We start from the raw sequence: 144,179 nt of genomic DNA, 5'->3' as shown, positions 1-144,179 counted from the left end.
ACAACGGGTATGTGGGGAGGACAAGGCTGCCTTATAAGCAAATTTCTTCTGCTCTGTACTGTCCTGGGAACACATCCAGGAGCTTGTGCTGCTGTAGCTTACTTCAAACTGTGCAGGCTTAGATTAACCTGCAGCATCCACTGGTCCAAAATTCCTGCCTTGCAGGTTATCTTCATAAACTAGACAAAGTGAATTGAACCATGGACAGAGAACCAGGTTTTGCCGATTTTCCTCTGAATTTCCTCTCAATTTCTATGATTCAGAAATGTTTCTTCACCTGTTAACTCTTCAAGCATAAAATTCATGCTCAAGCTGAGTATATCTGTTGCAGAAGTTCAGTTATTTCCTTTCTTTGTGACCAGCTAGTTCACATGTGTATTGTTCTGAGAACTTCTTTCATTATTCTTATTGATTGTTGTGATTTTTCCATATTTTTTTAACAGAGGAAGAATAAGCCCCTTTCTTGAAGTGTTTTGTATATGAATCTGCAAGAAAATTACGGCTGATTTATTTGGTCTGACCAACAGCAGGAAGAAAAAACATGCGCAGCTAGGGAGAATTCTGCTCCTGTTCAGAAATCTGCACTGATCAGATCCATTGCTCCTGCTGCCACAAGGTAGATCTGAGTGTTCAGAATTCATACCTGCTTTAGACTACAGCTGTCTCTTAGGAGCAGTCGTGACCTTGGAGATACAGTATGTGTCAGCAGTTCTTCCTGATCTTACTGACTTAGAGGAAGATGGTGCCAGTCACTGTCTTGGTAAGCTTGGTAAGAGTCTTTTTAATTCTTCTGCAGTTTTAGGGCAGGAGCAAACTGTGAGGCCTGACCACTGACCCATGAATCCAGTGAAGATTCACCCACTGACCTGCACTTAGCAGTGATTCAAGGCTTTAATGATTCTATATTTTTCCACTCTTTTCATGTTTTCAGTCTTTTATTTCTATTTTCATATTGTATCACTAGAATCCATCTGTTAAAGCTAAATACAGTGACACGAGGTCTGAAAAGGTCAGGAGCAGAACAGATTTCTTTCCTCCAGATGGAAGCTTTAAAACAACAGGGAATAATTACTTATAAACGCAAGAATGGTCAGGTAACTGATCGGATTTTATCTGCCTGATCCTTGCATGATGCGAGTAGATCGACCTGTCCCTGAACTCTCTTGGCAGCTTCACGGAATGACTTAAACGAGATCAGCTAAAACGATTATACTGGATGGGTTTTAATGATTAGTCAAACCAATTTATCAGCTTGTTTCTCATTGGTACTTTCATTCCACCACGATACACTGGCTGACTTTATGGACTGGCTGCATCTTGTTGACAAAACAGTTTAAAATTTTGGAGGTACAGCTTTTGAGTTTAATTGATAAGTCACTTCATAAAATACCTCTGCATGTGACATGCATGTTGTGATATATCAGCAGTAAGCAGTCATTGAGTTAAGCTGCTGGAATTCTTGACTTCTTAGGAGTGATTTTTTGTCAATGTTATGTTAAAATCTTAGAACACTAACACCAAAACAGGCCTTCCAAGCCTTCTGAGCTCACAAAAATATCTGTTGTAGTAAAGACCAAATTAAATAGGGAAAGTCTGTAAAAAAACGAGTCTAAACATTCCCACTCTGATTTTGGGTATCTGGAAAAATGAGAATGAAAAGCCCAGAGTGCTTTACTGTGTTCATCTAAACTTTAGGAGGTCTGTTGAGGAAAGAGGATATTCCAGCTGAACATAATAGAGCAAATTCCACAATGATTAGAGACTGTGATGCCTAATTAATTAGCTTTTGTGGTAGTTAATTAAGTGGTCAAGAGTAGTATATGAGGCAATAAAGTCTGCTTCTAGCATTTAGCAGAGCCAAAGATTATTTAAAGGGTACTGATAGTGATGTAATTCTATTGTACTTGAATAGAAAAATACTCATTTATATGTTTTAAGACTTGTAATGTTTTTAATCATGAGAAAAACAGGTAAGCCCATGGAGAGATCTTGTAGTAAATATTTGGGCAAATTATTATTTGTAGACCCATCTAATAAACTATTCTCAGATTTAAAAATCTAATTCCCATCAGTAAAATGGACAGGCAGGAAAAAAAAATCATCTTAAAAACAAAGATGGAATTTTCTGTTATTTTTAGTAGTTTCTTGTTTTTAATATCTATCTATTTATTTAGGAACCAGGCTTATCTTTAGGATTGCTTCTATGATTTCTGAATTAAAAATTCCAGGTTTTTTTTAGTGATTCCCCGATGTTTAACCAACAGAGGTTATCTCCAGGATTTTTGTAAGTTTGCTTGGGATATCACGTCAAATCCTTGAGAAAAGTTTTCAAGTTCTTGCATATATGCAGTAAGCTGAAAACACTGAATAATACTGATAACAATTTAGATGGCTCCGTTAACTCTTCAGGGTTGACTGGCCACCCCTCAGTTTTTATTTTTGTGGAATGACAGCGTGAACACTGAATAACTTACTGCCAGTGCCATCTTACTTGGCATCAGGACTGGCTACAGATAAGCAGTTCTGGCATCTAGGTTCAGTCTCCTGGTGATTAAAGGCAAAGAAGGACATTCTGACTGAGGTGTTCTTCCTCCTTAAAGCTCCTGAGGACAGCCAGGTGAGATCCCTGAGGCCCCTGCTGTCTCTGGAAGGATGGCTCCCATGCAGAACAGCAGACTGAGCAGTGTTTAGTGCCTTCCCACTGAGCCCACGGGAAGTGTTGCCACACACACAGCCCACACGTGATGCTGTAATGTTGGAGTGTTTGACAGGGTTGCCCATCCAGTGGCACACTTGGGTCCTGCAGACACAGAAGTGAGAGGGAAGGAAAAACAGGAGGAGGTGAGTGGAAGGAGCAAATCAAGTGTCCCTCGTGCTGCAATGAGTTGTGTGCAATGAGTAAGTGCTGATAGCTGATACCAACCCTCTGCCTTTTCCATACAAACACTTTCCCAAATATGTACGTTTTTTCCATTTCTATGTCCAATACAAAAACTACACAATGTTCCCTTTTCACTTATCTTTTTATTGAGACCTTCTGCAGCTTGTGGTAATAAATTTCTTTTCTTTCTTCTTTTTCTATTATTCACACTTAGAGGCTTGTAGTGTATCTCCAAACCTTTCTGATAGATTCCATAGAGAAGAAAATGGTTTGGGGAAAAATCTTTGAATGCGTTTTTTGAAAAATATTAGGACTAAAGCTACCTTAAAACTCCCTGCAGGTTTAATGAGAGTGCCTGTTAAATTTTCTGGGTATGGAAGAATAATTTGCTAAACAAAATCCCTGCAATCATACCTTAGTTGCTTATCTTTTTTATCGTTTAAACTTAAGAATAAATGAAAAATTGATCTGTATGGTCACTGAAACATTAAATTGTCTTATCTGTCACTTGTTCAGCATCGGCTTTTTAAAAGGGAAAACAACAATCACAATCAGTAGTTTCTCAGTGCCTAGAAGAAAATAGAAGCTATAAATGGACAGATGAATTATGTGCTTCCAGAGGTTTTCAAGGGAAGCATTTACTGAGGGAGAAAATTGTTTTAATCTTATAACAACTAAGGAGTGTAGAGTTTGTAAAAACATGGAACACCTACACATAAACTTAATTTTTGTTGCATAGGAACATATACAAAGTAGCTTTCAACAAAATGGTGGGGAAACAAGCTCTTTCATTGTTTGGTATGCTATTTTATATCTTTAACAAATCTCTGTGAAGCAGTCAGGGAAACCTAAACACAGCAGGTTATTTGAGTGTTCAATCTTGACAGTATGAAAAAAAACCAAACAAACCACGAATCTTTTCTTAAAATGGAAATAAAAAATATAAAATTATGTGGAGTATATCTTTTCTTTCCATATTTTTAAATGGTGGAGGAAATAAGTAAGAGGAAGCTAGAATCAATCTCAGACAAAGAGCAGCCTCTGCATTCTTTTCATTTCCCTGTCCCATGTTTATTTCTAGATTTTACTCAGGATTTACTGAAGCAAAATACGGAGTTGCAAACCTGCCAGTAGGAGACATTCATCTCCTCTTTCACTGATTAATTACTCCTGGCCATTAGAGTACCTTTTCTCTCCTTTTTATTTTCTTGTCTATCTGTTTTACATTCAATAGCAGAATGAAATAAAAAAAAAACTGAGGAAGGAAAAATCAGAAACTTTCAAGAATGGAATTGTTTATTTTCTCTTGGCAAAACTGAGTAAATAAGGTACTAGATATAAAAATAACATAGATTATCTGTTAATAAAGACAGAAAGGTAATATCTGAATCCGTTGTCATGATGACAAGATAGTAAGAATCAGGATCTGATCCTTGAAATTTGGTTTTTAACTGCAAATCTAGAAGCCAGGTCAGGCTAAATAGAGATACCTTTTTATCACCATTGTAATGTGCTGCCCATTGTTATAATTAGATTTTCTTATGGCTGCCCTTTGTGCAGGTGTGGTAGAACTGTTTACTCTCCTAGGAATTCTGGGGGAGAGGGGAGAAGATTGTTGAGGACCAGGAAGTCAGGCTGTTCCTTTGTTTTTACTTCCAACGTGTGCAGAGCTGGGAACACAAAGACAACCTGATATTTAAAACACAAACTTTTGCACAAGGTGGCTTATCTGCCAAACGCTTCCAATGACATTTTCCTTTGCAAGTGAAAGCACTGGGATGCAATACTCAAAGCTGAGTAATGCATGGGAAATGTATGAGAAATATAGATCCCATTCCTTCTTCCAGTGATGTTGAAGTAGATGTGTAAGATCAACTAAGGGTAGAGCTCTGAGCAAAACTTAAGAAAGGAGAAGCTGCTTTGTTCTGGACAATTTAAGGTTTTCTAAGCTCTTCTTGCACACGTTACAACTTTATGTACAGACAAAAGGCTAAGCAGGTTTCCATCTGCTTCTGCTTTATTTTGGTGGAGATGCATTGTGGAAGGTGTGTAAGACTCCACTAGTACAATCACTTTAAAGACAGAATTCAGTTTCTTGGGTTAGTGAAATAATTATAGCAAAAGCCATTTGTAGCTGGTGGTAGCACATTTAAGAGTATTTGTGTTGCTCCAGAGGCAGTGAGTGGAATATTATGGGTGAAAAGTGGCAAATAAACTCAAGAAGTTATGGAGCAGGAAAGCTGAAGTCCTTGGGTGAAAACTGCTAACTGGGGATTCAGACCCTGTGTGGAATTCTGACAGCTGCTTTTTACCCTTGAATGGCTGGATTCATCTGACCACAGGGGAAAAAAAAAAAAAAAAAAGAAAGGGTGAACAATATCTGCAGGGGATAATTTTTATTTCACTTTTATCAGAAATAGCATGGCAATGCTACAGCTAGAGAGGAAAATGCTTAGAGGAAGCAGAGAAGACATTATATTCTGCAGAGCAGTATTGTCGATAGGCTCCTGTAGAAGGTTAAGCCTGGTGCTAACTGATGTCTCCTCTGAATACTCATACAGTTTACTGACACACTGAGGGGGTTATTGATACACCCACCTGTCTTTGAAACATATTCTGAATTCTTGAAGTATTTGACTCTTAATTTTTATTCTTCTCTATATTACATTGCCACTGCTTACTACCTTATATGGTGGAGAGCAAACTTACACATTCCATCTAAAAGGTTTTTTACCACGGATTAATATTTTTAAATTTTAAACGAATGTCCACTGGGGATTTATCCACTGTTACATATAATAATATTATTATTTTAATTGCATTTGATTACTTGGGATAGGGTGGCCTGTATATTGTTTCTTATGGGGGTTTCTTTGTGTTTGTAGCTCTAAATGAAATGAAATTTTAAAAAAATGCACAAGGAAAATTTTCCAGCCTAGTATATGTTTAGAATTCAGTACATAAAGAATAAATGCAATTGTACATTATTAATTGAGAGTTAGGCAATGTAACAGGCATGACCAATCTTTAAGATCAGAAGTCTCCCTTCCATGTGAGGACTGTGGTTTTCAAGTATGGTGAAAGATTTAATGCCTTAATAACAGATGCCTATGTTCCAACAAATATGACACCCTAAACTGCTTGTGGTTTTCAATGGAGATTCTGCCAAAGGGAATTCTGTCAAATAAATAAGATCCTAATGATTATAAAGATACAGCCTATCTAATTTTTTCCTTGACCTTATTTTACTGGCTTTTTGGGCTATATTTTTGAGGAAAATTGTTAAATTCTGCTAAGTTATTATTCCTCTGTTTATGCAGTGCTATTCCTGCGTTTATGGAAATCTCACAGAGGATCATGTGCATCAGTGGAAGCCTTCTGTATCCATCAGTATGGAATAAATGGTACACAAGACCATATGCAAGTTACCTGCATAAAGGTATTTCTCAGTTCTTGATCTTCCTTGTCATAGTATTAAAGGTGATGAAAAATCAGGCCAGAGAAAGAAATGTCAGGAATAAACAACATTTTTATTAACGTGCTTGTCAATGAAATACAGTGGGAAGGTAAACAATGAGGAGAATTAAACATGTGGAAGAATCTAGAAAATCAAAGTTTAGAACTGCAGCCTTGAAGCTTTTAATATGTCAGTCACTGGCCTTCTCTGCTGAGAGCAGCTAAAATGTTTACAGTGCTTTTTTTGGGTGGATGATATTTAAAACCTCAGCAGTGAAATACTTGCCTTTGTCATTCTAAGTAACTGCATACAAACACATTTTTATGAAATGTAATTTTCGATTGCCGCAAAGACTCAGAAGTAGGCATAAATCAGTTCACAAGTGGTACCTTCACCACAACTACTTCTTTATTGCCTTTGTAAATCAAGAAGTAAAAAAAAAAACCCAGAATTCATGTTATTGTCTTTATGTTTCCAATAGCTGACCAATAGTAGCATAAGAGTAAAGCTGGGGTCAGCAAAAGGTTTCTTGTGGAAATAGTAGCCAGATCTCTGAGTTCTCATCACATCTCTTTCTCCTGCAGAAACTTCCTGAGAAAGCTAAGCCAGTGAATACAGTGTCTGGTCTTCAGACATGAGAGTCCATGTGCTGGGGCACAGGTTCCCGTGCAAGGTTAGGTGATAAGCACATGCCCAGTCCTTAAAGAGCTGAAGCCTGAAGCACACAGGCTTAAAGGGAGCAGGGCTGCTGGCAGCACTGGGTCCTGCTAAAGAGCACGTTCCCCAGCTGCAGTGCCAGCACTGTGACCTTTCCTCTGCTCCTTGACCCACACATCAGATGCAGCTGGTCAGATAATCACAGAGCAGACTGACCACCTGCATCTGATGTGTGGGATCCAAAAGTGAGAGAGAAGCCACGGTACTGCCACGTAAAAATGTGCAATGCTGGCAGGGACAGAGTGGGATACAAAAGAATGAGTCAGTGCATGAGGCTTGACAGGTCTGTTTTATAGCACAGCTGGGGATTCACCAGATCCCACAGCACAGGGAGTGGGAAGGGAAGGGCTCTGTGTGCTGCCAATTCCCCCTCTTTGCAGAACAATCCTTAGAAGTCTGTTTCTGCATGCATAACTTACCAGCCTACCTAATGAGATTTGCACCAGGACCACCACAGCTAAGTTTGTCTTACAGATAGTGTGGAAAGCACTTTAGCTTAAGAAAACATGATTTTTAGCCTCTTCCCCATTTATTTCATAGAGAGCTCTTGTTAAGCATTCAGGTTTTGAGTCAATGTCATCAAAGCTACATGTTTTGACAGGTTCTCTCCTGTGTGTGTGTATGTGGAAAGGTTCTTCATGTACGTCCTAAGTTGAGAGATATAATTTGAACAGAGAAAATTATGGTTCATAAAGTGCTCTTGTTAGGTGACATGACTATGCTTAGTCCACTGCAGGACAGGCTACACAGAGAAATGCATATTTCCATACAAATTACAGTATACTGCAGCCAAGAGATCAATTAGAATGTCTGCGACCAAGAACTCTCAAGTGTCTCCATTCACTCTGCCATTCAAAGGAGACAGAAATGCGTTCAATTGGTGTAAAGAATTTGAACTCTTTCAGGGAATATGTGGAGGCTGCTGCAAAGTGGCATTCCCTGCGGGGTGGGACTTGCAGAGTCTGTGAGATCCAGCAGGGAATTTTAAGGGTTCTGTAACCTAACATTTTGTCTCCTATTGAGAGAAAAATTGCAGAATCTGCTGAATATTGTGGAAAGAATGAGGATTTTTCATTGGTCAAATATAGCTGAGTATGCCAGCTCTCTCGTGTTGCAGCAGCCAACTTGATCATGTCTAATCTGTGCTGTATTTTGTTCGAAAGGATCTCAAAGGATTTTGCAAGCTATGTTGCAGATACAGCATGAGAGTGCCTGGTGCTGACAGGCAGGTCTTTTGGAATGAAACATCACAGGAATAAAAGATCATACCTGTTTACCTATGTATAGTCACAGTTCACACTGTGAAAAATCAGGAAAATCAGGTTTAAAAAACCTTTAAAAGTTAGCAGATTATATTTTCAGGGTGGCAGAATATGATATTATCTACTCTTTTGATAAGTGCTTCAAGATACTCATTTGACCAGGAGCTATCAAAAACTGTTTAGCAATTCAAAGTGCCTGCCTTTCATCAAGGTGAACTAAGATCCCTCCCTTTGACTGGAACTGTAAATTTAATTCTCACTCAAGTCAATGAAAAAGTTCCCATTAACTTCAGTAATACAGCAACAGAATGCATCCCAGCTTTCTCAGCTTTCATTCAATAGAAGTCCTTACCAAATGAAGAAACTTAATAGAATTTGAAAGTTAAAAACTTAAAAATACCTATAATAATAATTTCTGCATAATAGTTATATGCAAGTCAATAATATTATAGGTAATTTCTACTTTAAATAGTGCAGCATTCATATACATTATAATTTTCTTTAAATATACCATTCCTGTAGTATTTTTTTTTATTTTCTTCACTGAGTGATTTGAAATATATTTGCTGTGTTTTATGCAAAAATGCTCCTCCCAGCAGATAGTGAAGGTTTTTTCCCAAGGGTGGCTTCTCCCATTTAAAAATATTCTGTAACTGTAGGAAAGATGTTAAACTTAAAAGAGAACTTTAATTCAGAGGCAGGATTTTTTTCCTTCATGATCTTTAAAGGTTTCCCCAGACAAAGGATTGATAAAAGTCTCAGAAATTGTTGAGAAGGGCAGAGTTTGCAGGTGTTTCCTTTGGATCCAAATTTTCAGATAATCTTTTTATACTTTTCCTGTCCCAAAAGTTTAATAATATTTTAGGATGCCTCTTCTTGCTCATTCTGGTATCTGTTTACAAAAGAGCTATTCTTAATGATTGCATGACTTGCTGGGTGTCCAGTTTTGAACAATCATTGGCATAAAGGATATGAAATCTCTTTTCTGGCAGGAACTGGCTCTGGTTCAATATTAAATACAGGTTTGAGGTGAGTTCAGACTAAAATTCTCAGAAGCAAATTGTTTGGCAGCTCAGACAATCGGCTGGAGTCAGAATCTTCACTTTTCACTGCAGACCTTTCATGCTGCAGAAAAATCTCAAAATCTTAGACGAGCTGTGAGATGATTTTCCTGGAGGAGTGCAGAGTGTGGTGGGCTGGGATACAGGGCATAGGAGCAGGTGGGTGGTCAGAGCTCCCAGGGAGCTCAGGGGCTCGGGTGGGCAGCCAGCCTCCAGAGTTAAGGTGCGTAGTGACCCCTCAGATTTACCCAGGAGGTGGTGAATGCAGGGTGTCTTAGCTTAGTGTGCTCACCTGTCTCCTGCTACATGGATGTGGTGCATACACTGCTGATTTTAGTCTGTTTTCAGTGCCCTGGAGCTTTGCCATCCCCTCCCCACGGCTATCCGGGCTCAGCTCCAGGGACCCACTCACCATACAAAGCAACAGGACGCCCTCCTCTGGATTGCTGTGTCCAGTTGCATGTCCTTCCCACACCAAATGGAACATAAACATCAAAATAAGGGAGGTGGGAAGGATGAGGGTCTGTAAAAGACTTCTTTATAAACTGGATTTTCTGGAACATAATGGAAAATGACGTAGTACAGTCCATGTACAGTATATGGCATAACATATTGAACAATCTGTGGGATATTCCAGTTATCTGTCCTCCCAGTATGGCAGCTGTAAATAAAGGGAAACTGAAAATATAAAGGTAATGAATATGTGTATGTTTTGTATACATAAATTAATGCATATAGATGAGTTTTACACGTCCGTGTATAGAAGTGCCAGGAGCAAAGCAAATTTGATTTTTTATTAACTGTATATCAGAAAAATATTTTTTAATATGGTCCAGGATATAATGTATTTGCAAAAGTGATTGAGTCAGGAAGACCTTTTTCCATGCACATACGAAAACAAATATCTGTCATGAGCTTTGAGTGCTAAATAACTGGAAGGAGCTTTGAATGCTATCTTCTCCAAGCAAGTTGTTTATTTGACAGTAACAACTGAGTGTCCCTTAGAGGTGCTCCTGCAATCCTCCTGAATAAACATAAAGACAGCCTTTTAAAACAAGCTGTTGCTTGTTCACTGTGCAGTAACAGTTATGGGTGACAACCTGTGACAACCTACCCACTCAAAGTCATTTTCTTAAAAAGTACCTCACCAGGGTGATCCAGAACACCAGCAGTGGTCCTCAGGGCTCTATTCTGTGGCCAGTTCTGTTCAATATATTCATCAATGATCTGGATGTAGGGGTGGAATCCACCGTGAGCAAGTTTCCTGATGATACACAACTGGGAAGAGCTGTTGACACTCTTGAGGGAAAAGATGTTTTGAAGAGGGATCTTGATAGCTTGGAGCACTGGGCAGTGATTAATAGGTTGAAATGTAACAAGTCCAAATCCTGGGTTCTGCACCTAGGATGGAGTAATGCCAGGCACAAGCATAAACTGGGAGAAGAGTGGGTGGAGAACAGCCCTGCAAAAAGGGATCTGGGAGTATTGGTTCAGCATGAGCTGCAGCAGGTTCAACATGAGTCAGCAGTGTGTCCTGGCAGCCCAGAGGGCAAACCCCTCCCTGGGGTGGATCACACAGCACAACAGCTGATCAAAGGAGGGAGTGACCCTGCTGCATTCAGTGCTGGTGTGGCCTCACTGTGAGTACTGTGTGCAGCTCTGGGCCCTTCAGCCTAAGAGTGATGTGAAGAGCCCTGACTTTGTCCAGAGGAGGGAAACAAAGCTGGTGGATGGAATGGAAGGAATGTCCTTCCAGAGGAGGAGTGGGTAATGACTCTGAGCTTGTCTAGTTTGGAGAAAGGAGTCTGAGGGACAACCCCATTGTTCTGTGCAGCTTCCTGAGGAGGGGACAGAGAGAAAGAGGTGCTGAGCTCTTCTCCTTGGGATCCAGTAATAGGATGTGTGGTAGTTGTTGAAAGCTGCATCAGGTTTAGACTGGATATTAGGAAGCCTTTCTTTATGGAATGGGTGGTCAAACACTGGAACAAGCTTTCTAAGCAGGTGGTTGATGGCCCAAGCCTGTCAGTGTTTTAGAGGCATTTGGAAAATGTCCTTAATCCCATGCTGTAACTTCTGGTCAGCCCTGAAGTAGTCAGGCAATCAGACTAGATGATTGTTGTATGCCCCTTCCAACTGAACTATTCTATTCTATTCTATTCTATTCTATTCTATTCTATTCTATTCTATTCTATTCTATTCTATTCTATTCTATTCTATTCTATTCTATTCTATTCTATTCTATTCTATTCTATTCTATTCTATTCTATTCTCCTAGATAAAGTGCTGCCTACAGCTGTTGACTTTGCTGGGCAGCATTGACTTCCTAGCACTATGAAAGCAGATAGATTTCTTTTAAAGCAGGATTAGTTTTTAAAAGGATTATTCAAAGAACCCACACATTTTGTATAAATTGAAATAAATGGAAGGATGGCAGTGGTCTGCATTAGAAACAGTAAAGCATGTGAAATACCATTCATTTTGAATAATGTTACTGTATATTTTTAGTTCTTCTACTCTGAACAGGGAATCAAATTATTTGTTCCCTTTAAAAAAACCCCCAACTTTTAATAAATATCCTTCGAGCATGAAGTACATTATTAGCATAATAGAAATTAGAACTATGAAAGATCTGTAAAAACATCCCAGTATTCCATCACTTGCCACTGATACCCTGAACCACACGATGGCAGTGTGTTGTTGGATAAAGACGAGGAGTCTCCTAAACTGGTCTGAAAACCAACTTCACAGCTTATTCTTTTACCTAGGGTTACAGAAACTTTTGTCTTATAGGCTCATCGAATAGGTCTTCTTGTCTTATAGGCATCAAATCCCAATTTTAGCTCAAGGAGGATTTTTTTGAGGATCTGGTTAAATATATCCATAAAGAAGCTCTTTGAAAAACAACAGAATCTTCTGTCCAATAAATCCTAGAGCATAAGAGTGACTTGAAAAAGTGACAGCTCTGTCTCAGTTTCAGACTCCATGACCTTGTGAACAGTAGATCATCTTCGGATGCTAAATATAACTCCATGTTTTCACTCTTGCTCAAGCCAATATTAAAACTGTTGTAGTATTTAGTGAGAATTGGATTTGTCTTATAATTATGCACAGCAAAGAAGGATCACCATTCTAATGTGTTTTGTAAGAAGCACTACAGAATGGCCTTGGAAGGGTAACTTGCAAAAGTCTGGGTCGATGTGTGTGACTCCCTTTAAAAGCTGGGCTCTCTGGTTTCATCAGTGGCCTCTCTTGACGTGGAGAAAGAGGCAGCAATTAACTCCCTGACAGATAAGGGGAAATGGACTGTCTGAGTGCTTGGAGTCTGGTCTTTCCTCAGTGTCAATTAGTGGTAACTGCTAAACTGAATTTCTTGGAAGCTAAGATTTTGTACATGACCTTTTGCCTTGGTCATTAACTGCCAAGTCAAACACCTTCTGCATTGGTCTTGGTCGTTCCTATAAAGCAAAAGAAAGGAGTGGGGGAGACTGATAGTGCAAAATTGCCTTCTCCAATTTATTTATTTGGCCTAAAATATTCTTGTCGATACTCCACAACATAGGTTTTAAAAAATTTCAAAACAAATTAAGCAAAAAGTGTGACAGGGTTTTCAGTGGGAGGCAGCCCATCCCTCCCTCTTCTCAAATTTGTTGAAACTTAGTTTTCTTCCAGTGACCAATAAAGGAGTGCCCCAGTGTGGTTTGATAGCCGAGTTCTGCTAGCTTAGAAGCAAAACAAACTCCAGATTTAGGACTCCTTGCCTTCCCCTGAACAGTTCTGAATGGAGAACTGTTACAGCTTAAGACCTGCTGAATCTTGTCACACCGAATGGTGAGAGGGGCTGTGTCTGAGGAAACCAAAATGGTCATTTTGGCTGAGATTTAAAGGTGGGTAAAATGTCTGATCTTTATACTCTGTTGGGTTTTGTAGCCTAGCTTTCTGTAGGAGCTGTAGAAAAATCCCAGCTTTGTGGCTTTACAGACAATTATGCTGCCACAGACATTACCTGAAGAACTTGCACAGGTGCAGCCAGTGTAAGCTCTTTGTGCAGTGCCTTACAGCCAACACTGAGGGCTGATTTCCAGCCAGTGGGAGATCAGCTGTGCAGCAGACAAGGTCACCAAGTCCATGAGTTGCTTGGGCCATGCCTTTTCTTCAGAGTGCCTTAGGGGCAGGCTGGATGGGCAGTTGACAGCAGCTGCCCACTTCTATCTCTGAATTATTTCCTAAGTGACATAATCTGTTCACAACATCAGATTTACAATTTTAAAATACTTTCTACTATTTAGTGTAAACATTACTTTTCCTCTTTCCATCCTGTTACAGGCTTTTTAACAGTAAACAATTATCTCCCTCACTGCTGTGAGTCTTATATATTCCATATTCCTCAGATCATGCCAAAGGTGGGTAACACTGGCTACACCCACGTCAGTTAGCTGCTGCCTTCTGAAAGTAATTAAATATGTACTACCCAAGCACCTTAATGATTTTCACTCTTCTCTGAGTCCCCTCCAATTTCCCATTAGGCTTTGTTACAATCATAAAGATTAATAAAAAAGATATAATCCTGTTTCTCAGTTTCCAAGTCATCTTAATGTAGCTCAAGACAAAGCATAGTTATCACAAAGGGAACAGAAGGTCCAGCAAGAGATTAAAAGAGCAGCATGATTCTGAGTAAGCTGTAAACTTTAAAAAAAAAGGAAACAGAAGGGCTGCCAAGAAACAAGTTAAGGAGCCAACCAGAGAAACACCAGTACTAATGTGTTTCTTTGCATTAAAATGACATTAAGAATTTTCAACAAGCTAAATCCATGGGATAGTTAATAACATATGCAAACCATCTATGTGAGAAAAGTAAGGGCAAGGCATATTTAACTGATGATTCCAGCAATGATGTTTCAGCAGAGATTTTCCAAAAGAAGGTGAGAAGTTAGGGCTCATCTGTGCCTATGCTTTTGGAATCTTTTCTATATGATAAGACAACAGGGAACTGTCGATATAGATCTTAAATTATGTTTCTTTATGTGCCTGTTTATGTGTTAGACACGAGAGATCTTTTGGGTCAGTTTTTCCCACTGATGTGCAGCTGGAGACTATTCAGTGACTACAGTTATTTGAGAACTCTTTGCTCTTTGACTGATCAGAGTTTGCAGGTGAACCTTTCTGGTACATTTCTGAGCTGACATTAGTGCTCTAACCAGCAAGGTGAACAGTTTCAGTGACATGATGTATCTGTGTCCTTTTTTTTTTTCAATCCCCAAGATACTAGAAACTACTGGAGTGTGTAATTAGGACATCAGATTTGAATTACTATCAGAAGCAAAGGAAACAATCAAGATTTAGCATAAGAAAGGACAAACACAATTAAATAAAAATTGTATGTCACAAGGTAGCAATTCTATATTTTGTGGTAGCATTTCAACTTAAAGTTATACTATATTTTGCCTTCCAGGACATGTCTGACTTCTTTGACATGTTTGCACTGCTAAAACTAATTCCAGTCTCCTGACACAGTTCCAACAGAACTGTTGTACAATATTAAAAAGAGAAGAAGAGATGAAAAATTAAAGTAAAAGCTATATAATTTAAAATTTAAGCTAGTCAATAAAATCCGGAAATGAAGATGTCAGAGCAGCTGCCCATCTGTGAGACTGCAGCTCCTGAATCCTGGACACCTTTGGTTCACATGGCATGTTGTTCAACTGCTGCAACAGCCCTGTTAGATAGAGTGTGGGAACTCACTGTGTTTGCTTGGGCCTAAGGAAAGGGGACTCCTGTCTGCATAAAAGTAGAATCATAGAATCAGATGGGTTGGAAAGGACCTCTGAGATCATCAAGTCCAACTCTTGATCCAGCACTTCAGAAATACCTGGGACATCCTTAAGAAACAAAGACATTACTAGTATCATCCTTGATTTTGTTTACACACCTAAGCCTCTTTCTGGGCTAACTGGTGAGTGGCTGCCAAGTGTGAGGGTGGTGTGTATGCACTGCAGGGCAGATGACGGGGCTCAGCACTTTACCAGCCATCTTCTCTTTGGGAATGTTCTGCTTCACCATTGATATTTTTGCTGCATGTCTTTTCTTCAGTTTCTTGCATTACTTAGCATGTTCATAACTATCTGGGATTCCTTCTGATTAAAGACCTTTTGTAGATGTTGGAATTAAGGTTCTCTCTTCTGCCTTTGAACACTACCTGGTAAGCCTAATCAGGCAGAGCTGTCTGTCCTGCAGTTGGTTGGGTGTCCTCTGGGTCCATGCCCAATATTAAAAATCCCTTGTTATATGGAAAATATCTCTAAATCACTCTTTAAAAAGCACTGTGAACCCTATTTGGCTTTTATACACCTTACATAACAGTCTGAACCAAATACAGTATTCCAGGTGAGAGCATCATGTTGAACATAGCACTATATCTGAGATACAAAGTTTTAATTTGGTTCTTCTGTACTTCTTGACTTTTGCTTATTTCTTGATAGCTGCTGAATGGTGTATTTGCCAGTGACAGAAAGCTTTTTTGTGGGATTCATTTGGAATTTAGCAGTATGTACAGGATATTCAAATTATTCTTCCATAAGCTGCTTTGCATTTGTTTTCCTTGTGCACTGTTGTGACATTGTTGCTAATCTAAAATGTAATCTTTCTGCATTACCAGTGTCTGATTTTAGATATACATCACCTTTCACAGTGCTGTTGGTCTAAAGCACTGTCTTTGTGTTTCTGAAACACTGGAAATAGAACAATGAGCTGGCTTCAGCTTTACACTGTTGGAATTGTAAGCAGAACTTGATTGATTTCCTCCCTGACGTTAAGCTTGAATATCAGCTTGGCTGAAGGAAAAAGGTCACATCAAAGGACACTAATTAATCAGTTGGAACAGTGTCATTTAGCTATGCAGAAAGCACTGGCTCTGTGTTTCTGGAGCTCCTGTCATAGCACTGTTTTATGGGATGTCGGATGCCATGCATGGAGATGCCTGACAGCAGATACAGTGAGAATAACACTGAAAAGGTGGGAATATTTTTTCCAGTGATCAAGTTCTTATAGGTTTTGCAGAGACCAGTGAAAGAAACCTCTAGGCATCTTCATTTGTACCTAAAAAGGTAAACTAAGGATACAAATTTATTGTAAAATTCAGGCCTTGGGGCAAAGAGTCACTTTTTGTTGCTTTTGTGAAAGGCAGGGGCACAATCTCAGACTTATGTTCTCTCAGATCAGTTTAGCTTTTCATTCAGATTTTTGTTTATCGTTCTTCCATTTGGGTTTTGTGTGTGATTTTGTTAACGTTTTTAAGATGTGTTTAGTTCACAGCCAATGTGTTGGCAATTGTGGATTTGGATCTGGAGAGGCAAATCAAGGTGATGTTTATCCAAAGATGCTACTGATTCAGGTTTGCCTGTCAACTCAGAGACTATGTATGATTGTTTTGTAAGGAGCTGATTTCCATTTTGTTCTTGCCTGAGTATGTTTAACATCCATTGGCTTAAAAGAGGGTCACGCAAGGTTGTTGAGGGACAAAACAAGCACTGCACAAACAAAATAGATAATGAGAGTGGATTTCTGAAGATGATATTGTGCCATTCTGAAGACGTCCTTGGCTGTTCCAGAATGCTTAGATAGCAACAACCGCCAGGAATGCTTTTATCATCTGTGTTTGCCCAAGAGTGTGCAACCTTTCCTTTCAGAGGTTGGCCTTACACGGTTTTCTGTGCCTCTGTCACCTCCTGAGTAGATTAGTGTAGTACATGGTATCTTGAGTAACACACTACAATCATTGGCAACTTTGGCTGCTGTGGAAAGTGGTTGCTGTCTTATTTAAAGAGAATGATTCAAGTGTTCAAAGTCCTGAAGAATTTGTATCCTGCATGATTTTAGTCATCTGTCTGAACGACTTTAACTGCAGAAGCTGATATAAGAGTACAGGCTTAGAGCTTCGTGTCCCTCCTTTCCCTACTCTGAACCTTGAGGGAGATGGATACGAGGAGTTAGGGAACTTTGAGCCAATGGGCATGTGTTTAACTTGCGCCTTTTGGGTTTTTGATTAGAGCGTAATATTCTTCTGTTCTCACAGATTTTCCTGCAGAAATTACTGATTTCAGTAGGAAGGAGCAAGGAACCTCTACTGGAGAAATCTGGCAAAGAATTTAATTTGGGCCTTTTTAGCAGGGTTTTGTAGGTTTGTGGGGGTGGAATGCCTGTTGATTTGTGGGAATGGCTATCAGGGAAGCAAGCAGGAAGTTGTGGCACACTTTCTTGTCTTATACTGCAGAAATACCTGCTTTAGGTCCCCCTTGGTTATTTATTTAAATCTACATTTGGCTTCAGGTTTGCATCGTTAGTCTATTTCATTTAGGCCTATAAATTAAATCTGATACCTGCATATTACTGGGGTGTGTATTTCAGATTATGTTACACTGGAGGATGGAGCAGTGGAGACAGCCTGGGAAGCAGTTGCCACAAACAAAGATACTGGGCAGAAATGCATCCCTCCATGGATTCATACTATTACACCTCTTTTCATATTCAAAGAAATTGGTGTCTCACATTGACACTAACAAACTCTTCTAAATTCTTAATAGATTTTGTATTTTAGAGAGAGTTTAGGAGATCTTTACCTTAAAGATTTGAAATTTTTAATGCTTTCCAGCCTGATTTGCTTGGGTTTGGTGTGTGCGTGTTTTGTAGTTTCTTTGGTGGGTTTTGTTGTTGTTGTTGGGGGGGGTTGCGTGTGAGTCGTTGGTTGGTTGGTTGGTTTTTTTGTGACAAGTGACATTAGTCACATGAAGATATTTAGAAGACCTCTTGCTGTGATAAAAAGAAATTCAGCTGGTGCAGGCCTAGACTTTAAAAGATATTTGAACACTTCAGTCCCTGACACTGCCTGTCTCCAGTGAGCTTTGTAGCTACACTGAGTCCTCACGTCCAGGATTCCCTCAAGCAAGTTACAGAGAAGAGTTAGGTATCCCAGAGCAGTCCCACATATCAGCTGTTTGGAGAGAAACTTTTCCTAGTCAAGACAGGAACATCAAGAACGGTGATGAGTCCTACATCCAAAATCCTGCTTCAGTTCCTGAGGCATCACCTGGAGCTGAAACTGCAATTTACTGGCTGTGAAAGAGTATGAGCATCTGCCAGTTGGCAGTAACTCAGGTACCTACAGACTCAGAAATATCTTACAGTAGGACATTGGGAAAGCAGTGGACCCTGACTGGTGAACAAGGGAACCTAGAAAGAGACCAGTCCATGCCTCTTATCTAGTGCATCTGCTCAGCTGTACCAGTTTAGAAGGGCCAGCCACATATAAAAGACACATTACAAACAAGAGAGCCTGTAATGACAAGATTTAGCAGTGGATTGAAAGGAATAATGATTGCAAGTACTCATCTAAAATTGCATTTTTGTCTATAAACTTTACCACACTGATAGGAAATTATGGTATGTGTCCACTTAAAACATGTTCACACATAACACACAAGATTTCAAATATAAGTACAACTGCTTCCCTTCATTGTCTGTGATACCTGTATGTTTTCAGTCACTCAAAATCCTTGACATTTCAAATGCCTGTAGAAAGACACAGTTTTAAGAGAAATACCTCAAGGCAAACCTAATTGTCTTTCAAGCAAAAATCTTTGTAATTGCTAACAGTTTATAAAATCTTGCAAACACATGGGTACACAGAAACATCTATTACAAAGGAATACACTTGTGCCAGTAATGTTGTCAAAGGAGCTAGAAATGGAGATCACTTTACAGGTGGCTTTGAAAAGCATTTTTGCACGTATCTCCTGTGATTTTCACTAGGGATTAGGTGACTGTGAATTTGGAAATCAAGATAGGCATCCAGCTATATATGAGTACTCTAAATGCTCTTTCTGATGTTCAGCAGCTGCATCTCAGAGAGAGCAGGAGTAAGTTAGGCTCTTTGAAAATCTAAATTAACCATTCAGAATTAGTGAGTGCTTCTGAACTGCTGTTGTCCCCACTGTAAGTAATGAGGGATACAGAACCCTCACAATTCCCATGCAGTGCTATGGAAAATGAGTTATGGATGCCTGTGAAAAAATGACTTTATAACCCCTTGTTTAAGTTACCTGAAGTAGAAAATTGAGACGATGAGAATCGAGTATGTTGCTTTTGTATAGATTACATATTCAGCATTGAAAAGTTTGAATAAGGAAGGGTGACTATAAATAGTTATTTGTGGCAACGTTGGGATTGCTTACATGCCCATTGTCTGCATGATCTGTTTATAACTGGGAATACAATTTTAAATTAACATCATTCCAAGCCCATTTATCTGCAGAAAGTACCCCTCAGATCTTGCATGGGTGAACAGGATCATGTGGTTGATACAAGCACCCTATTTTCCCTGTAGCTATATACATTATTTCATGTCTTATTAACATAACCTATCTACAATGAAGTTTATAGGATTTGACAGATAGTACCTCGGGTGAGAAAAAGGACGACAGAGAAAATTTGCTTTTACAAAGTCAGTCCTTCTGAATCTGTTTTCGGGCAGCTTGACACCAAAGACCATAAACATAGTCTGGAATCCGAAACCTTTTCTGCAATGACCTTGTTTTCCAAAATACTATTCTTATCTCCTCATGCTTATTCTTCTCTCAGCCGTCACTCCTTGCTATAAATTCCTCACCATGTGCTCCTTCTGTTTCTTGAACAGTATCTCAATTTTTTTGTTTACTACCCATTTTTGTTCAAGTCATGCAATCTGAAGACCTACTTTATGCTAGTACCAGAATTATGTTAGTGAACCATTTGATTTGATACAGACTTCTTGCCTCTGCTTCTTTCTTTTCCATTTCTTTGGAAGAAGGCTATTCCAGGAGGAGGACTTCTCCTGCATTGAGCACTGCATTAAATTACAATTTAACGGTGGTAGTTTTGTACATTTAAATTTAAAATTGCCCATTCTTTATATTAATAAAAGAAGGCCACTACTTTCTAAATAATAGAGCAGTCATATGCAAGCTTAAGGCAAAGGACTGAAAATAAAAACTCAGCCAAAAATACAGTCCCTTGGAAGACACATGTCAAATAGATTTGAAGAGTATTTTCACACATATTTCACTATTTATAAACATTGTCAAGCATTTCTTTCCATAAGAAATGTTATGCTTGCCATTCTAAACAAACCAAATGCAGTTTCCTGTGGTGATGATTTTTTTACCCTGCCCATATGACACACATTTTCTGCAGAACTGATTTAAAGAAGCCTCTACATTTACTTTCATTGCCCTGTGTTTCAAAGTCAGGAGATGCTGGGTGGACAAAAATCATCTGAGGTGTGACCACAATAATCTCAGTGCATTTGCTCTGTTTGGGTTTCCAAATGTCCTTACTGAGATCTGCTGGTGTTGCAAGATTCTGAAAGCATTCCAGTCTCCTTTTCAGCATTTCTGTCTTTAGTTGTTGTTGTTGTCGTTGTTGTTTTTTAAATCCAAACTCCTACTGGGGAGCAGCCTTCTTAAAACATTTGACTCCAGATTCTGTGACAGTCACTGTGGTGCTGCAGACAATCCCAGTTTCTGGGAAACAGCACAGGTGAATGAAGTGCTGGATAAAGAATATCTACCTGTATTAGAAATATTGGCATATGTTACATGCTTTATTATACAGTTCCCAGACACCAAGGCAGCTATCACCTCACCTCAGTACTCTGGCACCGGGTTTAAAATTATTACAAGCAATGGGAGATTTCCCATTGATTTGACAAGATTTGGATCCAGCTGAAAGGATCCAAACCAGGGTTTGCCATAATGTCTTAAATGCTAAAAGGCACGGAGTATTTTTGTGATCAGTGAAAATCCTGGTTTTATAAGACACACATGCATACCCAGAATACTAAAATAATAATCTGTGTCTTTTTCTAAATGGTTGTCTTCACCAAGAAAAAAAAACCCTTATCTTTTATTGTAGCTAATGGGGTCAATGTTATGAGATTCTTCTTTTGTCAATGAAAAAACAAATTAGGGTGATTTCATTATGTTTCTTCAAGGAATTAAATCATCATCTTTCTGGTAGTTAAGTTTAAGAAAGTGGCAACATTTAAAGGATCATTAGTTTTTCTCCTGAGCAAATTCTTGGTTTATTGAATTACCAGATTTGAGCAGTTTAATAATAATTTAGGCTAAACACCTAGAGGAATGTCAACAACATCTTTTCTGCTGGCAAAGATGACTAAAATACTAAATCTTTATTGAAAATACCACAAGCAAATCCAAGAGATGTAATAAGAGAAAGGATGTTTCTTGGATTGTACATGCCAGTTTAAAGATTTTGGTGCAGTTTGTTGAATTTGAATTAGAATGGAAAAATAAAGGTCTTCTCCAATACACAGTTTTATGCTTCATCAAAGCAAGATTTGAATCATGGTTTCTGATTAGAATTACATTTTAAGTCAGTAGAGCTCTGCTATCTTTTGTGTTCTCTTTTTATTATTGAATTATGAAGTCAAAGACAAAGTGTATTCATGTTTACATTTGTGTAAACACAGGAAATGGCTTATTTTTGCATCCATTTTTGGATAGCTGTTGTAATTAATTCAGAATTCATTTATAGAAGCTAAATACATTGCCTATTTCAGTGATATGAATCTTCTCAGATGAACTACTTTTCTTTAAAATAGTCATGTCTTTGTTCCATGACTGTTGGATTGTTACTTATTTTATAATTTTTACTTACTTGCTACTCGTGGTATTCCCTCACCTTTTCAGGAATAATATGACTTACTGATTCATAGTCTTTATTTTAGCATACTATACTCCATATTTAGAAATTGTAAAAAACTAGTATTGATGTCTTTCTTCAGAGAGATTTTAAAACAACTGATAGAATAGTATAATCATATGAATTTTGCATCCCTTTAGCGATTAGGGAGAAAAAAATTATCAGAGGGCTCACATAACCTGTGGTGAGATAAATTAGACACTGAGTGGAAAACTTCCTCTGTTCATTTGGGATATTCTGTACTTTCATTTATATGTGTGCCCTCATTAAAGATTCCAAAAATAGAGCATATAATATTAAAAAGTAATGTACAGTGAGGAGTGGCACATCAAGATTTTGAGAAAATGTTGGCGATGCTCATAACACCATTAATTTCTGACATTTTAAGCAAAAGTAAATAAATGACTCACAGTGGAGACTGACTGATGATTTAGCCTTTTAATTTTTACAAATGTATTAGTTATTTCAATTTTCTCAAATGTTTTGTTAGAACATACTTCAACCAGTGGATTAATGCTAAAATATCTATTTCTACTATGTCTAGGAGCATATCTATTTTTCTTTCCTCTATGTGATTTACTATGCTAATTCTAACCATGATCGGAACCATTTGATGTTCTAAATTTAAATTTCTATCAAATATTCTTTTTAAAAATAGTTATGCTCTGAAAAAGATCTAGCATCACTTATATTTGAGGATTTACATTTCATGAGCATTTCAAAGACATATATATGCAAAACATCTTTTATAACAGTTTAGCCTTTTCTTTTTGGATAATATTCTTAGAAGTAATAATCAAATCATATAATGTTCACATATATGAAATGCTAAAGGTTGTAAAACCTATCAAAATATATTTGTAGTGTTAAAATCATTTTCAGTATTCACCAGGCACTTCTTAAGAGGGTCAGAGGGGTTTTGCTTATTCTTTATTTCCCTTCAAAATGTAAACTGTCCTAGTCCTGCTGCATTGCTAAATGTCAGATGGAAGTTGGAGGTAAGTGGAATTCATTAAGATTTACTCCGGGAAGTAATCAATTTGTCCAGCCTTATACAGATTCCTCTCTATGCTGCAAGTAGTTTCTTGTAAAACTGATATTGTTATTTCTCATTTACTCTATGAGTTTTTTCATCTGCATTTATTCAGTTGGCCTTTAAACTTCTTATATTCCTCTGTAAATATGTATCTCAGCATAACCACTTCTACCCCCTACAGATAGAGGGTGAGATGCATGACATATAATGTGCATCATAGTTCCCACTCTTCCAATTTATTTTGTACTAATCTGGAGGATCTGGGTGACATTTTCATTATGTTTGGATAATCCCCCCACAGTTTCTTGAATATTTTAGGGGAAAAAAACCCAAACAAACCCAAACCCATTAACCTGCTATGTTCCTACAGGAAATATAAATGTCTGTTTCCTGTGAGTAATCAATCTATGGAAAATGCATATAATACTAGTTTCAGATTTCCCCTCAGACACAATTTGGTTTGAGTATCATGGCAATCATGTGTTGCTTATCTTCCAGTATTCTGTCTTTTCTTTCTAGTAGTTAATTGGACCACAGGAAGCTTCAGAAAGCAATTAGGTAGGAGTTTAGTAACTGTCATATGTTGTGTGGATTTCTGTGATGACATTTTTATCTATCACAGGTGCACAGTCAGAGAATGTACTCACTATGTATTCCTATGTCACTTGACTGCTAATTCTCTGAGTCCTGTACTTGGGCAAATTCAGTATTCTTGAGCTGGTACAGGATGATTTTAAGGGACAGAATTATAACTTGCTCTGCAAATACCACTGCAGTTTTGCTAATGCTATATAATGCAGTGAAGCAGTCTGCAAAGCACGGGTATGAACAATAACACCTAAACACGCCACCTGGGGGGTATAACGTGTTCTCTAGAGCAGAGGTCGTTTGAAAAAGGCAGGCAAAACTTTGCAGAATTTTGTCCTACCCAACTGTAGTTCCTTATTTTTAGAGGTGGCTTGAGACATTTGCCACTTTTATTGACTTCACTGGGAGCCAACATACTCATCACTTACTTGAGCAGTGTGTATGTCCACAGGAACCATGGAATAAAACCAATTTATTGTTTGATGCATACAGAGCTTTGTTTCTTTAGAAGTGATAAGAAATGTGTGTTGAAACAAGGCAGTATGGATGCACAATCTGGTTGATATTTTAAAAATGCCTTGACAGAATGGCATTTTTTACCATATATAGTTGGGTGCATATTTGGAGAATAACAGATGATGGTATGATCATGTTAAGTTATATAATATATCTGTTTCTTCTTGGGGTTTGTTTGTTTGTGGTTTGTGTTTCTTTGGCTTTGTTCTGCTTTTAAGACACCCAGAGTAGAGGAAGGGCAATGAATTTAAGAAGAAAAGGTGTTCAGGACATACAACATGAGTGGGAACTCTTTGGGATTGAATTTATGTTTTAATTCTGTGCACACAGCTGCTACACATTCCACTGTGATCCATGGGAAGACTCTAGAACATGTATATGATGGGAGTGCTGGACACACACAAACAGTGCAAGCAGTGCTGAGGGCTGTCATACCTGAAAGTACTCTCCAAATGAGTTAGCGTGTTGCCAGAGATTTGTGAGCACCAGAGCCACACTTCCACTGTCCCCAGCGCAGCAGTTTCACTGAAAAACCATCCTGCTGTGAAATGCTGGAGAACTCTATGCCAGCAGTGTTCCCAGAGGGATACACTTTAAACAGATGCCAGGATATCAGGAATGAGAAATGTATAAAAGATAGGTGAAAATTATATAACCTGTTCCTTTTGAAGAAATCCTTCGTATTCCTATGTGCACAATAAGCTTCTTTATTGAAAGGCTGTGACAGTGATTAATAGTTTTTCATTCTTCTTATCTTTACAGAGACTTCTTGAGTATTAAAATAAAAGGCTGCTTTTAGGAAAGGGGAAGATAAAAACTGCATCTAGGGTAACAGATTGCCAGTTGACTCCGTAATGAAAATAATTTTTAAGTTTTTTAGCACATGAACCAATAAGCAGAACTGGAGAGAGAATTAAGTGCTGTAAGCTGAAAAACTGTACAGCTGGAATGAAGGAGGAGACTGCAATAACAGTTATGCAGGGGACAAACAGAACCCGGGTATTGCATGTTTAATGATGCTCCAGAAACTATATAGGAGGAAACTTTGATTGTAAGAAACAATCTAGGAATTTGAATTGAGCAGTTAAACATAGTGCTTTATGAGGCATTCCTCATAATCTTGCATGCTGTCTCATAATCTTGCTGTCCAGACACAAGGCATGCTTACCTGCTTTCTAATCTTTTGTTTTAAACGTGGTGTAGTTTTTAAAGACACAACTCTCCCTGGCACCAGAATTGGGCTGGGTGCTGGGCTTCAGCGGTGCACTGGTTTCTGTGTCTGTGATATACTGTCTGTACATCGTGCTGTCAGGTGCACTGAAAGCAATATTCAAATGCCTGTATTTCCTCCAGATCTCTGAGCCTCATGTTTCCAGCTCACTGATTCTCCGTGCTACCCCATCAGTGCCTCACTTAGACCCTCACTTAGACTCGTAAGTAAGAAGCATATAGCTCTTTTCACTGAGTAGCCACAGTTTTCTGTAGCTCTCACAACGTGCTGGTATGGCCCTGAAAGGGCACCCTGGTGATCTTCAGTTCTCTCATGAAATTTTGGTTGATGCTGATGGATAACACATATGTGGTAGCCCTGCTAAAATCAGAGCTAGGTTAGGCAGCTCTTGCTCTTGTACTGTCAGTGTCTGCCAGCATATCTGAACCCGTTGTGTGATGAATTGAATGGTTTGAGAATGCAGCTTTCTGGGGATCACCTAGGCTGCAGGTGCAAAATACGGTATATTAAATCACTTCTTGATTGTGCTTGAGGGGTGTTCAGTCCAAAGTAGATGGCTGAGAGGGAACTTAAAGCAGACATCTGCCCCAAGCTACTTCAGAAATCATGCTTTTCCCCATAGTCACAGTAGTACCACAGCAACTGCGTTGGTGCTTGAGTTGAACACTGATGGGTGCCTTGGTTGTCTGATGGAATAACACTTTGATGTTTCACGGTCAAAAAAAGGTTTTCTTTCTGCTACTACTCTCCTGTAGTGTACTAAGCTAGCTCATGTTACTTCACTGAGAAAGAAAAAAATTCTTTCCAGATCCACACTAAAATGCAATCTTGTGTATGGATAAACCTGAGGTGTTTGTATGAACAGGTGTTCAGAGGATGTAGATGACTTGATTTATTCCATCTTTTTCAAAATCCGTCCATCCATTTTTACATTTTAGTCACTATATTTAGACTTTTTTCTTTCATATGAAATGTTCTTTTTTTCATTTCCAGGGGAGAGAGAGATGACAAGGTAAAACTAATGAAATATTTTATTTTTCTACAATTAATTTTTATATAATTTTTATCTATATAAAACAAAACTAAATTTAAGGGGCCTTAGTTCTCAATTTTATATTTCAGATTGACAATCTAATTTTACTTTAAATGCATCTCTTTTTAACATGGTTTTAAAAGGACCTACCATAAAAGGTCTTATTTCTGAAACTAGCTAGTCAGTCACATGCCTTCAAATATTCTCCTTCTGCATTATTCAAAACACCTACAGCTGAGTGTGTAACTTAGGCAACCTGGCCTGATACTGAATAATGCAGTCACTGCCTCGACATTCGGAAAGATGTCTATACCCAGCAAATGCTATTTTTATGTGTGTTGTCTTGTTGCTTGAGTGATTGTGGAATTAGCCTGCATACAGTATTTGTTTTTTCCCACAAAGTATATTATTTGTGTATGTGTTTATGTGTTTCTTGATTGCTTCTTTTCCTCTGTCTTAGTTAATCATCTCAATACATGTTTGAAGCCTACCATTAGTTGCTATTGAAGCTTTTCATTTGAAGGAAAAGTTTCTGCTATTTAAGTCTCTTGTCAGGAAACCAAGTATTGGAGTTGTTTGGTTTCTTATTTCCGAGGCTGTTTAATGACAGTGTAAATATTCAGCCTGACTCAGAATAGGTAATTAAAGCCAACTCTTGGCCAGATGTTCCCCTTTGTTGCCTGGTGTGGAGCTGAGGGAAGAGCAGGAAGCGGCAATCCCAGTGCATGCTGTCTCACTGCACGGTGTCCTCGGGTTTTGGCAAATTGTGGGTGATCCCCATGTTACTGAGTGTCCCAGGGAACCTAAGCTTACAGCTGGTGTGAACAGTGGAATGAGCTGCTGTTCCACAGTGCTCCTTCCCTCTCTCCTCCTCAACAGTGTAGAAAATCCCTTTGGGCTGCTGATTTTGGGAGGTGGAGAACTGAGTTCAGCTTTTTCCCTGGATGAGACACTTTCAGAGAGAGGTAGTCTTTTTAGTGTGTACCGGGTTGGTGAAGGCCTTTGAGAGGAGTCAGATGTGCAGATGTGAAGGAGTTTAGTGCTTTAACTTTTGTGCCCACACCTTCTGTCCTCAGAGGCAATAAAACTCACAGGGAACAGAGAAAATGCCGTGAAAGCAAGAAACCAGGGACAGAGGGAGGTGCTGAGTAAGCACCTGCAGTGTCTGGCATTTTACTTCAAAATTCCCTAGTCTCCAGGGGTTTCCCAGGGATCCTGCCTTGTGTGAGCAACAGCTTTGGCGAGAGGACTTGGGAGAACTCTGGGTGGATTTTACACTGCAATGAATGTCAGTGACCTCCTGAGCCTAGGAATTGTCAAGGAACTGAGGCTGTGCTTGGAGTTAATGCCTTTATTTATTTCACGTGAATTGCTGGCAGTGCTTTCAAAATGTGACTGGCTGCTGAGGCTGGAAAGCAAAGGAGAAATAGACGATGAAGTATGGGAGGAAAACAGAACTCTTTCTCTGGCTCCAGGATTGTTCATGGGAGGATACCAGCCTTATTTTTATTCTTGTGTTTGTAATGGCCTCTTACATAGTTTGGAAAATTCTTAAACTTAATCATGGGTCAAGTGACAGCAGGTGTGTTTCTCTCCCATGTCCTGGAAACAAGTAGCTAAAAATCACTGGAAACATCAGGTTCTGGCTTGATGACACCGCAGAACCACAGGGAAGAGTTCACTCCAAAGACAAATGAAAAGAATCCCGTGTTGTAAAAGTCACCCCATAATCCATGACGTGGGGGGACCTGTTAATGATGTGTGACTGTTCAGGTTACCTGTACCTATACACCCCTAACAATCCCACGGCCAGCTCCCGGTGTAACCTTTGCAAGCATCCTCACGGCTCCGTCTCCCGCAGGATTCCAGCACCCTTTCCCGGCGCCGAGGGACGAGGGAGGGGCCACGAAGAGGGGTCTCTTTCCATATCTGTCACCGTAGAGGCGTTTCTGCTTCAGCAGCCGTGAAATCCGCAGCTGTGGCTAGGCAGTCCCTCGGAGCCGCCCCCCGCCGGTCCCTTGTGCGGCTGCGGGGAGGGAGGGAGGGAGGGAGGGGCGGTGCAGCCCCGCAGCCGGCGCGGGAAGCCTTCCCTGGCTCCGCACCGCCTTCCCTGGCTCCGCACCGCCTTCCCTGGCTCCGCACCGCCCGCAGGAAGGCGCAGCGGGGTAGGGACGGGAGGAAGGAGCGGAGCCTCCCCCGGGCTGGGCAGCGCAGCTCCGGCCCGTGCCATGTCGGAGACGGAGAGCGGAGCTGCAGGTAAGGGGGGAGCGGCGGCGCTGCCCGGCCCCGCTCGGCTCCGCCGGCCCCGCCGCAATGCAGGAGCGCTGCAGCCCGGCGCGGCCCCGGCGGACCGGGGGAAGCGATCTGGAGCCGGAGGGAGCCCCGTCCGGGGGCGGGGAGACGGCGGACAATGTCCCGGCCCCGCCGGCCGGGCTGTGCCGCGCAGACAGGGCAGGGCCGCCGGCCCTCGCTCCCCGGCCCGGGGGAGCCCCGGGGGCAGCGCCGGCTGTGGCAGCGGGGCGGGATGGGATGGGATGGGATGGGATGGGATGGGATGGGATGCTCCTTGCGGAGCGCGGAACCCCCCCCGCAGCCCCGCGGCTCGTCCTCCATCCCGGGCCGTCCCCGGGGAGGCGGTGCAGCAGCGCGGGGGGGTCCAGGTGACAGAACAATGCGGCGGCACCGCCGGCGGGCGAGGCGGGCCGGGAGCCCTGCCCGGGGCACTGCGGCGGGCGCGGCATCCCCGCCGGCCGGGCCTTTGTGGCTTCGTCTCCCCCCGCCAGTCCGGGTGCCCCTTTGCCGAGGGAGAAGAGGGAGGGCTTAGAGAGGAGATCAGGGGCTGCTGCTGACATAGAGGCAGCACCCCGCTATAGCGAATAGCCTGGTGCACTGGGAGAGAAAGACCTGGCAGCTGGGTGGGAGAGAGAGCGCTTTCTGGGCTGAGCGCCTGAGCATCCCGGCGCATCGTCGGGGACCGGGGAGCTCCCAGCGAGGTGTAGGGGGGGGGAAGCCCCGAGGGGGGCGTTTTACCACGTTAGCGAGTCCGCCTGTCTCTGATTTTGCAAACTTTACAATGAGCTGAACCTTGTTTTGCATGAAACAAGGATTTTGTGGGTTTGGTCTATTTGTGGTTACACTGTGCTTCATAAATATAACACAGCCTTTGCAGGACAGGGGTGGTCTCTCCTTGTGCGGACAGGGAGCTGGGGGAGGGAAGAGGGTTCCTAGGGTACAAATGACGTGGGTGAATAAGGGAAATGCAGATTCAGCCTGATTTCATTCGAGTTCTCCATCCCTTCTTCCTCACTGTATGCTGTAAAGGTCTGAGGAAAGTGTAAAGCTAAGCCAAAAGTGCTGGTAGCAATGTATGGGGAAACTTAAAAAGTTGGGTTTGATCATAATAGTATTTGGGGAACATTTGGAATAACATAGCTTAATTTCAGTGCAAGTGGAGTAAAAGAGTAATAAAGTATTCATTGGGGGAAAAAAACCGAAAAACCAACCAGACTACAATACTTAGAAACTCTTTGAGTCTCCAAGATGACCTGCTCTACTGGCTTTTCTCTCTCTCCCCACCCCCCATCTAAATGTTCTCTCAGTGCTTCCTAAGTAAAGTCTCTAATATCTGATTTAAAGTAACCTGTGACAATTTTCTAGCATGCAGCTGACAAAGGGAAGAATAGACTGATGGATTCATTTGTCTTTCAAATGACAGGGTATCGTGTGTTTTGTTTACTGCCAGCTTGCAAGGTTAGCGCAATGCAATAATGAAATGAAGTAATTTGTGACATAAGGAGAATTTGCACAGAAGGGATTTTGTTAGAAGATTGAAGACCAGTAGTAAAGCAATAATTTGTTATGTCAGAAATCTTTATGTTCTTTCCATGCACTGGAATGCTGAAGCTGTCAGAGGAAAAAAGGCTTCAGGGATAAAACATGATTTGGTGCATGTTGTATTGACAGTATTGATGCTGCAGTCACTTACTGCAGCACAGTAGAATGCGTAAAGAAATACCTGTGTGTAACATAGCTAGCTGAGTGTTGTGTGCAGTGCCTGCTGATCGCTGTTACAGCTTCAGTTAGCACAGCACTGCGGTATCTGCAGCTTGGTTAGTGTGAGCCTGGGTGAAATTGGTCATGCCCAGGAGCTATTGCATGTAAAGCTTCTAATTATACTGACTTCTGCCATTCTAAAGCCGTTGGCTCATGATTGGGTAATGCTGGTTGAGCTGACAAGTTTTCCTTTATGATACTGTCACCCTGTGAGCTTTCAGTCTGAATGTTTAGTTCATTCCCAAGGGACAGTAGTTGGTGATCAACAGAGCTGCCTTGCTCTGTACCTGCAGAGTCTCCCCAACGCTTCAGTCAGCTGTGGTGAGGCCCCAAGAGGTCTCTTGTGTCCAGAGGCGTTTGTAGCTGATGTGTGTATGGTGTCAGAGGGCTTCATCCTTGCCCACAGGGCGTGACCGGGCTGTCAGTCAAATACAAGTGTCACCAGGTGCTGGAGGAGGTTGCTGCAGCCTCGGGTGTGTCGGCTCAAGTTAAAGCAGCCTCTGAGAGGCCGGCTCTGTGCAGGAAAACCAGAATGCTACCTCAGCTATAAAAGACTTGATCCCTGCATGTACATGTCAAGATTTAGGATATGTTTTGCTCTCTAACTGTGTCACTGGTGGTTGGGGTTATATGGGACTTGACTGGTGTCTCATCTTGTGCTCTTTTCTGCCAAATAGTTCTTTATTTCATTGAATTGATGTGATCTGCCATGGCCAACTTCTCCTACTGTCATTGGAGTGCTGTTGAAATTTTTTAGGTCCCTCCTGGATGTCATATCTGCTGTTGTAATTAAGTGTGAATACCATTTTCCCCCCCTTTTGAAGTTACAGATCTGGTCAAATATTTTAAAATTTCCAATTACTTATTCTTTTAAGCTGTTCTGGGTGATTAACTCCTTTTTGCTGCCCTCTGCTATGATTTTGCCTATTATATCTATAAATGCACAAAGCAACTTTTCCTTTCTTAAAAATATTCTTTCTATGTTAAAACCATAGCATTAAAGAATCCCATAATGTCAGTTTTCTGTACCTGAATAGGTTCTGCCGTTTGACGATGTGTCAGATGGGATTTCACAAGTATTTGACTTCAAAAAGCACACCATTTATGGTTTTAGAAACTTCTCCCTGTGGCTGTTTTAGCCTCCAGGCATTGTGAAGAAGCAAATGGGCTTTTTTTGATATTTAAAAAATCTGTGCTGGCTCTTATTAAACAATAAGGGAAGATGAAAGGAATGAAAAACAATGCACGCAAACAATGCTACTTTCTGTTAGGAGAATGAGAACAGTCATGACCTTAATTTGGTTTGAAGCACCATGACCTTTTGGGGGAGTTTGCATCTATTCCTTTTTTTATTTTCTCTAAGTAAAGTAAATGTTGGTAATTTCCATATGCAGCTCTAGTGAAATCTTCAGAATATTTTGTCTGTCCATAAATTACTTCAGTTCTTACTTATTCAGCTTCTGTTTGGCACTTGACCCTTTCCTATTAAAAAACCTTGGGTAGTGGAAAACAGAAATGGGTGAAACTGCAGGTTGCATCCGTATTGCACATGCTTGTTCAGCTGTATTTCTGCAATGGTGAATGAGAGAAGTACCAGGAGGACTTGGAATCTGTTCCAGGAACGAGCTCTGAAGTCCATCGGTCATGATTGTAAATGGTACACTTGCTTCACAGATGTTTTACTGAAGAGTGTGCAGCTGTTTGGTGCTGTGAGGTCACAGATGTTGGTGTTGAGCTGAGGGAATGCTGCTGCCAAGTACAAACCTCACTGATCTGAAATGCCTGTGACATATCTGCAGGCTTCATCTTCTTCACTGTGACAAGTGTCCTGGCTCCTGGGTCATTAAATTGAAACTGCCTTTTCTCAGTGACCAGGCAAATTTTTGATCTTAAAAGAACATTCCATAGCTCTCATTACTCAAAAATATCTCAGCTCTGGCTCATATGCTGTGCTTTTAAGAGTCACAGTGATATGCATTTAAAATAAACAAATGCAAGTTTTAACTATTGCCATAACTGCTGTTAAAACAGTGACTTTGCAGTGTTTTAAAATTAGTACAGCAGTGGTTAGCTGTGTAAGTAATCAGTATTAAAACCGGAAATTCCTTCAAAGGCTGTCTCGGGGGATTTGAGAAAGGTTTTCATGTAAATGAAAAGGAAAATGCAGTCAGTTCTAATAAGTAAGCAAATAAATAAATGAAAACACTCTGAATACGAAGGCCAGCATTCAGCCTAGAAAGCCTTTGTTCTTCAGTAAGGACTTGACAAAATGCCCTTACTCAGGACTGCATCAGGGTGTGTCAAGGACATGGGAGAGTGGCTTAGTGAGCTGTGTTGGTGTGTTTTGGTGTGCTCTGCCATCAGCACCTTGCAGTCTGCTCCTGGGCCACGGTCATTGGGTGCTCGCTGGCCCAAAGCAGGGCCTCTCTCAGGATCGATTTGCAGGTCTCTGGGTGGATCAGTACTAAAAGCATCTGAACTTGCAAGAACAGGAGACCTGGAGAAGGTTTTTCTTTTAGCTGTTTCTTCTGTCAGTAGTTCTGAGTCAGTCCCTGAGTCAATAATCTCAGACTGTACTCTGCAGATGCAGTTTCTGAGAAACGTTGAGAGGGATTTCTAGTAATTGTTCTCAGTTGGAGTCCAGAAGAGTGTGTATTATGTGAATGTAGCTCTGTAATAGCCGTTGCATGTCATCTGAAGAGGTAATCCACTTCCTATCTATGAAGAAAATCTGTTTCTATTGTGGGAGCCCCCCCAACCGGCATTAGTTTCCTTGGGGAAGAGAGCAGAGATAAATTATTCTCCCTATGCTACTTTCCTATCCCCTAAGGATATCTGGAAATACGATATCTTGAAATACTGCTTCAATTTGTTTATTTCTGGATACATTTCATGTTCTCAGTGTAGTTCAGGACCAGTGTCTAGGATTGAAGCAGTTTCTCTCCAAGGATTTTGCAGTCCTAAGCACTCTGTGTCCACCTGTCCTGACACAGCCTTTCCTTGCCAGGTTCCATGTGTTTGTATCCACACTTTCTCTTTTTCCTGTTCCCTGTGAAGTTGCAAGAGGGAATATTCGGGTGTCTGTTTCCTCATTACAAGGTTTGGGATGTTTATCTTTGTCAAGAGATTAAAGCAACATTAAAATAACTGTCATTTAGTACATCCTTGTTTCTTCCTTCTAGTTGTTTGGGAAAGGTGACCATTTGGTCTTGTGGATTTCATCATTGTTTGAGGACTCTTAATGCTTTCTCCACATTTAAAGATCAAAGTAATTGAGGTTAGACTAGGCTGACTAGACCCATTCCCTGGTGCCAAACAGATACAACAAATTTAACATCTTTTTCTCAAGTTTCCATGGATACCTGAGTAGAGCACACGCTGTAATCAGAACGGCAGGGCATGCCATTTACAAAAGCTTTCAGTATTGTCGTTATGGAAGTGCTGCACTCAAAAATCAACCTTTTGTAGTAGCTTTCTTGCTGAATCAACTATGGCCCTGTTATGGTTTTAGCCACAGGAACTCCTTTGAAGGTTGTGCCATTGGCTTGTCACCGTGACGGTGTCACTTTGCAATTGATTTTCTGGCTGGTCAGTGTTGGTCTCTGTGTGATCTGTGTGCACAGTCATGGCAGCTCAGAGTGGTAGAAGTGGCACTTCAGTATAAACCTGATGGGTGCTAGTATAAAAAGCTCTGGAAATGGATTTTGGTTGGTGACTGCATGACTTTATGACCTACTCTACAAATACTAATAATGTATTTTCTTCTTTGCTTATATTTTCAATGAAGCTTTCTTCTAAACCTGGTAGCTGATGTGTTCTCAAAACCCCCAAATAAAAAGAATAAATAAATGCAAACTTACTTTTGATACAGCAATGAGATGTCACTCAAGCTAAATCAACAGACTATGGTTTCACAGATGACTTTGCTAATGACTTGTCAAATGTGATACAATTTTTTTCAGTTTAGCCACAACTAATATTCTTTTATTTTCCCATGTTTGAAATAATTGCATTCAATAGCCTTGAAGAATATGAAGGGATTTATATATAGCATCACTCGTGCTGACTACTGTAAGTAATGGCTGTTCTAGTCGCCTGTTCTTTTAACCCTGCCCACCACTTTTTTTTTTTTTTCCCTGTGAATTGGTGAGAGAGGTTTGTTTTTTCTTGTCAGGACTCTACAAATGTTTGAATCATTATTTAGCATTCCTGAAGATTGTCAAAATGAAAACAGACATTTTCAAGTATTTTTTCCAATTTATGTTTTAAGGAAAAGGTGTCAGTGCATTCTTCCAGCTTGATGCACTGCAAGATACTTTATCAATCTCGGAATGCTTGAAAACTAAATAAACTTTTTGCCTTCTAAGTAAACAAATGCCCCCCAAAGTGTAATTTTTCCTGTGTGCTGGACACATGGTCTGGAAAAGCTGAACAGTGATTCTTGTTCGGTCTTTGAATAGTATTTCCTTGAATATCTTGATCTAGAAGGTAAATCTAGGATTGTGTTCTTTTTGGGATACATTTACATCTTGAGATGCTTCTTAAGTAGAGATTTACAGTAAACCAGGGTTTGATAACTCTGGAATATTTTGATCATGCATTTTAAAAAGAGAAAACAATGAATTAGCCCACTCTCAGGTGGGAAATCATGTTTTGTCAAAGAGAGTGATTAATATCACTAGAGTTCTGTTTTATGAGTATGGTCCTGGGAATTAGAGCATAATCTTATTAGTGCCATTCCTGATAACCTTGCAGTGAACCAAGAGGAGGAGGCAGATGATGGCAGACATCATGATGAAGGAGAAGCAGCAGGAAACTTTTTCTAGGAAGTGTACAGAATTCTGTACATCTATGATTTGCTTTCTGTTCCTTATGTGTTTCTGGAAGCAACAGTGGAGATAAGAGATACAGGAAAGCAGTGCTTGCACTGAGGCAAATAGTACAAGGAAGACTGAAGGAAGCAAGTTCAGAGAAGAGCTTGTTGGGGGAACAGCAGATTAGGTTAGTGTGTATTAAAGGTATCTGTGGAATATTTGGGAAGATCATGGAGAATTCTCTTCTACCGCTCTGACTGCCAAATCTGTTGTTAACCTACCTTTATCACAACGTGCAGCCTGCCCTTTGTAACTTGTAAACCAGGATCAGTTTTGTCTCTCCTGGCAAGTAGTGCATGGGTGTGGAAGAGCTGGAGTTGAGGAAGAGAGGGATCACTGCGAGGCAGCACTGGTGAGTTCCCCAAAGCCCAGGAGCTGGGGTGTGGGCAGGTTTTGAGCAAACTGGAATCTTATGAGGACTGGGAGGGAAAAGCTGGCTGATCACAAAAGCTGGAAAGCTCTCAGGTCATTCAAGGTGGAGCTGGATTTAAGACCTTACATTGTAGACGGTGAAAGGGTTTAAGGCAGCTGAAGGGCAGACTTAGCTATTGGTAAGGAACTGTCTGAGGCACTACATACCCAGCATGCACAGGAGGGTGATCACTGGTTTAGTCCAGCTTAACAATCACTAGTGAGGTCAAATCAAATGTAGGTAAAATAGTTCAGCCTACACCCTGTCAAAAAAAAAAAGGAGAAGGGAACATAACCCATGTGGCATTTTCAGAAAGTTATTGCAAGTTCTTATGTGTTTCTTTCATCTTAATTCAAGTTCATGGAAAATAGGTAGCATCTTTTGCTTTTCCTTTGCCAGTGAGGTGCAGGAAAATTAATTTAGTCCACAGAGTGATTGTTAAAAAACAACTTCGGGTTGTTTTTTAATTCTCTTAACAATAATGGTAAAAACTTGACTTAAAAAGCTTGATAGCATAGTGAAAAAGTAATTCCTCTAGTCAAACTGTAATCGTGATGGGAGACAGTATAAAAGCATAAATGGAAAAGGTCAAAGTTGTAATGAAAAACATGTCTTATTCTTAGAATTTTATCCAAAGAATCGTGAGAATTTTTTTTACTTAGGAAATTACTGTGTTCTAATTGGTATCAGTGTAATGAATACCAGCTCTTTAGGGGACCAGATATTATGAAAGGGTATCAGGAAACTTGGATTTGTATCAGAGACTAGCTATGGCCGTATTCATGGAAGAGAAGTGTATCACAGTCTTCCAGCAAACCAGCTGGATGCCTGTTGGCATTTTAAAACAAAGAACTCTGATTCCGTTGATGGCAATAACAGTGGTGCCATTGGATTCAGTGGAAACAGAAGGTTCTTACTTCTGATATGAAATATGGAATCTTTTTATTTTGCGTAAGAATGTTTTAAGTGTTTCTATTTTTTTTTTTTGTATTTGCTTCTCTCCATCTCTTTTTTTGTTGTTCTTTAAGTATTTTTAAAGGCCATCTTTGTGTTTATAGTAAAATGCTCTAGGTTTCATGTTAGGTTTGGAAGCTCTGACATTTTGTGCTTAATGCAAAGCAAAATCTCAGCAGTAGGAAAAGCTGAATAAGGTTTTCTTCATCAGTGCAGCAGTTGCCAGCTAGTAGCAATATGGTAAACCCTTCTTTTCCTGTTGTGCAAACATCATTAGAAAGCTTTGCTTGTGTCAAAATTATTTGGATGCTCAAAGAGATGTACAATCTTTTGAATGAAAAACAGTGGTATCGTTCTTTTCTTTTATTGCCTGCTGACTTCTCTATAACCATAGGTTGAGCAGTCATCTTTCTGAAAACAGGTTGAAACTGTTGTCTTGAAACTGATTATCTGGAACTGTAGTGGTTGGTGGTTTTGTGTTTTTTTGTTTGTTTGTTTGTTTTTTGTTTGTTTTGGGGGTTTTTGTTTGGTTTGTTTTTGTTTGGTTTTGGTGGTTTTTTGTTTGGTTTTTTAGTGTTCACTAAAACTCATTTACGAGGTCCTGAATAGGGATGTGTGGCAGGGGCTTCCAAATATTCAGACTGGTAGTCTTCCAGCTGCCACTAACTGATCTTTCTAGTTAAGAAATGAACTTGGTCCTGCTCTCTGGATCTATTAGAAAATCAGATTCAGCTAAGCATGCAATCAGTGAACTGTTCACATTGCATCAGCTAAGTTTTTATAGAAGTTCTGGACTTTGCTTCTGCTCTGCATTCTGCGACACTTAAAGGTTAATCCTTTATTGCATTTTGTTCAAATCTACAATGTAGCTGATCATTTACTGAAGAACAGAAAAGCTAAACTGATTAGCGTATTGCAGGAAACCACAGAAAGTAAACTCTTGCATGTGTTTAGATGAAAAGAAGGAATAATTTAAATTAAATCTACCAAACCAGCAATTGGAGCTAATGTGATAATGGATATGATTGATTATTAATACAGTATTTGCTGATCTCATAATTTCAACAATTCTGTAATTGTTTAGGAATTCGCAAATCAGATAGGACCCTCTGAATGTTAAAAAAAAAGGCTGAAAATGGGAGTCTTCTCTGTTTTCCCTTCTGCTTCTGTTCACCTTGAAAATTCACAAGGTGTTCTTTGGCAATTGCTTAGGTTAGGACTAATGTCAGAAATTGTAAAGATGTGCTCAAAGTTATTCTGTACATGTTTAGTGAAATTACCCAAGCTCCTGATATAGACAGTCAATATTCATATCATAAGTAAATGTAAGAATTTTTATTCAAGAAGTTTGCATTGTATTTAGAAAAAAGATTATTTTCAATACTGGTGTAAGTGTTCTAAGAGTTACTTTAATTTGAATTCTAGATCAGATTTGTCCATTTAATTTGGTGTGCAAATTGGCAAGGATTAAATGTTTATTTAATGCATATATGCATTTAGCTATATGTTCCTTTCATAGCATGCAGTTTGACACAGGCAGAGATCCTTAGAAAACATGTGAGATAAAGCTGGAACTGGAGCCGTGTGAAACATCACTTGATTATGTTTTTTCATCACAGAAGCCTTAATAAGTTATTCTGCATTTAAGAACTGTTCCAAATACCATGATACTATCCAGGGCAGGCCAGGCATCCTTTTTCTGTTTCATGATTGCAAATCAGGTTCCTTGCAACCCTTTTCCCAGTCGCTGGCTTGGAGCAGATGCTTTTGTTTCCTTCAGACAAGCAGTCACAGTGCTTTAGAGATAAGAGATTCTTAGATATCCTGGAATATCCATACATTTACTGTTCTTCAGAACACAGCTGTAAAAAGTGGTGCCACATGCACATTTTTTTCCCCAAGGAAACACTAACTCAACAAAATATGAAAGCTCCCACATGGGCAAATATATTTTAGCACCTTGCGGTTTAGATAGGTTAGAGACTATGATGTTACAAATGTCCTAATTTCACTTGCTTCTAACAACTGTTTCACTGCATGTTGAGAAGAAGTCTTGACATTGAATTCAGGATGATGGGCTTGCAAACCATTTTCTGTTCGTGCCAACCACTCTGATAAAACACATCTTAACTTCCCAATATTCTGAGCTGCACTTATTCATTTATTATCTCTCTGAGAATGTCAGAGCCTCTTTTTACAGCAGAGTGAGAATATCACAATTATGGCTGCCCCAGTTATTGCACATGATTAGTTAGTCATGAAATCAGTTTGGACATCTGCTTTTGCCAACATGATAACAACTCTGTAAAGCCACTCTAACAGTACCTTTGGGTTAAAAAAAAAATTGTACTTCAGATGTTGTAGCATTGCCTTCTGTCATTTTCCTTGCTTGATCTGTCTCTAGGCTGGTGGCATGTAGGATGCATTGTAGAATTATTTTATTTAGGTGGGCGTTTGCAGGAGCAGCACTGAACACAGTGCAGAATGGTTATGGGTTTGGAAGGGTTTTTCTCCTCTCTTCTGAAAATATTGGTAAATCACCAAGAGCTTAACCTTCCAGCAGAGTTGAATAGTTGATGAAAATTAGAAAAAAGTTAGCCCTTCCACAATTCCAGCCTTTTACGTGTACGTTTTCAAGAGCATTTTGAAACTGAAATGGACAATATATTTAAAAGATTTTTGATTGAAGTACCCAAGTCCATTTTCTGTTCTAAACATTATTTTTTGTGGGTCTCTAAACCAAACTTCTTATCTCTGATTGACATTTTTGGATGTGTTAGCAAATATTTTTCCACTTAGGAATACAGTGAGTGTCTTTGTATACTTTTTACACCTCTGGATTATCACAAGTTAAGTGAATAAATTCTTGATAGAACACCACCTAAATTAGCAGTTTCGTTGGATGGATATGAATATTGCACTGGTTATTCAGTCACTGCTCTGTGAAATACAAAAAAAATGTGTATACTGTCACACAGGATTTTCAGAGTTACCTATAAAGCTATAAGTAACTTCTCAAGGTACACCCAGGCTGATAACTGAAGACAGGATGGAAAATACATCATGGAATGGTTTGGGTTGGAAAGGATCATAAAGATCATCTAGTTACAGCCCCCCTGCCACGGGCAGGGAATCCTTCCACTATCCCAGGTTGCTCCAAGCCCTGCCCAGCCTGGCCCTGGACTCTTCAGGGATGGTGCAACCACAGCTTCTCTGGGCAGCCTGTGCCAGTGTGTCTTCACCTTAGTAAAGAATTTCTTCCTAATGTCTGGTGGAAATCTCTCTTTCACAATAAAACCTTTGTTCTTTGTCCTGTCACTACATGCCCTTGTAAAATGTCTCTCTCTGACTTTTTTGTAGGCCCCCTTTAGGTACTGGAAGGTGCTCTAAGGTCTCCCTAGAGCCCTCTCTCTCAGCCTGTCTCCACAGCAGAGGTGCTCCAGCCCTCTGAGGATCTTTGTGGCCTCCTCTGGACCTGCTCCAGCACATCCCTGAAACATGAGTGCAGAAACAGGTAACCAAAAGAATTAGTGACAGGGAGAAACACTGCAAGCACGCAGGTAGCGATTTGATGTCTGCATTTCTGGTCTTCAGAGTCAGCATCCTCGTGGGGGGAAAAGTGCCAGTTTCCAAAGATGCTGAGTCAGTATTGTGATGTCCTGGTCTGCTCAGGAAGTACTGATTCAGGTCCAGTATTCCATTGGAATGACAGCAAGATGCAAGGAATATATATTGTGACCTATTCTTTTTTTTTTTTTTTCTGTGCTGAAATCATGTTCTTCAGTTCTAAAGAAATGATATGTTGATGGTGCAATAGTTAATGTTTTGAAAACAGGAAGAAATGGCACAAAGGAGACTCATAACAGCATCTGTTCTGAAGATACCTTAATGAACCAAGCAGACTCTGTGCTTGTCACATTTGGCTTGTGACTTTTTGTACTTCACTGCAAGAGGAGTAACAATATATATTCCTAGAGAACTTGAGTAGGAAATGCAAATATTCTGCTTCGGGAAATGCTTCTGAAAACCAGGCTGAACATGCATGTTATAACTTAAAGAAATAAATGGTATTACAAGAGCGACATTAGGATTTTGAGGAACATTTTTTTTTTTCCCCTGTGGGCAGAATATCCTGTAGTATCCCACTGCAGGGTTTTTGAATTTTCCCTGGGAAACATCACATATTTGATCACCAGGAACAACAGGAATCTTCACTAAGTGATTCTAAGGTCTTTGAGAGTAGCTTCTGTGTCATCTTGGAATAAAGCTCTGACTTGCCAGTCATGTCTAGGAATTACATGCTATGCATAAGTGTGTGATATATCTAAATAGGTAATACAAATACATTGAAATGTATTAATATTTATTATGATTATTAATCTTCTGAGACCTATTACATCATTCTGCTTTACATCTCATTAGCTTGTATTCCACAGAATAGAATTCAGTAAACTCAAGGCTCATATTTGGGGATAGAGGGATAGGAGCAAGGACAGAGTGTGTGGTACCATTTCTACCATTTTGATAAACTGTTGCATTCTTCATCAAAGAACATATATATAAATCCATCTAACTCCTCAGTACTTAATTGTTTTAATAAGCTGTTTCCTTTTCTGTCATCAATGGTATAAATACAAGTAATGCATTACAGTATTTGTCACTCATTTGGTCTGTTCCTTTAAATGAAGTTTTAGTGTTGTATGCCGGGTAGAAATATTTCTTTGATGACTTACTAATAATACTTTCCTTTTTCCCAGCTGGATTCTGTCCTGCAGTACTATTAACAGCTGCAAGATGTTTCAGTGCAGAGAGTGCACTGAAGAATAAAAACAGAGACAGTGTTGGGAAAGTTTCAGAATAAAGGCTCAGGGTGGACTAATTGCAGCTTACTCTTCCTGCTTTGTCCAAATGTTATCAACTGCTCTTTTTCTCTTAAAATGAGTCTGTCTCTTTTGATCTCACAGCTTGTGTTTACTTTCTACATTCACGTATTTACATCTTGCACCATTCATGTGAGTATGTAGCGTTCGAGATGCTTGTATCAACTGTGATTTGGGAATTTATTTAGGAAGAATTTTTAAATTGTACATGACAATGTAAGAGGGAAAAGAATGGAAGTTAGTCATGAAGGTCAGACAAATATTTTAAAACAAACACTAACTGGTGCCTTAGCATATTTTAAGGGCAAAATATGTATTTTAGATGGCAACTGTGGAATTTGCTTTCTTTTTTAGCAGATTTGTTACAACTGGACAACAGTATAGTCGTTTGGAAAGCATATCCTACTCATTCTGCTTACTGACACTGACAATGTTTGTTTGCTTTTAGATGCAGTTTCCACATCTGCTTACTCATCACCAGCCAAAAGTTTGGGAGACCCTGGAATAACTCCACTGTCTCCTTCACATATTGTGGTAAGAAATGCACTCTTAACATACATTGTGTGTTGACATTACTTTCTCTTGCCTGTTTAGTGGGATGTAATTTCTTCAGAAAGCTGTCACTTTCTCACGTAGTGATCCCCTTTATGCTATCCATAGGATTAAGTGAAATTTTGGTCGCGTTAGGGTGGGTGACAGAGCTCCCATTCATTTAATTTCATTGTGGTCCTGGTGTTGATGTTTTGTATTTGCTGCATGCTTTTGTATCAAACACAGGGGCTTCTTGATCCTCGGGGTTCCCAAGTTCTGCCCCTGCCTTTATCACTGATTTATATAGGCAGACCCTGAAAACTCCCATTCAGAAAAAACCAGAAGGATATATATGATACTCAGCAGTAAAGTCCAAATTCCTAGAGAAAAGAATCTCATCCTATGGATATATACATCTAGAGAGAGAAGCTCAAAATAGAACTGGTTTCGTTTCTTAAGGAAAATAGCAACTTCTGTAAGCATTTAGAAGCAAGCAAATGTCCCCTAAAGGTTGTGTGTTTTAATCTCTGATACGTCATGCTGATTTTGTTGATGAAATCCTTTTAAGTCTCACGTGTTTTTAAGATCATCTGTATGATTTGTAACACAGGAAATGCAAAGTCAGACTTCTACCTTAGCTTTCTGAATCAAGTTCAGAGTTGTGCATGAACCATCTTGAGGATTTCCAGTGTTCTCATAATTTTTTGCTTTTATTCTCTTCTTTCTCTATATATTCTAGAACTTGCCATTTTACTTCTGTCATACTGATTAATTTACATCCTATTTCAGTTACATTTGCTCCTTAAACTCTTTGAGGAAGACATATAAAGAGCATCTTGTCCTAGTTGAAAAGCTTTATCAGGAGAATCCAAACAAATCTTTCACGATTTGAGTCCGAAACTTATTACTCTTGTTTCTCCCTTTCAAATAGCAGGCCTATGGGATGATCTTGGCAAAAGTAGAAATAGAAATGTGCTGAAAGCAGTAGGCATGGAACTAATGGAGATATGTGGGGAGTACCGTGGAACACTGCTCACAGAGTGAGAACGTTTGGCAGTTCCTCTGTAAAAGATAACGACAGTGGCTTCAGTTCTCTTGCCTTGCTAAAGTTGTTCCTGCTTTAACCCCCATCAGCACGTGGAGAGTAGTTCTTTGATGTTTATTACTTACTCCTCCTTTATACAGGGTTTAGGTTAGGCAACACCCTACTGTGGAACGGTACAACTTCTTGTTTATTCACACCATGCTTTATATTAAATCATTATGATTTGAGCCATAATCCTTCCAGCTCTGCTAGTTAGCATTGCTACATTGCCCTTGAGTGTGCTTTTCAGGGATTGCAGGATTACAGGTGAAAGGCAGGAAGGAAGATTCATTCAGATTCACCATAAGCAGCCAAACAGCTTTCCACGTTGTAGCACAGGCAGGGGGAAAGAATGCATGTAGTGCTTACAAAGTAAGTGTTATGTAAATTCTTCATAAATAAATAATTTTCATGGGATGCAAAGCTTATTGCTGAATTTTGGGTTGTTGTGTCTCCGTTATTTTTAAATAGTAATAGTACCTCCTGTTCAAGGTTATCACATAGTTAACTCCTAAAACCACCACATAAGTCCCAAGTACATCACATCAGTGGAAATAAACATATTCTTCAGTTGATCAATTTAAGAAAAAAAAAACCAAAAAACAAAAGGACCCCAAAACCACAAGTTTTAACAATATAGGATAAGAAGTATTTCAAAAATTAGTATGAAGGAAACTCTTGATCAGAAGGTTATATATAAAAGGCTCTAGCAAATATGTTGAGTCATATATTGAATTTCCACTTCCATTGGAATGTGCAGCTTTTTGGTGTCAGCTTTGGTCACAAATGCAACTGTAGGGAAGCTTTTATTTTATATGCATGTCACGGAGAGCAAGAATACTGACGAGTCACAGTAATTCTGATCAGTTACTCAGTGTCTGTTTTGCTTCTGCTGTTTAACAGAAGGATTCTGATGCAGATGATGCTGTAGAACAGTTATTTCTTGTTGTTGTGGCTATTGATTTTGGCACAACATCCAGTGGCTACGCCTACAGCTTCACCAAGGAACCAGAATGTATTCATGTAATGAGGTAAGGGCTGCAATGCAGCATTTAGTTTTGGATTGTGATAACATGGGGTGTCTGCAGTAGCCATAGGTATTTTCTACAGGAGCCTGAAGTGTCTAGGTCTGTCTAGACATAGTGTGAAAATTTCTCATGATTATAACTTTTTGTTGCATCTTACTGTATTCTAATTTGCTTTAGTAGTCAGTGGAAACATATCCTCTCTTATTTTGCTGAGTTTACAAGATGACACAAGTGACAGGAGGGATCAGTGAGTATAGAGAATTTTTCAGGGAGCATAGTTAATTATTAGGTCAGGATACCCTTATCTTGAGATACTGAGAGAAACTACACTTTTAGTAAAAGTCATGGCATTTCCCAGGAGTTGCCCATCCCCTGGAATCATGCTTGTGTACAACACTAAGTTACTTCTGCCCAGAAACTGGTAGTTTGTTTGATTGGAGCTTTGTAGTGCTAAATTTGAATCCTGTCTATGATAATGAACTAGTGATACTGGGAAATAAGCAATCAAAAGGCATGAATGTGAAAATGAAGGTTTAATGTGAAACTTGTTCTGCTTTATATATATGTAAGGGACAGACTTCAGATGCTTTTAAGTAGGAGGAAGTTATTTTTTTATTTCTTAATTAAATTAACACAATATAAATCAATACGATTGCAAATACAAAATCTGTTACGGCAGCTATCTGGAAGGTGTGCCCTGCAAACCATTGTTACACTATTTTATAGTCTTTTTATTAAAAACCTATACAATTCTTATTGAAGTATATTTAAAATTACTATGTTGTAATAAAACCAAGATAACTTCAGACATCAAGTATGTATGAAAAGCTCAGTCATAGAAGAGTCTTAACAGTGCTGCTGTTGCAGTAGTAGGTAATGTTCTGTAATACTGAGAACAGAAGGTCAGAAAGACTAATTTGCAGCAGTCCAGTGTGATATACTGCAATTTTTCTAAGCAAAGATGCTGGCTGAATGCAGCTCCCTTAATCTCAGCAGACAGTATTGATTGTGCAGTCAGCCTGCACAGTTGGTTTGTGTATGGTTGCAGAATGTTTCTAATTCAACTGAGGGATTTGAAATACTGTCTAAGGAAGGTAAATTTCTCACTGGTACTATGCCATCCAGCTGCAAAGTACCACTTGCAGTATGGACAGCTAATGCTCTCGAGGGCTTTTATGCATTTCAACCCTCTGGTTCCCCAACCAGCACAGGAAGATGCACGAGGCTGGAAGTCGAAGGACAGGCCATGTGTTGCTTTCTCAGAAAGGTTACAGGGTTGTCAAGCTGAAACCCAAGTTTAGCAGCTCCTATTCTTTTTCAACAGCAGTAATTAATTAAAGTCCTCAAAGAAGTTGGGTGCAATGAGGGAAGACATCTCTGAAGCTGTACCTGAGCAAGCCTAAAGTGTATATTCTGTGTTGCTTCTGTAGTGTCTGTGGAGCTTTTACTATGTGAAATCACTACCATTTCTGGGGAAGTCCTTTAAGTGCTTTGGACTGAAAATTTTACCTTAGGGCCTGATTCTGCCGTTGAGTTCACATTACAGACTAGATTCTCCTTCCAGGGTACCAGGCATCCTGCGGTCGATGGTTGGGACGTTGAAATCTAGGTGTTTTGTGCTGAGCTGAGAATATATTCCTAATCTTAATTGACTTTACTACTTATGGTTCAAAACATGGTGTTTTCTTTCTAACACTATAGTGGTAGCATGATTGTGATTTCAGAACTGTGTAGTTATTGTATGAGATACTGGTATTGAAAGAAATTAAATAAACAACTTCATGATTTTCAACCAGAAGAGAGGAACATTTGGCAGGGGGTGAATGTATTGGTATTTCCAATAGGTATTTCAAACAACGGAAAATATTTTAATACCAAGAATTATTTCAGGTTTTTTTAAAATAAATAAATATGGCTGGTGGGGGAGGAATTTTGGGGAAGATATAACTGACTTACCAAATAGTGTATGTTATGTTTTTATATATATTTACATATAAATACTCATGAAAGAATGAAATTCAATTAAAATAATGGTTTATTTATCAAAATAAGTCTTCAGTAGTTCAGAAGGTATTAAGAGGTTCAAATTCTGTATATAATGAGGCTTACATGTAGGATAATTTATAAATATTTCAGGAGAGTAAATGTAACTTCCCGCCCACACTCGAGAATGTTTATGTTAAAATAAAGCATACCACTGATGCATGGTCCTCTGTGCTTCCTAACATTTTTTCTACCTTTCCCTCCTTAGTGTTGATCCTTTCCAGATACTTAGAGTTCTGACTGCGTTTTAACAAAGCTGCTTTTCTGTAAATGTCTCGGGGAAGGATAAGATGGGTTTATTTAGAAGGTCCTACCTTGGAAAAGAGTGAACATAAGGGACTTTAGCAGCAAGTTTGAGTGTAGTGTCAGCAGCACCATGATTTTAGTCCTGTAATTAGTGGGCAATTAAAGTCATGTTTTTGTGTGTGTTTATTTGCTGTGATGTCCAGTACTAAAAAAAAAAAAAAAAAGAGTTTATAAGCGTTGACCTAACAAAGTTCTTTAAGCATATACTTACCTTGAAATGTATGAGTAGCCGCACTCATGTCAGTGTGTGTTTGGAGTTGGGTGACAATGAATGTCTTCACTTGGATTGCAAACCATTGGTTACTGTTTTATCAGTGTTAGGTACAACTTCACAGGTGACAACTCTTGTAATTTCCCTCCCCCAGCTTCTCTTAAAGATAGTTGTGGTTAACTTTAGATTCTTGTTGCAGATTAGGAGTATGTGCTATGCACTGTACCTTGACATTGTGAAAAAATGCAATGAACGACCTGGCCAGGAGTTCGTTCATCACTTCAGTAGCCAAGGCAGTGCCCAGGCCATAATGAAGGTTTGCTGCTGTAGAACGAGTTATTAATGTCTCATTTGGAGGGAATACACGAGCTATTGCACAGTTTTGAAAAACTCCTAGTGATTTATATGCCATTACATGAAGTTACGAATGTTTTGCCTGCTGGTTAAATATCAGCAAACGGAATGTGAGTATTTCACAAATGGAGAAAAAGAAATGGAAAAATGCATGTGGTTGTGAAACAAATTGCAGCCCGCCTTTGGAAGGAGGGAGATTGTCATCTCTTTTTGGTGTAACTTCAACCTTCAGGTTTTATCTTTTCTTTCTCTTCCCTGTCTTGTAGTTATTGGGAGACACACGCTTGCCTTTCTTCTGCATACACACTCCTAGTGGCATTTATCTGCATTTTGATGATTGCAGTCTTTCATTTCCCTCACTGTTTTGCTGCAGCTCTGGATCAAATTCTCATCACTCTGCACAGATCACTCTTTGGTCTGTCTTTTAGCCAGACTGAAGTGTAAGGAAGGACATTTCTCTAACCTTGGTGTATAACCTGGTGGTCCTTTCCTCACTAACTTTCCTCATCTCTATTTTCACTTCTAATACACAGTCAAGATGTTCTGTGGATATAAACAGGTCTGTGCTGTTTATATCACTGTTGGCATAATCCATCTCTATCAGCCTAGAAACATATATGTCTGCATTTGGGCAAAAATCTACCTTGGTTCTGTCAGAATAGCTTTTTAAACTCTGATTCTGCTCTGAGAAAATATCCCCCGTATGCATTTAGAACAATTTTGGCTTGTATAGGTTTATGCTTTTAATAGGTGTTTGTTTTTTTTTTTTTCTTAAGAGCATTATTATTATTATTTTGCCTGTTTTGGTGCCAAGAAAGAAAACTGCAAATGAAGGTGTTGCAGTCCTAGCTCTACTGACTAGAAGCCCCCACTAACTGGAGTGAGGCCAGAGCTCCACCGGAGAAGATTGCTGCAGCCAGGGGTTGCCATTCGTGTGCCTTTGCTGCTGCTTCTCTCTAGAAGAATGTCGCATGGCAATATTTTTAAGTCCCTGATTACAAATGGTTGTCATATTTCGCTTTCTCTTTCCCTGCTGCCCTTTCTGTGACTGAACAATAGTACAGGCTGAGCAATTATCATGTCTAGTTTTCATCAGAAGCTCATCAGGAAGTGAGCATCCAATTCTCTGGACGGCTTTGAAAATTTCAGCCTGTAACATTGAACATAAATTTGTCTCCATTTAAACCGCACCTTAAGCGTACTTATTCCGGAAAGAGAAGATGTGCCTGGCTGTAATGAAAAACAAAGAAGTATTGTTATTAGCCACAGCCTATTTATGGCATTTCCCACCAGTGACTCAGAATGAATCATTAATGATTCCAGGAGAAAATGATATCAGTCTGTCTCCTCTCTGCTTGCAGCAAGTGTGTGGGATTTAACAATCTGGTGAAATAGCAGTGTTTTCTGTTCATAGGCTATGAGATCCCAGCTTCTTCACACTGGAACCATATGTTTGCTGTAACACCTACTCAAAGATTTTGGAGTTGACCAAGTGCATTTCTAGCAGCAGGTTAGAAAGAAGTGACCTGGAGCAGAGCCCTTGCCAGCTGATCATAGCTCAGGGGCTGAGTAGTGGAACTAGGGAGGTTTAGGAAAGTTTTTTCAAGTTGATGAAGATGGAAATCATTCCACTCCTCATCGTGCTGTTTCTGCTTTCAGAGCAGTGGAATTGTGCTCTACACTGAATGAAGTTCAGACATGTTTTTCTCTGCTGTCGCTGCAAAAAGGGGCAGATTTTGCTCTGTTAGATCCAGCTGAATGGTCTGAAGGGTTCCCAGCACTTCACAAGATCCTGGTCCTTGTTACTTTGCCAAGTATCAACCCTTCGATTGCAGTTTTCCATGTCAGTTTTCTGCCTTGGTCTGGAGGTCAATTTATTTTCAATGGATTCAACTGTTTTTGAGAGTGAAATGGAAATAATTTTTTCTACATAATCTGCCTATGTCACATAAACAGCTACCACAGAGCAAGGCAGCCTTTTTGTGCTTCAGAATAAGGACTTGGGAAGGAGTATATTCTGAAAGTGCTTTTTGCTATCTTTAGAAAAAAGCAATCGAGATGTAGTTTAATAACGAATGCAGTTGCCTGTGTGATCTTAACTTGGCTCCTGTTTGAGCTGTGTTATGATTATGTCTGAGAGCATAAACAGATTTTCTGCTGGTGCCTTTTTAAGAAAATCTTTTCTGGTAAATGTTTGTTTCTCATACTGAACGTACTTGTACGTGGAGGGGGAGGAACAGTCATGCGAGTTTCTTGTTCTTCCATTCTGCCTTGGGTTTTTTTGTGATGGGAAGTGAGGAGAAGACAGGAATACTTACAGCTGTCTCTGAGACAACTTTCTTAATGTCTGACCTAATTGTCCTGCCAGGCCCCCCTGCAATTCCTGCTGCTGCTGCTCCCATATTTGAGGTTCTTTTTTATTTTCTTATCTATTCTGTATGTATACTTCTATATCTGAAACAAGCTTTGGGTTACGTTTGCCTTACTACTTTTATGCCTCTTGGGTATCCTCAAAGATACCTTCAGAAGCTTCATAAGAGAGGGTAGAAAAGAGGATAGATTCACCAGTAGTGACAGAAATATTTTGGTACCTTGAAGATACTTGGGGGGTATGCTTTATTTTTGACAGATTAAGACTTTTGCAGCATTTGGGGCATTTAAAACACAACATTTATCAACTTCAGGTGAGTAGAGGGTGCAGTGCAGAGAGGTCATCATCTGCAGATGTGTCTTCAGAGTTTCAGGTGTACAGGAAATGAGGCACATGGTCAGATGGTGTTTGAACTGGCTTGCCTTGTTTCAGAGAGTATTCTGTGACAGAAATAGGGATTTGATCAACTTCTCCATAGTGGTGTGCAGATCGCTTGAGCAGGCCCCTAATTCTGAATGGGAAAAGTATCCCATACAAGTAAGCATTCATGGAGCCTGATAAGAAATTGGATAGCCCAAATTTGGGTTTTTTAGTTGTGTTCCTGGATAGTTGCCTTTTCTTTTCTGTACAATTTTTATATTACATTTGTATGCCTAATCAGAAAATTTAAGTACAAAACTGTTTCCTTTTTAATTGTGTATGTCTTCAGGGAATCTGTATTCTTTTCTGAGTATGATTATGTCCTTAAGAATTATACAACTAACCACAAAATGTATTGAATTGCTTGAAATGAAGATTGCAGTCCTTTTTTCTTAGGTAGGAATAAATCCATTTGGTTTTGGTATTACAGGGTTTGAAATTAGTATCTTTGGAGGGAAAAGCAGTCACTGAAATTTGCCACCACATTGTTTTTATTGTGCTACACTTGTTTTTTTTCTGCTGCTCTAAACTTGAGCATCATTTACTGAAGCTGTTTCACATTTTTTGATTAGACGATGGGAAGGTGGAGATCCAGGTGTATCCAACCAGAAGACACCGACCACTATCCTCCTAACTCCAGAAAGAAAGTTTCATAGTTTTGGCTATGCAGCAAGAGATTTCTACCATGACTTGGATCCCACTGAATCGAAGCACTGGTTGTATTTTGAAAAGTTTAAGATGAAACTACATACCACTGGTGTAAGTAATGACCAAGTGGCATTTGCTACTCACATTATTTTCCTCTGAACAATACAAGATCCTCAGATCTAGTCAAGATTGTCAACTCAGATTGTCAACTAGATGTGAAGCAGCTCCATTTCTAAGTTTAGAGAGTAAATTGAGCAAGTGAAACTCTTAGTTTAACATGATTCATTTTGCTTCTCACTTGGCAACTGTATTTTGCCAGCCTTCTTTCTAAATCTCAGAAGTTCAGTGTCTGCTTTGCTTAAATCTGCATGTCCTAATTTTCCTGGGTGAAATTCATAGCTGTCTGGGGAGTCTGCATGAGTTGGTTTGTTCTGTAAATCTAGTCAGCAGAAATGGAATGTAAGAGCCATACTGAGTTCTAGCACAGAAGAGCAAATTCACCCAGAATTTGTTGCCAGAACTGCAAGTGCAAATCATACGGTTAATTTGACGTTATTCCTATTGATTATATTTTTGTCTTTAATCCATTCTAGAGTTTTGGGAATCAGCCAGTACTTTCTCTGTTCTGGTTTCTTGTGATGGTGGGAAGCCAAAAATCTGTGCTTTTACTTCTTAACTTGGCTTAAATTTCTTGCATATGCAGCTTTGTTGCAATTAATTACAGATACACTTATTGCAATTCTTTAATATTTAATACACATTTCTCTCTCTGCCTGCAGTTATCTGTAGACATGGTAAGTGTTTAAAAACGTAGTCTAAAATAAGCAGCAATATGTCATGCTCCAGGGAATTCAAGTGATGAGTTAAGTCCTCTTCGGAACAGTTTTGTCACTTTTTCCTAACCAGGTGGATAATGAGGATTCGCTTTCTTCAAACAGTGGGAAGAAATTTCATGTTTCCCTTTTTCTTCTAGTAACTTCCTGTTATTTTCTTTCATGTAGAATCTTACCATGGAGACAGACCTGACAGCTGCAAATGGCAAAAAAGTCAAAGCACTTGAGATATTTGCTTATGCTCTGCAATTCTTTAAGGAACAGGCATTAAAGGTGGGGTAATACTTCCTTATCAAGATCTTCTGTATTTAGAACTGCTATAAATATGAGCTTAACGCTTTTAACCTTGCCAGATTTTGACCTCAGTAGTATTTGATGTAAACAAAGCAAGGCAGGTGTAGAAACCCTGGGCAAGCTGTGGACTCGAGGAGCTCACAAAAGTCTGAAGTATTATTTTCCATTTCCCATTTGTAATGTTGCAATACTTATTTCTTTTAATGTTCTGCTTGGATCACAAGATTGTTTATTGTGTTCTCTGGTGAAACACGTGGCCCCCAGTAAACTGGTTTTGAGATTTAAAACCTCAGGTAAACAGTCAATTGTGAATTAAGTAAACATTGGCTTCAAACGTGCCACTATAATATCAATTATAAGCATAGCAGTTCCTGGGTCAAATCAGAATACTCATCCCAGCAAACATTGTTTATAATAGCCTTGTTGCTAAAAGCTAACCTACCTTTTTAAATGGATTTATTTTCTCTGAGATCTCAATCTCTTCTTTATGGCTGCAGAGAAACAATCCTACCACTACAGTTCAAATGCCTTATCATTTCAAAGACTTTCTAAGTATTTTGTGGTTGATTGTGGAGTCATGATGACTCTGAAGCTGTGCACAGAGTGGGGAAATTCTTAGCAAATGTGGTGGGGTACAATCCCATATATTTACTGTGCTGCCTGTTCAAGGCTACATCCTTTCCTGCTGTTAGTAACTAAATCCCTGGCATTTGTGAATAAATCCTGGACCTAATTAGACAAGCAGTGTAAGTGAGCTGTTACTTTGGACTATAATCTGTCCGTTTCTGGTGCTGTGTGCAGTATAAAGGTACTACTTTTCCAGCATAGCTTAACAAACACAACACCTTGGCTCAGCACATGCAGAAACATTCTTTTACATTCTAAAGGCCTGTTGTTCACCTCTCTGAACCTTTCTATGTTTGGATGGAGATTTAGATAGGACATATGGTAATAACATTTTACTTGGAACCTTTCCCAAAACATGTCAGTATATCATCTAATTTTCAAATGCAGTACAGACTTCCCTCTTTTAAAGGGAAAAAAAAAAAGGACAGTAAAAGTACTAAAATAGTCTTGAATGTTTGCTTAAAGCAAAATTTTGAAGTAATTTTTTTAAAGGGGGTTAACTATAACCTACCCTTGGTAACTGTGTTGTAAAACTCTGATTTAAAGGTAAGTGGTGTATAAAGAAGTAATTGAAAAATCCAGTTTGTAAAACATAATGTTCATCAGTGATACTTGGAATATTTTTCTGTCTATTAATCAAGATGTAAGTGTGAATTCTTCAAGTTAACAGCAAATACCACACTGCAACTAGGAACGTATATAAATATTCTGTAGTACTCTGTAAATTGCTGCTTTTGCAAAAACCACATTTTCTACTTCATATTAGCAGTAAACTTTTCTATAGACCTCCTTGAGAAAGCTTCAACCCTAACCATACCTTTTGGCACAGTAAAGCATTCTTCACAGGTTGGAAGTAATCCTGACTCGTAGCATTGAAGTAACGGGAAGAAAATTGAAAAGAAAGAGTTACTGTTACTGGAGCCAGCAGAAAATAAAATTCTCTTATAAAGTAGACACCTATCATTTTGCATTCACCTCTATTTTCCTTTTATTTAGGAGCTCAGTGACCAAGGAGGCTCGGACTTTGAAAACACTGAAGTAAGATGGGTTATTACAGTTCCTGCTATTTGGAAACAGCCTGCAAAGCAGTTTATGAGACAAGCTGCCTACAAGGTAATATTACAGGCTGAATGTAGAAATGTCCCTTTAAAACCCTAGTTGGTAGGCTAAATGATTAACTGTATTTGGGAAAATTAGCTCTAGTATAAACTGTATAAATAATGGTTTAGAAACACTGAAAGAGGAGTTAAACTCTATCAAGCAGTAGATTGTTATATGTATTCACCTCTTAACTGCCTTTTTCTTTCTATTTACTTTTATATGTTCATGTCCCTCACTGTAGGCTGATATTTTAGTCGTCCTGAACAATATATTTGAACTGAATTCAGTGCACGTGGAACAGATGCAGTTTTGAAACCCAAGGGAAAGTTGATTTTAAAATACTGGACACAGTTTTGTTTTGTTAACTTTCTTTAGGTCATCACAGACTTTTAAAGTAAAAAAGGAAAAAAAAAAAAAAAAAAGAGAGGGAAAGCAAAGAGCCTCCTCGGTGGGACTTTTTTTCCAGTTCCCATTTTCCCACAGTAAGAATGAAAGGACTCTGAACTGGATTGTCTGGATAGAAAATTACATTGAAATGTTATTTTCAGCAGTAAGGGATTTATCTGCATTTAACTCTTTCCCCCCAACCGTCCCCCAGATATGTCCACTTTCCATTTGCATGTCCTTTATTTCAGTTTTGGTTTGTGCCTTTAAGACATGAGATGTGCATTTTCATCAGCATATTCATTTTCAGTTTGGGGTTTTGTTTTGGTTTTGGAGTTTTGTTTTTGTTTGTTTGTTTTTGTTTGGTTGGGTTTTTGTTTGGGGATTTTTTTTGTTTGGTTTTTTGGTTTGGTTTTTGGTTTGGTTTTTTTTCAATTCTTGGTCAGAGACATGCATAACGCATTGGCAGCAGCTGTGTGATGCACAGCTTGTAAAATATCTATCAGTTCATGAGTAATTTGCAGAGTGGTCCTGGGATGCACCTAGATTTTTCTAACTCTATTTCTATCTCTAATGTTGAGCAACGTTTTTCTTAACAGTCTGTATTGTGGGATTGCTAATGCTAGTACCAGAAGCAAAACACTCTTAAAGTTCTGATGGAAGGACACGGTTGTAGGTAAATCTGAAACACTAGAGACCCATTCATTATTCTGTATATTGTTGTCTGCCTGCTGTCTGTGTGCATGTGTGCTCGTGAAGTGGCAGCTGTGTAAGGAGCAGGGCAGGGTAAGGTAGATCTCTTGGCATTTCTCATTTGTGGCACAATGGAATGTTGTTAATTAGTGTCTGTGTCTGTGGTTGTGTCTGTGATTGTGTACTATTATGGGCAAGCTTGATAAACAGCAAGGATTACCAAGGCTTTGAACTCGGGGTGTGTGATCAGCTGCAGGAGAATAAGAGTTTAGGGAAATAATTGATGTTAACTTGACAGACAGTTGATTGTTTTAAAGTAGCGGGATGAAGAAACAAATGCAGAAAACTGAGAATTCTGCATTGCCATTCAGTCTTTCAGATTCCTCTTGCTGGATCCAACACATTCCCCAAACCAGTATGTACAGATGGCTCAGAAGTTGCAGCTCTTGTTGCTAGCTATTGGAAGATGCAAGAATCTTGAAAATGAGCACTTTTGTTGTAAGAGTGATCAACACATCATGTAGAGAAAATTGTGAAAAGGCAGTGGTAGAAACCCTCTTACTGGAAACACACTGCAGTACAACCAATAGTCTAAGCTGAGAGTTAACTAGTGGGAAATGTTAATGAGCTGTGAAAATCTGCTGAGTAATCTGGGTCAAGTGAGGTAGCTCTAAGAGAGCGAAAGCACTAAGGGCTTCAGTCACCCCAGCCTTTCTGGAATGGTTAAGTACTTGTCTAGGCAAAGCTTGTGGAATTAATCAAGTAGGGTAAGAAGTGTTGGAAATCTGCTCCTGTGCTCAACATCTATCAGCTTTTGAGCAGCCCACAGTCTCAGTGCACCTCTGACATCCCCTCATCTCTTTTTTGCCTTAAACAAAACATTGCTTACCTGGAACTCTTGATCTGCACAAGGGCTCCTGCATAGTCCCCTTCCAGCTGCTGTGCTGTTTTCTCATCGAGTCTGGGTGTTCCCTTCAGCTCACAGTTCTTCCTCTCCGTTCCCATCCAGCCTATCCAAATCCTGCTAATTCTGTCTGCATGACAGCTTTTCCTGTCTGTTCATGCTGCTGAGCTTTCATCCAAGCTGTCAGTGATTTTGCATCTTGGTTACTCCAACATCGTTTCTTTGGCTTTTGGCAGCTGTCACGTGGCCTGATTTGTATCTCTTCAGAATATTGCCTCTAAAGACTTCTGTAGCCTCGCATTTGACAGGGAATCAACCTACATTTGACTCCATCTGTGTCATCTCAGGCATAAGCTGCATGTCCTGGACATGAGTATCTGTATTGCTTATTCATTTTCCTCTTCTGAAGCCCTTTCTAAAATGCTATTTTTTTCTTGCCTACAAAAACTTGACTGTGATTAGTCTACTTACATGGGAAAACTACTCCTCATTGCTTCTTGCTGTTACTCTGCCTGCCCTGTCTATATTCATCTATTGTGCTGTGTGTATCCCTGACTCTTTTTATACCTGAGTTATTATTACCTCTTTGAAGCAAGTATTCATTTGTTCTCATTTGTGTTGCTCTCTGGGGCCTCCTGAGGGATTAAGTCTGGTAGGATGTAGAAAGTTGCATGTCTTTACAATTTGCTTTGCAGAATCAAAATTGCTTTATTCTTGAATAACAGGCACTTTTTCCTGTGCCTCGTGCTTAATTTCTGTGTGTCCAGAGATGGTTCTAAAGCTATGTGACACTTGATAAGGTCTGGTCACAGTTGGAGAGAGCTCTGTGGCAAGAGCAGAGTGTCAACTCTGTAGGGCCCACTTGGGCTTAAGTTTCCTTTCCCAAAGTGTGTGTTGCATCAGTTTTCGTTACATCCTGAGTAATGGTTCTGAGGATTCTTAGTCAGGTTTGCTGTTGTCTTCACCACTAAAATAGAAGGCATCATAAATAGCATTAACTTTTCTTGTTTCTGTGTCCCAGTTCTGTTTCAAATTCTTTGCTTTGGTGTAGTTTTGTCGAAAGTGCTGTATTTGCTAGTATTAGAAAAAAATCCATTCTCATGAAGAACTCACATTGTGACTATTAAATTCAATTTGCTGATATATTTTCTTATTTGGAAGTCCTTGTCAGGGTGGTCCAGTTGGAAAGCATGTGGGAGGACTGCACCCTGTTCATGTGGATGGGCCCTGCCCTTATTGCTGTCTTTGCAAAGGATGCTAAATGCAGCTACCTGCATTGGGCCTGAGGTTTAGACCCCAGAATGAAAGAATGGCTTAGGTGTGGAGACAAACCAGTTCCTGCTCTTGAGCATGGCCTGGTACTTAGAGCCTCATGAGAATTACATGTGAACTTGGATCCCACCTCTGTGTTACCTGAGGTCCTACTGACATAAGAAAATTCATTGTTTTGTTAGTCTTGTATTACTGATGACAAAAAACCCCACCACTATGTCCAGTAATAGAAAGATGAAACTTTAAAAGTAGTCAAGAACATTTGTATAGAAACTCATTAAATCTAGGTAGGCATGAATAGTTGGTTCAGTGTGAGCAGCACTTTTAATCACTTATCCAAATGGCATTCAGGCACTGCAGGTTGTGTATCAGAGGAACACAGGATCCAATACTCTTGGCACGTTGTTTCTTTTTACTAAAGACATTCCTCCAGCTCATCTTTCAATGCACATTCCTTGGGCACAGTAAGTGCAGAGCAGAATCTGCAGGCTGGAATTCCTTGAACATGCTAATAGGAATAAAGCTTTCAGGAAGAGTTTGGAGTGTGATAGGAATATGGGAATGTAGAAGCTATAAAATAAGGAAGTAAAACATGGCATAACAAATGCACTTAGAGCAGAGTGGAGGAAAGGGAAGGATGTTGCCTTTTCGTAAACTTGCCCAAAATATTCTGTAAGCTTGCAAGCATCATTCATTTGGGCTACTTTGAGATATTGAGGGTTTTTTTCTTTTTAATATGAACTGTTGATTTTGAAATTGAGTTCTAGAGCTCTAAGAAATCTAAAGTAGATTTATCTTTCAGTTACAAATAGCAAATGAAATCATTTGCATGGTAAGCTTGTATAAAGAAAAAGAGAGGTAGTCTAAGTTATAGGCTTAAGTATATGAGCCTGAAATTCCAGAGGCTTTCTTTAACCAGCTCCTATGCTGGATGTTTATTATTGTTTTCATATCTGTTTTGTCATGGAATGTGCATGATGGGAATTATTTAACACATTGTGTTTGGGTTCACATTACATTATAGTGATCAGTAGTACCTTGCTCTGTAGAAACCTTCGAAGAAAAATAAATTTGCTGAAAGATTGATGGGACGGCACCTAAAATTTCTTGTTGATAAAAACGTGATGTGAAGTATGTTTGGTTTTCAAAAAGATGACTGCAGAGACTTAACCAGATTGTAATCTGTGAAGCTGAGCTACACCTACTTCTTCATAAGTCTGTTCTTCGGTACAGAAAACACATGCAACTGAAATTTATTTGTGTAGGGACAGTGTGAGGCTTCTGCTATAAACCACATACAAAGGTGTAAGCAGCACTAGGAAGCTGGTAATTTTTTTTTAAACAGTACTTTTTAGTGAGACAGATAAGTCAGAGGTGTGTTAGTACATCAACTGCCTTGATTATTTGTAGCTTCTGGGGGATCTCTTATGTCTATGCTTTCACTTTTGTGATATTAAGATCCTTTTAATCATAAGGATTAAAATGTTTATTGAGTGATGTGTTAGGGAGGATTCTACATCTTGTAGCTGTGTTTAATTAGGAAGGGATAACTAATTGAGGGGTGGAGATTTACAGAGTGGGAAATGTGTACTGATTGATCTGTGCCTACACGTTTCAGTTACTCGGACAGGTTCACGTGAAAGCAGAGACAGTTGACAAAGCCATCTGCTAATTTAGTCCTCTATATTTCTATTTGTCCACCTCTGTCACTTGTTGCCACAAGTTGCAGCATTTGGAGGTTTTCTCTTTCTTTTGCTATGCATGTAAAATAAAAGGTTTTCATAGCATTCTGTCACAGTGCATCTGTGCTTGTCTTCTGAAGCTTGGAAACACATTTCACAGGGTCTCAGAAATTGCCTGAGAGGTCACTGAAGCCAACAGAAATAACCAAAAATGAGATTCTTCATTCTGCTTGGTGGAAAGAGTGTCTAGATGGGGTTTACTAACCAAAAGAAGAAAATGATGGTCTGAAGGGATGTAAACTACAATCACTAGGGAATGACAGAAATCCACAAAGAAATGTAAATTAATGTGAACAAGATCTAAAAGTAGTGTGTTTGATTGTTTTTAATTAGTTCACAGAAAGGACAATGGTGAAGGATAATAGGTCTAAAAGACATCTTAGATGCAAGTATTAAGTTACAGAGAAAAGAAGTACAAGCTGAAATTGGAACTGTAGTGGAAAATATTAAGGCAAAATCAGGAAGCCCAAAGTACAGCATAAGATGCAACAAACAGAAAATAGCAAGCATGTAGTTTTCTCTGTGAAAGTCCATTCAGTCAGGCCACTTGTGCCTTTTTAATATAATCAGCCTGAGCCATAAGGACCTACAGGGAGGATATTTCAAAATAAAGAAAAGGAGAGAGCCTGACACACTAGAAATGTGAAACTAGACTTAAATAGGAAGAGTCAGGCTTTGCTGTTGAGGTAACTGATGCATGCCCACGGTACAAAAAAGCATTTCTATAATATTATATCATGAAAAATTGAAAAGCTTATGAGAATTTAATGGCTTCATTTTTCTAATGCATGCTACTCATGAAACTTGCAAGTAATGCTCTCCTGCACCTTGGGGGATATAATGTAATGCAACAAAAAATTCTTGGTAATGCCACTTGGAGCTAAGCTTTCATTTATGGCACAAATGGGATCTGTGGCAACAATCCCTTGGGAATGAGCTGCAGCAACATCACCTTACTGAAATATGAACTGAATGCCACTGTGGTCCCATCAACTAGTCAAAAACATAACCTCCACCTTACCATGTTATCATTCAGCAATATGTGACTCAGCTTTAGTAATGCTAAGTTGGATTTATTTGTGTTCCCACTACCTGAGAAACTTCTAGGGGAATGAAAAAGGTTTTATAGATTAGAAAATGGAAATTGTAATACAAAATCCAGAAGACCTGACAAGTACACAGTCCTGAATAATTCCAAGTTCAGGTTAAAGTAGAAGAATAGATTATAAAAATAGTCTATAAAGTATAAAGTATAGAAATGCTCAGGTAAAGCAATCTGTACTGTAAGCTGGGTAATAGCAACACCAGGGAAAATAATTTTTTTTTTTTTTTGGAATGCAGGCTATGTTTAAATTGTAAACTTAACTTGTGCATCCTTGATACATTAAAGTAATTGCTTTCAATATGTTGCATCACTTTTTAAAGTGACTGGTGGCTGATATTTAAGGTTAAAGGACTACTTAGAGCTGTTGTGCTCTATATGTTTTCAAATTAAAAAGAATGTGCTGTGACAAATGTTTTCTTTTGATCCCAAGACACTTAAACAAAAGTTCTAATTACAATCCCTACAGAAACCTGTGAGGCCCTGAATAGCTGCAGGCTTGTAGCAGAGACTGGTACTGCTGTCATACTGTCAGACACAATGGGCTCCCTCTCACTGATACACTCAAGGATTTGACATGAAAGTCACAAAGACAAGGGTTGAGAAAGCGTGTAGGTCTTTGGCCTTTGGGAAGGATTTCTGATCTTTCTCGGAGTAGAATACCTGCAACATTTTAGAACCCTGGAAGCATTAAGTGGAAGTGCTTGTTGGAGATTATCTAGTCTGCCCTTCCATTTGAAGCAGGGTAATTGCCAACACCAGCTCAGTGGGGGCTTTGTTTAGCCAAGTTTTAAAAATCCAAGGACGGAGATGCCTGTCTGAGCAGCTGTTCTGGTGCTGCAGCATCTTTTAGTAAAAAGGTTTGTAATACCCAATTTGAACTGTAAGAGCTGCAATATGGGGCTGTTGCCCCTCATTGTACCTCCTGGCAAGACTAAGAGAAGTTGTGTTCTGCTGCCTTTGTATCTGCCCTTCAGATAGCTGCAGGCAGCTATTAGACTGCTCCTTGGCCACCAAGAGTTTCTTCCATCATAAAACTAATTTTAATTATAAATAAAATGCTAATCTAAACCTCTCACTCCTTCAACATACACGTTCATGCACAACTCTGAAGTGGGGAGTAGTGTTACTATTAACTGGAATTAATTTATATGTTGCCTGGTGATGTTCACCAAACCAGCGATACAGGTGCAAATATGAGGCACCTTATTATTGTCTATCCTTATTACCTGCAGGTTCGAAAATTTCACCTAAAAACTCCCTTCACAGGAGTTCACAGCTTGTGAGTTCTATTTGAAGCTGGAGCAGCAGTAAGTTCAGGCTAGGTGAAGACTGTGGGAAGGTTGTGAGTTTTCTGTGAGTTAGTTAACTTTGTACAAGCTTCTGGTATGGGCAAGCCCTGGGAATTCAGGAATCACTGCAAATCCTATGCTCTGGTATTTTAAAAGCAGGGAAATAGTGTGTAAATATATAGTAGCAGTATCTACATCCTCATGGCAGAAGGGAAGATATCTGCAGTCTGAAAAGAGAGGTCTCAGGATAATCCCAAAATCCTAAGGCCAGTTTAAATGCTGATTTTTACACTGGGGTTCATCCTTTATGTTTTTCATGTTACCTAATCATTCATGCTTGTTCAAAGCAAATAAATGAACTATTACAGGGATCTTTTAAATTCCAGTTGAGTGTCCCCTCCCTTAAAACAGTGGCTTTTCCACTTTTCATCTCCCATAGCTTATATACCCCTTATCTGCAAAATGAAGTTACTTCTGTTTAACCATAGCCTGAGACTTCATTTATGCTTTCTCAAGCAGTTTTCTCACAGAGGGATGAGTATCTTTGTCTTGTCACTTAATTGTAGAGAAGGAGAAACCGACACTGAAGGAATTCTGCAGCTGTGGTAATTATCCACTATTTTCTCACTTGTGAAATGCAAAGTATGAGTGGCACCTGATCAGACTAGGATCTGTGCCACAAGCCTAATTTTAACTCATCCAACAATAATAGTGTGAAAATGTTTGCATCTATGTATATCTATTATGTATATGCATGTATGTGTAGAAAATGTTGCGTAAGAGAAAGCCAAATGCTCTTGGTTCTGTAAAGCAAAACATGCCTCTGTGACATTGTAAATGTCAGATCTTTGCGGTATCACCCCCCAAACACTGTGTTGACTGGATTAAAAAAAAAAAAAAAAAAAAAAAAAAGTTCAGTTTTTCATCTAGGCCCTTAAATCCAGAGGATAAATTTTTGAGAGGAGGGGAGCACCCAGCTGCTCTTCTTCCTGCCTTTGGCAAACCCAGCCTCTTTGCTGTGGTTACTAAGAGGAATCTTTGAAATTCCTGTTTATTTTGTGGCTGTTCAGCAATTTTAAGCATCTGTCTTTGAACAGATAAGTGGACAGAGATAGCTGGGCTGTCTGACCTCACTGTGTTCTATTTATTCACGATATTTACTGTACTGCAGCACTCTTCATTACTCCAAAGTCTAAAGGCAAAGCATTACTTATGTGATGGTGTAGTGATTTTGAAACATTCTTTGTGAAGGCTTCTCAAGGCTGAAGATCCAGCAAAAGTTCATGCACTGTGCTTTTCCTGCAGCTTTGTGGTATCCACTCGCCCCACTCCCAGCCAGCTCAGCTCCCCCTTATGCGCCTCTTCGGGATAGTGCTTAGTCTTTTCCCATGTTGCTCATCTTCTTTCCTGGCATGCTCTGCCTCCGTAATTAGATCTCAGTTGTTTATTTGTGACATCTCAGTTTGATGGCACAGAACAAGAGAAAGTGCTTGCTAGGGCAAAAGGAGGAGGATTAGAGGAGCTCACTTACCAAGGCACTAAGTGGATGGTGTTACCATGAATCCCTTCACACGATGAACTGATTAGTTTAAACAGTGTCAGTTGCACAAGGCACTTCATTTCCAACCACTCTTCTGTCTTGCATTCGTTCAGATGAATGCAATACTTTCTTCATGCCATCTGCACGGTGCGTAATTTGCAATCATGCCTTTCCTATTGTTACTAATTACAATAAATGTCTTGGAAAATAGCAAAATGTTGATGTTAATTCTCAGCTTCGGTTGTTTTGGCTGAATGATATTGTCCTGCCAAGCTTCATTTCCTTAATGAACCACGTTATCTTTATGAAGCTGTTTCATGGGATCCAACGTTTAAATTTTATTTCTGGTTCCTACAAATGTGGCTTTAGTGGTAAAACACATTTGGAAGGTTCTTTCTACCAGCCAGAAGAATGGATCATTGCACTTACCTGGTCTGCAGCGTTGCTTCAGAAGTGACTAAAGTAATGGGTTGGTGAAGGTGATAAATTGTGAAAGAAGAGTGGGGACCCAGGGCTGTGGTGGAGCTGTGATGTAGCTGTCCCTGCAGCTTCTGCATGTGCTGTGTGTCACATTGGACATGGAAGCTTGCTGTTTGGCCAAGGCTAGCATTTGGCTGGGACACCGAGCTGGAGTTCTGGGCTTATGGAGGGATTTCCTACCTTATCATGGGTTCCTGTGCAAAGTTAGAAAAAACTACTTAGTCTCTGTGCCTTGTTTTTGCAACCGCGTAATGAGGGTGATTCTTTTGTACATGTTTATCTGTTTATTCTATTTATGCTTAATTTTTATCTCTAGAAATGTCCTATTAATTTTGAATACAGTGCCTACAGCCCTAAGGCAGTACTGAATTAGGTCTTAGATGACTACAAAATATATCAAAGCAGGAAATTAGAATTCATCCAGTCAGTTCTTTCAGTCAGCTTTGTAACTCAAAGAAACAGGTGCACTCCATGTAAGGCATGTTCCTTGTGTTACAAATCAGTGGTTAGGCTTTTTTTTTAATTTCCTTTAAAAAGATATCTGATGTATCTCTCTGAAAAAAACTCTTAAGTATTTTGAAAGAGACATAAAAGGAAATGTGTACCTTGTCAATGATGGTGTATTTCCTAACATACTGTTTCTTTTGAGGACACTGTGGTGTAATAAATAAAGCCTGATAGAATAACAGCATTCCTGCCTGGCTGTGGAGGACTACAGCTAAATGCTGATTACAGCAGCTTTCAGAGATGGGACTTTTTCATCTAGGCCTACCTGATGGCTTTCATTGCCTTTTAAAGAGGTTCAGACTACGTAGAATATTCTACTATAATGCTGTCTCTAAGGTCATATATGTTAATATATGTCATATATGTTATATAGGCACTGTTAAAAAGATATAAAGAACATTGCTTTTCTTTGCTGTGCATGTGAGGCTGGGTTTTAAAAGGAGATTTTTAAATCTTTAAATCTGTAGTAATGATGATTCTGCATATGGAATGAGTGAAAATTGTGTAGTTCTCTGGAAGTGCTCAGATTGCTAATACAGAGCTTTAGTTCAGACCCGAGTATTTGCTAATGATGACTTAGGCTAGCACTCGGCAGCTGATGCTGTTCACAGAATCAGGAATGTTTTGTGGTCAGCTGTGGCTCTCCTGGTGGCACATCTGTGGCTATAAAAAAAAAGCTAATGAGCCAAGTTGAGAATTCACCTGCATCTGGATGGTAAAGTTATTAATGCTCCAGTACATGAGGCTTTGAAGCACTTTGAAGTTTGTTCTCAATCATGAATCTTGACAAATGGACAGCAATGCACTGGCTCAAGCTCACAGACCTGTGTTACTGGAGTGAGTGAAAATATGGGAGTTCTTTTGTCAAAAAATGGAATCTTAGTCCTCAGGCGTAGGAACAAAGTTGAACTTTAGTGTAGTTCTCTATAGTGTCCTTTGCTTCTTCCAGGTATATAAATGCAGCCATATCCTGCAAATAAATTAATTTTTAAGAATTTTTTTATAATTCCATGATGAATTTTCCACTTTTGTGGTTTTGGAGAAATGGCTGCTTCCTTCGTGTCTCATAAGTGATCACTGGGTTTATACTGGTAGCGAGTATTATGGTAGAAGGAAAATCTCCTTAGCAGGCTAAAGTCAAGACACTGCACTATTATAAAGTCTGCTATAATCTGCCCTAGGCAAAAAGCAAATTACTGCATCTGTCCCACTGCCAGAATGATCTGTAGAATGTTGAATATCAAGACATTGTTTAGATCTGTCCTGTTCAGGCCTGTTAACTTGGGAATTTCTGTTCCTAATTGCAGTAGTATCTGGGCAGCAGTGGGCAAGAACATGGAGTGAGGCAGATAGAAAGCAGAAAGTGTAAAACACAGCAGATTCCCAAATGTCTACAATTAATATTTTTAACAAATGCATCACTGTTTCTTTGTGTTACCGCCTGCTGTTTTCCCTCCTCTTTCTCTGCATGCTCAATATTTTTCTCCCATCTGTCCCTTGCTCCTTGGCTGTAATGATAGGACAGATGTACTGCCTCCTAAGTCTTCATCTTAGGGCTTGTATTAAAACAACCTCATTGCTCCATTCCTCCCTAGCATTATGTGTGTGTTCATGTTTTTTTGTCATCTCCCCTTCCTGCATTCTCTCTGTGCTGTGTATGGGTGTATATACATTAACAGTAATGTGCTGTCTCTCATGGTCTAAGTAGAACTGCGACATACATGAGTTATGAAATATTGATTACTATATATACATGTACATGTATGTATATACTTAGATATAAATATATAGGTGTGTATATATATGTATGTGTACATATAAAAACATGTGTTGGTTGGCTTGTACTTTTCACTGTGGAAGATTCTTTGTATGGTTTCTACGATGTGAAATAACACATTCTTCATTGTCACTGCCCCTTCAAAGTCTGTAAGAAAAGCTTTTAAGCGAAAAAGCTCTACATATTCTTCATGAGATTCTGTTAGGATCAGCTGTGCTTTGAACTGTTAAAAATTGCCATTTCTGTTGGATGTTTTCCTCAGGAGATATTTTGGGTACATTAAAATAATGGCTAGAGAGAAAAAGTAGCAAGAATAGCATCTGCTATACTTAGAGGGTCTGCAGCCCAGATCTGAGTTCATCCGCTGCAGGTCACCGCCTTCCTCTCCTGGCATGCAGGCTGCAATATGAAAAGGTCATGGTACAGACCTGCTGGAGGAGGGAGGAAGCAAATCTTATTGTTAATGGTTTACTGTTTTCTCTTAGCAGAAGCAGCCCTGGAAGTTTGTACCAAAATTCCCCCTAGAACAGATGATTTCGCAGTTAATACAATCTTCCTCCTCGCCCCCGTTGCCCCGCCCCGAGTTAGGAAATACCAGTGCGTTCCCTGTGTGTGCAACTCAGTTCTTATCACCTCTTGCAAATGATCTGTGTTGTAACCATTGAATTTTAATATCCTGAGCAACAAACTACTTTTTTCCCTAAAATGCAATTTTGTCTTCAGCGCATAGGTTAGACTGAGACTAAGAATTGATTTGTCTGTGCTGCTGGCACATGCCCAGTACATGGAGCAGGCTGACCGCTCTTGAGTTCATCCACATTGCTAGGGATTGAAAAAACCTGCTTGCTGCTCAGATTCAGAGCTCTCACAAAACAGGATAATGGATTTAATATGTGAAAAGTGCAGCAGGGTAGTAAGGAGCTATTTGTTCCTCAAGCCCTTACTGGGTAGAGCAACAAATGCTGGCCTTGGAATTTCAGCAAGATTCAGGTTAGACTTTTAGCAAAACTCTCCAAAGGCAAAGACAGTAAAGGGCTGAGATAATCTGTGTGCAGAGACCATACATTTTTGGAATTCTATAATAGATTAGATAGGTGTCTGTCAAGGACCGAGTATTGATCTGTATTTCATATATTCCTCTTTCCAATGCAACAAATCAAAGCTTCCTGTGTAGAAAAGCTCCGGTGGGAGTAAGTGATGTTGAAGTGAGCTGGTGTGAAACCAGCTCTGCTTGTGCCTACTACATCCAGACTGGTTGGAGAAAAGACTGGGTTTATACTAACACACAATGCAAGAACTTTCTCCCCAGTACAGTTCCAGAGCTTTATCTGAGCCTGTGTCTGCCAACATGCTCACATGCAAGTGCTGTGATGGCAGGAGGCTTTTGCTTGGACCTGTGCGTGATTGATAGTCTTTTTATACACTTTAGAGTTACTCTGGCTGTTGTGGACCTGTATTTTCCAAAGTTTGATAGTTTGTTTGCAAACATAAAATATTTTTTCAATATGTGTTACAACACAGCTGGCAAGGTTTGATATTCTGTGGCATTTGCACAGTATTTTCCTTCCCAGACATTTGTACTTATTTCAGATCATGCTTGATCAGTCCAGTGGATGTAACTAAAGCAGAAGGTTTTTCCCAACAGCAGTAGAAGGTGTAAAGTGACCACAGTCCCAATCATGAGGTGTGCTTTTAAAATAATGAGCAACCATGTTTAGTTTAACCCTCACTTTTTTATTTTGAATTTTATTTGCGGTTGTTTTGCTTTTTTTCTTCGCAACAGTGTGGAAGATGCTTTCTGTAAGAATCTATTTATCATGTTTCAGAAGGTGGAGAGGGCAAAATGAGTCAGTAAATGTGAAGGACAGTTTTGTGTCTCCAAGTCTTACTCTGGTGTTGCTGTTAAACTAGCTTTACTTCGAGTTTCTAGCTGCAGGTGTAAAGTAGCCAGCGATTCCCACAGCCCCACAGTGTAGCTGTATGAAAAAAACCAAATTCTAGCCCAGGTCTGCAGCCTTTCCATGTGAGTTTGCCTTCTTTTGGGAATGCTCTGGAGACACCACAATGTGCCTGTATGAATTGAAAGGCTGGAAGACTGACTGTGGAAGCAGAAACATGTTCATTTTGTTCTGTATTTACTAGCATACTTTAGTACTCAGGCACTTAACTGAAAAATAATAGCAGGTAAACCAAAAGTTGGGCAGAAAGAGCTGAAATATATTTTCTGTTTTAACATAAAATTGTGCCGTAGGCAGAAGTGCAGGGGAAAAGAAACGAAAACACAGTTTTGTCAACTGTTGTTTAAATGTTTTTCTCCAAGCCCAGCTCTAGGAGTGCACTATGTGGTTACATAAGAACTTGTGGCTTCTTGAAAATCCAGAAAGAAAATAGAAAGAATGGCAAATGTTGATTTTATAACGTGAGATTATTTTTAGGCTTGTTCTCATTACATTTTAGGGAACCTGCCCTGTTGTATTTTGTGTCCTTGAATAAACTGAGCATTTTGAAGATCTTATGAAAGTGAACGTGCTTAAAAGCAATGGATTTTGAAATAGAAAATATTGGTTGTAAGTCAGAAGGTGCATTATTGACAAAGCATATTGTATATTGCTGTATGGTTAAACAGTGCAGGAACTTCATTTCAGCAAGGACTATGAATATCTGGGACATAAAGAAAGGCATACTTAAAATACTGTTGTGAGGAGGAGAGGCCAAAGGTACTCTTTCATGTCTTGAAGGAGGCTGGGGCCCCTTTTAGCAGGCAAATTCACAGGTTAATGAGGAGTTCAGGTTTTAGACCATTCATTACAGGTTTCAAAATGATTTCCTTCGTTTCTCCACCTGTCACATACACAACTGCTTGGTTATACACTTAGCATGGTAAGTGCATGCATTCTTCCCTGTGACAGCCTGTGAAGTTGTGCTGTACATTGTGGGCAGGACAATTCCCAGATCCAGACCTTTACCACTGGCAGCAGCTCCTTTGTGGGTTGAACTCAAAGGGGTGACCTAAACTGAGACCGTGAGCTGGGGAGAGCCTTGTTCAAGAGCTGAAAGGGTCTGCTAAGGCTGTGGGACTTCCCACCCCACTTCTCTGATGATTCTCTCTCTCAGGCAGGAATGGCATCTCCTGAAAATCCCGAGCAGTTGATCATTGCCCTGGAACCTGAGGCTGCCTCTATCTACTGCCGAAAGCTCCGCCTGCACCAGATGATAGACCTGAGCAGTAGGGCGCCTGTCAATGGCTACAGCCCGAGTGACACTATTGGAACTGGATTTACACAGGGTACTGCTGTTAATTCACTTCTTGAATTCTTACACATAAGTGTATTTTGTGCATGAGGGCTGTTTTCTTACTCTTTCTTGGTTTTGTTCTCTTGAAATGTTTCAGGCTCTCAGTTTGCTTTTATAAACTGTTTTGCTGTTTGCTGTAGTTAGACTAGTTTAGACATTGATCTAGCAGACATCACAGAATGGTTTGGATTGGAAAGGACCTTAAAAATTGTCTAGTTCCATCCCTGTACCATGGGCAGGGACACCTTCCGCTATCCCAAGTTACTCAGAGCCCCATCCAACCTGACCTTGGACACTTCTAGGGATGGGGCATCCGCAGCTTCTCTGGGCAACCTGTGCCAGGGCCTGCCCACCCTCACAGGGAAGAATTTCTTCCTTGAATTTTAGCATGCAGGCAGCTTCGTTGCCTTGCCTTTTTTTTGGATATTGTGGGAGTCTTGTAGTGTTTCCACAGCAGTATTTTTCTGCCTTAATTTAAGTCAGTACTTCACATTGGATCGTTTTTTAAATTTAATTTGTTGGAAAGAGTTATGTGTTTGATTAGCTGCATTATTGAAGCAGTGTTAAATACCTGGATCTTCAATGAAACTATTAGTTTTGGCAGATGCTTTCTGATGTCATCTTTATGAAATACCATTAATGACTTTCAACACGGTGGAACACGTGGTATTGGAATATAGCAATTAATTTATCTGCTTGTAGAATACCAACAAGATAGGGCACTTCTGATTTATTTACTTGAGATCTGTTGCTAGTGTCAGTGTTTGAAGACCGACAGTGGGGGACAGGGCTTAGACCACAGTGTAAGAAGTCACCTGCCAAAAGATCCCTCATCACCAGTATTTTTTGAGTTTGGTATCCTGCTGAAGTTGGAGGGAAGTAGGAGAGGGAAAAAAAATCAACAGCAGTAAGAGTTGATTGCTGCATAATGCACATATTTGCCATCTCTGTGCACTGTAACAATTGCCCTGATATTAACGGTAGTGTGATAGTCTGTCCCAGCATGAATTTTTCAGAAGAATCTGTATTTTATCACATTTGCTAGATCAAAACAGTAGAGGCAGATGGAAGATTAGGCTAGTAAAGCTATTCCTGCACTTACCAGAGCATTTTTTTCTTTCAGTTAGCAGAATCACTACATCATTCTCTCAAATCCATGCCTCTCCTTGCCAGCTCTTGTCAGATGTGTTCAGTGTTTGGAGGCCCACGCAGAGTACAGGACACAATCTGTTTCCAGGATACAGTCCCTTCAGGGGCCCCTCAGCTGCTGTCCCCCTCATTCATGTCCTGAACCATTCCACTTCCATGTGATTCTACGTGAACTCACTTTCAGACAACACAGGGATTTGCCTCTGGGAAAATAATAGAAGAAAATAATTTCTCTAGATAAGGTTTTGAAGCTGGGCAGAATCTGTCAGATCCTGGATTTGTGCTAACGGGCTTTTTTGGATGGGGTTACCACTCTCCTTCTTGACTTTGTATGGTAAAAGCTATTGGAGATGAGAAAGGTTTCGTGTCAAAATTAATGAAAACAAAGTTTGGAGTGAATTGATTTGGGGATAGAATTAAAATTTCATAAAGGCATGGCAGGCACCCAAGACAAGCTGAGAACAGATTAAGGAGAAAAAACCCTTAACTATAAACAGAGAGAATTACTCAAAGGACCGTATTTTTGCTGTGAAGTCAAAACAAAAATTTTACTGTTCATAGTAGCCAGGATAAGATAAGGTTAGTTCAGTTGTAGTTAAAGACTGGCTCTTGAATTCACTTCTAGCCCACAGGATTGAAAGAAAGGGCTGCCCTTGAATTTTGTGGGCTCTGTGTCAGACCTTTCCTTGGACCTAGTGCTTGTTCTGTCCTGGAATGCTTCATCACGTGAGCTCACACTGTGCTGTCAAGTCAGTGCAGGGAGGCTGGTGTGGCTTGTCTGCTTCGTGGGGTCTTTATGGGAAGGGGACAGGAGCAGGTGGAACTGCTGCTCTGTTTTCTGGTGATAGGCACTGTAGAAACTGGAAGCAAAATGCATTCTGGATTCGCATGCTGATATTTTCAGAAGGAATTTTCACACATGACTGGATGCCTCTTCTCTGTAGTGTTTTATAAAATGCCTCTGAAGGTGAGTGAAGGATACACAGAGAATGTGGGGGGTTTTGATCATTCAGTTGTAGAGGTTGATTTAGAAGCATAAGGCAAAGGTTCTCACTACTCTGCTTTCTCTTCACAGACTGTTCTCCATCTTTTAAATGTCTAAGTAGCAGTTAAGTCTTGTAAGTTAACTGATTGTTATAAAAGTATGGCTAGATTACGCTGAATTTTTAATTGGTATATATTTTAAATATTATGAGTGTTAGACCTGGTGATCATTGTGTCCTTAAGAAGTTACTAATGTGAGCAGTACTGCTTTGGCTGCAGAGGCAGACTGATATCCTGATAGGCAGTGGACTGGGGCTACTGTTGACAGAGGCTGTGATGAGCCATCCCCCCCCCACCACTGCCAGCCTACCCCATGCCAGCCATGCAATCCAGAATATATTAAAAAGCCCCAAGTCAGACCTGTTTATAACTTTCTTATTAGGTTATTAGTATATATTATTTGTTTATATTATTTGTATTAGTTAATTAGTATATATTAAAATATATGTAATATATATATTAATATCAAGGAAGATCAGTGTGGCTGAAAAACATTTTTTCTTCTTCCTAGGAGTGATATTCTAATGTTCCTGATTCCAATGCAGTAATTTTTGTTCATCTGTTTTGTTAAGAAGTGATACATACAGGCCTGTCAGCCTGCTTGCATTACCCTGCAATTTATGATACCCACTTCTTCATGCTTTCCTATACTCAATAATTTATTCTCTGTCAACCCCTAGCTAAGGAACACGTGCGTCATAAACGACAGAGCCGTACCTTTATGGTGGAAAATGTCATAGGAGAGATCTGGTCCGAACTGGAGGAAGGTAGTGTCCTTTCTTGAATAAGCATTGCTTTCACTGGTTTTATGTTGCAGGCAAAAATTGTGTTTCTCACACATGTACTGAGCACTGCATTGTTCTCACCGTGATTATAAATAGGAAAAGAAAAAAACCACAGGTTCATGTGCTGCTCTTAGTTAGTAACACTGAACTGCAATTCCGTGTGCTCTAGCAAAATACCGTTTATTAAGGAGATGATAGAAAACCATCCAGGTTTTAAAATGCATGCAGAATATTTTCCTCAGAATAGGCCTTTTAAATATGCCTTTTAAATAGTGTTAATTTAGTAGTCGACTAGAATGTACATAGCAGCACGAGCAGTCCCACTAATCTACTGAACAGCTGCACTAAATCAATAGCTTTTGACAGCTGACTTTTATATTTGTTATCAGTCATTGCATTGTATCTACTAGTAAAGATCAAGTCTTCAGCATAGGCATTCTGGCTTTCTGTAGGTCATTTTCTCTCATGGTGCTAATGCCCCTGAGCAGCTCTCATTGCAGTGTGCTGGGTGGTAGGACTAATGTAAAAACCTTTGCCCTCTCCCTTTGGCAAACCAGGGGACCGTTACATCGTCGTTGACAGTGGAGGAGGCACAGTGGATATGACTGTCCATCAGATCAGGCTCCCTGAAGGACATCTGAAGGAGCTGTACAAAGCAACAGGTAATGTCACTTCCATTGCTTGCTTTATGTCATTATATTGTAGATTACATATTTATGTAATATTTTGACTTGTCAGTGAAAAAAATGTATGCCTTTATTACATTTTACTAACAGTTCTCCCTGAAATAAGACCAGCATTCAAAATTAGTATAACCCAGCTGCTGGTCAGCAGACATGGATGAACCACTTAATGCATCTGATGCTTTTGAATGGCAAATCTCACACTGGTAAGATGACCTCAGGAAACAACTGTAGCAATAAACAATCTAGTAAAAGCAAATGGGAGAATGTACGCAGTCTGCTCTTAAATACAAGTCCAACCTACACCTCCTCATGTGTGGATAAGAAGGTGGTTTGCTTCTAATAAAAATGTTTCTGATTTATAGTGTTAGCTTTACTTTGGCTATGATGATAGAGGAGCAGAAGTGAGGCAAAGGTAAGAGCATGTTATGTATTAGACCAGCTGTTACATTCAGGAAAGACACCTCTTTCCGTAGACCTTCTCCCTTGACAGTCCTAATAGTGTTGCTCTGATATGTCTGTGGTCAACTAGAAATGTAATAAGCAGTCCAGAATATTAAAGCTGTGCTTTGTTTGTGGTACAGGTGGGCCATATGGTTCTCTAGGTGTGGACTATGAATTTGAAAAGCTCCTGTGTAAAATATTTGGAGAAGATTTTATTGAGCAGTTTAAAATCAAGCGTCCTGCAGCCTGGGTGGATCTGATGATAGCATTTGAGTCCCGTAAACGGGCAGCAGCTCCAGACAGGACCAACCCACTAAACATCACTCTGCCCTTCTCCTTCATTGACTATTACAAGAAGTTTCGAGGCCACAGCGTAGAACACGCCTTGAGGAAAAGCAAGTAAGTAGACAATTGAAGCCAAATAGATGCAGAATTAATTACTGGTAGCAAAGACAAATAATTCAAATATCCTACTTACATGTAGCCTGAAAGATAATAGCATAAAAATGTAATGTAAGGATGAGAAGGTGGGATTGCCTCCATTGCAGTTTCCAGAACGAAAAGTTGTGATCAATCTCTTGCAAAAGCTTTTCTGTACAAGACTTGGACTTGTCAGGTCTTGCTTTGTCTGACTTTTGTTAGGCCACCACTGCATCACTTTCTTGACTTTGACTGTGCATTGTGAGTCCCTTTCATGTTAATTCGGAGCATCAGATCAAAGTCAGAATTTGTTGCCTAAAAGTTATTTATGTAGAACCTTAATTTTTATCAGCCTGGAACAAATCCAAGATCGTGAGATGTGTAAATATGTTCATGGCTTGAGGATAGTTACTAGCAGTATCAGATCACTGGTGAAAACATGTACTACTGCATAAAACTCTGCAAGGGAAAAGCATTCTTCTTTTGAAGTCATGGCAGGCTTTTGCCTCTTTAGTATTTTACCAGTTAGGTAGTTTGCTCGACAAGTAGGGAGACAACCCCCTCCAGAGATTTTAATTCATGATTTTCAGTATCAGGAAGTCACCCTAAATGACAAGATTGTGGGCTGCTATAGAAAAGGAAGTGAGAAGAAAGTAGAATTGGACATTTTGCATCTTTTGAAATTATGTACTACAGGAAACCTGGAGATAATGGCGTAAAAGAGAATGAACAAAAGAGCCTGTGAATCTAGGGCAGAATGCTTGAGAGCTGAGAGGGAGCTTAGTTTTTGTGGGTTGCTTCCAACTCAGCATATTTGGTGGTTCTGTGAATGTAGTATGCATATAACTTTCAAAAGTTATTGATAAATGTACTGTAAGCCTAAATGACTTGAAATCCAGCTAAGAGTCACTTTCTAAATGAGCCTGAGGTTCTGAAATCATTAAAATTTCCCCCTCACAAGACTATCTCCTTTTTATTAATAGTCCTAATGGTGAATCTTAGAGGGAATGCTAAAAGTTCCCTTCAAATGAAATGAAATGAATTGGATAACAGGATAGAAAGATTATAAAGGTTGACATATAGTGTGCATTAGTGAAAGGGAGATTACTGACCTATACAGATGTGTATCAGTGATGGAATAACCTAATGCCTGTATTCACTTAATAAATGTTATGCCTCATTAAAAATCTTGTGCCCTCTTCTGCCTCCTGAGGCTTCCAAATTTGCTTGTTTTCCTTGTGTGTTTCCAGTGGCTTTGGCCTGCTACTGCCATAAATGTTGCCCTTCTGGGGATGAATCAGTGCTGTTTCAAATGAGCGAGCCCTGGGTTGACTGCCAGCTGTTTCAGGAAGCAGTTGAGCATTGCTAATGCTGCAAAAGGCAATCAGGCAAAGAGAACAACAATCAGACAAGAAAACTAATAATTCTATCCTAAAATTTTACATTGTTGCGGTTGGTATGGGGCTAGGGTGAAGTGGAGCACTTTCTTACAAGCAAAGGGCATACAGATCCTGTAAACTCACTCATTTATGTATTTAGTGTGTCTGATGATTGTTTTACAACTCAGCTGTAACGTTTTAATGTTTTTTCCTAACCGTTCTTTTCCAGCGTGGACTTTGTGAAGTGGTCTTCCCAGGGAATGCTGAGGATGAGCCCAGATGCAATGAATGCTCTTTTCAAACCTACAATTGACCAGATTGTTCAGCACCTCAGTATGTATCTGTGTGTAATTCCACTTAACTGGCTGAGTTGAAACAGCGGTTTTTCTTTGCTGTTTCAAAGCAGTAACTGTAATAAAGTCAAACAACCTTCCTAGTATGTACCAGTTGTGGGTGAGGAATTTAGTTCTGAAACTTGTAGTTGTCTACAAATGAGTTAGGAAAATGATGAAAGTGAGGGACATCTCCTGAACACATACTCCTCTTTAGTTCTAGTACTAGTTACTGAGTGTGATTCAGTCCTGTTACTGCCTAAGCTTCAGTTATTCTATACTTCCAGGGCTGCAAACATTCACAAGATTAAAATGCACCAGGAAACCCAGATCCTGCTTTTCTTTTTCCTGTTTCAAGCAGCAACTTAATAATGCCAGAGGTGTTCACTAGTTTCTGCTTTTTCTTGCTTTTGAGACCTCCAGTTCATTTCTTCCCAGTGGAAGGACGCTTTTGTTCCTGAACCTCCAAATCACTGACATCTCTTAAATGCAAATAGTAAATGATGCATCATGGGAAAAGTACTTCCAGACATGGCTTAAATAGCACTGAATTTATTTATTCAGTAATGAAAAGTGATGTGGGCTTATTGGGAAAATGATTAAGATCTTTGTGGTGGAAGATTGGATTTGTGTCAAGTAGAGTATAATGAATGTACTGAGCAAAGTATTTCTGTTCTACACCTTAAAAAGCACTAGCTGAATCATACTTGGAATGGAATATCTGGCTTTGCTCACTACATGTGAGGGATTATTAGGTAAACTACAGAGGTCAGAACTTACATGTGGACAGGGAGGGAGAGGCCTAGAATTACAACAGTTGTGCCATGTAACTCAGTCATTTGAGCTAAGGGTGAACCTACAACTGAGCTGCATGATATTCCTGAAAGTATGGGATATGACTTCGAGCTAAGAAGGAACATCTGTAAAAATGTAAGGAGGTATAACTTCACAGATGGTATTTATTGTGGTTAAGATGTCAGGGTCAGAAATAATAAGTGAACTTAAAATGGGGTGACTTACCTGGAATGTAGTAATGAGTGTGGGAATCAGTTGGGTTTGAGAATGTCTTGCTGATACCTGAAGTGGCAAGATGATGTCTGTTTCCTTATTACCAATAATGTGATTGGCAGGATTTTGTTGCAAGATATGTATGTCTCCCTTTACTGGTAGAAGATAAATAAAAATTCTGTTTTAAAGGCAACTTCAGAAATACTGTATGCTTTGCAATAAGTGAATCCATAGTGAAATAGAGTATAGTAGAGACTCCAGAAGTGGGAGTAGTGAATGCTGAGAGTGGCAGCGTGGGCACAGATGTGTCACTTTCAGATCTTGTGCATGTGCATGAAACATTTAGTGGACTCAGACATTAGGATTTGCACTAGCATTGCCTCGTCACAGTGTATTTTTCCTTATTGAATGGGCTCTGTTTCTGTTTAGGTGAAGTGTTCGACAAGCCAGAAGTGACCAACGTCAAATTTCTGTTCCTGGTGGGTGGCTTTGCCGAATCCCCCTTGCTCCAACAAGCTGTGCAGAGCGCTTTTGGTTCAAGATGTCGAGTCATCATTCCTCAGGATGTGGGTCTCACCATCCTCAAAGGAGCTGTTCTCTTTGGCCTAGACCCTGCGGTCATCAAAGTGCGGCGTTCGCCGCTCACCTATGGCGTTGGTGTGCTCAACCGGTTCGTGGAAGGGAAGCACCCACCGGAGAAGCTTCTAGTCAAAGATGGCACACGCTGGTGCACTGATGTCTTTGACAAATTTATCTCAGCCGACCAATCTGTAGCGCTTGGGGAAACTGTGACACGCAGTTACACACCTGCCAAACCTTCCCAGCTGGTAATAGTGATCAATATCTATAGCTCAGAACAAGACAACGTTAGCTTCATCACGGAATCTGGGGTGAAGAAGTGTGGCACCCTTCGCCTGGATCTCACGGGAACTGACGCTTCAGTGCCAAACCGGCGGGAGATCAAAACACTGATGCAGTTTGGGGACACTGAAATCAAAGCCATGGCCATTGATGTTGCGACCTCTAAAAGTGTCAAAGTTGGTATTGATTTCTTAAACTACTGATGGTCCTTTTCCCCACCACGGCCTGTTTGTGAGACTGATCTTCCAGTATTCCATTTTTTGACTTTCATATATCATGTAGTCAAGTTGAATTTCAGCAGGCTATATGAGAACAGCTAGTAGTAAGGTGGGGTAATGTCGTGTTTGTGCCCTTTGATGACCAAAGGCTGCATTTTCAAAGACCCTTACAAAGTTTTGGGAGCTAAAGTCCAGGAGTAGTAGAAGTTCCCAAATTACTCAAGCATGCTAAAGATCTACCTTTATTAAGTAAACACTGATTATTCTTGAGTCTCAAAGGCTAGTTAAAAATATATAAAATTATAATCTCTTTGCCTTGTTCTTCTTCCTCTTTCTCCTCAGAAAAAGTCACTAACCCACATGGTTGTTGTAGGGGGTGTATTTTTGTGGGATATCTGTTTAAATAGCACCATCCTCTGGCAATGGGAACAAATTAGTAGTCTATAGTATTCTTTTGACTTTACCCAGTGCTTTTGAAATTTAAAGTGTTGAAAATTAATGACTCAAAGAAATGGGAAAAGAAAATCCTCAGAAATCCTTAATATTACATTTCGGAAGCATATATATATCTCAGAACCTAATATTGATTGCTCCAGTTTGAAATCAAGGCCTTTATTGTCAAAGCTCTCAGAACAAACTGTTAGAATCATTAGTGAGCATTGCCCTCATTATACTTCAGAAGACTATTAAGAGCAAAGCTGTTTCCCATTTGGGTCTTTTAAACTTATTTTTATTAGTTTCCATCTGAAACCACGGAATCACGTAACAGTTGAGGTTGAACAGGACATCCATTGACTGTCTGATGCAACCTCTCAGCTCTAAGCAGTATCAGCCAGAATAGGTTGCTTTCTTCAGTTCTGAATATCTCCAGAATGGAGATGCCTAAACTTCATTTGACAACCCTCACTGCAAAAAAGCTTCTTTTTTTGTTTAAAAGGAATATCTGGAGTCTGAATTTGTGTACATTGCCTCTTACACTGGATACCTCTGATAAGTCTGACTGCATCTTCTTTCCTGTCTGCTGTCAGGCATTTGTACATGTTGCTAACATTCCCTGAGCCTTCTTGAACCTAACAGCCCCAGCTCTCTCAGCCTCTACTCACGTGGGAGATACCCCAGTCCCCTCAGCATCTTCCTGGCCCTTTGCTGCTCTCAGTCCAGTATGTCCACGTCTCTCTTGCTCTGGGAAGCACAGAACCAGACCCTGCTCTCCAGCTGTGGTCTCACCAGGGCTGAATAAGGGGGAATAATCTCGTTCCTTGACCTGCTGACAGTGCTGTTCCCAGTAGGGCCCAGGAGGCTGTTGGCATTCTTTGTTGCAAGGGCACGTTGCTCACACTCAGCCTTCGGTCTGCCAAGACCCCGAGGTCTTTTACTGCCACCAAGCTGCTTCCGAGTCCACAGCATATCCTGGTGTATTGGGTTATTCCTCCTTCTTCAAGTGATTGTTTTTCCTTTCCTGTTAATTCTTGTATTGAGATTGGGAAGTACAGCTAGATGATGGCTGTCCAGGAACATTTAAGTGACTTAAAGAGAGAAGACCATTCAGATCAAAAGTACCATAACATATTTTGTGTAGCAGACATTTAAATGGAGTAAAATATATTTCTGTGTTGAGTTGAATGGCCAATAAAGTGGAAGGCAGAAGCCAATATAATGAAACTACAAATAGCATTAAATAAAGCTACGTGGCTTTACAAGTCTGTGAGCACAGAACTCTAACACAGGGGAAATGCAGTGATGGTCATTGCAGCGTCATTGTTTTTCAAATAACAACTTTCTGGAAACATTTTCTTCAGCATGTTCACCTGCAATATTTCTTTTACAACTCCAATAGTTCTTATTTTGCAAAATGCTACAGGTGAAAAACTTCTGAAACTTACATTCTGTATCTGCCATGAACTGACAACTACAGATTCAAATTCAAATCCCACGCCAAATTAGCAGATTGGTGTCACCTAGAATCACCCTAAAATGCTTACACTTTCAGAGCACTTATACAGAGCTGCCCAATTACCTGCTGGAATTCATTATGTTTTTGAAACTTTGAAATGTTGTTATTAATGAAAACCTTCCTTTCTAATAAGTGGAATATGAGTTAAATCCATTACTGACACTGTTGGGAGATTAAAACTTAATCAATAATTTCACTAATTTATGTTCCAATCCTGCACTTAAGCTTTCTGTGTTTATCCTGCAGTTTTGCCACAGAACTGATCCACTGGATTTTGCCATTGAATTTTCTGTCTCCTGCAGAATTCCCTAGTTGAATGGGAAATGTGTTCTGCATTCAGCTTTAAAATATATATATAAATAGAGGACTAAGGAGAATGCTAAGTCATAGTATCCAGCTGGATACTTTCTATAATTACAAAGTGTGCTTGCTAGCAGTCGATTTCCTGCTGCCTGCTAAATGCTTTAAAAGCTAAATACTGGGATTTTTTTTGTGTGTTGCTTTCCATGGTTTACAAACAAGAGAAACTTTTAAGATGAGTTATGAACAATATAATTTTATGTATATACAATATTTAAATATTGTACAGACTCTTTCTTTCTACAGTGCTATTTTCTTGTATAAAAATGCTCTTTGCCTCTGTTGATTTCATTCAGCTGTTAATTTTAAATACCATAGTTTCTCAATCAGCTTCTGTAATTATAGGCTTTTAAAGATGGTAAGATATGAAATGTAAAAAGCTGATCTTACAGTAATAGGAAAGAAATGTTAGTGTGTCAGAGACTACAACATTCTTCCTGCAGTGCAAGTCATGCCAGCTAAACACATTACACAGATGTATTAGTAGGATGCCAGGGTTTTCATTTCTTCATTTCAGATGGTAGCCATTCTTTCTCCAGCAGTTTATCATAATAATGGATGAATCCTCCTGTAAAACCAAGTTTAAAATTAGTTTATATGATCTGGATATACAGCTTTTTCACTAGGTTTTGGGGTTTTCTCTAGCTAAGAAAACAGCAAACAACCAAAAGAACTGCAAACAAGAAACTACCTTCCGAAGTCAGGCAGCACTCATTATTGCAGCTGCAGGTAAGACCCAGTCTCTGTTTACCACTTCCACCTACCAAAAGACAAAAATCTTTAAAACAGGCTTTGGTGTCTTTGCATGCAGTGTTAAATTGAGTTGGTCCGATTCTGCACAGATTTGTTTTCAGTGGCCTTAACACAGAATTTGATCTACTAAATGGCTGCCATACCCTCCTCTCCCCTATGACAAGGAGGTGACCTGCAAGATTAGGTGACCCATGATTTTTGTGCTGTTTTCAGCTGTCTGCAGGGAATGCTGCTGGTAGTTCCTGCAGCTCTTCTGAAGCACAGTTCCCTGCACAGCAGTGATTCTCTGCCCTTTGTATTCACTTTTTGTAAGATTCCATTTGGGTCCAAGCAGGGGCTTTTTGTTGAAATTACTGCAGCTGTAAAACGTAGTTTGCATATTTTTGCACTTCCTCCTTCAGTCTGATGAGAGCACTGTCAAGCTTACCTTTGCAGAGCACTGAACTACTGAACAAACTCCCATCTATCCTAGTTGCCCTCTTTAAGAATGGAAAATTAGCTTGTCTTCCTAAGAAATTAGAATTTTAAGTAGAATATTATGCTGTGGTCTGTAGACTTTAACCCAGTTAAACAACTTTACACTGTAAGAGGCATGTGGATGCCCATTTTGATAAAGGATGGTAGGCTGTAAAATTATTGTGGAATTTACTAGGAAATGAGTAAATTTTAGAATTGTAGTTCTGATACCTTTGCAGGAGGGTCCCTGCACAGCATTTTTTTTGTAGGGGCTTCAGATGACATTGTGCAACTTAATGTTGGAAAGACAAGGCCTGCTACCCATAGGGAAGGCAGGGGTCCTGGCATAAGTTTTGCTCTGAGCAGCAACTTGCAAGTTTGGGTCCAAGTTACTGAACTCTAGGTTAAAGTTTAGCAGCTAATTGTGATGGAATGATTAATTGTGTTAGAATATGATAAATGTGCAGTGATGGTTAGGACAGTTTACATTGGTATGAATATACCAATACTTACATACAGGAGTTTTAATGCATTATTATGAGAAGGCTAATTATATATTGCAGACATTTAATTGCCAAGATAAGCTGCATATTTATGATATGAAGTGGCTTAAGCGGATGAATAGTATAAAAGTTGTTGGGCATAACGTCACAGTACTCACCTGCTTGAAATAAACTATATTATAAAACCAACCATTGTGGTCTTGTTCACCTTTGTGCAAGGTAAATTCAGATTTCACTGATGTTTGGAGCTGTTCACAACTTGTCTGGATTGTATCTTGAGTGTTCTTGTGTCTTCAATCATGTCAAATAAATTACCTTAAAATTAATTTTTCTTTTTGGGTGTCGCTATTTTTATGAAAATGGCTATAAAAAGGAATGTAATTCATTATAAAGGTTCACTTGTGTACTCCATTCACTGCTGGTGATCATTCAGCTTCCACCAAAGGCAGTGTAGCTCTGAGTAGGGTGTCTGTTGGAGTTATGACAGACTGACTTTTGGCAATACCAAAAGCACATCAGGTGTCTTCTGGAGTAGGGCCCTCAGAGAGTGAGGAAATCAAATATAAAATTTGATATATCAAAGAGAATGGTAATCTTTAGGTCTTGTATTATTAAAAGCTGTTTTATTCTTAAAATTGTATTATCAGGCCAATAACCGGGTATATTTGCATGAGAATGTGTTTCCTTATAGGTCTAGAAATGTTTAGTAAGGTCCAGCTAGACTGAAAAAAACCTTGCATAACAATTTGTGCAATATTACATTTTTCTGCTAACAGTTGTAGGCCACGTCCCTCTAAAATTCAGCTCTTGCCACTGGCTATAGAGAGGATTCAGGGGCTTATGTGACCTCAGTGTACAATCCAGCTCAGATGCAGAGATGCAGTGAACTGAAATGTGCAGCAGCCACTACACCCCAACTTCCTCCTATTTGCTGCAATGAAGATGTTTTACAAGTGCTTTGTGACTATAATTATAAACACCATCCTAATAGGTGAGGTACTGTATTTAACTTGTAGTGAACTTGATTTCAGCTAAACATTCAATTAATGTTACCAGTACAATGGGAAATATAATTACAGTCTTCAGAGACAAATTGAGAACCAAATTTTGCTTTCAGTGTTCTAGCACACTGCTGAAGTTTCCAGTGGAGTTTCATGTATGTGCATTCAGAATTTGATCCTTTCACTGGACTTCTCTAAATCTGTTGGGTTTCTCATATGAGTGTGTTTATATTTAAAGATATGGCCCTATCTTGATAGGAGGGATTATGTATAAATTGTTGGTTCTACAAAATCTCATAAGCTCTTACTGAAATTTGCAGATGTTATATTCATGTGAATAGCTGTGGAATAAAACAATTTATAAAACAACCTCCCTGACAGCAGCGTCCAACTTCTCTCCTTTCAGTTTCCAAATAGCTACATTAAGCACCATCCAGACATCTGTCTTTAAGACAGTGAATGCAGAGTTCCTTTACTCAGTGTAAGAGCTGCTTTATTTTCAAGAGATGCAACCTGGATAAATTGGTGAGAGTGCAGATACTTTGTGTAACTGGGATTCAGGCCTGTTATTTGCCAATTTCATTAGATACTGATATTGGAAAGCTTGTACTTAATTTTTTTTTTTTTTAGGGATAAATTCTGTTTTATTAGTTCTCATTCATGCCTTGCTATGTTCTAACAGAGAAACATTTTTGCGGTGGAACTGATGCAGAGTCACAGGAAGTTATTGTGCTTTTTGCTTTCAAATTAGAGACCCGAATGTGGGTATTCAAACAAAGCAAGAAATTTCACTGTAGCCTGTGCAGTTCAAAGAGGCAAAGATCAGTTTCTCGCAACAAAAACTCTCCATCCTTATGCCATATATTAAGTCAGTTAACTGCAAACATTTTTGTGCAAACCAAGACATTCTGTATTGGCTTTAGTTAACATACAATTGAGTGGATGCTGGCTATAATTTTAAAATAATACCTATTTTCTAATTTTTCAGAGGCTATAATTAGGGAAAAGTTTACTAGACACCATATCCCAGGACCTCTGGCTTTGTGCCCACAGCAGAAGTTACTGAACTTGGACATGATATTCACTACCGAGGGATGGCAAAACAATTAAGAAGCTGGCAGATTGCAGCCACTGTGATCCTTCTGTCGGTGTCCACAGGTGAGCTGACACAAACATGGAGAAACGAAAAATACAGTATGAGCTTACTCTGGGAATGCTGTGTGCTGCAGCAGAGCCAAGACATAAAAGGAGCACAACACCATACTGAGTGTAAGGAAACCAAAAGAACCGGCGTGTAAGCAGGAGTTTGAATGGCTAGGACAAATGCATTGCTGTGCTCCGGCAGTGACAAGATCAGGGAAGGTTTCAAAACACAAAGAAGTGATGAGATTGAGAGCTGTGAATGCAGAGTTCATTAAACCGTAGTAATCTAAGGAGTTAGAAAGGTGAGTTTCCCTTTTCTAAGGGCAACAAGGAGTATTTCCTTCCCTTTGAGGAATAAGCTCCGCACCTCTAGTAGGAACTTCCGTCTGCCATCAGCTGATAAGAGCGGACACCAGACTGAACATATCCTCTTCCTTTGCCATACAAAGAGCAATCGCAGTGCTGCCTTGATGCTTCCCACACGCAGACACCCTGCATGCCGTGCCTGTGTATTTGCTAACATACACAAGGTTGCAGTTAAAGCACTGCAGTTCAATGTGTTGTTCAGAGGTTTTACTTTTCATCTAGTGACAATCATAATAGATTTATTTTCTCAGCCCGTGTCACCCCACCAACACTTTACCTAGATGACAACTGACTCCTCAAAAAGAGTAGAGTTGAAATAAGTTAAATGTGAGCAGAGCAGAATCCAGCAGAAAAGATGCTGGTCCTGGATGGTATATGCAGGAGTTCTTGCATATACGTGTGGTTTTCCACAAACAACATTACAGCATCCTTCTTGAGATAATTTTCTCCCTATGTTCCTTGTGGGAGCAGGGGTCCTGAATGGCAGTACTGTCTGTAGCATGTTGGGAACACACAGCTTGAACCTGGAAAAGTTCTTAGTTGTAGAACTCAGTGGTCAGGAAGATAGATATTCTGTCAACTCAGGATAACAAGGTCATTGTTTCAGTTTGGTATTTGGTAAGGCAGTTGAAGTTCAGGTAATGAGATTAAGAGTGTTCCAAAAAGTGTTTGAATGATATTGTAGCTCTTTTATTTTGACTTAGGGGTGAAACACATGCGATTGAAGATCAGAAAGTGCCACACACTTACCAAGAGCGCTAAAGAACTGAGGAGATGTTGAGAAACCACACCAATCACATCCCACAGAAGCATTTTTCATTTCCGTCCTTCAGAGTCAGGTAGTATATAGTGTATAGTATATATATTTCCCCCCTTTTTCTTTTCTCTCTCTGTGCAGATCCATCCAGTATTTTTGCTGACTACAACTGCAGCTCTGTCAAAGCATCACAGGAGATCCATATAGCTGGAAAGGACCTCAGGCATCAATCACATATCACTGTCCTGCTGCAGAATAGTATTAGTTCTGCCTAAGTTACTCACAACTTTTATTTAGTCTGATTTTAAACCTTCTGACCCTGCAATGGTGCTGCCTGCTTGGGCAGTTGACTTGTGTTTCACAGTCCTCATCTATCTAAAATCTTACATAATGCCAGCTTTGACTCTCTCTGGCTGTCCTACCCCTAGAGAACATGGGAACATTTCATCCTATTCCTGCTTTGACATCTTTTGACATATCTGAAGACTCATTTCATGAATGCCCTAATTTTCTAATTAAACCCCTGGTCTTTCAATCACATTTTATAGACCTGTGATCTTTTTTTTTTATGGCTCTGTTGGCAGTGGATGTTGATTTCTTGCAGTTAGGCATCTCATTGCTGGAAGGAGATTTGGAAACTGATGCCAAAGTTATTCTGTGTGCACACACATGAAGGGCTGGTGTTGGGTACATCCCACTACAGAACAGCCCTGGTGAAGCATCAACAAACAATGAAACGTGATATGGGTAGTTGAGACACATTATGGTTTTGACTTTTGCAAACAATGATTAAAGGCCTTGTGTGCAAAGTGAAGGGTGCATTTGAACCTTAGGAGCTTGTTACAGCAGTTAATATTGTATTAACTGGGTGTGCTTTTGATAAATTACACCTATGAGGTAACCATAAATCATGGTTATGAAACAGACTACAAGTTTTGCACTCACTTTGCTTTTAGAATTTGCATGGTTAAAGCATTTTCCTTGAACTCCTCTACCGTGGAGGTTTTGATAAACTACTTATGCCTTGCTGACCTGAAGTGTGTTAAGCTATATGAAAAATGCTGCAACGAAAAACTTCAAAGAGTGTGAGAAATCTGTATCTTCATTAATTACTTGTTGGAGAAGCTTAGGCAGGCTAGATTGAGCTTTTTATTCTGAATTTAAAATGCAAGAAAATACTCCAACCACAGAAAATAGGGCTCCACTCTGAGGTTAAAGGCTAATTTAATCCAGTAGTCACCCCTACTTTTGGCTAGGTGTCAGCACCTCTGGTCTCCCTTACACTCTCCCTGTCATTAAAATCTCTGGCATCTTCTATGTGGCTGTTATGGGACATCATGTCCTTTGGAAAATGAAGATCTAAATGAAGAGTGTTGGAAGACAGTGCTTCAGACTCTGTCACTTAATCGCTGCTACTTCACTCAAAATGATGAGTGTGGAAGAATCTCATGACCTCTTGGTAGATTCCCAGTGTTGTAGCACTTACAACTGTATGACTTGTGTGATGCCAGCAGTGAATGATGTATCCCTCTTTCCTCTCTGCTTAACCAAGAGAGAAAGCAGAATTTCTGTGAACAAGAAAACAGTTCAGTGTAGTGCAAACTCTGCATACAAGATTTGTTTCATCTGCCCTGTTCTACTCCTCCCAAGGTGTAATTAAGCATTTTTCGTGCTGTTTCCATACCCAAAATCCCTCACACGAACAAAGCTTATGGAATTGGTATGAGCATCTTGGCATGCCCAGACAACCCTAAAATGCCTGGTAGATGTGAATTGTCTGAGGATGCAGTCCTGGCTGGGAGTGAAGGAACAGCTGGACCTATTCTGGATACCAAAGCAAAGCAAAAACAACTGGTGAAACTCCTCAAATTTATTGAACCTTCAGGGGGCTTTTTGTGTGTTAAGTTATATTCGTCTTCCCAGAGTACTATTAGCATATTCACCTACATTGAAATAATTAATTTCCTTGTTATATGCCAACTCTTAATTTTTTGCTCTTTCAGAATTATTGAAATTTGTGACAAGAGGTAGTGATATGAGGAAATGCTTGGTTTCTGGTTTATTAATCAATTCCATAATATCTCATTGTTCACAATTGCTTTATTTAATAGCACCAATTTCTGCTTTCAGGTCTTGACTTCCCTGATAAGCATTTAAGTTTCAGAATTTTTCAAAATCTTTTAACCTTTATCCCTCTGATTTTTTTTTTTCTCAGCCTATAATTTATTATACAGTCTCCTGTCAGAGGAGGAGGTAGACTAGGTGATTTTTACTGTATTGCAAATTATAATTATTATCGTTATTTGCATTAGTAATGGATTCATTCTTATCACTGAAAACAATTCCATTATCCAATCAGACAGTTATCTTCACACTGTCCGTGATTGTATCTTTTCATCAGGCACCTCTTTCTCTGGGGGTCAAAAGGAGAATTATTCTTTAGTTCAGTCACTTTTCTCTTCACTCTTAACATTTTCCTTGTTTAAAAAAAAGTTTTTAATCCCCAACAAGGATCTGTTGCAACAAAAATATGCTCCTTTCTGCTGCTGTGCTGCCATGCCTTCCGACCCTGCAAAGGATGGCACAGTGGTGCCAGGAGCTGCCCTTCAATGACCCCTCTGTCACAGGCACCTGAAGAGGGTTTGTAGTGCAGGGTTAGTGGGAGGGACTGATTTTCATGAGCCAGCAAAGATATTTTAATGCCTTTTGGAATTAAGACAAAGGCTTGAGGATCTACACTCTCTCTAAATGAAGGGCAGAAGCCTTCTTTCCCAAATCCTCTCCGTGTTCTGTGGGAGATGGCCGGTTTGGAGAGGGATAATTGCAGAATGAGGGTGCAGAGGGAGCAGTCTCCTCACTGACTTCCCACTAAATTTACTGTGCCTCTCCAGGGGTATAAAATGGACATAGGCACTGATTTCCGAACTGCAAGCAAAGGGGAGCAGAGAAAGGTTGGAGAGAGATGTGAGGTCAGGCCACAGATGCCCCTGAGGAACTGAGAGCACCTTGGTGAGAGCTGCAGATGGTGGGCAACCTCTTTCACACTTCTCTCCTGATGACTTTTGAGTAAGGAATTAAGGCCAGTGCAGGAAAGGTTGTCAGCCTAAACCAAAAGTTTGTTTTATTTATTGTTAAGCAGTTCCTGTGGATGTTTCTGTAGTTTGCCTCAGGCTGTGGCCAGCAAACAAAGCGCTTTGTGTTGGGAGAAGGAGGGGATGGCTTCTGCTCTTCTATCACCTCAGGCAGGAACATACACATTCTTACTTTGTGTTTTTGCATTCCATGTAATGAAGGTGATGACTATATTCCTCCTTAATGAAGACCCTCTTCTAAGCAAGAAATGGTACCACACTCAAGGCAGGCCTCACTCTCCAAAGAAGATATTCAGGACTCCCAGAGGAATCCAACCTCTGGAACTTCACACCCCAAAACTGAGGTACCCAAGCCACCAGTAATGTTCATTGCTGTTGTTTTTCATGAGAGCAAGACTTAGGTTATAAAAATTATATGAAAAAAATTAATAATATAAATTTTTATGTGAAGAAGTGGATTACTCTAGAGGTTTAGATCCCTTTTTTTTTCCCCTTCACCTCCCTAATTGGTGAGATGTGAAGCCATTGTCTCTTCAATGCAATTAAAGATAAGATTTTTCATAGGATGTGTGCCGCAACAATAATTCCATGGGTCACAGCACAAAGAGGGACTTGAATGCAACTTTTGTCTTTGGGTCTCACATAATATATGTCTTCAAGGTGCCAGCAAGTGTAGTAGCCACTCAAATGTTATTGTGTAATGGAATACAACATTTAGACATAATTTAAAGAGTACTTTGCTTCTTGGTTCTGTTTGTATATAGGCACAGTTTAGAAGTGAGTGTCATGTAGATCACTGTAAGTATTTTTTCATTCAGGGCTATGGAAGATCACATCGACCCTCTCCTTTCTTCCTCTGCCCTCTGCTGGGGCCTCCTGTTTTGAACAATTAAGAAAGGGGATACATTATACCCTTTTCTTGTCTTCAGATTTGAGGGGGTTTGCAGAGCTAAAAAAATGAGTACCTGAACTTACATAATTTCTTTGGCAAAAATAGTATTTTTTTCAAGTAAATATCTCTTTTTTCAAAGAAATTTTCCCAGTTTATATCAGTAACAAGATGTTAACAAATTTAGCCTTGTTTTTCACAGTTAAATACAATCATACATAGTATATATTTCTGAGGGCAAAATACCTTAGGATTTACACTCAAATTAAGGAAAGACTAGCCTTCAAGGTATAACATCATAAAATTCTTATTTGCAACCTATGACGATGCATCCCAGGAAGGTATGGAATTAAATACAAGTACATTGCCCTGTCAGCTGTGACTGGGTGATGAAAGCTCTAATATGACAAACTAGATTAAAAAACCCCTCAAGAGATTTAGTAAGGAGAATTCATCAATGCCAAATTAAGATACGCTCAACTATTTCTTGAAAGATAGAACCTCATTATCCTACTGATTTATGGAGAAAAGTAATGACTGTGGACAGCATTGTCTAAAGACAACAATGAGCTCTGGTATATCTCAGTAATAATTAGAGTCACATGAAATCTTCAATTTATTTTTTCTTATTATTCTCAGATGATTTGTAATATAGGGGAAAAATGCATTGCACGTGGTAATCTCAAATGGAATGAAAATACATGGCCCAAGTTGTTCCCATATTTAAAATTCTGATTGCAACACTGCCCACCAACAAAATAATAGTAATTTCTGGCAGGAATTATAAAACCTAAAGCATTTTTCACCAAATTACTCACTCTATATCCACAATTATAGCCCATTTGTTTTCTTATGCTGATAACAAAAGACACATTTTGAGATCCTCGCTGTGCTACTCTTCCTTTAATACATAAAGTGAGCTTTCCAAAAGCTACAAAATGATGCAGATGAAAATCAAAACATTCCTACATTTAAAGATTCAATCAAAGACTTGCCATGAATGGTGTGATATTAAAGTTTAAAAAAATAATCAATTTAGTGTGTATTTTTGAACAGGATTTGTCACAAATAGCATTCCCAATAGATAAGAATGATTATATGGTAAAGAGAGTAATTTATATATCTCCAGCATTCTGCTTTTGTCACCAACATCGTTAAGGAATTTGACACATTTGCAGGAGAACAATATATGTCAACTGAAATATATACCAATTAGCCGTAAATGGGACACTGAAATGAATGATGCATGTGCATGCTATACTTACAAGTAATAATATGTGGTTTAAAGTCGCTCGCGTTTTCAAACAAGAATTCTTTTTATGTTGTCATTTAAAATATCTAATATTTCAAAAGGTCAGGAATAAATAGCACCATTAGCATTAAAAGCTAGCTAAAGGGAAAGTAATTTGTTGTTCATTTAACATTGCATTTTATGTAATAGCTTTGTAAAGTGTTGGGGGGGGAGATTTTGCTCTGCTAAAACAAGATGACGGCAGCTCCAGTTCGTTATTAAAAGGAGAGTTTTATTATGCTATTGTCAACTTTAACGCCTTGATTCTGTTAGGTGTTTGTTAAAATTACATGGGTTGCTGAAGGGGCTATGGCAAAGGATAATGCCAAGAATATCGTAACTGTCAAAACAATTGTGTGGGCAAGAATCTGCTTATACCAAGGTAATGGAACAAAAGACAAAGGAGAAACTCTTCTGCAGTGTTAGGAAGTTAATAACCCTGTTGAGGTTTCCTCAGCAGGAGGTACTGATATCAGGAAGCCAGAGTCTGGAAGAGACAAATAGTGAAGGCAGAAGGAAGTAGGAGGTGTCAGTGGGGTGTGAGGTATATGAAAACCCAAACAAACAAACAAAAATACCCCCACATATCACCAGTATTACAGTTGCAGACTCCAATGTTTTCTGCATGAGTAGCTTTTATTGGTAGCAAGGTTTTGGGCATCCTTATGTGCTGTTAGCAAGAAGTAAGAGTTTGCAGAACATCTTCTCTCACTCTTTCGGACCCACAGAAACGGTATCTGAAGAAGAAATAAAGGCAACCACCTTGAGTTGTCAACATTTCTTGAGATTATACAAGTGGATTTGTTTTAATATAAGTCAGCCTGATTTGTCATTTGACACAAATGGACAGAACAAACTTGGACCATCTAGGTTTGAAATGTTGCTGCTGGGGAAAGCATTGATAGACTGTGTCCATTCTGCTTTACTGCCTACCTGCCTTTAATTTTAGTTTCTTTTACAGATTTTGTGCTACCATCGCTATGTAGATGACCACAATTACTTGTACAGAGGCCATGAGTCAGTAGAAAAGTGAGTTCTCTTCTACAGGAATACACTTCATCAGTGATGTGCTTTGGTGAATAGAGACTAAAACTGGACCTAGAACCTCTGCTTTAAGGTGAGTTAAAGTGGTGTCGTAATCACTTCCCTTTGCATGAAACTGTTTTCATCTCCCATGTTGTCTTTTAAGTGATGGAATTTTAACTGTGCATCTGTATATGGGTCTAAAACTTATGCTGTACCTCCTGTTCTAGATATCAAATCATGGGGTGGATAAAATAAAATAACAAGCAAATGAGAGACTTAATTATTAAAAGTCCAGGAAAAAACTGGATCAGTAAATCCTGCCTCTATAGTCTGAACATCCAAGCCATATTCCATGAAGTCTAGAACAATCACTTTTAGCCTCTTTACCTCAATTTTATATATATAGGCTTTAAGTGCAGGCTCTAAGTATTAGTCCTCATTGGAAGGGTAGGCTTATTGTCACCATCCTCTTTTACCAATCATGACCTCAAGGATCATCCATATCAATGGAATACTTCTGCTGGTCCCAGCTGACTGTGAATCTGACACAAAAATAAGCAGTTCTTGTGGAGCTTGGCAACAGTGATGCTGACAATCCAACCAGCACTAATTTTTCTCACCCAAAGAGTTATACGGAAAGCTTGCTCTTCTAAAGCCTGGAAAGATTTTAAGTTTTTCTTTCAAGCTATTTAAGGTCAAGGGTTGAAGTAGTAGTAATCGAGCTATGGATGAACAGTGTCTTGAAAGGAAGGAAATAAAAGGTTTTCTTGAGGGTCATTTTCTTTTAATGCTTTAAAGAGCTTTTGTTGTGAAAAGGCTTTCACTCCACTTATAATTTTGTCACCTATCTTCTCAAGTAACTTTTGATATTTTCACAATGGCTATACTTACTGTGTTCCATTTTGTCCAGATTCTACTGTGATAGTTGAAGCTCCTAATTTAGGAAAAGTTGGATTAATCCAGTTGTTGTTCCAAAGAAATTTAACCTTTGTAACTTTTCCAACATTAACTTCTGCATCAATGTAGGCTGTGTAAGTGTTGTCTGGTTTGAGGGTTCCCCTGTGAAAAATAACATTTATGGATGTTAGGCATGCCAGCATTTACTATTAATTACCAGTCCTCTGATTGGCTTGGCTGTGGAATCAAATGAGTAAAGAGTTAGCAGAGAGAAAATATTTATCATATAATATGGTGAAAACATTGCTGCCAATTTTCCATCTTCATTCATCCCAAATCAGTGTTTTTCAGAGGCAGGTGGGCCTGAAATATTGCAGTCACACCTCACAGTGAGGACCCAGTTCGAGGACAATCCCTGTGGAGGTGGTAGAGCTCGCTCCCTGTTGCTTATGTTTTTTGGAGGAAGCGGGTTTTTTTGCATATAAATGCAATTTTCATTTAATCTTAGTTAATTTATATGATACAGATGTTAGGTTTGTTTGGGATGGGCAGAAGGTTTATCTACTAGCTGCTCAGCCTGGCTCTTTAGCACAGATTCCCACACCGTGGCCAAGTAACGTGCCCATCTGCTCCTGGGTAACCCTGGTTTATAATCTGACTGCTTGCTTCATATTGCACCAATAGAGCAAATTCTAACTGACAGCAGTTTGAGACTGGTAATGGCTTCAGCTACTGCATCTCACTGAACATTAGTCAGTACTTCTCCAATCCTTTTCTTTGCTCTCTCTCAGCCCCACACTCTATTTTCTTAAATTTACCCCTGTGTATGAAGTCAATTTACCCCTGTGTATGAAGTCAGGAGGCATTTGAATGAGTCACCCTGAAGAAACCTCTACAGTTTTATCAAGCTTCATGAGAAAGGCAGGACTTTCATTCCTCCCCCTAGCTTTGCACTCGCTCATTCATTTGCCTTCAGATGTTTACTCCCCTCACATTAAAAGGCTTATGGTAGTGGAAGTAATGAGAGACAGGACAAAATCCATCTGCCTTTTTGTTTCCCTGCTGGATCCACAGTGGTGCCTGGTAGGATACAGCAAGTTTTGCTGGAGAAAAAAAGAAGTTCACATCCAGCAACTATATTGAAACAGGTCCTAGAAAGCTAGAGAGGGCTGGAGTGCATCCTGTACTGCTGGATCTGCAAGACTCATCTCAGGTGAATGCATGGATGCATGTGAACTGGGATCAGCTCATAGCAAACACCTTCTGCTGGTGTGAGGATGTGAAGTCCTTGGAAAATGGAAGTGACATAGTTATAAGTAAACAAAGCAAAAAAATTAAACCCAAAACTGACATCAAAATGTATTCTCCTGATTTTTCATAACTTCAAACATTTTAGTTGAAACAAACAAGAAAAATGCAAATAAACAAAACCACAAGAGGCAAGGAAGCAGCTTCAGTGTAAGCAGGAAAGATAGGAGCAAAAAAAAGGAGGTTTTTTGTGCAGTAAATCATATGGTAACTTTAGCTATAAGCAGCTGTGGCAACGGCATTTTACAAGCCTGTGAAAGAGAAAAATATCAGAACTCTGCTAGTGCAGGTCCAGCAAGCCCTTTGTGGAACAGCAAGCGACACCAAATTCTGACATTTTAAAATCCTGCATTCTAACCTTTTCCCTTCAAGTGTAAACCTGGAGTGAGTGAACTATTGCTACATTTACATCAGAGGTAGAATTTGATCACTAAAAAAAGATCAATTTGAACAGAATTTTCAATTAAAATATTAATTAAATGCTCTAGAAGTTTCTTTTCTATTGAATTATTAACTTACTTGGTGATCTGGTACTGCTTTGTGTTCCCATCACTGCCATACAGGGCAACATTGACATATCCTTTTACTTTACTCTTTCCAGAGAGGGTCACAGTTACTTTGTACCTCCAAACTACACAGAAGAAATACAGTAAGTTAGGTTGTACCCAGGGAGAAAAAGTCTCTAAAATATCAAATGCTGGCGTTTTGTCTATCTGTACACAGTAGCTGAAAGCAGAAGATAAAAACCACAGCGAGTCAGAGATGTCATTATGTCCTAATGAGATCAGCATCAGAAATGGTAGACATTTGTGTTACTTTCTGGAAAAGGAAGAAGGGAAAATTGGTCCCTACCATAGTAAACACAATATAGATCTCAGCATTTTGAAGGATTTCATACACAGTGACATTGGAAAGAAGGACGTGTGCTAAATCAATACAAAATCTAAGCAGTGTAAAAGAATCCTGAAGCTCAAGGAAAATAATTTTTGTGGGTGGGTGATTTCTTTTAGTGTGCAATAAGCAAAAGCAGCTTGAGAAGACTGTGATTTGTGTTTACAAAGGTGAAGGAAGAACTGTATTTTGAGAGTTGACATTTAGGATAACTAAGGCTGTAAATGAGGTCTTTTGGTCCATCCAGTTCTGAAACCAGGCCAGCTGTGATCAGCTTGCTCTTGGCCTTTGTCAAATGGAGTTTTAAACATCTCCAAAGGCGGAGATTTCCCACCTTCTCTGGACCTCTCTTCCTGCATTTAGCCACTGTCACTGTGACTGTGATTTTCATACTACTTAATAAGAAATTCCCTTGCTGCAACTTGTCTGCTTTGCCTATCCTTCCTTCTCCTTGCACCTTGTAGTACAATCCATTAAACCTGTCTGTGACCTTCACTAGACTCTGTAGTTTGCCAACAGCTTTCTTGTACTGCCCACTTTGGGGCAGTAGTGTTGGAGCAAAATAGGAAAAAGCATGAAGAACTGAAGAGCCCTTGCACTATGTTGAGATCTGTTCGTATGTTAAAATTGATTGTAAAGCAGGTAAATTAATTTTTTTTTTTTTTACAAGAAGTAGATAGCAAAGGAAGGAATCAAAACTCACGAGGAAAATCCCTGGCCTCTCCAGTATTCAGGTAAAGTTTGATGAAGTCATTTGTAAATTTCCCTTTGAATTTATCTGCATAGTGACCCATATTTGGGCATCCTTCTTGTGGGCATGGAAAACATTTTCCCTAGTGAAAACAAATATATCTATTAATACATTACCCAGCCAGCCAAGAACAAAAAAATTGGTCATAGGACGTATTTTTAATATACCTCACCTAACTGGCCCTGTATCACAGCAACAGATTTCAAGTAACCCTTTCTATGACTTGTGAAAGATCATGTGAGCTAGCCAACTTTCTCAAATACTCTGATTTTTCAGGCCTCTGTGTTGCTCCTTGGGCCATTTAGCTCAATCCAGACACATCAGTGCCAATCTTGAGAAGTCTTCAACTGGAGCAGGGAGAAGAGGTGTCCTTTCCAACAGCTGATGAGAAAGAAAGGTGTCTCTTTATAGCTTCAGGTTGGGTCAGGAAAGGCTTTTTCTTGAAAACAAACCTCGATTTTGTCGTGAAAGCAGCTTTCTAGTGTGGTGACAGAAGGTGGTCACCTTCTCCCAAAGCAATCTGAGAAGTGTGATCTCTGTCACCTGCTAGAACGTGTCAAGGTCGATCTAAACGCTATGCAAGTTTATACCTCTGTCTGTGCTGCTTGTAGGGTATGATGAGCCTGTCACCTTCCTGCTACTCTTAGGCTGTAATTCTTTGTCTCCAAGTCTGGGACAGGGAAGGGCTTCCTGACCTTGTCCGTCAAGCATTGCTTTGTCCCTGGAGCCATCTTCAGTCACCAAAGGACTACAGGTTATCACATATTATTTTACTTCTTGTTCTAAAACCAAGAAACTTAAGCTATGTTTGAAAGCTTACCTGCTACAGTATGGAATCACAGTTCTTGCAGCTTAATAAATACATTTGGCCACTGCAGGGACAGCCTGTTCTCTTTACCTCTTCCTCAGTTTGATGCAGAAGAGCAGGCCTGAGGAAGCCACACAGGCTCCAGTAGTGCTTCAGGGATACCACATCAGTGCAAAACCAAGTATGCCCCTGTTCTGTTACTGCCTTCTACTTTTACCCATGTCATCTGCACGAGCTGTAATACTTTCAGACGTCTGACACCTACTTCTCTTACAGATACATTCATTGGATGCAAGCTAGCATAAATAAATTGAATTTCAGATGCATAGATAAGAGCCACTATTTTCAATAAGGTGCATCCTGAAGCTCTGAGAGATACTTACTGATTGAAAAAGATCATATGAAGCACAAGGATACCCTAAAAAGCCATTAGGGTAGATGATACTGTCCGAGTAATACTTGTAACTCCGCAAATGATTGCAAGCCACAAAGTCCCGGGTTCCTGTGAAGAGATGCTTCCAGGTTAGTTCTTCCTTTCTGTTACGCTTCTAGGAAAGATGCCAGGACAGCCCTTGCCCTGTGATTGGGATGCATCGTTCCTCCTCAAAAGCCTTAACACAGTTCTTGGAGCATCAAACACAAAGTTGGAAACTTACTTTTGGTGAATTGATGCCCTAAGGAATATCACTGACTCAACAGGTATAAAATGCAAACTTGAAATGCTTTGTGGAGACTGTGCAGCTCAGCGCAGTCCCTGCCCCCCCAAACCCACTTATTCGTGCAATGTGACCGAGTTTAACAATAGAAATGAGAACTGCATGAAGCGTGTCTTTTGTAGGCAACAGTTGCATTACCATAACAAAAGAAAACCAAAAGAAAAGTATTTAACAGTGAACTTCTTAAGGCAATGTTGATTTGCCCCAGCTGAGGACTTCAAAACAAAATTATTATTATTTGGGGGGTGCTTAGGAAAGGAGACTGCTAAGATTAAAATAACGAATATATTTTTTCTTTGCGTTGCCTTTATTTTCCTATCTTTAGGTTAAAAAGAAGATCATAGACAATGCAGTTATTTCTTTGTGCTTTCATTCCCCACTATTAATAACAAGTTTACTCCATCAAAAAAAAAAAAAGGGGGGGGGGAGAAAGAAAAGTAATGCCTCCAGCTGCATTTAATAAAAGCTGGAGTAAAAGGCTAGTTATCACAAATCAGTTCATGGATTCCCAGAGTTTAAGATGTTTGCAGTAGTGTAAGAAAGAGCTCAGATAATACACTGAAAAATCTCCACAGCAGAAATCTTCCAGGTGTTTTTTTTTTGGTTTTTTTTTTAACATTATGTGCAATTTAAGTAGGTAAACACAGAAACTTTGTAATACTCAGAGATTTTATTAGAGCCATATAAAACAACAAAGAACAGTGTATTTGAGCAGCTGCGTGCCAATCATTTCTTAGCTGGCTAGAAGTAGACACAATGACATCGCTTCAGTGCAACTCAGATTGTAATCGGTAACTTAAAAAAGAATTAAATCAGTTGTTCTGTCTCAGAAGAAGAATTGCAGCTGAAGATACATTAACAGGGGTAGCTGTGAACATCCTTGTCCTACTCCACCAGTGTGCTCCTGAGCAACTAGACACAAAGTGCAATGTGTGCTACAGGCCTTTCTAAATTTTTTTGGCACAGTTCCAGTAACTTCTGTTTCTGCTATTAGATACTTTAGAGGAGATCTATTTTGCAGAGGCAAACCCTTTGTCTTGTTTATTTTTTAATCAGCTCTGAAAAATTGTGTGTTTTGAGCCCTTTTATAGTTTTACTGTGCTCTTCAGCTGCCACTGCCAGTAGACACACCAAGAGCTAATGAAAAACACCTGAATTAGGGAAAGTTAAGTGGCTAAACCGTGACAGGTGATATACCCATGAATTTATAATGTAATCAACATGCTTACCTTCCCAGATGCCATCGAGATCTACAATCTGTGAGACAGGGTTCTTCCCACACCCTGGCATTTGCTCACCTCCATTTGGATAAAAGTCGATATGTCCTATTGCTGGGCTTATGCCAAAACCTGAAGGATTTAAAACGTTGGTAAGCATGCTCTAAATAACCATTGTCTCATACCTATAGCTGCTGGCTTCAAGTTTGTCTGTGTGTGGCGTTTTAGGAGCTGTTAGTGACCAGTATGGTGTATTTGTTCTGTGTCTGTGACACAGCACAACAGTCTTGATGAACAATTAGAATACTTAAGTGTCACAGGGTGTAAATTCAGTACATATTTCAGACAAATACATAATTCAGTATTAATACAGTAGAGCTGAATGCTCACCTAAGTTGGGGATTGTGGGAGCTGAGTCCGTGTGAATAATGTCAACAAAGTCTGCATCAGATTTATCCAGTCTGACTTCAGCTGGAGTGCCTTGAAAATAAGGTTGAGCAGGGTCTAGTCCTGAATGAAAAAGACTAGTGTTACGTATAGATAAAGAGAAGTAGATGTAGAGGCATTTTACATAACACTGATTGATGATATGTAATGATTATCACATATACAGTTGCTTAGGGTTCCTCATATCTAAGTAATATAGGCATTAATGAAATGATGATGTGTTCTTTCTCCTACCAAGTGGCTTTTCTTCTAGGAAGTCAAAAGGGTTACCTTTGTGAAACCTATTAAATTTTATTAATTTATATATTTACATCAATATTGAATCCCAACCCTTGGAAATAACTTTCTTTATTTTTTTTTACTTAATTGAAATTCCCTTTAATAACGTTGCTCAAACTGAGGTTGCTGTGTCTGCATCCCATATAACTCATAACTGGTTTCTAAAGTACCTTGCTTGAGAGCACTCCAAGAGGAATTTCAGCTGATAGCACCCCATATGCTTGAAAGTGTTGAAACCTGCCTGCCTACTTCTGGCTCCAGTCAGATTTTGGGAAAATCATCTGGTTTTGAAATTATGATCTTTGCTTTTGAGCCCAGCAGAAAATAGAATTAATTTGCTTCCCAAATTGCTGCAGCAATTTCAGGAGCTTGCAAAGTCTTGCAAATTGCAGAGTTTTTGCCAACTTACACTTGCATCTCTTCTTGTCCCTGGGCAACACATTAGGGTTTGCTTTTAAACTGACTTTTGTAGACTATTAGTCCAAGGTTCATCAAGCCTGAAATCCCTGACGAAAAGTAACCAGTTGAAAAGGTTTATGTTAATAATATCCAAAATTGCCTTTTATAAAAGGTTACTATGCTTAATGCACAATGCCCTTGGTGCTGCCTGTGTGATGAATAAGGAGATCAAACCCGTAGCTTTAACCTCTAGAAGGGCTGAACATGCTGGAAAATTTCCTTTGCTGTGTAACACATGTGCAAGCAAAATATTTATCATGCTGACTGTTTTCCACTTCCCGCACTGCTCCTTGGTGTACTATGAGAAGAGGCTGAGTTCTATTATAATATTTAAATTACCTCGAGTACCCTGCAGCCCATGGATAAAACCAGAAGAGAAAATGAGCAGCAATGTTTTGTTTGGTGGCTGAAGTCACTGACTTACCAGTTATTCTTCCAATCCCCGGCCTCCTCCTGCCAGCCTCACCAGCAGCATGTGCTCCAAGGCTGTGCCCAATTATGTGGACATCAGCTGGAGAGTATCCGTATTCGTTCTGGGAAAACAGCAGTAAAGAAAAATTGCTACATCTGTTTCCCTCAGCAACAAGGAAGACTAAAAGGGGGTTGAAAAACTAGTTCTAATTTGACAGCTGACTCCTCTTCTATAACAAACTCTTATAGGATTTCAGCATCTGTTTGCCAGTTATTTATGTCCAATACATAGATTTTTCAAAACTCCTTATTCAGGTGCTCCCCACCTTTAGAGGCTGCTATAACTCTAGACAGTTCTGTCTGGAGAGGCTCTGTATCTGTTTCACATTCTAGACCTGTTAAGATTCACAGAATGCTTATCTGGCTTGCAAGAGTCAGCCAGGGAGGAACTCCTAGTTGCACAGGGCAGGTTGGGCACCATGTGCAGCTGGAGGAGAACATGAGAGACACCTTCAGCCTTTTTGGACAGTAACTCAGTAGCTACAATGGAGATGTAGAGAGTGAGATGTGAGTCAGAGCACCCCTAGACCCAGCATGCTCTCTCTTTTCAGTAATTTACAGTTATTTTGTGGGAAATGTGTGTTGAAAGCAATTAGATTAAAAGAAAGCTTCAAACCAAGCATCACTTCCCATGTGAAGCTGCCCACAAAAGTGGGCATGTGGAACCTCCTGTAGAGTTGGGTACTGTCCATTGTGGCTCTCCCTGGTGGGTCCTGCTTGTCCCCAGCAACTGTTGCTCCCTCAGAGCAGTTGTCCTCCAGCCTCTGCTGACTGGCAGCTTATTTTCTGGCATTCTTACGAGCTCTTTAGTAGGCTTTTTAGTAGGTTCTGTCTCCATGAGAGAATTGCTGTATTCATTATTTCTGCCTGGCTGTACTGTGGGAATGTCTTGTGGAACTTCCTATCCCTAGGTTGTCTAGAACAGTTCTTTAAAGAAAAGGTCTGTTTTCAGCACAACTGAAATGATCGTGGAGTAGAAGACAACATTTTATGCTGCCTACATCCACATTCATGGAAGTTCCAGTACCCTATTTCTTTCAAATCAGTGTTATAGCTATAGCTTTATATACAGAAGACTCTTACCATAAGAACATCAACAAAATAAGCGATTTCAGCGCCAACGACACGGACGTTGTTCGATGCCTGGGTGTACTGACATCTTGCACCTCTCTTCCAGTTTACACAGATGCAGTTCACATCTTCCACAGTAAGCATCCTCTGTTTTGTAAAACAAGAGTAAAACCCATGGTAAATACAATATGGAATCGATTCATGTTGCTCATTACCATGCTCAACTCATAAATTTTGTGTGAGCTTGTCTGAGAACCTTTTAAGAACCAAACCTGTAGTATGCGGATGTGGTCTCGCCTGCCCACAGTGGTGTGTTTGCTCATACAAGGCTGAAATAGGTTGATGTGCTGCAGGAATGCCTTTGCCACAATAATTTCAATGCCTATAGAAGTATTTTTTACGGAAGGGAAAACAATATCAGTAGTGATACTTTTAATTTTTATTTTCAATCAAAATTTGGATGTAACACTAAGAGCTCTACTTATGTACTGATTCACTTCAGTGATTTAAAAATACTTCTTTAATAAAAATTGAATTGGAACTTATATTTTTGATTATAAAAATCAACAGTCTTTTTCTGATGGAGATTTTTAAAAAAGAGACTGTTTTTATATGAGGGTACATAAACTGATGGTGTCTCCGAATATCGATTCCAGATTTATGACTGGAATATATATAAATATGCAGGCAGATACCTTACTGTCTGCCACAGAACAAGAAGCTTTACTGTTCTCCACTGAGCTGGATTGTTTGGCTACAAGTATTTTGCTTTAGAAGCTTAAGTATATTTATTCTTCTTTGCTTTATGTTCAGGCATTATAAAGCATCCAAAACCAGTTACAACTGGCAAGGGATAAAAAAGGTAATAGAAGTGTCTGTGACCATGTTAGAGGTTGTAAAAATCAATGTGCAGATAGGATTATTGCTTAATGGGAAGGAAAGTAAGTATCAGATACACATAGGAGGGTTGATGTATTCACAATCCCATTTGTTCCACTCTTCCTTAAAAGATTCACTGAGACCAATTTTTTTTTTACTAAATATAAATAAATTGGAGTGTTGTGAGAAAACATAGGCTACCATCACGGAAAAAAAAAATTAAGGATTTATCTCAATCCTCTACATCCTTGTGAAAATTGATCAAACAGATTCAAGGTACTATCTGAAGAAAATTGTGAGCTGTCTAATTGATTGTGAAGTTCTGGGAAAAACCCTCTATTTTAAGAGTGGAAAGGGGGAGAGAGAAAAGTATAAAAACATCAATATGCTTCTAATACTGTAAACAGATAATTAACTAACAAATCCAACAATCATTTCTCAATTTTCATAAAGTGTAATCCACGTAGTTGTGTTTTTTTTTTTTTTTCAAGAGAAAGTGACAAATTTAATCTCTTTTTTACCTAGTATCAAAGAAAAGCAGGCAATGGGGATGCAATAAGTGTGAAATGCTTTGATTTAAGTTTCACATTGTTTCTCATAGTGATCTCATAAGTAAAATAGGAACACATAATTTTAAAAATGTGTAGTTATGTTAATAGTTTTTTGAAAAATGTTATCATCAAAGGGCCATCAAATGGTATTTTGCTCTGTGCTGTATGATTAGTAGCTTTCATTAGCTGCAGCTGCCACATAAGCATGTTTGAAGGACTTGAGAAAACCACAAGCTGGATTTGCACTTTGTATGGGGACAGGGTTAAGAAATAATTTGTGGAATTAGCAGAAAAATCAATAAAGCAGAGTGCTTTACTACATTCAGTGTTCAGAGTAAGTGTTAGATTGAAGGCTTTGTTTGAAATGCTCCCCTTGAGGTCTCTTCTGGATATGCATTTCCACAGCTTTATTGCTTCTGGTAATGGCCAGCCCAAACAGCCCCTCAGCCTCCAACGCCCACACGGCAGCCCAGGCCTTTGTGATAGACTTTCCACATCTAGAACCCTGCTCCTTCTCTGGAGAAATAGGATTCAGTAGCTCTGAGTCTGCAGTTATTTCTAGAATTATCCTAGGTCCTAAGCAGTATCTTGCTCCAGGGTTTGTATTGTTTTTACCAAGAAAAATGACACTTATGGAATCAAATCCTGTTGTCACTTACTTCAGTAAACAAAATAACCTTATGGATTTTACCTCATGCTTTTTCTCAAGGTGCAAAGCTACATATTTAGGTTGATAACAATTTGAAAATGTCACTTTTTTCCCCCTTCCTTATCACTTCAAATATCATGAGAAAAATTGGTTAGAAACAGAGAAATTGGACAATTTATAGGAATGTGTTTATGAATGCAAAGTGAGGAACCTCACAGGGACAGGAGGTGGTACATACCTTGCACATGTCTGACAGCCAGTTTTCTTCTCCATTGTCTACAAATCCATGTACGATAAATCTGGTCATCTTGCTTGCGTTAAAATTTGAGTTCTCAATTGTTGGCTTATCAACTGCAGAGACCTCCTACATGAATGCAGATATTAAATTAATGTAGGTAATGAATTAGTAAACCTTTAAATCTGCTTTCTTTAAATAGTTTTTCCAAATTTCAAAGACCTGAACTATGGTTATCTGTTTAGGTGTTTAAAAGTTATGCAATGTTAAACTCATCTGCAAGCATTCACATGACTATGGCCTAAGGTCTATATTTTATTCAAACAAGCTTTGACACATATCTTCGAGCAGACAAGACTTTACTTTTCAAGTGTTTTCATTTCATCTGTTGAAAAAAAAAAAACCAAAGATGCTCAGTTTCCAAGTGCTTCTCAATAGGGACTCTGCCCAGGAGCTGGAATAGGTTGTCTCTTGAATAAAGTGGAATTTTTAACACTTTTCAGGAACACAGCTGGAGCCTGTGTTTATGTACGATTTTTACATGTGATTTACTAATGTTTAAACTGCAACAGTTCTTACTTGAAAGTCAGTAGGATTTTCTCTTGTGTACAGGAGGAAGTGAATGTCTATACTTTCTGGTTTCCAGGGTAACTTATAGACTGGTCTTTCTGTAGTTCCAGACCATGGCACATCATCTGTGAAGCATCCAAGCCTTTCATAGCAAACTTCTTTGCCTGTAGCAGTAAGATCAGATCAATAATACGTGAATGAGCAGAGAAGAGGAGCAGTTAGTCAGAACTCACAGCATCGCTTCTCTGGGGTCTCTTTGTTCCTTTTTACAGAAAGCAAAGACCAGAAGTTGCCCCCTCCTAGATCTTTAGAGGCTACAGTTTGCCCTAAGGAAAGAAGCCACCCTGTTGCTCATCAAGTAAGTCTTCAGCAGAGTTCCTCTGTGGTATCCTGTCTCATACCTTGGGTATCTTTCCCTGGCTGTTGCTTGTCCCAGAGCAAACACAGATGGAGAGTTTCTCCTAATACCAAGCCAAGGTATTGCAAATAATCAGCAATAAATTGAGACTGTGCTGAACAGCTGACTGCACACAAGATTCTGTCATACTACACAAGCCAGTGTCTTCTGCTGAATATAAAACGATATCCTCATTAGACTGCCTCCACTCCCTGTCCCTGGCTTTTTCTCCATTTCCATCACTGAGAGGAGTACAAGAAATAATTCCCTAGGCATGGTAGAGCAATAGCTTTGTTCTGACATGGGAAACATCAGCATTTCTTGCTCATTCCTAGAGTAGAATTTCTGGAGTGGAGAAGAGGAAAGACAACATGCACATGCACTCATGTCACCATTCTTGTATGGGAAAGTGAGCCATCTAACCTCAATCAGGACGTCTTAAAACACCATGTTGTAGAATAATGCCTCACAAAGTATAGCAGCATAGAAAGGCAATATAAATACTAACACCTAAATGCTTACCTTCTGCTGCGCTGAGGAGAAATAGGGCCAGTATCCAAATTTCAAGCATCTGGAACAGTAGAAAAAGAAAGTAGAAAAAGAAGCAGGTAGGGTTTGCTAACCCACTTGATTAGCAATCGCACTTAGCTTTCTGATGCTGAATTTTCTCAAGGTGAACAGGGTGCTGTGTCTGTCTTCTCTGCAGTATCTATGACTGCTGTGTATGCAAGACGAGCATGAGTCAGCTTTGTGTTTGCTTGCTCCACTAGAGATTGGGGAGGGGATTTTTTTCCTGCTGAGGCTGCATTTTGGTTTTTTGTAATCAGACGTAGAGGAGCTATTTTAGAATTATCGTGAGGAGTAGCATAATGTGGGCTGCAATTCCCCTTTATACTGTAGTGTCGTGAGAAGTCAAAAACCTGCCAAAGTAAAAGAAAAAAACCCAAATCTGAACTACTTACCATGCAGCCTCAAAGGTCCATGCAGTAATGTGCAAACTTTGCAAGTACTTTTTATAGTCTGCTTTATCCTTGGAAATGTTCCTAGAAAGATAGGGATATTTATTTCAGATTATAGCTCAGCTGAAAAATAACTCTAATGATTGGTTTCTCTGAAAACTCCAAAACCTGTGGATATAGATTTCTTGAATTAGTGTGCTGGAGCCCAGAATAGGATTGAAGCTCCAGAGGTAGGATAATTCCTTGGCAGCAACGCATCAGGAGCGGGACATCAAAGAGAATTATATGTATCTGTGTGTCTTGTCTTGGCTGGGAAGGCCTTTATTTTTAGTGTTGGGTAGTTGGGACTACTGGGAATCTACTGGGAGAGTTACTAGGGAGCCATACTGTTTTTATGTCTCCTTCCTTCCCCTGCGGCAAGTGGCTTCAGATGGGGAATGCTCCTGTGTTTCTGGGTCTTTTATGCCCCATTCCTGACACATCAGCTCAATTTGTCAAACTCAATTTGAAAAACTTCTTAATGTTTGGTTGGTATATTCTTTTCATAGTGAAAGAGCCTGATCTTCTCCTGGTATCCCTTTAATTTCTTTGTTGAAATGAGTAAGTGTAGAAGGACAGTTATCTGATCTTTGGATCCTTTCTCTACTACCTGTGTAACCCAAGTTTTGAGAAAGCCCTCTCTGAGGGATGAACTGGGAGCAAACACACTGGAAAACTGTACAAATAACACAAAATTCCCCCTCACATTGGGACATGGCTGGTTTATATAGGAATGCTACAGAGCTCAGTAGGTTGTTCTATTAGATACATCAACTAAAAGGTGATATATAGCCTGTAGAAATGAACAGGACTAGGTCTGGGAACTCCCTGGACCTGTTTATTTTTAGGAGAAGGCTGTAAGTGAACTCAGGAAGAAATGAGATCTAAGCTAGCTCCACTTAGAAAGCTTTGTCAGCTTGGCTATGCTTTGTGGCTTTATGGCCATATTGCAGAGCTGATGTTCCCTAATCTCCACCCCTGGGAATGACCAAATGGATACCAGCTGTGTGTATAGGTGTTACACTGCTATCACCTGTGCTAGTGGAATTCAGTTCTTTAAACAGTAGTGAAATTTTATATTTTACTAAAATTTTACCTTTGATACTGATTTAGAGCTTAGTGCTCCCATCTTTAATTAGAGTAGTATTTTAGTTTGTAAATATGTTCATATCAGTGATACAGGAGAATCAGTACGTGCCTTAGTGCACTAACAAGTTTTAACACTTGATCAAAATGAGAGGGGAACAGTCTTTCCCATTTAATTTAAGAGCTGGTGGAAAAGATTTGAGTTGGGATTTCATCAGAGCTAGTCTGCTGCTCTTATTCAACACTGTAATAATACACGTCAAACAGCATGAATAGACAGTTCCTTAGGCTGTGGCCAGTTGGATTTCAGCTCCCTCTGGAAGAATGGGCAGGACTGGGATGCATGTTCCTCCATCTGATGCAGGCTGCTCTTTGCCTGGAGGAGCTCTTCAGGTCCTTGGGGCCCCACAGTCAGAGGCTTTGGAAGGATGGTGTTTGAAAAAGAAAGCAATAAATTAAGGCATAGCTATGTTTCTGTAATCCTGAAGAAGCTGTGGCCTGGAATAGAAAGTATTCAGAGGAAAGGACTGGATTTGTGGAGTTGCAGGCTGCTCTGGCTCTCTCCTGGGACACAGCATGGTGCTTCCCTGCATTGTGCACGTTTTCCTCGCCATGTGTCAAGTCTCCAGGAGACTTGCAGTACTTGGGACTGCAGGTCTGTCTGACTGAACCTCAGACTTGAGGCTTTTAGTCAGGGATATAATAGAGGTTTTTTAGGGGGGTTGGTTTGTTTGTTTGGGATTTTGTTTGTTTGTTTTTAATATTTCATTCAGATGTTTATACTCAGAAATATGTTACTATGGTATTTCTGTCCCTATTTCTTAGAAGTTTATATGCCTAAGTACTTGTACATCATTTGTCAAACGTGGGGAAATGGGAGTGAATAAATTATTAACTCTTTCTTCCTGTTCATTAAATTAGAATTTGGGGTTTATACTTTGAAAAATATCCACTGCCTCGGTTTCTTAAAGCTCCAGGAGGCTCACTCATGCTGTGTTTTGCAGAGCAGTAGTGTTCATTTAAATGAAGGAAGCAGTCAATGTGAGGTTTTGCAAAGCCCTGGAGTTACTCAGTGTTTCTCTGTGGGACTGTCAGCAGGCACAGCAAAGGCTCCTGTCTGAAACTGCACAGCAGCCAGGAGCTGGGCATCAGTGGTTTCCTTCTGCCCTGGTGGGGAGCGCTTCACTTTTACTATCTGTTGCTTCCATGCATGTGCTGGGTACAAAGGGCTGTGCTGACCTGCAGGAACATCCTGGTCTTGTTCTGCTCCTGCCTCATCCCAGAGTGTCTTCTGAGGACAGTGTTCTTGTGTGGGGCTGGAAACCTTTGAGCAGCAGCAGAGGCTGCAGAGAGGGGGTGTTTAGGACCATTCTCAGCCTCAGGGGTATTCTGAGGACATGTGCTGCCTTGAGAGTGTTTAATGATTTGCCAGATTTTCTACCTATCAGTGTGGTGGGACTCAGCTCTTTCCTTGGGGCACTGGCAGAGCAAGACTGTGCGGTGTCATAAATGGATTTTAGCATGTACGATTTCTAGTTTCTCCCATAGTTACAAGGACAATAAACTTGTTTCAAACATGAAAAACATTGGCAAGTGTGTTTGCAAAGAACTGAAAAAAAAAAAAAAACAAAGGAAGCAACGGACTTTTTTTTCATTTATTTTTTTTAAACTTTGCTTTAGTTGCCTTATGTACTAACGTTTCCGTGCACAGGGCTGAGGGTTTGCTCAGCTGCTGTATACAGAACTTGGTGACCTCTAGCAAGGTGTAAGTAACTGGGGAACTCCGTATGCCACAGTTCCATGGCCACAATAAGTTGACCTGAGAAGAAAAAATATCTTGAATCAAGATTTTTTTATCTATTTTCACCCAATGAAAAATGAAAGGGCGTCAGCTGTCACCTTGAGGGTTGTTAGTTAACTCATAATCCCACTTAAGCCTTCCTAAATGCCTGTTGTACAGAGTATTAGCATCTGCATATTAATAGTAACAAGGTGAATGTCCTTCTTTCGGGGACCAGCTGTAAAATTTAAGTTTTAATATATTAATAAAATTAATCTCTAGATTCACAAATATAGAACTCTAGATAAAAGTCAGAAAGGTGGGTTGTTAAGCTCCTTTTATTTAGGCTATGTGTTAACTAGGTTGCCCCAATCAAAGTTCTGCAGCTTTTTGGGTTTTAGGAGCTCATACTGCAAGGGATTTCATCAGCCTCTCAAAATAATCCATGACAATGCCAAACTATAGTTTTTCTCCTAATATCTAACCAATAGATTTCACCTTCTCTTGTGAAATACATTAATTAAATCTTGATCTAAACTCAGTGGATATTTGGAATAGTCGATGGTGGCCCTTCACAGACGGCTTAGGCCTATGTTTTTGTCCTCCTCTACAGGTTTTTCGTTATTGAGGAACACACTTCCTTCAGCTGCTCCAAAGTTTTCTAAATCTTTTGCTATTTTTCCAAACTGCATCTATGTGCATTTTTTCCTGAAGTATACTCTCCAAACGTGAAAATGACCCCACTTCTGGTTACAGTCTTACCCCAGTTATTCCCAATAGAATAAATACTTCTTGCATCTTCTATATATTAATTCTGATAATGCACTTGGGAATGAGGTTTGCTTTATCTTGGTTTGTAATTGTAAATTATTGTACATTATTCACAGCTGTATTCTATTCCAAACAATTATTCCCTGGTGCCTACTGAAACATTTGATTTTCTGTCCAAAGTGTAACAACTTGTCCTTGTAATTACTGAAGTTCACATTGTTGAACGCAAACCGTGTGTCCAATTCAAGACCATTCTTCAATCTTGTCCCCCATCCCTTCTGACCTGTAAAAAGGATATACTTACCTCTGTCCATCCTCTCCGTGCACTATATTGACTGTTTCTGCTCCTAGTCTTGTCCAGAGCAGAGAAAATATGGCTTTATTCCAGAGAAATTCGATTTTTGTAGTATTTTTGGGGTTAATTTCAACATCAAGATATTTTGTGTAGACTTCATCTTGAGTGAGGTCTCCACTACAAACAGAATGAAGACAGCAACATTAAGTTTGACGGTTCGGAGATTACTGAACCAAAGTACATTCTTCACAAATTTTCAGTTTTTCCCTTTGTTAGAACAGAAATTTGCATTTTTGTTGTTCTTTAACTGGACACAGGACCAGGGCTCTGAACAAGGAGAGGATGAAAACTAGTACTGAACACTTGGACAGGGGCCTGTGGCAGGAGACCACAGGGAGATGGCAAGAGTGAAACTAGAGCTGTCTCCCATGCCTGTGTGTGCCAGGTTTGCAGGTATCATTGCAGAGAGAGCTGCAGGTGAGCTGGAGCTCAGAAATACAGAGCTGATGGAAATAGAAGTGCCTTCAATTTCCTTTTCACAACCATCCATCTACCCTCATGGTTCTTACTTCTGATGTTAAGCAGAATGTTTGCAATGCAGGATAAATGTTCACACTGCTTAAATATGTGGAAAATATGTAGACCAATTAGGTTAGGAGCATTAAATGCTATAGAGAAATATTAATTTAACTTACTTGGCAATTTCATATTCTTTCATGTGCCCCTCTGTGTCATGGAAAACTAGGTTTATGTCTCCCCTTGTTTTCTTTACGCCGGACAGTTTTATAAATATTTTTTGTCTCCAAGCTGCATAAATAAAATCAAAAATAAATCTAGATTATTATTGCTATGAGAGATTTAAAAATGTTAGTATACCAGGAAGTTATTTTTTTCCTAACTAACTGGAATTCATTCCTGTTAAGAAATGGAAGACTTTTGAGCTTGAATTTTGATAACTAATGTAGCATTTTTTGTCAGAGGTATTAGCAGTTGTTCATAGAAGCAACACAGGTGCAGGGCTGTAAATCACATTAAGGCAATGACTTTCCAAAAGCTGGACAACTGTAACAAACCTTCTCCACTCACCAGCAAAAGGTTCATCTGCTGCTGTATTTAAAAAATACTTTTGGTTTTCCCTCTTCAATTTCTCAGGGAATCTGTCAGCGTAGTGCCCCATCATTGGACATCCCTCAGGTGGACATGGGAAACAGTCTCCCTAGGGAAAAGAAAAGCATCGGTTAATGAGTCTTTTTTCATCCTAGCTCTGATGAAATTAAGGCTCAAGATGCCGTTCTGATCTTGCAAAGCTGTGGCAGTGCTGTATATTGTCCCAATTTATCACCAAAACCTGATAAACTTGTTTTAGATAATGGCTCCTGCACCCAGGAGGGTGTAGAATGACCAGATTTGATATCCGTGTATGATAATGGTCTGAAATTCTTAAGTTCAAATATTTTTCAGTTGGGTTCTAGTTCAAAATATAAGCCAATTCTACCCTCCTAGTGGAAGAGAACTTGCCCACATTCACAATATCATATGGGAGAAAATAAATTGAGCATCATTCATAAGTGCACTGATTTAGGTGCTCTAATCTGTGTCCAATTAGAGGACAATCAAGGATTCTGGAGGCTCCAAATGTCTCTTCTTCCAGCCAGGAATTAGTAGGATAGATATATCTAACCTATGTGCCCTTTGCATAAAGGTTTGGGGTGATAATTCCATGGGGTTTAATCTTTTTCCCACATTTTTGTTGACATCATCTATGCTTCAGGATTCATTTTCCAGAGTGGAATAGCTGATGGGAACTACTGTGTGCTGTGCTTCCTCCTACCCAACCACAACACCATGGGACCACAGCCACCAGCATCGAAGTGGTGCCTGCCCCAGAGTCCTGGATTATTTTCTTTACCCCTCACACAGTCCTGAGCTGATATACTTACTTCCTCAAAGGATTTGTACGTTTCACAGGGATATGCAAGGTATCCGGTGGGATAGAGGATACTTTCAAAATAATACTCATGGCTGCGTGAGTGATGGCACCCCCCAAAGATTGTAGCATCTGTTGGAAAAAAGTTTATGATCATGAGAGAAACAGCCTCCTGTTATCCCATATAGGAGTTGCACTTGTCTCACCATGGAAACAGCTGAAGCATAGAATGGAACAGCAGCGTGGTCTTGTATTCTTTTGTCTGAATTTGCACATTTTTTTGTTTTATCTGGAGAATTGTGTGCCATTACCTCAAGATTTCAAGTGAGATGTGTTGGTCTGCCATGATGTAACAGTCCCCTTTAAGAATACACACACACACATATATATATATTTGAGAAGTCACAGCAAGCTGATTACATTTTTAAAGGCTTAATAGAACATGGAGAATCCAGCATCCTTCTGCCAACCTGTCCAAAGCTTCTGAAAACAGAGAAGTTTCAGGGAGAGAGCTGAGGCATGTCCAGTCCCTGCAAAGGCTGAGTGCTCTTGCCTAATTCATGCCTTGTAAGTGCTGGATGCTCTTTATAGCACCTGCAAGATGCTGCAAGAAACCAGAGGTGGTGGTGTCAGGCTGCTGATTTGGTCACGACACTGGCCTATCCCAGCCTGGAAAACCACCTGCTGGGGTTGTTGGACCTACCCAATCCCTGTTTCCTGCTTTTTTGGGATCTACATCTAATTTCAAATTACAGAAACAAAGCTCAGGCATGAATGATACCTCCTTTCCCTGCAGCATTCTCTGTGGAGCACTGTTCCGTTCCAGCCTTTATTTCTTACTTCCTTTTTAACTTAGAAGTAAATAGGCAAAAAGAAATTTTGTTTTGCTGTTTTCTCTCGAAGAGGCAATTATTTTCACAGTTCATGTTTCAGAATTGAGCAAAAATAACGTAGTATGTATGCTGGAAATGTATGTTTACCTGCAATGATAGCTTCAAAATCGCTTTGCTTCATCTCTGGAATTAAATCAGTGCATCCAGGCATCACAGTTCCTCCATTTGGGTAAAAGTCCAGGTGCCCAGTGGTGTTATACATTCCAAGCCCTAAGAGGTGCATGTGATGGTGTCAGTGTCTCGCTTAGATGCCCCTTTCTGCAAGTACTTACTTGCACATGAACTCTTACCTGCAGCAGGAAAGTGAGCAGCATTGCTGTGAATAACATCAACAAAGTTTGCATCTGAAGGATCCAGTCTCACCTCGGGAGGAGTACCTTCAAAATAGGGCCCAGCTGGGTCTAAACCTAAAAACCCACAACATTTATTAGTTGAGGGAGGAAGTGTTGCACATGTTAATATTTCTTTTGCTCACTTATGACATCAGGTGTTCAGTTATTGTACAAGGCATGTTCAGTAATGATGGGAATTATAAGCTAAACTGTAAAAAATAAGCAGTAGTATGCTTTTGGGAGCCTTTTTGAAAACCTATTCCAACAGGAGTAAAATATTTTTTTCAATAGATTATATAATGGCATATTATCACTATGAAGGAGGCATTTCATTACCTGTGAGCTTATTACTGTCCTGTAAAGCTTTACAAACAAGTATAACTAAGGATTCTTGCTGCTTTGTCTTTGTGTGGGGCTTGATGTAACTCAGTGAATGATGGTAATGTTACGAACTTGTTAGCTATGTTTGTCCCTCTACTAAAGTCTTCCTCTAAAGAGTTCTTAACCTAAATAGAGAGAGAAGATGTAATAATTCCCTTGTTTCTGAGAGGGATAAAGTTTGAATACTGTTATGACAGGTTGTTCCAGCACTTAATTCCAGTCTACAGGCCAGTGTGTTGCAAGTTTCTTTCCTTTAGACACGTGCTGTTAGCTCTGCATCTCGGTGAACAGCCTACCTGTTATCCGTTTGATGCCTCGGATCCTTCTTCCCGCTTCTCCTGCAGTATGTGCTCCCAGACTGTGGCCAATTAAATGGATTTCGTAAGGGGAGTATCCGAACATTTTCTGAAGTGGAAGTGGTGGTGGGGGGAGATAAGAACACAGGCTTTGAATAACAAGCAAAGAGGGTATCTGACATTATGGGCCTGTGATAACATCTAGACTGACTTTCTGCATAGCAAACAAGGTGTGGGTCCCTTGAGTTAATTATCGTTTAAATTACACTAAGAATTGATAGAAAAATGATCCAATCTGGAATTTTAAATGCATAGTGATTAAGGATTCACTGCTGTAGTGTTGGCATATGCTTCCCATATTCCACTACCCTTGCTGACAAAAAATATAAACCTTATTTGGATCAGCGTCTCATGTCATCTTCCATAACAATGGTCTTGTTTTTTTCTTTATGTACTCTATCATGAAGCTATTTTTAATCACATATCTATTTTCCACATGTCCACTTAGAATATGTGATCATATTACTGAATAATATTTTCATTGACAAGCTCAGGTGGGGTGATATTCTCCTCTTTACCAAGTGTCACCTGTACAAGACCTGCGCTGCTGAGATACTACAGGTGCTTTTGAAGGTTAAAAGGGAGATTAATCAGTCTTTAGGCTGTATGAAGGGGACAGATTTCATTCAGGGATTTGATGAGTTTTGTAACTACTGGAACCAATAAGTTTGCTAATTGCTTGAGGCTTTTAATTAAGTTTTGGGTTGCAATATGTATACCAAAATAGATCAGCAATATTGGCCTGTCTGCCTTTATTGTTAGATGGCAGATTCCTCTGAATGCATTTTACTGCAGTGCTTCCATTTCCAATGCAGTTTAACCTCTCCTGCAGTCAAACTCTAAAAGTTTGTAAAGCAGGGAAAACAAAAGAAAGTCTAAGTACCACCTGTGCGTTTTTATAAGGGAAGAAAGGGAGGCCCAGACTGCAAATGGTGCAGCAATAGAGATAGTAAATGAGAAACTGAATCCATCTTCAAATGAGCCAGGATTTATGCATAAAGCTCCAGGAGCAAATGTGTGAAGCTAGATATGCGTTTCCTAGGTAGGAACAGTTGACTGTACCCCAGCAGAATCTAGAAAAGTGTTCTTTGATTCTCAGGTGCTGCAATTTTGGCACTTTGCTTTGTGGGTTCTGAATTCTTTCTCACAGCACTTTAAAATAAGCACCTCCTGACCAGGATCAATCCATAGCCAGGCAGGTTTCTGATTTTTAGCTGCTTCAAGTACTCATGAGTCTTTCTGAAATCAGTGGAAAATGCTGATACACAAATTTTGTAAGTGAGCAGTTCTATGCTCTGTTTATAAATGTGAACACCTGCCTTCAGGAACATGAAGTTCAAAACTAGAAGGCAACTAGACAGTTTATTGTGCTTGTAGACTGCAAATATGGAACTATCAAGTGATCCAGCTCCTGCTCATTTTGGTGGTGCCAAGCTGAGATCTTGATGTACTTCTAGCACCCGTGTAAAATGCTTGCAGAACTTGCAAGCTGAACCTGCCTCCTTTCCGTGGAATGCCTCCTTGTCCGTATCATCGTGGGGAAACGTCGCCACCTACTGGTCTCTAATTAGTTGGCACATCTTCTCGGCCACATTAGCTTAATTTGCGTCTTTTGTAACTGCGGGAAGTCCTGACGGGGCTGACAATTCGTGTAATTAGCTGGATCTCTGCTGCGTGCGCTGTACAGCTCTGCCTGACCGTACTCGACAGGGTTCACACCCAAAGCAGCAGTGTCATAACCCCCCTATGGCCACTGAGGAATTGCAGGAGGTGAAGAGGGTTCTTTTACCTGTAAAGTTGTTATGAAATAAGCAACCTCAGCCCCAATCACGCGGATGTTGTTCACTGCATTGACGTAGGTGCCTTTTGCACCTTCTTTCCAATCCACAGCAATGCAGTTGATGTTTGCCACTTCCAGCAACAGCTGATGTGGGAACACACAAAGTAATTTAAGGAAACAAGTAACAATGAGAGATTTAACTTAAATCAGAAAAAGCATTATAAGGTACCATAATAAGGAAATATCTCATTCTCTATGAAATGGGACTATCGCTGTAGCCCATACTAAGCTCAAACACACATCTTTTTACTAGCCAGGATATATTATTCCATAAAGTATCAATTATGAAAACTGTAATAAAAAATTATACTTTATACACCAATTTTATGCATATTTGAAATAATTAGGAAAAGCCATACAACTGCACAGTGTTTTCTATGTGCAGTATGTGACTTTCTTTGAGGGAGCTTAACTGAATTGTATAGGAAGTAGACTTATTTATTAAATGCCTTTAAAACTGAGAAAGTCATGTCAGACTGAAAAGATGTGGAGTAGAGCAGAAAGGTTCTATTTCAGCAAAGAAAGCTAATGCATTGGTTACATCAGTACTTGGCATAGCCTTATAGAGATCAGTGATTTTTCCAGTGGAAAAATCATGTCTTAGTCTGCAGTTATAGTTTTCTGTAATTAAAGCTTACTTAAGGCTGAGATAGAATAAGAACTGGAAACAAAAATTATTTTATGTAAAACAGCTAAGGGTGAATGACAAGGAATAACAGAAACTTGAAATCATAGTACATCCTGGACTCTCTCCTTTCCTGTAGGGACCATAAGTTTGTAGTGTGGAGAGGCAGAAAGAAATGCTGTTTCTTTTAAACTGAGAAAAATTTGGAAATTTAGTATTCTAGATTAAAAGTTTTCATAGATTTATGAACAAAAGTAATGCTGCAGATCTGTGACTTAATATTCGGTGGTGTCTTTTTCTAGCTTGTCCTTTTCCCTACCAGTATGGAGGAAGCAGCAACTAGAGTAGATCTTGCTTATCTACCAGAGCCAAGGTACACTCTGCTGGTTTTGTGAGAGCATCCATATTTCATGTTTGAAATTTTTTTTTCACTGAACTCTGTAATCAAACAAAAAGCAAAAAGTTTGGTGGTGGTGCTTTGGTTGTGCTTGGTTGGTTGGTTGGTTGGGGTTTTGTTTGTTTTAAAAACTGAATAGTGGTGAACCAGGATAATATTATAGACTGAAACTTGAGCTTTACAACTCATGAAGGCCTTTTGACTGAAGGATGGTTCAGTTGCTGTTAATGGGAGCAGCAGTGAATTGAAGGGTCTAAACCAATAATCTGACATGAGTGTAGAGGTTGGTGACACCTGTGTTCACGTTATTGCTTTGATCTGATCTGAAGGGTTTGGGAATGGAAACTCTCTAGATAAACATCATCTCAGAGATGGCCAAGAAGCCTTGCCTTTGCTGCATCTTCCCAAGTGGGAACATTTTGGTTTTTGTGAAATTTAATTCTTGGTTCATATCTTCTACTACCTAAAGAACTGCAAAATGGCAGGTGAATATTAGTGCCTAAAGGATAGTGACAAAGCTACTACTGCTGATGGAAATCAGAGGATACTCTCTCATACCAAGCACATTTCTACCACCCAGCCTGTTTTTCCAGTGCTGCCAAATCCATGAATGATGAAGGAGGTTTTCCTATGTGAAGAAAAATGTGAGTTTTGGATGGTTGAGCAGTTTATCGCCGAGATCACCTGTTTTAAAAAAAAAAAAAAAAAAAAAATTATTCATATTTTCAAACATTTAAAAAGTTAGGTCATCCCCTCTGCAGGACTGAATTAACTCCTTTGAATGGACAAATGTCTGTGACTTTTGGAACTCAGGGACCCTTGTTTCCAAGCAGTTGTTCCCACGTGGTTTCTGCTACTTAATGCAGGAAGAACCCCCTTTAATGGAATATGAAGCAACCTAAAAGGGCCACAGTGTCACATGGTTGGCTTGACTTCGGCAAGTTTCTCCAGGGTGCAGCCACCAGCTCCACAATTCCTGCTTCAGCTTGTCCCTTTACTGGCCTGACCTCTGGCTTCAGCGTGCTGCTTTGCATCCTGTTTGGTCAGCTACTCCAGAAAGGCTGGAAGAACTTCATGCAAGAACTGCATGAAGTAGGGCTGAAACTGGTCTTCGCACATTGCTGCAAGCTACTTAATTATATATTTTTCTCTGAGAATGATATCTGACTATATGTATTGTTTTCAAACAAATACGGGGGCTGTGATATGAGCTCAGAGAGTTTGGGTGTGGATGGGCTGTGCCCTAGATCATAGATACACTTCAGTTCAATGTCTGGGAAGTAGTGCAAGAAGTATTTTGGTTTATGTTATCAGCAGCAGAGCTGCTGAGTAATTTGCTGTGCATATCTCGTGTGCTCACACGTCCCTGCTCTGCAGATTGTAGAAGTTTGTTGCGAGTTCTCATCCTTACATCATTAGAGTCTCAGTGTGGCAACCAGGGTTGCTGTAAGCAATGATGTCTGCAAGGGCAGTGGTGGCATCATAGCTCATGATGGAACGTAGTTCAGGGGAATGCCAAACGTCCCTGTACAGCTCAGGGAACACTAGGTTTGGGGGTCTGAAAGGAATTAAGCAGCTTCATAAGCATTTACTGAAGCCATGTGATCCCAGCTCCTGATGTTTCAGGTTCCTCCATATTGTTCTGCTCAGTATTTCAGGGCATAAGCAACTTGAGTAATTCTACTTTTAGAGTGCAGAGAGACAGGTGAGAATGTAAAATCACTCAAATTTCAAGGGGGAATGCAGGTTTGGAAATTGCATAAAATCAGTCACCTTCAGACTTTTATTTTTAAAAGTCACTGTATCTTCTAGCTCAGCTCCCCTTTGAGTCAGCAGTATTTGCTCTCCTATCTGATACTCAGAAGCCTATTTATTTTAATGAGGTTGCAGTGTTGCTCAGAGACCTAAACACATGCAAAAGGGAGTCTGCCATAGCCTCTAACATTGTGCAGGAAAATACCAGGAAACTTTTTACACCAAAGTACATTCATTACTATACCTTCAAACTACCTTCTTATTTTGACTTGTTTGCTTACGGTGACTGGCATAGACTTTGTAACAAGCTAACATTTCTAGGTTTAGTCAGGTTTTTATGTTAAAAATAAATGTCACCTGTGAGTTATTTCCTGTTTCTCTGGTGTAGAGAGTAAAGCTGATGTTCATATGTTCTGGAGAATCAGGCAAACCTGTCAGAAGTCTCCCTGGTACCCCAGACCAGGGTGGGTCATCTGTAAAACACCCAAGCCTGGGGTAGCAAACTTCTTTACCTAGAGAAAAAGAAATAACTTGTTTGTATGTCCGATTCCCTTATGCTTGGTGATGTATTTGGGACTACAACAGTCTGAAGAGCAGAAAACTAAGTATTTAATTTTATGATTAATTTTGAAACTCATTTCCTGGAGTTCATTCTTGTTTCCTTCATGCATTTTGTCCAAAATGGGTAACACAAGGGGAGCAAAATAATTTGAGGATGAACCAAGTAAAGACCCAAACCCAATCTTCACACCATTTTCTAGGCTTGTAAAGTATTAGTTCAGTTTCTTTTTGAAAACAGACTTTTAAGAAATGCTTGTTTGAATTGCTTCTGCATGGTTTCTACTCCAAAGCATTGTGTGTCTGCTCACAGGAATGAAGCATATCTACCCAGTAACCTTGTACTGTGAATGATATGAACATTTCCTTTAAAGTAGCATTTTTTTTCTAGATCAAATGGGTCTCATGCTCACTTATCCTTAACTTTCCTGTTTTAGTGCTGTTGTGCTAAGCACCCTGTTGCTGATCAGTTTGTTGTACACGACAGTAATGTAAAGAGCTCGTGCATTGGCTTGATAGAAATAGGACACGTGACACTGAATTTCTCTGTGGATTTTCAGCACAGTTATGTCTCTTGTGTTCTTAATAATAACTTGTAAACAAAGCAGAGCCTTTTAGCATTATTTGTATGAACAGTAATAGATGTTGTCATACAATGACCCGCAAATCATACTACAATTGCAGTGTAAAGGAAAATAACAGTCATCATATCCTATATATCATTTCGTATGAATTCACTTTCTAGTGGTAGTTTTTAAAGATATAATGTCTCACCTGCTACTGTGCCAAGGAGATAAAATGCAATAATCCACATTCCAACCACCTAAAGCAAATTGAATACACAGGTTAAGCGTTTTGCTTTGAGTGATTTGTCCTTTTAAAAGGAGTGTAATACAAAGAGAAATGCAAAGCCCTGCACCTGAAGAGGAATAACCTCACACACTGGTCTGTACACAGTGGGAACCCATCAGCCAGAAAGAAGCTTTGCAGAAAGAGGCCTGAGGCTCCTGGTGGGCACCAACTGACCACAAGTCAACAACATGCCCAACACCCTTTACTGTCCTGGGCTGCTTTAGGAGCAGTGTTGCCAGCAGGATGTGGGAAGTGATCCTTCCTCACCACTCAGTTTTGCTGTTCACTGCATTTCTTGTACAGACAATACTACATGCAGATTGCTGAGGGAATTAACCAGAACTTAAGGTCCTGATTTCCATCCGGCTGTGAAGAGAAAGGTCCGAGGTGTGGTACAACACAACCTGTAACTTGTTAAAGTCTGCACACTTGGCAGCTTAGTCTCCTCACTACAAGAAAGACATTGAGGTGCTGGAGCGATTCCAGAGAAGAGAACAAAGCTGGTGAAGTGACTGGAGCACGACTCCTGTGAGGAGAGGCTAAGGGAGCTGGAGGTTGTTTAGCCTGGAGAAAAGGAGGCTCAGGGGGGACCTTATCACTCCATCCAACTACCTGAAAGAAGGTTGTAGCCAGCTGGGGATCAGGCTCTTCTCCCATGCAACCAGAGACAGGACAAGGTGAAATGGCCTCAAACTGTACGAGGGGAGGTTTAGATAGGATGTTGGGGAAAATTTCTTTACAGAAAGGGCTGTCAACGGGAACAGGCTGTCCAGAGAATTGGTGGAGTCACCATCCCTGCAGGGATTTAAAAGATGTGTATATGTGGCACTTAGGGACATGATTTAGTGGTGGACTTGGCAGTGTTAGCTTAAGGATTGAACATAATGATCTTAAAGTTTTTTTCCATCCAAACAATTATATGATTCTGTCTTCAAGCTCTTTGGGCTGCTTCCAGGGCTCCTTTTATTTATGTACTTTCATATGCCTGACTTTATATAGATTCTTTTCCTCTACACTCCTTTATTTGTCTTTTCAAGGGCAGGAGTTCCATTTATTTCCCCTTTCTCCCCTCCCATTTGCCTCATTTATGGTTCTCTAATTCCTCTTCTTCTAGGTGTTTCCTATGGCATCTTCCTCCCACTTTCAACATACCACTTTTATTTTAAACCAAAAATTTGAGCTGTCACTCTTGGCTGCTGGGATATCTCATTAGAAATATTAAGAAAAAATGGTAAACGTAGTAGTTATAATCTTGCTGTGTGGGCAACATTCTCCAAGGGATATTTCTACAGGTATGAGAAATCTAGAAAAACAGTGTCCCAAAGCTCCTTGACACTACAAAATACTCTTGGAAACAAAGAAGAAACAATTCAGAATTTTACAGAATTGTCCTTGAAGTTTCTGTGACAAATGTCAGACAAGAGGTATATCTGGTCCACCTATGTACTTGGTTTTGGTGGAAGTTGGATTACTTGGTTGTAAAACATGGTTTCTTAACAAAGCCAAATGGGATAGGTCAGAGAGTGTGTATCAGCACTCTCTAAAAAACTCTGAAGTCTCTATTTGGAAATAGCTTGTTTGTGTATTAGGGCAGAGAAGTGAGGATAAATATCTAAGCAGTGAGCAGGAGGTGCAGAGTGCCAAGCTGAGAGGAATTATGACATTTCCTTGAAAATTCAGTTCTGATCCCAATTCTAATTTATCCATTGATATAGTTAACAGAGAAGAAAACAATCTGCTCAGGGAGAGTCGAAATCAGAGAGGAAGTCTGGCAGTAAGGACAGAAAGGATCAGGAGTTATTCAAAGCTGATGGTGAAGGACAAGAACAGAAAACTGTGCACCAAAAGGAGCAGCTCCCTTCCGCTGGAATATGTATCAAGCACTCCCCAGCACTATGATGAGAACCAGATGACAGTGTAGCAAAATGACAGATGATGCAGCATATCAAAGGTATTGCAGAGCTCAGAAGAATATGTTTATATTTTATGGACAGCCCTCATACTCAGGAGATGTATAGTCCATGCTGGGAACTACTGCAGGAAGGATAATATCATTTAGTTTCAGACCTAAAATCTAAAATGCAAGTAATGATTTTAAAAAATGTGGGAGATTGTTGACAAATAAGGTGATCAGTAGTTTCTTTCAGAGGATCTTCCTTTGAAGGCAGAAAATTGAAATGGACACATAGCTAGGTTAGTAAAGGAATTAGCAGAAATGTTACTATTAATGTATATAATTTGGATAGAAGACAATTTTTTACTAGGAAGCCTTTTTATATTGATCTATGTTAATGACAAAAGATCGTAAAGATGTCAAAAATTATGTCTTTGTAAGAAGAGTTCAGGCAGCATATAAGCTGAAAATTCTTTCACTGGGCATTTAAGAGGCGTAGTGCTGAACAAGAGGAACTGGAATTACTTGTTTGGGAATGTGATCTCAGCCTAGGCAGTATTGCTGGCAAGAGGCTGCTGAACACTTAGCTCAGTTAATATATTCAATGGACAGAAGACATGCACTTCTGAAGCAAAACCAGCACTCAACATTTCTAAACTGCTTTTCAAATCAGGAAAAAAAAAATTGTAAATATTGATAGACTGACATGCTATTGTATAAAAGTTACACTGGAGCAGTGGTTGTCCTTCACAGTAGGCCACCAAGTTGCCTTCAGGACACTGTTGCTCAGTCTGTGATTCATGGGCCACTAGTGCCTGGCTTGCGAGATATGAAAATTCTGTATAATGACTGTCAACAGTGTATTTTAAGTCCCACACATGTACCCACACACCTTCCTTAGGACATGCACACAAGCAGACACACGGAGTCTATTACAGAGAAATAAGCCCAAATCTCAGTTTTCATAATCAGTATTTTAACCTACTAATTTTACTACAATAAATAGGTTTTTAAAAAAATTTAAAATTCATTATTTATCAAATTGCTAAGAATTTTACTCACCATTCTCTTATAACCCGTGTTATTTCCTTCTCTGGTGAGCAGTACCAGGATGCAAAAAGGCCACTATTTTATTTTATGAAACTTGGGTAGCTTTATGCTGAAAAAAACTTATAGAAAAGAGATTAAAAACCTGTGGGTAACTTGGAAAAGTGGAAGAAAACAAGAGGACAAAAAAAGGGAAATATTGGTAACTGAGAAATATTGGCTAGGAGTCACACAAATTTCATAAGAAGCTATCAATGCCAACATGTACACTCATTAGAATTAAGTTATGAGTTAAGGATAAATATTTCATGCATGGAAGAATTAAAAAGATGCAATTTTTTTTTGTCTCTTCTTGCCAAAACCAGCTGATATTCACACTAGGAAAAAACCAAGTATTCATGGTGACACTCTGTCCAGACAATAATTCTAGATCTGCTGTAGAACAGCTGCTGAAACTAAATATTCTAAAATCATTGACTTCAGTAACTCATAGCTGAGCCTTAAAAAAATAAAAGACTATAAAAAAAACTATTTACAATTTTTTTCTAAGATTTGTAAAAAAATTCCAGATACATGATTTGAAGAAAACTAATATAATAACAGGTTAAAAAAAAAAAAAAGTAGGATGAATGACCTGAGGAATATTAAACCTGAGGAGTTTCAGTCCAGTGTCAGCCTGAGGCAGAAAAATGAAACTCTCCACAGGATACTCAGTCATTAGAGAAAAACTGTAAAAAACTGTTAAAAGATTAAGTTGTGTAATTGAATTCAGATACATGACACAGCAAACTGACAGTCTTATAAGAACAACATTTCAAGTCGCATGATACTCAGATTTTAAAAACGTCTCTTCTGCCACCTGATATTTTGATTAAGGAAGTAAAATTATATACATGCAGCACTACAACAGTTAAGCAGATTAAAATTAAATGCATGGATTAAGTAGATTAAAAATTGAGTAATTATTGCATTTCAGGCTACAGTTGAAAGAACTGGATAGCAGCTCCTGGATTTGCAAATACAGTTCTTGCTACTGTGCACCATCATATCATATCAAATCAATCATATCATATATCAATACTATCTCATGATCAAGCTATGATCATGATTTTTAACTTTTTAACTTAATTTTTTTACTGCATATTTAGTCACTGCTCATGCTGGATCATCAGTGATCAAGGTTTTAGAAAAGGAATTAATTCCTTGCAGTGGCATTACACTGCATGTCAACTTTCAGCACTGGTATTGCTGGACATGAGCTCATACTGAAAAAATACTGACATCCTGATTAAGGGTTAGTAAAAAAAGGTACAGGTTATGAGTGTTGAGTTAGTTTTTGTTGGCAGTGAAAATAAATGCTGTCACACTGTGTATCATACTTGGTTCACAGAGGTGAACATTTGAGGAAGCTACAACTGAAAAGGCCTTTGAAGTCTTGCTAATGTATTACTAGTGACTTTTGAAGCATTGTTTGAAGGGAATTTGTTAGTCTTTGTTTCCACATATACAGTGTGGAAAATACTGTTTTCAGTATACATATTGTATTCAATACATAGATGGAGCTATTTTTTAAAGAGCACAGAGGTTTCATTGGTGCTGCATGCACATTTCAACAGGCATATTGAAAAAAGAGAGAAGACTAAAACAAAGTCTTCTTGCATCATCATGAGAATAGCAAAGAAGTGGAAAGAGGACTTTTCAGTTTAGGGGTGCAAGGGCTCAGAGTGTAAATGTTTTTTCCCCAGCCATACAACCTGAGACCACAAGAGGAGCTGTGATAGTTAGCCAAGCAGCAGTGGTGGAACAAGAAGTAGCCATGGAAAAATGAAATCCAGTGTGTTTTCCTGAAATAGCCACACAGCTGGACGCACTGGGCAAAACAGAGCTGGTTTTAATATGGAGTTTTATCTAATTTCCTGTGACAGTGAGAAGTGGCATGGACGAGGGAGTGGACAGTGCCTTCCACTTCCTTGTCCTGTGTTTCAAGGAGGCAAAATGGGAAGTTACTGTCTCACCTCAGCAGTCTATGCTGAGGTAGGAAACAGCCTTTGTTAATATCATACAGTGCAAAGCAAGCAGCTTTAGAGCAGAAATAGCCCCTTCAGTAGCACCCATCTGCAGTGCTGGCTCACTTTCAGCTGTTAACAAGGCTAAGCATGGCACCTGCTGTCCTTTTAATCTTATGCTGTCTTCCCAATTTTCAAGTCTAGTTTTCCCCCTTCAGTACTGAAATTTAAGTTCTTCACCTTCTGCCAGGTCTTTTTGGTTTATTAATTTTTTTTCCCTTTTTTCTTGCCTTATCACTCCAATAGTACTTCCTCTATTTCCTGCACCGGCACTGTCCTTGAACAAAGAACATTTTTGCAGTTCTGTCTTTCCACTCTTTTATTTTAGCCTTTTGAATTTTTCAGTAGTATGGCTCAGAGCTCAGTTAAAAGTGTAAAGGCAACACAAGGAAGAAGAACTCATCCAGAATGTAGCAAATAAGCCTTGGGTATAGAAGTTGCTGGTTAAATTTCATATTCTCTCAGCTAATTCTTGTAAGGCTTTGACCCTGAGCATTTAGAGAATGCTTGCTAATTGCACACCCAAGTATTGAACATGACTCAAAATGGTAAAAGAAACTAAGGGAAAAAATCTACTACGGTACCTTTCGGCCTCCTTAAGGAGATCATGTATGTATTTACCCATATGCAAATACCTGAGAGTAAAATATGATTGTGGGGGTTGTTTTCTTGGACTGTAATTTTGTTGTTCATCTTGTTCTATAGATGTATACAAAGAATACTATCTTTCCTAGGCACAGCCCCTGCTCAGGCATACTATTTGTCCAGACTATCAAATACAGAAAACTGGTGTGCACAGTACTGAGCAAAATGCTGGTGATATGGTGTACTAATTCAAGTAGAGTAATTTGCGTTGTTAAAAGACCTAATTTAACTTCCAGCTCCTCCCCATGAATAGACCAGAGTAAGGTCCTGATTCTGGATGAAGGCTCTTTGGCTCTGCTTCAATACAAATAAGGATAAATAAGTAAAAGAGCATCTTGGCATTAGCCAGTCTCCTTTCCTGCTTGCTCATCAGCTTGTAGGTACAGTGAAGTTCTCCAGGAGGTAACTGGTCTTAACAAATTTAACTTTAGAGAAATCAATTTTGTAGCAGATCAAAGATGTTCAGAACCTTTTGTAGATTTTCTTCCTTCAAACCACTCAATACAAGGTAATACCTAAGGCAAGGCAGGGCTCACACAGGTTGTCTGGTCTGGGTAATGGAGTTTTCTGAGTGTCAACTGACCTCTTAAACTGAATCTGAAACTGTGGACTAGGGCATTGACCTGAATGAGTCAGAATAGGGATGCAAATTATATTCTTGAGGCATTTAATGTGGGAAGCACTCCAATAAAAGGTTAGTAAGTATTTTGGATGGTGCTGTAATGTTTAGACTTTTCAGGTTTTTAGGTCAGTTTCTTAGAAATGGTGAACAATCTAAAGAAACTGTAGGGTAATAAAATAGTAAGTCCTTGTCTTCTTACTGTTCAGTATTTGCTTATATTTCCTAAATAATAGGGTTTTCACCTTGACCTTATACTGGTATTCATACATTCAAATTTACATAGACAATTATGCTAATTTAATCCTAGTACAAGCATCATAAAAAACCAAAACAAACCAACAAAAAACATGATTCTGTTTTGGGAAGTGGCTGTGCCAATTCTGAGTAACTATAGGGAGCTTTCAGCTGACTTGTAGCTACCACTTGGCCACTAGTCTGTCTTTCCAGGATGATCTCCACTGTTTGTCTTCATGATTAGGCTGCTTCTAAATTTAGTCAACTCCAAGACCAGGCCTTTTGCCATTTCTTCAGTGCTGACTAACCCTTGCCAGTGACTAGTTCAAGTCTCTATGTACAGTAGTCTAACAAAAAATGTCTCCTTTTCAATATCCTTCCACATAACAGCTCTATAATTCTTCCTCATTTCCATTCTCCCTTCAAATTTGCAGTGCTCCTAAGAATGTTTAAATATGTAGCCTATTTTATCCTCCTTTTTCATATCTGCTGTTATTTGTCTTCTCATGCATTTTGCCTTAAAAATAAAAAAAAGTCCAGATACCATCTGGAAATGCTGTCATTTTGTTCTTCCTTTAAAAACATAGGAATATATTCAGTCTTAAATTACCTTAGCCCCACTGAATCCACCCCATTTTGCTAGCTGCACTATGTTATCACAGCCCAGAAATTCTCGTCCCCGACTGGGATTTCCTGGAATTGAAAAGTTTTAAGCCTTGCAGCTGCTGCCAAGGTCTCTTTCTCCTCAGGATCACTCTGAGTTCTGCTGTTTGCTTTTTGCATGTTGACTCAGACCAGACCATTCAGCCTGTCAGTTCATACAGTCCTCCAGCCCCAAGCAGCAGTTAGTATAGACACTTGACCCCAAACCCCACCAGTTTTTCATCCACTTACCACTCTGAATGCAGAAGGGGTTGCTGCTTTGCAAGCTCCGTTCAGTCTGCTCCCTGTCCAATCCTGGTTGCTACTGGCCCTTTTCAATTGGAATCAGTCCCACAGCAATAGGAGCAGACCTGCCCACACAGCCTCTGATTATAGGCTTGGTGTGGGTGAGTGAGAACCTTTGTAAGAATGATACCCTTGCTGCTGGATGTAACAGATGTTACCATTTCTTGGCCTTGGTCATATCTAATTCATCAAAATTTTCACCTCTTGAAGTTTTGTTAGTTTGAAGAAAAGCAAGAAGAGTCCATCTGAGCCATCAGAGGGGTTATTGTACATAATATTTGTAAGAGTCGTGAAATGCTTTCCTGAGTTACCTGGTTATTGTAAGCTCATGTTACAGGTAATGGACTGACCCACCGCTGCTGGGGAGTTCAGAACAGGAGCTTAATTTCCTTGCTCTGTGTCCCCCTCTAGAAGTCACCAGCTATCTGTTTGATTGATGTCTGATGTACATGCCTTGTTAAAACAAACTCTTGTACATTTTCATATAATCAAACCTGCTTATTAATTTTTAAACTTTTTTTTTATAATTTCTTTTAGAAAGATGGGAGTAAGGAAAAATAGTCTTACAACTTAATGACAGTATAGGTATATGAGCATTTAATAGCTTTTTCTAGTCTTTGGCTTCCCACTACCATCTTGACTAATGATAAGGCCATGTGGGATTCACAAATTATGTATCTCTGTACCAAGCTTTCTTATCACCTGGCATGCTTGAATATAACTGACATATGGTTACAATAGTGTGATCCACTTAGATGAGAGAAATCACAGCCACTTTCCTTCAGAATTGTTTCAGGAGAAGGATAGGATAATGATAATTACATCATTTATCTTTTCATGACTTGTCCATCATGTAAATCTCCGATTCTCTTCTGTGCTCTGGAGGCTGTGAGCCACAGCTATGTCAGAACCCAGTTTTTCCAGCATCTGGGCAAGACCTCAAGTCCCTGCACTGCTATCTACAGGACGGGTGCTGCCACAATCACCTGCTCAGGCAATTGTACAGGAGTGACTGTCATCCTTATACAAGAGTGATTCAAGTGCCTGAGGGTAGGAAGTAACTTGGGCTGAACCTGAGGTTCACATAAGGAGTCAATTTGTGGTCTTGAGGTATGTGCATTGCCTGAAAGAAGATATAATTTCAGAAATAACACCTTGTTCTTGTTGGTAAAGTGGTGCAAGACAGTGCCATATACAAAGACAGTAATTCGAAAGAAGTTTCAGAGGAATGTGGAGGGAGCAGTGGCTGGTAAGGTACTGGATCTCTTGTTTAATTGCTGCCTACACTGAAGACATGTATGTAATTTCAGATAAGACAGAACTAAAAAAAAAATTATCAACACTCTGGTCTGGGTTCACTGACTGGAAGATGGAAATTCGGCAGCAGTTGTGGCACACATATCTCCTCAGAACAATGTAGCTCATTAGACAAGTCTGGGGAGGAATGAGTTTGGGGAGCCAAAGAAAAGAGATAAGGAATGTAATGTGCCTACATGTGCCCCATTTGTCAGAATTCTGGCACGTGAGTTAAAAGGAAAGCAGCCAGTGAAACTGGTGCCTCTATTTATTATGAAACGTCTTCAGAAACTGATGGACATCTTTGTGTGGCAGTCAGATCCCTTTTAAATATTTTTAGGGGACCAGGATTGATGGATATGCTCAAATATTTTGCTGTTCTTTTCACAGAATTAGTCTTTGTGTGTGAGTGCTGAAACAGTGCCACTGAGTTTCAATGACAGTGTATTTCAGAGGGAATACACAGTTGTGCAGATTAAATTAATGTAGGCCAGCATGACAAGCCAGAATTAACAATAAAAATAATCTCTAACCTGTGTTAGAGGGTTTTGATATCTAGCTCCTTTTAGGAATGGTCCATTTTTCTGGGCCCATTTTCATGTCTTAAGAGGAGCAATGGGTTTTTTTGAGCAGGAAGAAAAGTCTGGCAGTTTCCTCTGACAATATGCAAGTGAACCCATCCAGTGGTTGAGAATTATCAAAAACATAAATGCATTTTGGTAGTAGTGGCCTTCACATAGGTATGAAAAAGAGAATCAAAACACTCACTGAGAATCATGTTCTCCAAAGAAATCTCAGAAACTGTGTTTCAAGTGCAGCAGTACATAAATTCCTGAGGCTTTCACAGAAAGACAAGTCTATAAAATTGTAAACCCGATATTTTTCTCTCTCATTTCAATATTAGATTGAAGATGGTTAATGAATTTCTTACCTTGGGTGGAGGTCATCTGGAAGCAGCTTTGTTTATTCCATCCCCTTGAGAATTGTCAATATGTATAGACAAAGACCACTCAGCTCCTTGGAGGATCTTACCAGTAGTCCCTGAGTGGCAGAGCCATGAATAAAAGACTCTCTCTTGATATTTCTATTGTCTAACTGCAATGTTTTCCTCACTAGTCAGTGAAGAAATTTTATACTGAATAGAGACAAAACCAATTTGCCTTGTGTATCCTTTCCAGTATCACACAACAGTAAAAAAGGGAATATTCACAATCTTCCATGATACATACTGATAGTTAATTAAATCAGTCAAAGTAAGCAAAGATAATGTTAACTATTGGTTTGTGAGCTGGAGATTTATGGAGTAGCTGATGAAAGTAACGAAAGGCAGAGAGGAGTCAGTAAGGACAGCCAGACATTCTTTACAAGTAATGGGCAGAATTAAAGGGAAGAGGGTTCATTATTCTAAATGCTTTATGTCCTATTAATGTTGGGATATTAACTCATTTGAAAGAATCAGGTGAAATAAAAGGCACTAACTGTAGATTTGCGTTGGAAATTGAAAGGCAAATGCAAATTATGAATGAGTAGGTGGATAAAAGCACGGCTCTGAGAAGCTCTGCACAGCCTAGGGCTCAGAACAAAGCTAGTAATCTAGGACTCTGGACATCTGCATTTGGCCCTAAGCTTTTCTGGCATCACAAGAAAGGAAAAAATTACGGGATGGACAGGAGACTGACACCACTGCCAGCCTGCATTTTCACATATTGTTTATGCTTCCGGTGTTGCAAGGCATTCGCCCCATCCAGCCCCGCGGTGGCAGGGAGGGGAGGGAGGTGTGTGTTCCCGCAGCACAGCAACGTGGGTGTGCTCTGTTTGTGCAAGGGCTGGGGATGATGCATGTTCTCTCTGTAAGTTTTTCTACCCTTACTAGTTACAGAGCAGATTACTGGCTCTGTTTTATCTTGGAAATATGCCATAAAAATAGATGTGCACATGTTATCAGCTTCTGCTTCCTAAGTATTGGAAACAGAACAACTTATAGCAGTTTGGAATCTATTTGAAATTACAAAGTCCCTGATACCATGTTATGATGAAAGAAGAATAAGAGAGCCAAAAGTTTTGTAGTGAGCCCCTTCAGATGGATTTACTGATAGGTCCATGATAGACCAATTCTTTACTCTCCCAATGGCAACTGCTACTCCAGTCAGCTTTGGTTTTGGAAAAATACTCAAATGTTGGACATGCACAAAGTTCTTTTGTTTTGCTTCTGTCCTAGGAGCCTGACAAACATGACTGTTAGAGCCAGGAGTTACACAAGAATACCTTGACTACACTAAAGTCTCAGCAAAATTCCTTTCCTAAGTTTTTATTTTACTTTCTATAAACAGACACATACTTGAGAATTGGAGCCTGCTGTAGGAAAAATCAGTAAGTTGCACTAAATGAATGGAGTTGGAACTGTAGGTAAATGTTATAAGTTACTAGCGATGGTTTAAAGAAATTGAGAAGGCTAATGCAAATTAACAAGCCAATTTATTAGTAATCGGTAGATGCACAATTACGGCGCACCGGGGGCTGCTAGAACATAAATTCTCACACAGCTCGCCCGCTCTCGACCTCTCAATTCCTCCTTTTGAACCCTCTGGGTTCCCGTCCAGACATGCTCAGTACCTAGGTTCTTATTTATACATAGTCCCGGGCATGTGCTCTTTGCACATGCTCCGTTGCAAAGTTTTTCCCATACATGTTCCTGGGCAGTGTTTCCCAGCGTCGGTGGGCCGGGGTCTTCGTGAGGAAGATTTCTCCTCTTCCTCTGTGTTCGGTAGATGACCCCAGCTTGGAATATGCGCATTTAAAAGGTATTCTCCTCCCCTCCCAGGCTTATCACATTCCTAAATCACTTTTGACTCCTTGTTTAGGGGGAGCCTCTTAGTGTCTCCAGGTTGTGGCCTTGGATGATGTTATCAGGGTACTTTAAATTACAGGGTCAGACTACCCCCCTTTCATTATCAACCTTGGGAACAAACGGCAGTTTGTTAACAGCATTCCACAGTTACGTGGGGAATGCATATTGCATATGAAGTTTTACTAAGCTTAAAAAAAACCCTTTAAAATGTATATATGTACCCTTAACAGCTATGAGAAAAATACATATAGAAATCGCACATCCATAGCCTGAAGTGTTAGTAAGCTTAACAAAAACAATCTCTCTAAAAATATATATAGTTTATCACAGTAAATAATTCTGCTATGAAAATATCGAGAAGGAAATGGAAGAGAAGGGAGGGGGGAGATGTCCCTGCAAGAATGGAACTGGGAAAACAGACTTAATCCTAGGCCATGTGATCTTATGCATGAGGTGGTACATCTCACTTGACATTTTAAAGATGCAATTTAAATTATTCTGAAAGCTGGCCTACCCTGTTGTAAAGACATGAAAGAATTACCTGTTCCAGGTTAGTCAAAGGCAGATTGTCTGATGAAATATCAAACACTTGCATTTTTTTTAGTAGCTTATTAATACAAAATAATAGTATCCAAAGATTTCATACAAGTAACATTAATAAATGAATTCTAATTTTAAAATACAGAAAGAAACAAGGAAGAAGACTATTTGCTACCAGCACATACAGCTGATGTCAATGTGGGTTTTTTTCACCTTTAGCTCACAAAAATAAATCTCTTGCTTTGTCTAAAAATATATTAGCAAAGAAATGCAGTGTTAATGTCAACTATACCAAAGAATAAAAATGAAGTCAAGAAATAGCATATCACAAAAATGAAAACAGGACAACACAACGGGAAGAAATTAATGCAATATTTTATTTTTAGCTGAAATTATTGGGTGAGAAAATGCATATTTTTAAGTGGTCTAATTATCTGTACCACACCTATAGCACAAGTCATCAGCCCATATGAACTGTCTTGTTTTGTCAGAATGTTGTTGAAACCAATAGTTTTAAAAGAAACAAAATGAAACTTGTATTTGGAAATGAGGTATTATTCATAAAAATATCAAGTTAGTTTTTAGAACTGCAAAAGTAGCACAGTCAAGTATGGAGACAAGAGGGGATGGGCTTTAGGAAATTCTTGAGTTCAAGGGGACATTGCTTCTGCTCTGTGAGAAGCGATGCCCTACATGGCACTGATCACACTCCTGTCTCATGTTATTAAATCCAGTTCTTGGCCCTGCTGAACAATTTTTTGTGATTTACATTTATTTTGCTTCAGTTCCTGACTGTAAGAAAGGCAAAACAAGTCTTTCTTTTTCCCTCTCTGAGTCTCTTTTAACTTGTGCAATTGTGGGGCAGAAAACCACACGTGATTTACAGAGGATGTTAAAGATGTTGTAATACTGGCTGCAGATATTTCCCAACTGTGTATAAGTACAAAATGTTTTGTTTGTCTCCAGGGGAGCACAGAAGAGGGGAATCCCTTCTTGCTCAGAAAGGGCATCTTGCCAAGGGGTAAAGAAGGATGAATTTCCTGCTGGAGACAATTTCTGGATCCTACTCTGCTCACCTGGAGATGGTAAGGGCACAGAAGCAGTGAGTCTGAGAAGGCAGACAGCTGATTTGTCAAATGTCCTAAGCAAGCTCCTTCAGCAAACTTCACAGGAGGTGACAGGGTTCTGACATCTCAAAATTATTGCTGCCTAATTTGAAACACACTTGTTCATCACTAACATTTAGCCTTGGGTGACACGTCATCAATACCTTTTGGTAAACCCCACTGGAAATATTCTGGAATATTGTTGTTAGGACGGGACAGAACACAGTTAGCCAACATAATTGAGAGACATAATTTCTGCACCCGAATGACAAACCTTACATCAGATGTAAAAATTAGTTGAATGTCTTAGGGTAATTAAAAACTCAAAGAATTTTTGTGGGTAGCTTGTGTTGAAACAAAAACAACCTTAGCTTATTTTGGCTGATGCTGATAACTCTGGCTACTCTGGTTTTGTTAATCAGTACAGTCAAAATGCTAACAAATTTGGAGTGGCAATGCTAATGCAAATAATGTAGCTCAAGCCTGACTTAAGCATCTTCACAAAGGCAAAGTACAGGTGGAAAATTCAGCTTCACTGGTAAAAAAAAAATAGTTACATATTGAAGACTGCCAGAAAATTCAAGTTCCTCGATAGTACAAATCAGTTTTGAGAGCATCCCAGCTGACCCAGCGTTCAGCAGAGCTCTCATGAATGAGTTTTTCCCCAGGAAAAGGCAACAATCAAATATTTTGCTGTACCTTAAGCTGTCCTGCCCAGTGCATGGGGAATTTAATAGTAGAGTTCCTCTGTACAACTTGATACATAATCCCAGCTCCTAAGCAGTCTTTTGGTTGTGCTGCTAAAATATTGCTTAAAAGTGTTCCTCAGGGAGGCAGGACATGTCAGATAGCACTATTCAAACTCTGCTTATTTTTATATTTAAAATAATTCCTCAAACTCCTTACTTGAAGACGTAATCTCGCTTGAAGACATAGAAGCAATTAGATGCTTCTAAAAGCATGCAAGTATCTTTTTCCTGAACGAGTAAGTATACACTTTTAATTAATTTTATCTATCTATGCTTCTTTTTTCTCCCCCTAATTTTTTTTTTTTAATTGCTTCTCTTTGGGTGCTCTTCCTAAGACGATAGGGTTTCAAATGGGACCTGGTAACACACATGTTAGCTGTCGTTGTAATTACAAATCAAAGGAGTGTAACTTGCCTGTATGGAGAAAAGCTGACAACACTGTCTTGGAAATACAGCTCACGTAATGGGCTAGACAAACTGTTCAGAATCTACCAAGGGAACCTTGTTAATCGTTTGCTGCTGACTGAAGTGTCCTCTTCCAGATGGTGACTGTTGCCACAGTGGACAACCACGGCATTCCTGGCTCAGCCTCAGCAAACTGCCAGGGCTTGCCACATGCTCGGCTGCACGGTCCCACACCCACAGAACACAGACCTGCCAAGGGGGGAAGAGTTTAAGGAAATATTTTTCAGTACAATGGCCATTTTCTTAGCAGCAGCCTAACAGAATCAATAGAAATCCTTCCTCTTCCCTTCGTGTCAGGCAAAACATGAGTTCCAGTGGACTGAGAACATAAAGCGTGTGTTATGAAATTTTTTTTTAAGAATTACTAATTAATGACTAATTATTAAATTTTAGAATGTGTTTGCCTTTATGCCCACACTCCATTAGCATTTTAATTTGGGACAGGAGTGTGTTTTTGAAGGGAATTGCTCATTCCATTTCCCCCATTTACTGCGCTTGGGATTATGTGACAGAGTGGTGTGGATGCATCAGCATCAGATAATTTGGGTTAAAACTAAACAAGAGGTGTGCTACAAAAGTGTGTCTAATGTCCTGCAGATGCCAGTGGGTGCCAGGTCCATGGCTGAGGTTGGAGTCAGTGGAGGGTACCCTGCCCAGGCAAGTACGGTGTCGTACTCTACAGAGGTGTTTCTGGTGTGCTCTGTCAATAGAGATGTAGGCACATGAAACTGTAATTTAGGAGAAAAACTCCTACATTTCTTACTAGTGCAGGGCTACAGCCCCTCTCTGAATTTCAGATTTGACATCTCTGATTTTTGGAAAGGTCTTGCTTTAAGGAACACAATACCATGCAAAGGTGTTTGGTGTATTTTTTTCCTTTTTTTTTTTTTCCCCCTTTTTTTTTTTTCTTGGCTAGTTGGTTGTCATTCCCCTCCCTCCCCACTTGTATCTCTCCTCACCCACAGATAATTAGGTTGTGTATTTACCTATTTCCATTTTCCCCAGATATTATTGTGACTTCTTCAGCTCCCATGCAGCCCCTGTCTATATGACCCAGATGCCTTTTCCAGAGAAACTCAACTTTTGAAATGTTCCCAGAAATTTCTGTATCAATATAGTTCAAGTATGTGTTGCCTGGTTGGAAAGTTCCCCTGCCAAAATAAAAGCACAAAAGTGATGCTCAGTGTTCTACACAAATGAGGGGGAAAAAACCACTACAGTACAGGCAGTAAGGAAGATGAGCTGTGGGATGCTTGAGTTGAGCTTTGAATACTAGTGTTAACATTTTATTACTTTTTTTTTTATAGAGTTACAAATCAGGGAAGTCAGGCAAAATTTTAGCTTAAGGCATGTTCTTAGAGTATGTGTTCCTTGGGGAACATACAGAACTGTTATGCAAAACCAGATCACACAGATCTGAATCTTCCAGCTCTAGCAGTAGCAGATCATGTCTCGGGTCCAGAAACATCAAATGCTGACCTCTCTGTGACTAGTCATGCAAGCCATGTATCACATATATATGTGTGTATATATATATATATATATTTATATGTATTCATAATGAACTTTTCACTTAATCCTTTTTGTAAGAATTAGAAAAGAATGTATTCTTGACATTTTGGTTGATTTCTTCCTCCACAATAGTATTGCAATTTTTTGGCTTCCCTGAAGCTATTATCGTGGTGCTGAGTCTACCTCATCTCTCCCAAAATTATTTATCCTGAGTAGCTGGGGGAAGTTCTGAGGACTAAATGTAATTTTTTCCCCCTTTGGCTGAACTCTGGGGTAAAGATACCAGCTAGGCAAATTGGTGAAGGACACAAAGTCTCATTATTAATCTTACCTGGCAAAACACAGGAAACAACATTCCTGCTTACAGGTGATTGTGATAACTACTCAGAGGGACCTCTATATGTATGCAAATTACACAGCTGCTTGAATTCCTGTGCCTCTCAGGATGGAAACACTATATTAGTTAGTACATCCCTTGTCAGTATTGCCATGGTTTATTCTGTACGTTATTTTTGGAAAATAAGATTCCTTTCTCACATAAATCCAAGTCACAAAGTTCGGTCAGTGTTTCTGGCTTTTCTCTCAACCATGAAGAAAATTGAAAATTACAGTTTAAATTTGTGCCTTCTGTGGCATCACTGTTCACTATAACAGAACGCACATTACATTAACCTAGAAATTATCTGTAAGTGTATTGTTGCAGTTGGGTATTTATAGCCAAAAATACTCCTGGTACAGACCAGTAAGGGGGCTGTTTCAAGCACAGAGGAGGTTGGTTTTATAATTTTAAGCTATGTTCCTGCCCAGGGTCTGTTTATTGAGATTTAAATTCACATTTATTGGAAGAATCCAGGTGGAGTGGACAGGAATCCATATTCCAGCACAGTTCATAAGAAAGCTGCAATTCTCTTACTCAAATACTCCCCAGAGGAGGGGGTAATTAAATGACTGTACATCACACAGCTCTTTGTCTTCTCAGAGAACACTGTATCGTGTTTGAGTCCAGAAGTAGCCACAGAGCTTTTTGCTCTTGCCCAATTAGCCATGCTAACCATCAACCTCAGAAAACAAAAGAAAATACAGAGCAAGAGAGACCAGCAGACAGATTTTTACCACAATCTGTAGCACGGGGAACTTCAACCACTTACCAGCTACTTTTATTACTAGTGTAAATCGCAGACACAATAGAACAAGATGAGGCATGTAAAAATAGCTGTATATAAATGCAATATGACAACAAAGATAGAGCCTTTTTTTCAACAGTCATATTAAACTTACTTGTCAATTGTGTATTTTTTCCTGATCCCATTAGTTCCAGTCAAGGCGACATCTATATTTCCCTTCGTGATTTCTGTTGCACATACTTTGACATGTATCTCTTTTCTCCAGCCTTTGAAAGCAAAATCAAATGGATCATAGTTGTAAAGGAAATTTCTTTCTTAGTGACAAAATTTCTTGCATGTTTCAATGTCTTTCAGAGAAAGGAAAGGATTGCACAAATGTGCCTATAAGCAAAAAAAAATGTTTTGTTTTTTTTAAGGAAAATGTTCCATGTGATTCTGGTAGTTTTAATTTTCTTGACAGTGGTTTAAAATTACTGGTCTAGTCTTTGCCATCCTCCTGAATGTGCTGAGTATTTAATTGTCGTGGTCAATGCTGTACTTTTCCACTTGGCCTCACTATTAATTTTTTAATTTCTTACATTTATGAGCAATTTGAGGGGTTGCATCAGTAGCATGTTAACTCTCAGCTATGCAGTGAGGCCCACTGGACTGCTGTGTTACAGACATAATAAAGAAAACGTTCTGTTTTCCTAGAATGATTCTGAGTGTTTAGGGGTTTTCTAAAACCTGTCACATCCCAAAAGCTTTCAGATCGTATCATCACCCGTGTCTGTCTAAGGCAGAAGAAGGGCCTTCGATGCAATAGCACATATTGATTTCAAGCAACCTGGGTTGGAAAGTTTTTTTATACTGGCTTTAATTCAGACTATTCAAAGAAGAATCTCTTCACCCAATCATAAGGTTAGGTTTGTCTTTCAGGCTATAATTACTATAAACTCAACAGCTTGTAAATGTTGAAATCACTGTATTCATTCAGACTGGAGAAATAGCATGCTTCTCTATAGTCCAACTTTTTTACTTTTTGCTCTTAGGAAGGTATAATATAAGATTTTTTTGTTGTTCTTATTTTTGCTTTTATATTTTAGTGTCTAGTGAATAGAAACCTTAAAGACCCTCTCTCATTTATTACCCTTTAACTTGATCACCTGCGATGAATTACAATTTATTTATTAATTTTCTTATTTCCCAGTTCTGTGTTTGCTTCTACATTAATACCAATTAAACCTGTATTTCTTATTACTCCCTGACATTTTGACCTGATGAGCTTCATGAAACTATTTTGAAATTTTAATAAATTTTTGTCAATAAAAGAATTGTAACAGTTTCCTATTTGAAATTATGCACTTCCAGCATAGCATCCCTCCCACCTTTATCTGTACAGAATTTCTAAGCTATGATGTAATAACCAAGTTTAACTGAAAGTTGAGCATCATTTGATATCTTTCCACAATTATCTCAGCTTTCCCAAATAATGCTGGTACTGCATGTTCCTAACATACCTGAAATTCTAGATTTGTTAGTTAATGAGTGCCACTCATTAACTCCAGCAGCTCTCTGCAGATGTGTAAGGTCCTTTTTCACACATAATTAATTGCCACTTTAGAATACACCAGCCAAAATGAGCACTTACGAGCATAAGGAGAGGAGGCCCCTGTGTTTAAATAAACTTTTTGTTGTTCTTTTTCAGTTTTATATAAAAACTTATCAGCATAATGACCCATCAGTGGGCATCCTTCCTTTGGACATGGGAAACAGTATCCCTGGAGGGAAAATAACAGTGTGCATTACAAGACATTTTCTGTTTTAATCTCAATTCTTAAAGCTTAAGAAATTAGCATATTTCAGCTTTTTCCCCAGCCTTTTTTTGGAAAAGGTACTTGCTTCTCAGTTCAGATCATATATTCAATATTTATTGGTTTGGTGGAAAAAGAAGCTGAGATGGTCAGCCAGGTAATTTTATCTGATTGGAAATCGGAGAGGCTGAAAATCTGTCCTAATTCCTTGTGGTTTTGCAGGGACCATAAGTAAATACCTTAACACACATTGTGCCTGTAAAATACAGGTTATCTTTCACAGGGTCCATTGAAAGGTTTTCTGCTAGTGACAGGACGGTTAACCATATTTCAAAGGAGGTCAGGCTGGATATCTCACTCTTACAGTAAAAACATTTAAGTTCAGGAATACTGAACTTAGACTCTCACTTTGGAATTTGTTCTGTCTGCTCTACAGCCTTTATTCCCATGCAGAGCCTCAGTGAAATTAATATATTAAAAAGAGCAGACAATCAGATCAAGAGTTTGTCATCCATTAAAAAAAAGAAGAAAGAAAAAAACATGAAAGCAGATTATTGCAGTTGGGAAAAATAGCATTTTTATATTTACATTGTTTAGTTTTATATATGGGAGATTCTGTTGGAACTGGTATTTGTGAATCTTTGGCTATTTGTGCATTTGATGACTAAAAAGCTAAATGATCATCATCACTTGTCTATTATGAAATGGAAAAAAAACATTTCCCTAACATTACTAAGTTGCACAGGGTTGAGGTTTTCAAGTCCTGAATGACATCAAACTTTCAAGTTACATGGCAACATTGATATAAATGTTAACAACATTTTTTGCCTTATTGCAATCTGTCCTTTGGGAGTAGATGGAAATAAATCAGACACGTCTTCCTTCTTGGCCTGTGCTCAGTTGCATTGCCAGAAGCGGTTCAATAAAGCCCAATTACATCAGATATGAAACACCAGGACATTATGCTGCCTTCTTTCTTGCACTGCCTGAGAGCTGTGTAAGCAATGCTGTGCTGGATAAATATCCCCCCTGCCTTACATATTGTGGATGTTTATTTTTTATACAGTTAAGCTTTTCTGAAATCCAGGGGCTGTCCTTTTCATGATGGGCTCCGTCAGGTTTAGATGGACTTCCTTGAGCCAGAGGGACCTTTACTGCTGATCTACCCAACAGGTGAGCCCAGACACTTTTTCCCATTACCCTCTTATTCACCTCTTCATCTCACCCTTTGTAATGGTTTTTGGTGTTTATATTTCATGTCCTTTTTTATTCTAGATATTTTTTTAAAGTTTGCTGCTTTAAAATTTGCCTGGTGTTGAGTGTGGTCTGAATGAAGGTGGTCATTAATTCTGCACAGCCACCCCATGTATCCCATGATCCTGAATGTAGAAGTTGTTCCAGAAACTACTAAGAGAAGAAAGGTAGGGCTATAACTCCTCAGATAAATATAAACCTGATACTTACCAATACAAAATCTCGGTATGTTTCACACTGATACCCAACAAACCCATCTGGAGTGATAATACTCTCAGCGTAATACCGGAGACTTCTTTTATGCCCACATCCGATAGCTCTATATGCTGGGGAAAAAAACCCCAAACAACATGTGAAAAACAGTTAAAGCTATTCACTAACATAAAGTCCATGCCAAAGCAACATTTGTTGGTTACTTTTTCTCAAAAACATTTGCACAAATAGTGACATCTCAGGTTAAAAGAAAAAAAAAAGGGATAATTAAAGGACATGCAAAGGGCGAATTATTTGGTTTTAGAGTAAAAAAGCGTATTTATGCTTTTTTCAGTGGGGAAGAGGTGGATTCTACCAGAGGTGGAGATGCACCAAGCTTGGTGGACTCGTGCAGCCTCTTGTCCTGTATGTGGGCTGAACTACTTTTACTTTAGCATGAGAAACGAGGATTTGGGAGAATTTCCTTTTGATACTTCAAAGACTGAAAGAATTCATAGCTTAGGTTTTGTAAGGCAAACAGTAGTTACTATGAAGTAGTTTTCATTTGTTTACAGTTACTACTACGTGCTATTTTGTAAAACCACATTTTCCAATAATATCTAGAATTAAAGGTAATTGTAGTAATTACTTTAAATTTAGTAGTTTTCAGTGTTTTTAACATCTAGAAAATCTGTAGTAATGTAACAGAGATTCTGTGAAATTCTCTGAAAAGCCAAATGTATGGCAATGTGTTCTTGATTTTGTCAGAACTATTTTAAACAATCACATTTTCCCATCAGAGTGAAATTTATAAGCAGGCAGTAAGAAAAGAAGAAAATGCTGTTTAGGTCCCTTGTAAAAAGTGTCGTCTTCCTTGACTCTGAAGTCTCTCCTTCATCAAAACACAATATATTAAAGTTAGGTTGGTTGTATAAGAGTAGGCCCTATTCTCCTTCAGCGTGTTGGAGGGGGGCTCACCTAATCACAGGGGGAAGTCTTGGAGGCACTGAAGTAATTGCAAGCTGGCATAGTTTACAGTGAAATCAGAACCCCTACTATCAATATTTATGCATCCTAAACTTATACCAGTTGGTGCTGACCAATTGACACATTGTTCTTTGCATAAGGAAAGAAAAAAAAAAACCACACCAAACCTCCTCTGAAAAGTACTTGTATGTTTTTCTTGATAATAATCTGCATTGTCGAGGCTGCCTGAGTATGTTTTCTTCATAGCTCCTTCTTTAATTCATAAGGGCTTATGCTTTTAACTTTAAAACCCTCAGCTCTTACAGTTGGCTTAATTTGTGTTAGTGCCAAATTCACTTAATAGGGAGAGCTGTACTCTCCCTACTGCATTAAAAACTGTAGAAAAAAAAATTAGTAAATATTATTTCTAAAGCACTTCATACATAAAAGCACTACATAAATGTTATTATTACCAAACAGAACAGAAATACACAATGCAAGGTTTAACCAAGAGGAAGAAGTTAAGGCTGTCTCTGTTTTTATGATCTGCATGAACAACCAATTCTATCTGCTTGTGTTCAATAGAGCTGTTTCTCCTTCATGACAAGACATTGCAAACAGTCTTGTGAAATGTATCTCGAAAATATTTATTTGTGCTGAAAACTCAGACATTTTTATGCAGTTCAATTGGAAAGTGTTTTGGTTCCAAATGACTGTGCACAGACAGTTGTCAGTTCTTTTTGTTACTATGTTCTTAATCAGTTCTAAGACAGAGCATTTTTGAAAGCCAATTATTTAACTAGTGGCAGGGATTTCAAAACATTGAGCTGTGAGGAACAGATGTTCTCATTTCTGTAGGTTAGGATCAGAAGACAGGATTTTTTAGAACTACTGTACTGGATTCCAAGGTAATTCTGATTAGCCACCCAGCTTTCTTTGAAGAACATGAATTACTAATGGAAGAGGCATTTTATCATCTTTTATATTTCTAACCTTGGACAGTTCCCTTTGAAGATACTAAAGCTTAATGGCATGGATGAGTCCCAGTAACATTGGGAGTGATGTCTTTCAAGGGAGAAGGGAAGCTCAGATTTTAAAATACTCATTTTTGGATTGACCTTAAATGAAATTTTACCAGTCCTTCATGTGGGGAATTCCCGCTGAGCTCAGTCTGTCAGCACAATGGCAGGCTCTTATAAAGCTTGTGGTGAACAATTTTTCATTTTTTAACTGAATTTTCTATCTGGAATTTGCCTTGGTTAGTATAAAAGAAAATTTGAGGGTGTTTCAGAGTTTCAAAAATGTTCCATTTTTGAGCACTGTCTCCCCCCCCCAAATCTGAGCTACATAAATAAGATAAACATTCAAAAGGTTTTACCTTATCCTAGTCTTAATTTCTAACTGTATCTTCCAATGAGATATTACTTCTTTAAAATACATTTACCTCTCATAAGGTCATTGACATTCCAAGTTGCAGGAGGTACATGAAGCTGGTAGCATCCTGGCATCTTCTTCCCACCATTTGGGTAAAAATCCAGGTGGCCACAAGTCTGAAGAATCCCTGGAGCTGAAATGCATAATGAGTCCAGGTAGGTCACTCTCAGGTACACTGTGGTCAACCTATGTGTCCATGTCAGCCTTTAGATGAAAACTTACCAAAGTCAAAGAAAAGATGACCAGCATGAGTATGAATTATATCAACAAATTTTGCATCTGAAGGATCCAGCCTAACCATTGTGGGAGTGTATTGGAAAAGAGGCCCAGCTGGATCCAAACCTAAACGAATGGAGATACATCTGATTGAGTAAATAATACTGTATGTATATCATCACATACAGGGTGTGTATACTATATGTCATTACATTCCTGCCTTTACTCCTCATGGAAAAATGCATTTTGTGGTTTGCAGCCAGCAAAACAGTAGAGTTTTAATAAAGAAGGGACTGGAGACATTGCAGCACAGTATGATGGCTGCTTGGCTTACTTTTGGGGGAAAATGTTATACAAAGAGGTTTGTTGAGTTTTCACTTTGGGTTTTTTTGGATGTTAGCAAAAATATGAAATCTTGGTATGTTACTCTGAGCATGTAGATTTGTTTAAGAAATTTTATTTGGCCACAAATCCAAAAGGTCTTAGTTGAAAATGGTAGCCCGTCAGTGTCAATGAGGTCCCCTCGGAGATAAGGAAAATACATCTCTTATCCCAGTTTCCCTGAACTGCTTAGGTGAACTACTTACTGTGTTCATGGCTTAGACAAACCAATGTCTGTGCAGAGAAAAGAACTGACTGGAGGAGAAGGAAAGCAGAAAATGGTGAGTCTTTTAAAAAAGCTATGTGTGAGTGTGTCAGGATGCTGTGTCTCTGTGTGTGTGGCTGTGTGGCCAACAGCTTTCTCCATTTTCAGGGTGTCTGTGGCTATTTACCATCTTATCCTGGTGGGATTTTATACCATCTTATCTAGGGGGGTTAATTTTTCATTTCAGATTTTCAAACTCCTGAACTGCTGAAAAGTCATGTTAGAGTGGGTTTTTAAAACCAAATATGACAATGCTTTGCTAGTGTTTTATAGGTCTTTTATTCCACAAACAATACAACATTCTCTTCTTATTCTCTAAATCATTACAAATCATAATCTAGTGCTCCCTGGGAGTAGCACGTATGGGTAGCACATCTTTTTTCCCTGTGACCTGTGAAAAGTGACCTCTACTTAGCCCCAATCAGGCACTTAAGCCTTTTTGATCCACTGCAGTTGAGCCTGTCTCAGAGCTGTGAATGTTGACATGTGAAATGCTGGTGTTCCATAGGAATGGCTTATCCTATGACTTGTGTGATATCATGTTGGCTGGTTGCTGTTATTTATGACAAACCAGCACACTGCAGCCTGTATTGTGTGTTTATAAATAAGCAGTGACTCTTCAGTTTCATGAAAGTGTAAAGTTCCATCAGCAGGAATAGCTTCAGTACCTGTGATTCTTCCAATGCCAGATTTCCTTCTCCCTGCCTCCCCTGCAACATGTGCTCCAAGGCTATGGCCGATGAAATGAATGTTGGCAGGAGAGTAGCCATAGTCCTTCTGTGAAGATGTACAGAAAGTTAAAAAACCAGTGTGGGGATACGAGTCTGTTAAACTGCATCATGGCCCCATGCAGTGCCAGGACATGGACAGAGCAGTGGGAGCACACTCGCATGGAGGCGAGTGTGTTATGTGGAAAGTTACAGTTATGGGCAATGGGATCTCTACCTAAAGAGAAGCAATTCCCCACTCATCCCACCTCTCTTATATTGCACCTCTGGAAGGCAGTTACCTCTGTAAGGAACTGGCCTTTATGATAGAAAAGGAAGATGGAATTTCTGCACATAAGTCCCTACATTTGAACTGATTGCTTTTCCAAAAGATGAATGACCTCATTGCCTCACCCCTGAACATGTCTGTCTGTTCAGGATAGGAGTCTGTGGTGGAGGAGTTGTGCCTTTGTCAGGACATACCATCTGTGTGAATCTAGTGTGCATCCCGTTATGGAAATGCTCCACCTCACAGGTCCTTAAGGATGGGGAGGACCATGCCAGGAATGCTGCTGGTGTGCCAGGCTCGGCTGAGTTTCAGCAGGGGAAGGCTGATGTTGGCAGCTGAAGGAGAGTCAGTTCTCTCTGCTGCAATTCAGTTCCTTCAGAACGCAGCATGTATGACCCACAGAGGGATATTTTAACCATATTGGTCCTCAATTACCACTCTTGACCTACCAGTTTTGTTAGACAGTCTCCAATCTGATGTCTTATCCAGTAAAAACTTTCAGCAACCATGGCATGTAAGCCTCTGGGGACATGCTTATCTGTGGTCTGGTGCTAAAGCAGGTATTTCCATTTGTGTGGGATTAGAGCCCTTTAATGACACTTTCAGTTATGTTACCAACTACCTCTGTGTTTCCTGGCTCTATTGAATCAAAACTAAAGGTGCCACTCTGAACGCAAGCTTTACCATACAGACTGTAAACTAATTTTCACATTCCATAGGTACTTTTACCTCGAGAAAGTTCACCAGATACTCCAGCTCAGCCCCCACAATGCGGACGTTGTTAACTGCGTCGGTGTACAAACCGCTGGAGCCTCCTCTCCAATCAGTCAAAATGCAATTCACGTCTTCAGTGCGAAACATGAACTGGTGGAAAACAAGAAAAGGGGAGAGAAGAAGAAAACAGGTATTAATTGCAATTGTAGCAGGTCCTTAACGATATATATAACATAAACAAATGTATTTCTTTTAGCTATAGCAAAAAAACAAGCTTTGTGTATGCAACTGGTGAAGGCACCTTTAGTATATTAATTCCTACTGATGCTGAAAATCAACACAAGGAGGCAGAATAGAGCCAGTGATCTGAGCACTGTATAAGGACACCAAATCTTTCTTCAGTTCTGTTTTCCATTCCAGATGCCTTGGTTGGCTTTAGGGTACCAACTTCTCTTAATGACAGTATCCCAGTTACCAAAAGAGGATAGTATGACTTCTTTTTTATTGCCCAAGTTCTATTCTTCAAATTTGTTATGTTTGGATCATATAAAAGGATTCTCAAATTTGTGTGCACGTGCTTGAACTGTTCAGCCTCAAAGTTCATAAATTCTAAACAAAATCTTTCCTTTACATACTTCTGCCAATGGAACTTCCTGATCTTTTTTCATTCTGAAACAATTTCATTTTTAAAATGTGCCTGAGTAAAATAAAACCAATCTGCTAAACAAAGCCTTTTGGTTTTATTAGATCAAATGTCTCACTCAAACTGAAATGTTTATTTTGACCTTTTTCCTGAGGTGAGAAAAATTACTGTTTTTTTCCCACCCTTGTTATTAGCAAGGAATTGAAAAATCAATTAATTACAGCTCTCCCTGTGGAGGTGAATGCATCAAAAAGGCATTCAGCAGAAGGCTGAAGTGCACTATACTCATAGCTAGGAACAAGAGGGTGGTCACGTGGAACTGGGTTTCAT

At 39.3% G+C, this 144,179-nt stretch overlaps 4 protein-coding genes across 5 annotated transcripts; 1 reads left to right on the top strand and 3 right to left on the bottom strand.

The window, feature by feature from the left end:
* The first annotated feature begins 28,647 nt into the window (after positions 1 to 28,647).
* On the top strand, positions 28,648 to 78,293 carry HSPA12A (heat shock protein family A (Hsp70) member 12A). Of its 2 annotated transcripts, none has more exons than XM_027900249.1 (12): positions 28,648 to 28,788; positions 42,154 to 42,239; positions 44,224 to 44,351; positions 50,626 to 50,812; positions 51,703 to 51,807; positions 53,452 to 53,568; positions 68,364 to 68,535; positions 71,417 to 71,503; positions 72,079 to 72,183; positions 72,789 to 73,047; positions 74,677 to 74,780; positions 76,217 to 78,293. In XM_027900249.1, exons 1-12 carry the CDS (start codon positions 28,761 to 28,763, stop codon positions 76,849 to 76,851), a joined length of 2,013 nt encoding a protein of 670 aa, XP_027756050.1. In that variant the 5' UTR covers positions 28,648 to 28,760; the 3' UTR covers positions 76,852 to 78,293. The 2 variants fall into 2 exon arrangements, with proteins under 2 accessions (XP_027756050.1, XP_027756051.1); XM_027900250.1 differs by lacking the exon at positions 28,648 to 28,788 and adding an exon at positions 40,278 to 40,339.
* An 11,758-nt stretch (positions 78,294 to 90,051) lies between these two features.
* Positions 90,052 to 103,746, bottom strand: LOC114065952 (inactive pancreatic lipase-related protein 1-like). Its single transcript, XM_027900251.1, has 12 exons — positions 103,576 to 103,746; positions 102,666 to 102,820; positions 102,090 to 102,215; positions 99,785 to 99,919; positions 98,655 to 98,763; positions 97,436 to 97,555; positions 97,058 to 97,177; positions 95,496 to 95,614; positions 94,257 to 94,386; positions 93,182 to 93,293; positions 91,349 to 91,516; positions 90,052 to 90,168 (listed from the first exon to the last, which is right to left on the bottom strand). Exons 1-12 carry the CDS (start codon positions 103,622 to 103,624, stop codon positions 90,105 to 90,107), a joined length of 1,407 nt encoding a protein of 468 aa, XP_027756052.1. The 5' UTR covers positions 103,625 to 103,746; the 3' UTR covers positions 90,052 to 90,104.
* Positions 103,747 to 106,885: 3,139 nt separating this feature from the next.
* Positions 106,886 to 118,556, bottom strand: LOC114065949 (pancreatic lipase-related protein 2-like). The gene is made up of 13 exons (XM_027900247.1): positions 118,512 to 118,556; positions 117,822 to 117,870; positions 116,847 to 117,001; positions 115,293 to 115,418; positions 113,662 to 113,796; positions 111,813 to 111,921; positions 111,094 to 111,210; positions 110,891 to 111,013; positions 109,924 to 110,042; positions 109,070 to 109,199; positions 108,679 to 108,790; positions 107,993 to 108,160; positions 106,886 to 106,956 (listed from the first exon to the last, which is right to left on the bottom strand). The coding sequence occupies exons 1-13, from the start codon at positions 118,554 to 118,556 to the stop codon at positions 106,893 to 106,895; spliced, it is 1,452 nt and encodes a 483-aa protein (XP_027756048.1). The 3' UTR covers positions 106,886 to 106,892.
* Positions 118,557 to 132,484: 13,928 nt separating this feature from the next.
* LOC114065946 (pancreatic lipase-related protein 3-like) lies at positions 132,485 to 143,356 on the bottom strand (the record flags this gene model as incomplete). The annotated part of the gene is made up of 9 exons (XM_027900241.1): positions 132,485 to 132,548; positions 133,346 to 133,510; positions 135,150 to 135,261; positions 136,626 to 136,755; positions 138,253 to 138,368; positions 140,645 to 140,767; positions 140,857 to 140,976; positions 142,165 to 142,273; positions 143,222 to 143,356. Coding segments are annotated over 9 exons (1,074 nt in total), but the record flags the coding sequence as incomplete, so codon positions are not given.
* Positions 143,357 to 144,179: the final 823 nt, after the last annotated feature.

Source organism: Empidonax traillii, unplaced genomic scaffold (assembly GCF_003031625.1).
Source record: "Empidonax traillii isolate 1590-97213 ecotype Southwest subspecies unplaced genomic scaffold, ASM303162v1 scaffold716:size334641, whole genome shotgun sequence".
NCBI lineage: Eukaryota > Metazoa > Chordata > Aves > Passeriformes > Tyrannidae > Empidonax > Empidonax traillii.
This window is presented reverse-complemented; position numbering and strand designations above follow the sequence as displayed.

What these genes read in the sequence shown, in the direction of transcription:
- HSPA12A (XM_027900249.1), top strand. Translation starts at nt 28,761, where the DNA reads ATGTCGGAGACGGAGAGCGGAGCTGCAG. An exon ending in GACGGAGAGCGGAGCTGCAG is followed by an intron (nt 28,789 to 42,153) that starts GTAAGGGGGGAG and finishes GTTTGCTTTTAG; the next exon opens with ATGCAGTTTCCACATCTGCT. An exon ending in TGTCTCCTTCACATATTGTG is followed by an intron (nt 42,240 to 44,223) that starts GTAAGAAATGCA and finishes GCTGTTTAACAG; the next exon opens with AAGGATTCTGATGCAGATGA.
- LOC114065952 (XM_027900251.1), bottom strand. Translation starts at nt 103,624, where the DNA reads ATGCTTGAAATTTGGATACTGGCCCTATTTCTCCTCAGCGCAGCAGAA. An exon ending in CATATGATCTTTTTCAATCA is followed by an intron (nt 94,387 to 95,495) that starts GTAAGTATCTCT and finishes TGTTTTCACTAG; the next exon opens with GGAAAATGTTTTCCATGCCC. An exon ending in AGAGGCCAGGGATTTTCCTC is followed by an intron (nt 93,294 to 94,256) that starts GTGAGTTTTGAT and finishes TCTTCTGTGTAG; the next exon opens with TTTGGAGGTACAAAGTAACT.
- LOC114065949 (XM_027900247.1), bottom strand. Translation starts at nt 118,556, where the DNA reads ATGGGAGAAGAGCCTGATCCCCAGCTGGCTACAACCTTCTTTCAG. An exon ending in AGGCATCAAACGGATAACAG is followed by an intron (nt 111,211 to 111,812) that starts GTAGGCTGTTCA and finishes GTGGGTTTTTAG; the next exon opens with GTTTAGACCCAGCTGGGCCC. An exon ending in AGCAGATGAACCTTTTGCTG is followed by an intron (nt 108,791 to 109,069) that starts GTGAGTGGAGAA and finishes TTATTTATGCAG; the next exon opens with CTTGGAGACAAAAAATATTT.